At 44.2% G+C, this 144179-nt stretch overlaps 5 protein-coding genes across 6 annotated transcripts; 3 read left to right on the top strand and 2 right to left on the bottom strand.

The window, feature by feature from the left end:
• Nucleotides 1-41655: 41655 nt before the first annotated feature.
• Nucleotides 41656-56816, bottom strand: LOC135244954 (inositol polyphosphate multikinase-like). Its single transcript, XM_064317653.1, has 6 exons — nucleotides 56296-56816; nucleotides 53810-53895; nucleotides 51663-51759; nucleotides 49327-49499; nucleotides 44062-44143; nucleotides 41656-43207 (listed from the first exon to the last, which is right to left on the bottom strand). The coding sequence occupies exons 1-6, from the start codon at nucleotides 56492-56494 to the stop codon at nucleotides 42684-42686; spliced, it is 1161 nt and encodes a 386-aa protein (XP_064173723.1). The 5' UTR covers nucleotides 56495-56816; the 3' UTR covers nucleotides 41656-42683.
• A 1631-nt stretch (nucleotides 56817-58447) lies between these two features.
• On the bottom strand, nucleotides 58448-60934 carry LOC135244898 (CDGSH iron-sulfur domain-containing protein 1-like). Its single transcript, XM_064317562.1, has 3 exons — nucleotides 60745-60934; nucleotides 59413-59618; nucleotides 58448-59022 (listed from the first exon to the last, which is right to left on the bottom strand). Exons 1-3 carry the CDS (start codon nucleotides 60767-60769, stop codon nucleotides 58933-58935), a joined length of 321 nt encoding a protein of 106 aa, XP_064173632.1. The 5' UTR covers nucleotides 60770-60934; the 3' UTR covers nucleotides 58448-58932.
• A 1168-nt stretch (nucleotides 60935-62102) lies between these two features.
• Nucleotides 62103-67501, top strand: LOC135244648 (ubiquitin-conjugating enzyme E2 D4-like). Its single transcript, XM_064317111.1, has 7 exons — nucleotides 62103-62274; nucleotides 64083-64146; nucleotides 64248-64279; nucleotides 65499-65576; nucleotides 65671-65776; nucleotides 66327-66420; nucleotides 67041-67501. The coding sequence occupies exons 1-7, from the start codon at nucleotides 62251-62253 to the stop codon at nucleotides 67084-67086; spliced, it is 444 nt and encodes a 147-aa protein (XP_064173181.1). The 5' UTR covers nucleotides 62103-62250; the 3' UTR covers nucleotides 67087-67501.
• A 1683-nt stretch (nucleotides 67502-69184) lies between these two features.
• On the top strand, nucleotides 69185-73701 carry LOC135244647 (transcription factor A, mitochondrial-like). The gene is made up of 7 exons (XM_064317110.1): nucleotides 69185-69338; nucleotides 70685-70824; nucleotides 71174-71244; nucleotides 71738-71887; nucleotides 72072-72167; nucleotides 72263-72319; nucleotides 72816-73701. Exons 1-7 carry the CDS (start codon nucleotides 69262-69264, stop codon nucleotides 73050-73052), a joined length of 828 nt encoding a protein of 275 aa, XP_064173180.1. The 5' UTR covers nucleotides 69185-69261; the 3' UTR covers nucleotides 73053-73701.
• Nucleotides 73702-77673: 3972 nt separating this feature from the next.
• Nucleotides 77674-142044, top strand: LOC135244784 (protein bicaudal C homolog 1-like). 2 transcript variants are annotated; one of them, XM_064317345.1, is made up of 21 exons: nucleotides 77674-78179; nucleotides 93534-93580; nucleotides 106390-106459; nucleotides 115270-115349; nucleotides 116685-116843; nucleotides 117749-117802; nucleotides 121147-121329; nucleotides 122636-122887; nucleotides 123684-123815; nucleotides 125973-126150; nucleotides 129211-129384; nucleotides 129762-129949; nucleotides 130442-130583; nucleotides 131679-131832; nucleotides 133143-133299; nucleotides 133645-133684; nucleotides 134078-134232; nucleotides 135321-135477; nucleotides 136418-136578; nucleotides 136979-137078; nucleotides 138657-142044. In XM_064317345.1, exons 1-21 carry the CDS (start codon nucleotides 77987-77989, stop codon nucleotides 138785-138787), a joined length of 2907 nt encoding a protein of 968 aa, XP_064173415.1. In that variant the 5' UTR covers nucleotides 77674-77986; the 3' UTR covers nucleotides 138788-142044. The 2 variants fall into 2 exon arrangements, with proteins under 2 accessions (XP_064173415.1, XP_064173417.1); XM_064317347.1 differs by lacking the exons at nucleotides 77674-78179; nucleotides 93534-93580 and adding an exon at nucleotides 104860-105231.
• The last annotated feature ends 2135 nt before the right edge of the window (nucleotides 142045-144179 follow it).

The following is a 144179-nucleotide window of genomic DNA, read 5'->3' as shown; positions in this document are numbered from 1 at the left end:
AATGTTGGCACAGTGCTGCTTGCCGTCGGCTCTCAGCACTGATCTGATCTCAGAAGCTGATTGAGATGCAGTTTCAGTGTAGCGTTCAGTCTCAAAATAAGCATTCTGAGTGGGGGGAGAACTACATCTCAAGGGTCTCCTGGGTTCATGGTTGGTTCATGCCCAGGACCTTCCTCTGGGTGTGCCCCCAGGCTCTGTATTTGGTCCCATTCTCCCGTCCCCTTCATATGTAATCCCTGGTGCATAGGTGTCTAATCTCATCCACAAAAAAAGGGTGTTAGTGTGGGTGCAGGATTTTGTATTAGCCCAGCACTTATCAAGGCTTTGATTTAAGACCATAATTAGTTAATTAGCTGATTGAGATGTCATAGGGCTGGGCCATAAAACAACCTAACATTTCTATCCCGATGATACTGAGATTTTCAATCCTTTACCTCTAACTCGTTTTCCCATGCAATCTATCCAAGTGTGCTCATGTCACACACACACGTCCTCGTGCCTCATCACTGGCTGCCTGGTACAGCTCACGTCAGCTTTGAAACACTGGTGCTGGCCTACAGTGCAGTTAGTGAACGGAAGAGCTCCACGACACCTCCGATCAATCTTAAAACCCTACATCCCAGCCCAATCTCTCTCTCTGTTCCACAACCTCATGGTGACTGGCTACCCACACCCCCCCCCTTCCCCTCCCTGTATGGCTGTTTCCCCCAGGCACAAAGCTTGTCTGTACTGGCCCTATAGTGCACTTCCCAAAGTGGTTGGAACAGTGGAATCAATGGCTGTCTTCTGACACAGACCGATGACCCATCCCTTCCGACTGCATATTAGTTCACCTCCCGTCCACATTACATAGCACTTCCTCCTTTTGTGTATATTTAGGATGTGGAATTTTTATAGTTCAGGGTTATATTTTAAGCTTTCATGTTTCTCTTCTCAGGTCTTGTTATGAATTTCAACTGTACGTACTGAGAATCTGTAGTTTGGCTAATTAATTACTTCATTAGCCCTGGCATTCACACCATTTCAGCTGCATTTCTTGACAAGCGCATGAATGACAGCCGAAGACTGTTTGTGTCCCTACATGAAGTCTTTCACAGCGATGTAATCTACAAGGGAACCAGTTTTGGTGTATGCAGCCAATTAGGTCATTTAGCTCGGGTAATTGGAGGAAACAATAGCCTGCACACACACTGGCTCTCCAGGACCGGAATTGGCCACCCCTGTACTAAATGGATGTAATGCTATGTCACAAGAGGGAACCTGCTTGACCAGCATTTACATGCATGTGGAGAATGGCCTGTATGAATCAGCTTTGCTTGCAATGAATGGTGCACACAATTGAAAAGGAATTGTAATTTTAAAAACTACCATTCAATGCACTACGGTAATGGTGGGCAAGAAGGGCTATTTCTGTTTCTGGGTCCTTGCCAACTTCTGCTCTTGATTATTTAATGAATCCAGTCGTTTACGTGAACAGATATTTTGGTGGCTACAGTACTTTAATAAGAGCTGACTAGAGAAGGGCTAAGGCAAGAATACGAGCCAATCAATCAATCACATTTTATTTATAGAGCACATTTCATACAAGTGATGCAGCTCATTGTGCTGTACATAAAAATAAGAATGAAGTAATTAAAAAGTGTTAAAGTGGAGAAAATAGAAAACAGTACAAATAGAGATACCAAAAACATTATACTGAGAGAGCTAAATAAAACAAAATAAAAGAAATTAAATTAAATTTAAAAAATTTAAATCGCATGGAAGTCGAATGGAACGAGTCAGTGGTCAAACACGAGACCTAATCAACGAACAAAGCAGAGGCTAGACGAGAAGCGGAATCGAACGAAATAAGGTCAAGCGAAGAAATCACTACCCACAAAACACCAAGCACGGGTTTGAAGAGCTAGAGTCCAGTCTAAGATAGTCTGAGTGGCAAACGGCAGCTTTTTCAAACCGAGTGATCGGAGACGAAAGCAGCCAATCGGATTGATGAACCAAAAAATCATCAGAGAATGCACCGTCACAAAAGAATGCTAAATTTGTTTCTATTCAAGCACGTTTCCCTGAGTCCGTCATATATACTGCCAGATGTGTTGCTGCATTGCATTGCTTCAGTCAAGATGTTAATTTTCCATCCACTGACAAAAGCTGTGCCGTAGAGTCTGAGGGTCTGCAGCAGGCTCAGGGCTCACTTTTCATTGGTTAAACCAGAGTGCCGTTCACCATGAGGTCGTCACGCCAACCCAACAACAAAAACAAACGCAATGCATCTGACAGGATTAGATTCAGGAACTGGGCAACCATGGCAACGCAAGACTCTTCGCTTGGATTCCAGCGTGGGGGAAAAAGGGTGCTTGACGTGATTTAGTCAACATCTAGGCCTCAATTCCATTTGCCAGGTGGAATTACAATTCTTAAAATAAACCGAACAGCGGAACAGACTTTAGCACCATTAAGGATCTTTCGGAGTTTCAGTTTCTCATTTCCACGAGGAGGCCAGAGCTGGGCATGGCTTAGGTTCTTGCATGTGATTCTCCTGCAAAACATTGCATCTTTAACGGCATTTCAAAGCAACAACAAGAAACTGCCTTTTTTTGTGCAAGCAACAGTTTTCGAACCCTGTTGATTACTATATTGAATCAGTGACAGATTACCCCAAACTGTAGGAGAGAACTCCTATATTGCATTACTGCAAGGCATAAATATATTGCTTCCCCACCTTTAATTAGAAGCTGAGGACCTTTTTTGTACATTCCAGTTAATCAATGAAGAATCCTGGAGGAATCTCGTGGGCTGAGTTAATCTCCGAGAAACAAACTTTCATTAACTTTTCCAGACTTTTAAACCATGGGGCAACGTAACTTTGCAGACTCCCACGTTAAAATTTAGCTTCTCACACAAACAAACCCAGCATTTATCGAATGTATCACAGTCATGTAATATCACACCCCTTTATAACACTGACAGATCTACCTGGATCCTGAGCACAAGTCTAGATCAGCAATATATTTTGGATATATTAAAAGCATGTTTTGACCTCAAATGTACCTACACTTCTAGTTTAGATGGAAGCCAACATAGATGAGATCTTCACTTCTAGCCTATGAATTATCTTTGTCCAAAAATTGCAACTAACAGTACCGGTAAGTGCTTTCAATCAATATAATACTACAGCAGACCAGGCCAGCACTTTTCTTTCCTTTTTCCCCCTAGGAACTCATTCCCTAATGATTCAGGTACACAGACAAGCCAAAAGTCATTTCCATCTTAATTTTCTTTGGCCATGCGCTCAGTCTCCACAGATGTCACTTCTCCCATCTGACAGAACGCCCGATGGGTTTTATCCACTAGGAGAACTTCCTGCCTAATGAACAGGATGTTCGCTCTGAATGGATTGCCATGTTCCGCAGCGCCCCTGAGAAATGGGCGTGTCGCAGGAGTGAGAACATCGGCACCGCTGGGATGGCGGGTGAGTAATGTATACTGTGGCGAGTTAAAGAACAGAGTTGGCCACAATATAAAGGGCATCTTTCTGCAACTTTCCAGACTTTTTCGGTTCAGGCGTGTTTTCCATTTAAACTGTTCCCGTTTGCATAAGATTCTGGGTGATTAAGTCATGAGAGCTGCCGTTATTTATTTTCTTCTTAAGATCAACAGCCATTTTAGATCTTAAGATCAACAACCATTTTAGACCTTAAGATCAACAGCCATTTTAGATCTTAAGATCAACAGCCATTTTAGATCTTAAGATCAACAGCCATTTTAGATCTTAAGATCAACAACCATTTTAGACCTTAAGATCAGCAACCATATTAGACACAAGAAACTAGGTGATGTGGCCAAACTTTGTTCACTCATGCTTAGTTTTTATCTCCTCTTCCAGAACTTTCTATAGACAAGCAGTTTACAGCATTGACATTCAGCCACTGCCTTGACAAATCTTCTCAACTGAGGTCCGCTCACGAATGATTTCCATTGGCAGTCCTTATCATACAGAGATTGAGCTGGACAAGGACAGAGAAGCGATGACTTTTTCCCGGCAGTTTCCAGATGACCGGTATCGATCAGGAGGTTTATTGTCTTCTGTTAAAATTTTACATTTGAAATTTGGAGCCCAGTTGAAACACTAATGAACAAAGTAGAGTTTGGCAGATGCTGTTGAAAATAACTCCAAAATGAGTTTGGCATGTTGTCTAGGAAAACACTTTTCTAAAATATTTTTTTGAAAAATCTAATATTTATAGCAGCAGTACCAAATGGCAAATAGTTTTTTCAGAAATACATGCCTTTTGAATTTAAGATACACTTTTCTGATTGCTCAGTATACGGTGGATTTTCTTAGGCCTATATTTTCATTTTTCTGGCTTTAATGATATTTCTCATTTTTATTTATTTATTTATTTATTTGTCTCTGTCTTGTTTTAATTTCCTCTTTTTACTACTGTAATCTTGTATCCTGTTTGTTAGTTTTATTTTGCTTTTATTCTTGTCCTCAAAGATGAAGCACCATGTGTTGCATTTTATATATGAAACAAATGAACTAATAAAGTTTATTATATTTTTAGCATTACCAACAGCACATAAAATGTGCAGGTGTGAGAAAGTGAAGCCCAGTATAGTGTGTGTATCATTGTTAGGGCTGGTGATTTGCTCCAATTGGCAATGCACGCTCCTATTAATTGCTGCATGTAAATAATTCCCTCACGACTTGGTTGTGCTCATAAAGATAATCGTCCGAGTAAAGGATCTTGTTAATCTCCAAAAATACATTCCCTCCTGAATGCTGTTCTTACAACGATGGCTGGTTTGTCAACAGGAACCTCTTACAAAAGGTGCATTCATTTCTGCTGTTCTGTGCGCGCGTGCGTGTGTGTGTGTGTGTGTGCGTGTGTGTATGTGTGATTTCACAGTGTACCTCATAGGCTACATCCATGTTATCTGACTAATTTGCTTAAACCTGCAGTTTTGCAAGTTTGGGCTTAAGACTCTGTTGCCCTGGTAACATTTCTGGATAAATTATGAACTTTCTTTGTGAAACCTGAGTTTATCCCAAATTTCAACAAACTAATGGGGTAAACTGAGTCAGCCACACTGAAACAGGGCCCTACCCTTTGGCAAATGTTTGCTGACGACTGTAAATGTCAGAACAATTTGACATCAACGAAATGACAAGAATAAAACGCACGTGCCTGTTTTACGGTACACACAGTGTGCAGGTTCAGCTTGGCGGTATTGCTATTTAGTGCCTGAACACAGGAGTGAGATCTGCTCATCTGCCAGTGTAATCATTTCTGACAGCAGCTAACAGCCCAGAGATTAAACTGATGGCCGCTCGGTTTCAGGCCAACCCTGCCGTGACAGCCGGCCTGCCTTTTTATTCGCTCTGGTTAATCACTCAGCCCGAAAACAGGTCGAAGAGGTCCGAAGAGATGAGGAGGAGTCCCATACCGCTGCAAATCTTCTAGAATTACTTTTCTGAAGCTGTGACCTCCCGTGGCTCCACGGAGTTTGGCGCTGTCTCTGATCCCTCTTAAGCACCCTGGCCTTTTCGTCCAACACCGCGGCTGTTCGATTTCCGTTTCCCAGCGGCCAATAAACAATGTCCAGGCCTAAAAAGGTGAAAAGCGCGAATCAGCAATCGAGAAGCTCCTCGGAGTGACGACCAAAAAAGTTTATCTTAAAAACGTGTTTCCTGTTTGCTTCTCCCGCGCAGCGCAGCGTCAGTCGCGTTGTGGAGATCAGATCTGAGATGTTCTCTCTGCTCTCCCTTCCCTTCAGGATTCTATAAACTGGAGCCCATTACCCAAAATGTAAAATCAATGACGCGACGCAGACGTGCGAAGCGTTCACGCTAACCAAGCTGAGACACTTCAGAGCTCTAAATTCTCTTAATTGCAACTGATATCAATATTGATTTTAAATATATATATATATATATATATATATATATATATATATGTTAATAGAGTTAAATGCAGCATACAGAATGGTTCATTTTTTATCCAGATGGAACAGAAGATGTTCACAGTGTCCAGGGTCTAATCGCCATAAATATAACTCCCACAAAAGAATGCATGCCTTTGTCAAAACACCAAATCCAGTAGCATCATTCATACGGCTGATATTAATGAGGCATATTTTGAAGAATATTGAAGCCTGCATTCACTTTGGGAAATTACCGAGCCAAAAAAAAATAAAAATGTGGGTTTTTTTATGTCAATCATTTTTGAATTGAGCGATAAAGTCATTGAACATAAATTTCTCACGGCTCAGCACAAAATAGAACCAATCACTGCAAAGGGGCAATAATTCTCCTGCGATTCGTGCGGTTCGTTTGCCTTCACATTGGTCCTCATGAGGCTGTCTTGCTTGTTAAACTGTTTTATTCTCTTTTTTTGTGACACTCTGCCATGATTTGGCTATTTCCCTTGCAAGGTCTCCTGTTGTGTTTGTTTACTAAAACAGGAGTTTCACCAAAGTGTGCGAACCTTCAGTGAGTGGCTTATGACCACATTTACTTCGTGTTTTGCATGGCGCAACTGTACATTATTACATGTATGTTAAATATTTTATATTTCCAGGGCCTGGAACTTCTCTAAGCTTAAAAATAACTGTGAGTCAATAGGCATTTTTTAAAACAGATTTCTTTTAAATTCTGCATGATGAAATGGTGAATGTTGAATCTGCACCCACCATCTTGATTTAACCGTGGAAAGATTAAAGGACGCACATTAGAAATATAAGCTTGTTGGGAAGAGGGAGTCACAAGGTGCCCCTGAAACATTAAAAAGGTGCTCATGCAGCCAACATAAATATTAAAAGAGCAAAACTTGACATCTTGGTCAGGTACCTTCATGGCAATTACATAATTAAAAAAAAAAAGATTTTGATCTATGGAACGACCGGAGTTGGATTTTTTTAAAAGGTTGTGACTATTACTTTTATTGTGTGTTTCTAACACATTCTACTGATGGGTGAAGATGTGAACAGAATAGCAATATTTAAGACGGGAAATAAGTTTTTAATGCTTTTAATTTGAATTACTTTGCCCCACAGACTCCATTTCTGGATGTTCCATTTCCTCTCTGGCACTCTGGAACTTTGGTGCTGTCCCACCTTCTACAACACCCCGAAAAAACAAGAAAGTATTTGTCTGATTGGCTTGGAGACAGAGGTTGCAGCAAACAAAAGGACTTGTTCAATGCTATGAGTAGTGCAAGAAGAAGCACCAGAGCCGTATATGATTTGAACCAATCATTGTATTTTGTTGTGGAGAGCAAAATTGTGTGATTGGTTCAAAGAAATCAATGACTGAGAGCTGATTTTTCTCTCTCTCTTTCTACCCATCGTGGGATTCCTGAAAACTCCCTTCTCCCTTCTTTTGAAGTCAGATAAAGCCGTTTTCCCTCCCCAGTGTAAAATAAAGCCTTTGCCCTCGACTGCACTGCACCAGTTATGTCCGGGGTTCAAAAGGCTCAGGACATTGAAGAAAAACTGACTTTATTCACTGGAAGGCCTAAGTTTTTCTTCCTCGGAAGGTTTTTTCCCCTAAAGTTTTCCACATCTTTGGATTTCAAAATGATCCTGCCGACCTGCAGTTTACTTGATCGACTTTATTGTATACTATGCATGTTCTGTGTATGTAAGCAACCTTGTTGGTTACGTACAACCAGTGCCACTTGGAATGATTTGTAATTTGAATATTCGGCATGATGAAATGGTGAATGTATATGTGAGAGTGCTGTAAAATTGGGTGATACAGATGAGATTTGATTACAATGTAAGATCTATCTAAGTCTTAATGTTATATAGCTAACAGCTAACTAGCCAACAACACTGTCATGACTCATGAGTGTTCCAATCATGAATTCAAAACTGAAAGAATTTTATAATAATTAAAATCTTAACATGTAAGGAAATGCTCTCAGAACTGGTACGAATCAGTTTTGACTAAAGAACCAAATGTGAACAAAACGAACACATTGACTATATCTAACGAGCACATTGTCTGCCTCTCAAAGAAAGTTCAAAGGGAATACTTAACTGCCCAGCCAGAGGTACAAAAAGACTTAATGGCATATCTTGGTCCCCCAGAGCAGGAGTTGTTTGGTTCCCTTAAAGGTAGTCAGTATTAAAGAGAACAGCGGTTTCACTTGACATTGTAAAATACCCATCTTTGATAATATTAAACACATGTACTGGAGGTGATTTCCTTGATGCAATAAATGGTCAAAGCTTGCCTCTTGACACACTAGCACAAATCTCCAACCTTGGCTGTCTGCATTGGCACCTCAACAGCAACGGTTTCAAAAATGGTCAGCATTTTGAAGTTTAGAAGCCAGTTTGAAAACATTTCATTGTGTGTTTGCAGAGGTAATCACACGGGAGGTTGCACTGTTGAAGAAGATAACTCACCTTTTCCGCGGTGTGCCTGCCCTGCAGTCACAAATGGAACAGAATTGTATAAAATGTGAAAAGGGATCTGAATAAAACCTCACAGATCCATCACGCTTTACAGTAGTTGGGTCTCTCAGAGGACAAATACGAGTACCCCAGTGGGACCTTATAAAATGTGAACTAAATACGGTCTATGTGCATTTGATTTATTTTTTTAAATTGATGAGCCAACCCACCCAATTTGCTAAATTGGGGGAATGGATTTGCATTATATTCCCAAATATGGAGGCCAGGTTCTTGGGCTACAGACACACAGATCACCCAGATGTATGATTGGATCGGGATCATGAGTGGCAATTTGGTGTGCACGTTTTTTCAAAAAGCCCTCGACTGGAGTTCCATCATGAGGTAATCATAAATAACACTGCACTCAAGCACACTCAGGTCTTAAAACCTGGCTTCTTTCTCAAAACAATTTTCAGCCTCGAAAATGAACAGCGTGTTTTTCAGCAAGATTGTACCCGACTCCAGTTTTGAAGAAAAGAAAAATCAGGGCACAGGCTTCCATGCATTGACAACTCTGTGATAGCTGTTGAATGAGGTGTTCTTTGTTGGAGTTATAGTGAAAGCACATAGGATGGTAGATCTCCAGGAACAGGGTTGGGAAGCACAGCTTCTGTTGGTAGGTCATATCCCTGTCCTTGCCTTCTCTGTCTGTTCAGAGCCAACAGCCCTGCTGACCACAAGCAGGAACCATCCCATCTTGTTGGTACAGAAATGATACTGCAATCAGATCTGATTTTAAAGTGTGTTTACATCACATAGGATATAATATTTTAAAGCTACATGTTCAGAACTGGAAACCTTCCATCAGTCAAATCAATCGTTTGTTGGATCAATCCCAATGCACAAAAACATATTGCTTCTAATGGCCTACAGTTGGAGGCCTAGTGAAAAAGATTTGTGAGTATGAAACAAAACTGACAAACACACCACCATGAAAACCATTTTCTATAAAACATAAAGTATGCCAGGGTAAAAATTTGAATGAAGAACCACACTCTCGTCAAGTTTTAAAAAGTTACCTATACTTTTCCTAAAGAAACCTTTTTGCTGCTAAAATATTTTACCTGCTAAAATTCTCATTGGAATGCTGTTTAAATGAGAAAGTAAAATGCAATTTTCTTTCTCATCATCTGTAGTGTACCATGCTTTAAAAAGATTCTATTTTAAACATAATTTAGCATTGATGCTAAACAATGACCAGAAAATACTTTTTCCTTTAGTTGTTTTTTCTCCCTGCATACCTGATTTATGGCACAAATGACTAATCTTTCTCCAGAGAACTGACATGCTACCAAGGGCAAGTCTTACTGCGGTAGGAATGTGTGGCACTGTGCATGGGGGCGGGGAAGGAGCAGACTGGGTCGCCCATTCATTGCTCAGTGTTAGCGTCCTGCTGGCACTCAAATCCTCAGGGGCCTGCAGGACCATGGACAGCACTCAAATCCACAAGGGCCTTCAGGACCATGGACAGCACTCAAATCTTCAGAGGACTTTGGGACCATCGACAACAGCAGTCTTACCAACAGGCAAGCATAGCTGAGAGTGTTGCCTGTTTCCTTCATAAAGAGAGTTATAAAATCACAATCTGCAGGGGATCAGAAGGGTGACAGAATGTGGACAGAACTACACTATTAAGGAGAGAAGTGCCCTGCTGGGGTCTCTTAATGACTGGTTTCTTTTTTCTTAGCCTTTGGGGCCGTTTGTATATTGGTAGAGTTGATTTGTCACTTGGCACCTCCAAAATGAGGTAACTGAAAGGGTTATTGTGAATTTCAAAGTCTTCATGGGCCACAGTGAGAGTCCCTGAACATGTTTGATTATTTTGCAGGACTGCATGATGGTAAGTCTGTGATAAATCCAGAATCACAGTGTGAAGATGCTGAAGTGATAATTCAGAAATGCCCATGGGATTTGCATGGTAAATGCCTATAGCATATCCAAGCTATGCGCATAAACTGCAGAATATTTATTTTAAGAGAACCCCAGTTTTCAGCCAAAACAGCCTGCCAAGATTTCTGTCACTTCCAATCTGATTGCTAATCCGTTGCACACTCCTGTCATTCCAATGTTTTTTTTTTTTCCCCCCATGAATACTGTCAGACATTTTCTTTTAAGAATTGCTGCCTCTGGGCTAACCTGACAAAAACTAAACAAAAATAAACCAACAAACACAAAGTAACTTCAACAAGTAAATGTGCAGCTCACAGCGTTGTCCTTCCAAAACGGTGCGTTGTTTCACAAAGCTCCATGGAAAAGGTGCACTAAAGAGATGTTTAAAGTCATCCTCCATTTCTACTAATTTTTAATTATTGCCTAATTCCCTGATCTGCAAAAAAAAAGTTATTGTTAAGCCAGGCTCGCTGTTGTAACTTCCGGAAACTGGAGAAAGAGCGGACAGGTGTGAGCACTCCTCTGAACACTCAATGTCATTTGTCCTTTTGGAGGTGGACCCCCCCCCCATGTGCAGCTCGTACCTGGCAGGCGGGGGGCGCCAGACTGACCGGACGAAGTCGAGTGCTGTTCTGCTGATTGACTGCTTCCCTGCTGATGTTCCGGCCAGTTCTGTGGTGCCTGTAGTGGAGCCCCCAGCCTCAGTCAGCACAGTCAAAGTCCGGAGGAATAGATGACAGCAGAGACACTTTTCTGTCTGTGTGAACAGTAACACGCAGAGGATGACGTATTTTGATTTGAATGGGAATAAAGGGATTTTCTTTGAACACTCTCACAAAGAAAGTTATTTTACTCTAAAAACTAAAACTCAATTTTAGACTTTTTTTTATAAGTAATTCTTCGTAATGTATGGGCAATCGTGAAAATATTCCCATGAAAATGGAAATGTGCATTAATTGTGCGAAAAATAATTTGTTCAACAAGTTATCTTGCGATGAGATTAACTTAATAAATTTAATGTTGACATATTCTCTTACATGATAAATAAACAGACTCAGTGGCTAGCTAGAAGTTACTAAACTGAATTTGATTTCAAGATAGCTCCCAAGGTCATCTCCATTAACTTTCCTTTAATTTCCTTGGTGTATTAAAATCGGACTCCAACTTGCAGACATCGTTCTTCTTTGCGTCTCCATTATCATGTGCACATCTTGTTTGTTTCCTCCACCACCTTTGATCAATTATAGTACAGTGGTTTTTTAATCTTGTCCTAAGGCAACAGTCTTGTCGTTTAAAGCAACAGTCTTGATCATATTTAAGTTCTTACAGGTTTTGCTTTCTTTTATTCCAACACGATGCGGGTTTCACCTACTTGCTCTGTCCTCGAAAACAGCTTTGATTTCATCTGTCAGTCTATAATTGAAGTACATAACTGTCTGTTCAAAATGTAAACCCTCTCTGAATTAATCGTTTACCACATAACACACTACAGAAGGTTAAAGCATGAGGAGATCTGAGATCCTCAGGGAATACACAGCTATTTCTGACATAATGTTGACCGTTGTGTATTTCATCATTCGGTGCACAAGTGTCTTAGTAAGTGTCTTAAGAACAGCTTGGTACAGTTAAGAGGTTGCAATTATGGTGGGAATGAAAGCCAGCATACAATTTGGGTCCCCAGCATCAAGTTCGAAAACCCCCTGATCTAGTACTAGTCTATATACAGATTTACCTGTGGAGGACTGTTTGTGTGCTTTATAGTCTTACAACTATGATGACTTGTGAATGTAGGGGGGGGGAAATGCTATGTCTTTCATGAATGAAGATGTATAAATCAAAGTGAGGTTCAGAATTGGGGAAAAAAAAAAAAACAGAAGAGAGCTTATACTTCCATACTACCCATTTGAGAGTTAACATGAGAAAAAAAAAAAACATTTTGCCTACGGATGGCTGAAGAATATCTTCCAGGTCAAAGGTCTATACGCCAGCCTGTGGCGTATTCAGCAAGCATCTCTCTCTGCTGGAATGTGTAGGCTCCCCATAGAAACACCTGAGATTGCTGTTTGCTCGAATGAAAAGATCTCTCTTTATTGATCTTTCCCGTGCTTATGACAACCCTACAGTACTCATCACCTGACACGTGGAATCACATCAAAAGCATCACACAGTCATGCAGACCTTCAAAACACCCTATTGTACACATGAATTGATGAATTTGGCCAGCATTGGCCAAGGTATTTCTATTTGAAGAGAACTTACATTTCTTATACCTGGAATTTTGATTATATAATACTTCATTTAATTATATAATACAATAGTTTATTTTATTTTTTTAACCAATATTCTTGAATGATTTGTGTACACATCTGCCAAATCTCAGTTCTGCTGTCTGTAGGTGTTGTGTTGTGTTGTTTTGTTTTATTCTTATTTCTGGGTTATTGTATCTTGATAAGATCCAACATTAGTTTTACCTACCCATAAATCTGACCTGATGTTCTCATGGTTATTATTCCAGATTGTATACATACAAAAAGGTAGGGGTGTACAGTTTCAGGTCATTTAATTTTGTCCAGACACATTGTGAATTCATGGTGGTGTTGGAGTAGGGTAAAGTGACATAGGGTTAAATAGAACTTTAAAAAGCAGAGTCGTCATTCGGTATAAATGTACATTTGTATTTTTCTGGTGCAAGCCAATGCCTCATATATTTTCTGTTCTCCTAGTGATGATCTCCTGAATCCTATATTCTTGAAATGGTCTAACAGAGAAAGGTGTCCTATTGAAGCAGCAAGGACTTGCAAGTCCACGCGCGGAAGTGACTTCACCTTTTGTGGCGGTTTGCGATTCTAAACCAGCCGTGAATGGTCTTTACGGAAGGCAGCGGGCCGCGGAAAATCACTGACGACGACGTGACCTCGGAATGATGAACGAGCATACAGCGCGCGAGGAGGAACGCGCCTCTCGCAACTTTTTTTGTGCTGAATTGTAAAACGCAATATTAACGATTCGACGGGGGAAAAAAGAACAGAAAAAAATCTGGAGAACGCCGCCGTCAAAAAGCATCGCACTCGAGGGATTCCTATTAATCCTTCCCCTCTGACAGGCGGTGGGATTGTTCCTGGCTTACAGCCGCCGCGCGCGACGGACCGTGCCGTACTGTCCTGCAGGTAGCGCGGGTCGAATTTCTTCAGTGCTGCCTCTGTGACAGCGAAGGTGCTGATACCGCGGTACTTTTCCTCTCTTACCCAATCGAGTCGCGAGCCACGAAGTGGCTACACAGCTCGAGGTCACAAAGGTTTTTTTTTCTTTTTTTCTTTCAACAGTATTAAACTTGCTTTAAATAATGTGAACCGCCATTCGGTCTGAAATTGGAAGCCGTTGATGACTCAGATATTGGAGCAAAGGTCAAAATAGTAATCATAGCCCATGCTGGAAATATTTATTGAACAAGTTGCCTCTCGGAATTCAGGTTGTGTCCTCAGAGCTTATTCTAATCAGTTGCATTAGTCATTCCTGCAAATTACATTTGTCACTCTGTTTAATAACCTCTTTAATCACCTAGCAAGTGGACACTGGTTACTTATGAGTTGCACAAATTTGAAGACCAATCTAAATGAAGTTCATTTTGATGACAAATGCTTAGTGCTTCTTAAAAAAAAAAAAAAAACAGAATTCATCTGAAACAAATATGTTGCATATTACAGTAGCTTCTTAACATGACATCTTGGCTTTGATCTGACTTGCACTGTGGCATTTTAAGGCTTAGGGGCACATGTGAGTGGCCTAAAAGTTTACACAGGTTGAACAGTAAAAGTTTTAGTTCAACTCAGAACCGTCTTAAAAGATTTGCTTTAAAAATGGATGACTGAGTTACTAAAAATGGATGACTGAGATGTTTTGTTTTTTGTAAATAAAACAAGCCAGTAAAAAAAAAACATGCTGCAAAATAAAAGTTCTGAGGCATGTACTGGGTCATCGGTGCTCTGAATCTCTTAATTTTCATATTTCTCTCATATTTCTGAGGGTTGTCCAATGTGAATGCAGTGCAGTCTACTGTTAGTCTACTGTTAAGACTGTATCATGCCCATAGCTGTGCAATGCATGTTTTATCTGTCCATGGTACACATAGTAAATGGGGGTGAAACTGTCTGCTCTGACAAGATGAAATTTGTTGTCAGCTTATAAGATTTATTCAGTCTTTTGTTAATTTGTTTGTTTGTTTGTTTGTGTTCCCCTACCATCTCAAATGAATTCACAGATGACATGATTCTGAGCGTGCGCTTCAACCCTCTGTTGCCTTCTGCTGATGTCTGTCCGAATGAGTTCCAAGCTGACCTCATCTTTTTTTTCTGTTGCTCGTGAAACGTCAGCAAGTAAGGGCTGTCCTGAAGATCCTGCCAAGCACTGCCCAACAATGACCCTTCTTTCAAATTCATCGTTCTTCTCCTGAAACCACGCTAAGCAGGCCTGCTCAGCATTTTTATACGTAGCCCTTTGCATGCTGGGACACTACTTGCATAATCACCTGTGTGGTAGTTTTTGATTTGCATACTTAAAACTGAGAATCGAGTGATGAGCGATTATTTCTGGATTATTTCATTTTATTTTGGGGGGAAAGGAATTTCTTAGCAACTTGTATACAATCGTATAAAGAAAGTGATCAATCTGCTACTGGTGGAAACTGACATAATTAATAAATATTGTCTCCAAATGTAATACAAAACATTAATGTTTTTCATTCTAAAGTGAATTGAACTTATTTTGTCAAAAGGTGACCTGTCTTATGAACTCTCATATTTCTAGTTAAAAATAAATTCAGAAGACAATACCCCTGGTTCATTCAACCATAGTCTGGACTCCTCAGCCATACTGTCTTCAGATGACACCGAGGGAAGAAGAAGCTAAATTAAATTTCAAATATTTATGAATGGTAATACATTTTAACTCTGTGCCCAAGAGTGACATGTAGCATCTCAGACGATGAGACATTAATTTTTGTCCCAAAATTTAAATTTAAAGAATGGCTTCGCTTTCTCTATGCATGTTAACATGAATTAGAAGATAGAAACTTTCATTTCACTCTGGTCTCTATTCAGCATTAAGAATACATTCAATTTCATAATTGGCTTAAACGGAGAGTATGATTTACAAAGTCATTTTGTTTAGTCAGGCCAGCTAAAATGGTCTCTTTGCTGCATGGGATATTGATTTGACTTGTCCTGTCAATCACATTTGATCAAGATATGCATTCTGAAGACGTCGCATCGTAACACAATTTAGATAAAGTCAGCTGGTCCTTTATGGCTCATGCAGCTACTGCAGAACTGCGCAGTGCATTGATGTGTCCTATGGCCTATGTGCTGAATCCAGGCCATGCCTGTGCGAGGTCTGGCTGAGAGCCAACCTGTGCGCGGCATTAGCAACTAATGCATTAGTATTTCTGCCCTGAGCAGAGCTAATATTTATACATAGCCAATTATACAGCGTACTTCTGTATGTACTGCACTGCCCGTGCATACAGCTGGATATTTACTGAAGCCGTTCTGGTGAAGGACGTTCATCAAGGGCACAACGACAGTTTCCCACCTGGGAACTGAACTTCAGCGATTTCTGACTGTCATTTTTCATTTTTTATTTTATTTTACTTGATATCCAGGGTCATGCAAACTGCAGTTGGGAATGTGTTTGCTCAAAGAATGTATTAATGTATTAATGGACACAAAATTCATCTCATGCTCTTGCTTAACTGAAGAAACGGTGTTTTGGTACGCCTTATTCAACACATGATTTGGACGTTTTAGCCGTTTTATGCGTTCAGTTTGGGTACGGCTTTTATCTGAATCCGAACTGAACGCTGAATTACAGTGGAGATGCCAATGTGCACAGTACAAAAGAGCTTGACAGGTGGGGCTCACAGAAAAATAACATGATTGACAACTGAGTTTTTGCGAAAGTACAAAGGAAATCTGGAGCACGCACACACACACACACACACACACACACACACACAGGGATGAGCAGGCAGTTGTAACTCACCGAGGAAGCGGTCCTGCGAGACCACTGCGAAACATCACAGTCCTGATTTTGGTACTTCAAAAGGCTCAGGGATTGATTGGCAGCACCGAGGTAATGAAGCAACATTAGAGTGCAGTGAGCCTGCCCCAGCTCCAGGGGGAGGGCTATCCCTGCAACGAGGCGCTCATTCAGTCTCTTTCATCTATTTCAGGCAGGCCGCGTTTGGCTTTTACCACAATGTAATACAATATTAATAACACCAGCTACGCACAGACCAGTGTCAACATGGATGAATTTCAAATTTTTTTTTTTTTTTTTTTTTCTTTTCTTCCCCCCCTGTTGATCTTGGATGGATTCCACAGGTAATGGCCGATAGAGTGGAAACACCTGCATGCACGAGGCACGCTAACCAAACGCAGGTGCCAAAAGCAGGTGCTTCCTCTGATGGAACAGTCACTGCTGTGTGTGTGAAAATGCTGGGGTGGGCTCAGCTGGCCGCTATTTGGGCCACCTGACAGAGAGGAAGTGACCTCACGGACCGGAAAGAGAGGTGATTGGTGGGCAATGCCCGGCAGAAGCTTCAGTGATGAAGACTGCTGAACTCGTTGTGCGATTTCCGATTCCAGCAGTTTTAACAGCTAACATCCTTGTTTTAAAGGGTTAATGTCCGGCACTCTGAATACAGAACACAAGTGCAAGAACAGTTACAACTCCTCACTTATCCAAAATGAGAGAGAGAGAGAGAGAGTTGGTCATAAGATATTATACTGTCTCTGGCTCAAAACTAGATAATTGTCAACATCATCAACTACGCACAGCTGTGCTCCAAAGTGCTGACGCCACAACCATGCTTCAGTTCACGGTGCAAGGAGAAAGCAGAGAAATGCAGTTAGTCGACTACAGGTATCAATGGCCATCAAGGACTTATCAGAGAGGGATACGACGATTCGTTTTTATTTAATTTTGGCAGTTACCCCTAATTGGCCTTATTGTGCTATTCAAAGTTTACGGTTTATCAGTCAGTTCACAATAGCTCCTCCTAATACATCATTTGTGCAAAAATGTGGTAATTAATCATGCTATATGTGCCTGTGGCCTGTTAGAAAAAAGGATACAAATTGGACAAAGGGAAATATATTCTAAACAGAAGAACGTACTAGACAGCTGTGGAAGATTCATTAAAGAGACAAAAGGAGTTTTGTGCAATGTTAGAATAATGGTATGGAGTGATTAGGCAGAGGAAAAATGGAGGTTGTCAAGGAGTAATGGTGGACTCAGATAAATGAGTCATAAGGACCGTGTGCAACTTCTAATAAAAAAGCTAGAAATGGAAGAACACTTCCAGCACTGCACAGATATTGGTGGCAAAGATGGCAATTACTTTTTTCTTCTTTTTTTTAGAGAGAGAGACAGAGTAGAATATAGGTCAAGGACTCTAATATAACAAAGGTAGATTAGTGGAAACAAAGTCTGCTGAATGCTGTGTATACTGTGTGACATTCTTCTGGGAAGATTTCTTTTTTTTTCCTGTTGGTAATTATGTTGATAATAATTCAGCTTTAGAAGCGGTGTACACAAATTTGCCCCAGTAATGATGTCTGTATTGGGTCACAAAACATAAATATGTGTAATATCCTGAGCGGGCAACCAAAAGGGAAAAGGAAACATAGCGTTCACAAGCAATGACTTTGTGGGGTTTTTTTATTATTATTATTTATTATTATCTCAAACCTCTCCTTTCTTTTCATAATGCTGGTGAAGATGGGAAAGTGATTGCTTGTATTGTTTGGTTTGAACACCTGTGGAAAAACTAGCAAGCAAACCATGGTGCAGAAACCACTCATTAAAATTCTACTGGACATGGATTCAGGCTTCATCTTCATTGAAGTAGATTTTAAATACACATATTCTGACCTGAGATAAGCATCGGTATCTCTTGTATAAAACACTTTCCTATTAGGAATTCCTCTCAAAATGTTTTAGAAGAAACTTAATACTGCTTTAAGGAACTGCTTTGTGTGTGCATGGGTGTGTGCGTGCGGGCATACATGCATTAGTACACGCAAAGGTCTGAACCTTGTCAGCAGTTTTTCTGTCCAAATCAGTCCTGAAACCACAACCTAAAGGGAGGGCAATGTATAAGTATGATGTTTCCATCACATTTATTTTTCATCAACACTAGCCTAACTGTCCAACATGGTTCCCCTCGTCACCTGCACACGTTCCCACTGCGTAACCACAACAGGCGCTCGACCGTGGCGGGTTCCGATCCCGAACACAAGCTGAGGTTTCCTTACGTACTTACAGCAGCGTTGCCATGGTTATCGGCAGCCAATCCTGACAGGCCTGATGAGTGACTCCCGCTTATGAGCGTACGGTGTGTGCTCAGCGATGCTGAGAGCTGGGAGAGGCCCCGTGATGAGAGTGTTTAGGTTCATCACAAAAGGGAGCCGTGGGCGACACTGAGAGATAATTGGCGTTGGTGCTGTGCACTGCATCCACGGGACCTCCAGTGATTTATTCTGCGCAATTTCCTTATCTCCCCAGCGAAGAAACTCCAGCCAGGCAGCGGCCAATCAATCTCCGCCTGGCCAATGAGAAATAACTTTTTTAAACGCGCACAATAACACACTATCTGTGACCCACTAGGAGAATCGATACTGGCGTGTTGCAGTAGCGAGTTTATTTAGGCAGGCAGACATCTCTCTGAGCATTCCATGCTTTGATTGTTTTTGTTTTTTTTGGGGGGGTGGGGGGGTGGGGGGGTGGGGGGGTGTTATTTCTGCAAGTCAGCTACTTGACCCTTTCTACACTGCGGTTCGTGCAGTTCATTCCCCAGAAGCGGATGGCGGTGACTTGACCGAAATATCAATAACTGGAAGAAGAAAGATCACATTTCACTTGGAGTGGCTTGCACTTGCACAAACTAAATGATGCGAAACTTGTTTGGCCAGACCTGTGCAAAGACTGGCCCCATATCTTACTGCCATGCATTTTGCTAGATTACATTTTCACAATATATGGTTCAAAATAATTATCATTGCATGAAATATACTGTGAAAAAAAAAGAAAGAAAAAAAAATATGCCAAGAAGGAGGGGGCATTTAATTAAATTTAAATTTTATTTAATTACATACTGATACTGTATCATACAATATACCCATTGCTTTTGTTTTTCCTCAGTGGTTTCCTTATATATTTACACTGCAGCAAATTCTGTGATTCAGATTTACTCGGCAAATTAACACGTTCTATTGTGCTTTTGAATTTGAGATGGCAAGAGCTGCAGGGAGCTTCATTCAGGGAAAGAGGGGACATTGGGTTGCCATAACTATGATGAATTATACATGCCTGGATAAGAACAGGTCCCTGTGAGCTTCTGCACAAAATAAATGCACTGAAAATGCACAGAGTGTAAGGTGTCCATATGATAAACTCAAGCCCATCCTGAACCTTGTGGAATAGCACTGAAGACAATGGTGTGATAAGAATGTTAAATGAAGCAACAACTAATAGAAAGTCTGTTTTCCTGCTGCATCAAATACTGAGGCTGTGTTTGTGTGACATAAAGCAGAAGGAGCAACAGCATGGTATGGTTTTATTAAATTAGAGAGAAGCGTGTAAGTTTGGCCTCATCCTTACTGATGCACAGTTTAAATTTGGGTGGCCCTATGTGATCCAACAAAAACATGCAGGAGTCTGAAAATGAACTTGAGCTTGTGAAGCCATCTGAAGCAGGAATCTCAAACCCCGGAGAGCCGCTGTCTCTGCTGGTTTTTCTGCTGTGTTCCAGCACTTAAGGGCTTGATTTAAGTCATCGATTGGCTAAAGAGTCCGCACATCTTGTTTCCCAAATTGTCGGATGATTGAAAAGAGAAACTTGGCGGACACCACAGCCCTGTAGGACCTGCCGTTTGAGACACCCGATCGAAAGGGTTGCTTTTACTTTACTCTCCAGGAAACGGGGTTGGAGTTCGGGGTTGTGGGGGGCTGCTGTCGTGGGGCTCTTGGTGAAAATTAACGGAGGTCCACCATCTTTAAGAACATTCCAACCCCGTTAAATGCTCCTTGAAGGGGTTAGGAGGGAGAAGCTTGGGGACCCCTGAAGGGTGACTGAGCAAGGAAACACGAGTGCATACTTTGCGGAAGTATTTTTTTCTCGAAAGCATGACACACAAATGATCGACGTCTGGATCCACCGATCTGCCACGTCTGTAACTGAAGTGGTGTCAAACTGACGCTTGACTGAACGAGGACTTTCCATCTGCCTAACACGCGTTTCCTTGATTCCTCTGTCCTCGTGTCCCTAAGAGCAAACGTGTTCTTACAACAAACCTTTAACAGCAGCTCCAGCACGATCTGGATTTCCATCATTATTTGCTAAAGACTTTTATTTAAATGCTTGTGTGTGCGTGTGTGTGTCTGTCTGTCTGTCTGTCTTTGTGTGTGTGTGTGTGTGTTTGTCTGTGTGTGTGTGTGTGTTTTGCCTGGTAGTTTTCCACTCAGCATCTTTGCTTTCAATAAATGTCAGCGGTCAACAGGGGCTCAGTTCCACATAAAAAAAAGACTAAACATTTTTTTCAGAAAATCATGTTTACCTGGGGCTAAGATTATATTTATGAGAAATAATCTACATTCAGGCTTTCCTGCTTTGGAAAAAAAAAACCTTCCTAAAGGATGTTTATGCGTCTAATTCCTGAGCTCCTCCACAGCCCCCATCTTTATATTGTAGGCCCTGAAAATAAGATTTTGTCTTTGGGAACCGTGACAACAAGGATCTCATCAGTGCTCCACTTAGAATGTGTGACCACCTCCATTTGTTGAGGGCCCAGGAAAGTGCAGGTAAATGAAGTGATTGATCCTTTTCATGTGTTATACTCGGGCCAGTTAGACTTACCATTCCGTTGACAGCAGGTGTTTTCTGCTGGGGGGGGGGGGGGGGGGAGGAAATGATGCAATATAGTACATCAAGGCCTTGTCTGTTGAACTTGTTGAAAGGATTGTGGAGAGGTCATAAAAGGGATCGGATACCCGTGCATGTTTCACAGGAGTGAAGGGTACCAAGTCATGTTATCGTATCCTAAAACAACGTGTTTTTGTTGTTGTTGTTGTTGTTGTTGTTGTGTTTTTCACATCTCCATACCCAAGTCTCCTGGCCGCAGGGAGATTCTGCAACGTTTTTACGGAGGACTGGCAGGAGATAAATCAGCAGACCCGTGTTTCCGTTTTCTCTCGAGAAGGACATCGGATGCAGTGAAGTCTCTGTGTTCTGGGCTGTCACGGTTAACACAATAATTCAACAGAGTTTGAACTTCAGCGTCCCTCTGAAGAAACAACCGTGTGATTCAAGACTACGGCGACCGCGCGTCTGTACATATTTCACCCGTCCGAGCTTTATACCGCAAGGATAAATGAAGACACACCAGGGCCCGTGGTAACTGAGAGCCGTGAGCATAATGGTCTGTGATTTATTGAGAGACTCTGTTCGAAGTGGAGTAGCTCTCAGTCAGTTAATGGCTGAGAAAAAAACGGATCAAATCAGGTGCTTGCCTTTATTTCTTTAAGAGACGTGCGGTTGGTGTCATCACATTTTTTAATCGTTAAACCGAATCCCATAAACCCGAATCATTAACATCTCGTTTTTGGCATGTCTATCCTTCTCAGGTCAGCGTTTTTACCAAAACATAGCGAAATTTAGCTGTTGGTGATCTGGAAGATCATTCATTTTGGCCAACCTTTACAAAGTGTACACTTTACATCATGATCAGTACGGGGACTATTCAAACTTGAGATTACATTCGTCAAAAGACATTTTATATTTGTATGACAAAACACTCAAATTTTCCTAGCAGGACTCTCCTGCGATCTACACAGCCTCTGTACAGCTTTGCTCAAGAGTTTGCGGAGTAAAAATTATACATGATCAAAAAATTATATTAAAACTAAATAAGACTGCGATTAGTCTGCTTTTTGGAGCATGACATTTTCACTTCATTTCCAGATTCGGCTGTTTCATAAAACACATCTCCTCTCTGGCACATGTGTGTTGCATCATCATATTGGCTGTGAGCATGGCATCGGGCTGATGGATTCACTTTATCTGTGTCTTCAGCCGTCCCTGATGGTTCTGCGCACACCTGTCCAACGTAATAAGAGAGCATTAAATACACACACATAATGTGCCGTTGTGACTATCCTGAACAACAGGAACGAAGATCTCCTCTCAGCGGCACAGACAGTGCAGGCTGCGGCCAGACAGTGGCGAGGGCGGCATGTCTGTAGCCGGCTGGACTGTGATGCCCGTCTCCGGGGTGACCTTGCGTAAGCCTAACGACAGGCTGGCCTCGTCCACAGAATTTAAAAAATAATAATAATAAACCTCAGCTGAGCTGCCCGACTTCCAGTCATCGTAACGCACACGGCTGCACAGGCTGTCTGCAAACCCATTCACCGCCGCGCTGCTATTTATCTTTCAATAAATCATCCGGCGTTAATGTTACTGGGTTTTTACCTCATTAGTTCTGGCTCGTTACGGCCTGGAGAGGGCGAGCCGCCTGCTTTAATGCATACGTTAAATACGCTCCTCCTAATTAAAAGCCTCTGCGTTTGGCTCGCGGATAAAATGGCTTCCCTCTTCGCTCTTCGCCAAAGGGCTGGAGCGAAAATAAACATGGGGGGGGGGGGGGGGAACGGTAATGGGAGATGTGAGCGAGAGAGAGAGAGAGAGAGAGAGAAAAGAAAGAGGAGTGCTGTTTTGTCAGCACTGTTTGTGGCTGTGTCAGCTTGTTATTTCTTACACTGCTTTTCAGTCAACATCTGTCCTTAACTTTCACTAAAGTAATTAAAAGCAAAAAAATAAACAAAAAAAACCTTTATCTTCTGAAATGCTGCATGGCGAGTTTTGAAATCAAGGTGTTGTGAAGAAAAATTCTTTCATTTGCTTGTGAGTCATGTTTATCGAATACAGGTCTTAGTTATAGCTGGTTTACAGTTGCTAAATCTCTGTGTCCTTTTGCAAACAGAAATACTTGTTATTATGCTGCTTTATTTTCATTCTCTTCCCTTTGGACAGGTGTGTTACCTGCCCTGTGTGTGGAAGCATTGCTAAAAGTACTGCTTTTGTTTTGCTAGCATTACCCCAGATCCCCCTCACCCAACTCACACACGTGCACATACGCACATACAAAAACACAGACGCACACAAGCACACACTCACTCACACATACACACACACACACAGACACACACACGCACACACGTACACACACACACACACACACACACACACCCACACACTGACTCACACATACACACATACACACACACACACACACACACACTGACTCACACATACACACACACACACACACACACACACACTGCGCGGTCTGTGAAGTTCAGTCACTCAGAAGCTGAGAATCCCATCAGGGAGCCCCTGTGCTTAGTCACTGCCTCCCTCGGGGGTCTGTGTCCCAGACTTTGATCGCAAGACTCCAGGCAACCGAGGAAATATCTCAGTCCAAAATAATCCATACTCCGCTCTGAGCTCTCTCCGCAAATAAATAAATAAATACATACATAGACCAGGGAGGACTGGGGCAGAAATGTGAAACCTTGGAGCCGTCTTTAAATAACTCTCAGGAAAACTTTAAATGAGCGACGACCCACCGGGGCGCAGGCGAGGGTTTGGGGGTGGCGGCCGGTCCGCTCCGATTGGCGGCGAGGCCCAAGCCTGGTCAGCTGTGCTTTGGGTAAGAGGCGCAGGGGCAGGGAGTAAGGGCTGCTCGCTCAGGAGGGCTTAGCAGGCGAGGCGAGGCCATACCGTAGGCTCTCTCTTTATTCCACCCGAGTGAGTCTCTCCCGCTCTGCGTGTGCGTGTGTGTGTGTGTGTGCGTGTGCGTGTGTGCGTGTGTGTGTGTGCGTGCACGTGTGTGTGTGTGTGTGTGTGTGCGTGTGTGCACGTGTGTGTGCGTGTGTGTGCGTGTGCGTGCATGCAAGTCTGTGTGTGACTGTGCATGTGCACATGTGAGTGCGTGTGTGTGTGTGTGTGTGTGAGCTTGTGTGCATGAGTGTGTGTGTGACTGTGCATGTGCACGTGTGAGTGCATGTGTATGCATGTGTGTGTGTGTGCATGTGTGTGCATGGGAGTGTGTGTGTGTGTGTGAGTATGCATGTGCATATGTGTGTGTGCGTGTGTGTGTGTGTGTGTGAGTATGCATGTGCATGTGTGTGTGTGCGTGTGTGTGTGTGTGTGTGTGTGTGAGTATGCATGTGCATGTGTGTGTGTGCGTGTGTGTGTGTGTGTGTGAGTATGCATGTGCATGTGTGTGTATGAGTGTGCATGTGTGTGTGTGTGTGTATGCATGTGCATGATTTTTATTTTTAAGCTCCAAGGCCAGGGTCTCCAATCATATGGTTTTTGTTTCAGCCCAGCACTACGACACCTGATACCAACTAATTAGCTGATCATCGTCTTCAATCAAGACCTTAAGTAGAATCAGGTGTGGTAGTGCTGGGGTAAAACAAAAGCCTGCACCCACACCGGCCCTTTTCAGATAAGACTGCAGATCCCAGCTCTAAGGCACTGCTACCTGTTGCTTGAAACACAACAGAATGTCAGAGCTGATCACAGGGTCACTAACCTTCCACCCACCCTTGAAATGTGCTTATAAGTTTTCAGAGAACAAATTAAGATTGAATAATTACTCTAAGTAATCAGCTATCTTGTTATTGCTTTACGTTTATTCTGTTATTCCTTAAATCATCCGCCTGATGGTTTTATTTCCCAATTTATTTGACTCTATAAAACTGCATGAAGGGAGAAGGGGGAGAAAAATCTCCCCTTGTCAGCTCGTGAAATGTTTTCCTGTCACTCTATAAATGGTTAGGGAACCTATGGTCATTTCTCTACTTAACATTATGTAGGGCATCTGTTCTAATGGCTCTTTGAAGCCGTTTGGTCGTTTTATCATGGCCTGCGCGTGGAAGCTTTGTGGGGCAGCATGCTCGGCTGGTCACCGTCGGAGAGACCGTTAAATTTGTTTCGCCCCCGAAAATAAACGCACCGGCGCCGCTCTCTCCGGATCAGACGGCTAATTAGAGCGATGCGACCGCAGCCCTCTTTTTGAATCTCCAGCTGATTGCCCACAGGCGCGCAGATGCGACGTTGGCTAGAAGGTGCTTTCGCAACAAACAATTTGTCTCCGGAACAGATGCGCGCGAGGCAGTCCGTTTTTTTTTTTTTTTTTTTGCGGGGAAACCTTTTTGAAAGCTTTCAGTAAAGCGCAGCCGACAGCTTGTTCCAACATAAAGGTCTCCGCGCATCGATCACCGCGTAGGTACCCCCAGATGGCAGGAGCCCGGAACTCTCTCACCTTACACAGGAACCGCTGCAGTCAATTCAAGTCATTTCAAATGACAAACAGATGGCTGCACCTTTTGGAAGCCATCAGTGTTTCCAGGATTGGATTACATTTCAGATTTTTTTTTTCTGGTCCATTGTCTTACGACTTCTCAAAGGCTAAGGTCCTGAATCTTGTTTCATTCGCTCACGGGATGCGTGGCAAAGTGAGGAGCAGCCAGCATCGCCGTGGATACGAATGGTTTATCGATTTTAGATTCACGCTGCGCTGCCATTCTGCGCTAAAAACGCCCGGAAAATTCCAGCGCCTGCTAGTTTTGAAATGTCATGCTCATAAATTTCTCCCAATGGAATAAAATATCATGTCAATATAAACAAAGGGGAAATGCCTGACAGCCCAAAGAAAATGTGTTGACCTATTGCAAGTTACATGGCAGTGTTTTTTTTTTTTTTTTTTTTTTTTTACCTGATGGCCAGGATCAGTTCTTTTCTTACATGATATTGAATGCTAGCCACATACTGTCCAGGCCTCTAATCCTTCCTCATACTGGTATAAAATAATGCAAATAATTACATTGCATGACATTTATGTGGCAGACACTTTTATCCAAAGTGACGTACAATAAGTGCATACCGAAGGTCATTGGAACAACTACAAAACTCAGGTCCAATAAGGTACAATACGCATTATGTAACAGTTATTCATAGCCATGAACACATTAAGACCAGTTCCCACAGTAAGCATAGGCTAGGTCAGATAGTAATGTTAAGTCAAAGTAGGAGGCATAACAACAAGCTACAACATCAAGATAACTATACATGTGCACCACGACCCTTACCAGGTAATATAACAGAGCACACACATATTTACAAACACACATGCACATACCACCACAACCAGCACCCTCTCTTGAAATTTCTAATCAGAAACATGCACTCCCGTGGGCAACAACTTGCCAAGAAAAAAAATAAATATTCCCTGAAACACAATGGGGACAGGGAAGCCAGCCCAGACGGTCATTTGTTTCTGTCTTTGAGCAGACACCGCGGAAACGCGTCCAAACCTCACCGCCCGTTCCTTATGACTGATCACCTCTCCAGCGCCGACAGTCCCAGGGCCCAGGTGGTCACATTTCAGGAGGTCTCAAGCCTGGCTATCAGAGAACAGCGCGTACCGTTACAGCAAAGGACACGCTGCGGATTAGACATTAGACACAGGTTTGCTAAGACCTTTAGCAGGCGCAAAAACCTTTTAGCTCGGGCGAAACCAATGACATGAGCAATGATTGGTGCAAAACAAAACCACGACCAATCGTAAGTCTCGTTATTAGTTTTGCAAATGCTATTCGGTTATAGTGAATCAGGCCCCTTTGTCTGATTCTCAGAGGACGGTTTACAGAAGTCTGAAAGCCCTGAAACTTTAGCGTATGGAAAGTTTGGCCGTCGAGTTTCAGAGCAAGAAATTGATGGTGTACCATCCCTCCCTCTTTTGACTCCTACTCTCTCCCCCCTCCATAAAGTGTTCCACCTCCCTCTGGGCTAGACCTCCGCTCCTCCGCACCCCACTAAGTGCTTTACTGTGGGAGCACTCTAAGCTAAACCAGGAGAGCTTAGATTGTAAACCAGATGAATGAGTCAGCAGTAGCAAAAAATAAAAAAATCTAATAAATCTAATGATATATGAGCCTCTCATACCAACACTGTAAAAAATCACGGTGCAAGCACTGAAATGCAATGCTACATTACACAATAATAAAAAAAGACAGGTTACACTGTACATTTTCTAAAGTGCACAGTAAGGTCAACCTGGTCTATTAGGAGCCTGTTTTTCTTTAGGACAGATGGTCAACATAGCAAGCGATGTACTCAACCACTGAAATGCAGTGCTGTCAATCAAAGGGAAAGGGCAGTTGAAAGCAGAACGATAAACCACAGGGGGTCTTGTGAAGATGTGTCGGTATTTTCTAGAAATTCCTGAAGCATTTTTTCCCCGTGCTGAATCGTGGTTTAGTAAGTATCGGGGAGCTCCACTGCTAGGACAAGGTGGAACACCATTACAGCCACAGCTGGAGGAAGGCCTGAAGTGGTGATGTTACTGAGAGACAGGATGACTGCGGGGACCGCAATGACACTGCTGTGGTCCAAGTTACGATTGAAGCTCAAAGTCAAAGCTCAGTTTCTGTGCAGTATTTCAAGGGGACAACTTGGACAAGACAGAAACAAACACGTAACCGTCCAGACCAACGGCGCAACTCACTTCCGCAGACACATTTTAGCTGGCACCACCTGCGCATGCGTCCCGCAAAACATCCCTCAAAGGTTGTCCGTGAGTGAGTGAGTGAGTGACCATAATTTGCCATGCATAGCCCACAGCGGCAGTTCCTGCGTGTCATGGGAAAAAGACAACATTGGTGTGAATGTTGGGGTGTGTGTGTGTGTGTGGGTGTGGGTGTGGGTGTGGGGTGGGGAGGTTGGGGGAGTATATTTAATATACTGCACCATGTTGCAAATAAATTGACATAGAATGAAATGATACATGCTTTACAACAATGAAATATATACACATTATTGCAGTTTTCAGATATTGCAATATGCAATATTCACCTATGGATTGTGAAGTGTTGCAATATGTTTTCTGATCTTGATAATTCATTTCATGTGAATGTATTGCATTATATTCCATTTGCGTATGACTGGCTTCAGGAGAGCTGGAAAAAGGGGAAACAAGTATTAGGAGCTGAAAAGTACTGTTTTCAATCAGCTAAATATAATTTTCAATTAATATTAGTCAGTTAGTTGATTGAATAATTAAGAGGGCAATTACTTTTTCACATGGGTGATATGGGTGTATGATAACCTTTTTCATTAAATAAATAAAATAATATTTTTAAAAATGTGTTTTGTGTTTTGTGTCTAAATGATGAAACAATTCCGTGTGACAGATATTCTATAACAGAGGAAATCAGGAAGGGGGTGAATACTTTTTCACAGCACTGCAAATACACACACTCCTGAAGAACCATCTGGAGAGATGGACTGTGTGGAACATATCCACAAGAAATATAGGTTTCCCGGTTGTGAGGATCTATATTTGCCGGTTAGTCAGGTGGTAGTTTTACACTAAATACATTATAAACGTGTCTCATCATGGGCAAGCGAATTATACCTTGCCCAAACAATCATAAGTGGGTGTAAACTGGTGTAAGTGCTGACAGTTAACTTCTGAATATCTGTAATGAATCCCCTGTATTATTAATATTAAGGGAATGAAGCCAACAGGGAATTGAAGCCAATTACATTCCAGCGTCAGTTACTCAGAAAATTAACTGAGATCCTGCTGAAAAATCTACGACGATCATTATGGGCATTCTTCACGTGATCCGAATTTGAATTCGTTCAGGCTGATGTGAAAAGGAACTGATCCTAACCGGGGTATCCTACGTACAGCACCCCAGAAATGTGTCATTTATAATAGAACTAAATAATTTGTGAATTAAAATTCAATTAAATCTGCAAACATACTGATAAAATAAATAGCTTTGCTGAACATCACATAATTAGACTAATTTGGAAGCCTATCTGTATAATATTAATATTCATAAACCTGAATGCCTCTAAAATGCATTTTCCACTGGCATGTCCTCTAAAAGGATCACGGTTTTGTCTGTCATTCCGAGGCATGTTCTTTTTCGTAAGTTGGATGTTCAGTTTGACCGCTGCGGCGTGTGAGGCGTGATATTTCAGTCATAACGGGAGAGCTTTCAGCGCCGGAGAGCTCATTCGGTCCCGAGTCCTCCAGCCTTTCGAGTGGCTGAGCCCATTTCCCAAAAGCCACTGCTGCCTCTCTCCCGGGAATTTACCGTTACGTGAGCGCAGGTTGTTATCGCTTCCTCTCCAGTGCTTTTCTCCGCGTTCTTCGGGGTGCTTGGAGGTCCCCTCTAGTTGTTAAAACTCTGTGTCTTTTTTTTTCCTCTCATGGTCATGAAGACACAAAGAGCTTTTTTTCTTTTTGTTCCGGAGGCATGCCGTACGCTCTGGCGGCCCTCTGTCGAGTTCCAGCCGCCGCGGCGAGTCTTCATTAATGCAGGGCCGGCCTTCTGAAAGCGGGCTATTTGTGTGATCTCTCTCTCTCCCTCCGCAAAAGGGGGGTGGGGGGGGGGGGGGGAGGACGTTCCCGCCAGTTCACATCTCTTCCCCATCTACACCTGCGCCGATTCCTTTTTCGGTTTGACACCTTCGCCCACCCGCACCCTTGCGCACCCCCGCGCACCCCTAAGGCCAATCCTCACGCTTTCATTTCTGAAGATGAGAGAAGAACGGGGGTCCTGGGCTGCCCTCACCACATCAGAGGACACGAGCCCGTCCTTCTGAGGCCCAGCGGCTGTGATCTCGCTCGAGCGTAACAGCGCTTCCCCGCAGCCTGCGCAGACGTGACCTCGTCACTGGAAGAACAGAACAGAACAGAGTCCCTTAGTTATAATGAAATTTAAAAAAGCAATGCAAATATTGTGTTTTCAGAACATTTGTGATATTTGGATTGTGCCTGGTGTCAAGGGAGAAGCCAGTTCTCTTTGATGTTTTTTCTTGTGGTTTTTTTTTTGTCCTCCTTTGTAGCGTTGTGCATTTAGACGATTGGAATCCCCAGCCTCTTCCAGCATTTTGGGAATCGCTCACACACTCGATTAAAAAAAAATAGTTTCTTCAGCTGATGATCCATTTTTCATGAGGCGGATGTGGAAGTGGGTGGGCAGCGGGGGCCACAGACGGACTGGGGGTGCTCTGAATGTCCAGCTCAGCGAGCGGGTCGGGGGGGCCACAGACGGACTGGGGGGGTTCTGAATGTCCAGCTCAGCGAGCATGGTCGGGGGCCACAGACGGACTGGGGGTTCTGAAGTCCAGCTCAGCGAGCGGGTCGGGGGGGCTAAAACGCGCGTCTCGGAGCGTCTGTGTCTGGAATGAGCTCTGAATGAGCTCACACTGGGAACGTCGCCGAGCGGAACGTCGCCGAGCGGAATGCCGCGTGGTTTATAAATAGTTCACCTCCAAAATTCACAATGCATTCCCTTCAAAGAGATCTTTCTTTAATTATACCGTGTCTGATTTTTACTGATCTCCGATGGTCTGCCTTCAACACCTCCCAGGAAGTTCTGTTTGTAAGGCCGGAAAAATACCCTACGTATGTATGAGAACACAGATGCTTCCAGCTACACAAAGTCGGTTTCACACATGCGGTATAACATGTGTCACCTGAAATTCTTGACGCAACGTAGCGCAAGCACAAGCAGCAGTTTGAAGCGTCAACAGAGAGTGAAAATGTCCAGCTTCTTTTCACATGTGAAAATGTTAAACTCACTTGTGATTTTTTTCATGAAGGTTCATGTGCGCGCAGCTCCTAAATACAATATCTCCGACAGCACATAATGGCACCATAACTTACCGACAAAATGGAGACAATTCTGCAGCCCAGAAGCAGCTCAAATCGGCTTCCCTTTCCCCAGTAACCGGTCCCCCTTAAATCGGCAGTCCAAGCCGTTTGTAAAAGTGAAAGGAGACAAACGGTTTGTGCTACTGCCATTTAAGGTGGACCGCCAACCTTGAATTGGGTGCTGCGAATAGTGAGCCAACTTCAGCCGCACGCGGACGGGCCTTTCCGAGCCCGGCACAATCTCCACACGGGGTCCTTATCGCTCCCCAACACCGCAGATCATCCCTGACCGCTTCTGTGAGAGCCCAGTAATTACCTTCCCTCACACACAAACAACGCACCAAGATAATGGTAAATGGGTATTTCTTCCACAATTGTTTCCTTGCAATGTGCCAATCTCTTTGGCTGGATGTGGGGTGGGGTGGGGGTGGGGTGGGGGTGGGGGGGTGGGGGGTTGTGGGAGGGGTAGTTGGGAGGAAAAATTTGATGTTTGGCTAAATAAATGATTATGTCACGCTCGTCAGATAAGGCGCAGTTTTTAATGGAAAAAGTCTGTTCTGGGCGTAATTAAAGCCGCTGCTTTCTGCGCAGTGCCCAGATGGATTATGGGCCGAGTCGACGACAGACCCGCGCCATCCCAGCGATGAGAGGCTGCGTGGAAAAAGGCAGGCCTCGGCTCTCGAGCCAGAGTGAACGGTAATGGAGGACGGGTGGACATTACTCCCCAGCCGAAATACTCTGAATCTCAAGAGCGTTCTGTGCAAGAGCGTTCGCTAATGCACGAGCACCCAAAACTCTCTCTGACCCACTTACAGGGAAAAAACGAGCAAAAGGTTTTTTTGATATTTTTATTATGTTATAAAAAGTCATTTGATACATGCGCATTGTAACAAGTACATACTGTCTGCATTGGCTGGCTGTATAACCCAGAATATATACGTATTGAGTTGTCTTTGAACACAGCATACGTGTATAACACTACTCTCTCAGAAGAAGGGGTTCCAAAAAGGCTCTTTTTTGGCTCCAGAGAGGAACCCTATCTAGTGCAAGGGTTCTTCGTTGGGGGAAAAAAGGTTTCAAACTGGGAGCTTGCAAACTTTTCCCACCTACCACAGAGGGTATCATTAAGAGCTAAAATGGGTTCCCCTACAAAGAGGGGCCAAAGAGCTCTGTTTTTTTCTGAGAGTGCACAGCACCTCCACTGCGTGGGCTGGTCTCTTTTGCAGGTTCGGTCTGGACGAGGCCTCGATGGACGGGAGACGGCCGCTCCATTTGCTGGCCAGCGCTCAGCGCTATTTCAGACGCACCGGAGGGATATTAATGTGTGAACCGCCACGAGGTCCCTCCTGACACCCATCTGTCAGGTTATGATGGCCGGGTGAAAAAGGATGACTTTTTGTATGCGGCTTCAGCTCTGTGCTGGGCTATTTGTGTTATATAAGGGGGAACCTGGGAGCCCCCAGCCCCCCCACCTCCCTCCCTGCACCTGCAAGAATTTCTGTATCTTTTGCCTTCCTCATCCATACGACACATACAACCTGAAATTGGTCAAATATGTTCATAATGAATGTAAAACACAAGAACAAAAATAATAGTAACTGTCAGGGCGGCATCTTGCCCTGTGTCGGCCTGCTATGATTAACAGTGGGGTAGAAAGAGGAAGAGAGGGATGGAGAGAGGGAGACAAAGTATACAATAAAGAGGGAGAGATGGAGAGAGAGAACACTAACCCTAACCTGCCCTGCCATCTTACATCCTGAAGCATGCAGGCATGTTATCCTCTCCTGTCCTCTCATTTTAATGTATACATTTTTACCTGACGAAGATCTACACATGTTTTGAAACGCTGCTGAATAAAGGTGCATATTGAGTTTCAGTGTACGGGCTTTACTGAACATGTTCCTCGCCCCGCCCAGCCCAGCGCCTCGTTTAATGTGTGTATGTACATCATCATTACCTCGGTACTGTTTTCTCATCAACACCGCCGTTGCTAAGCGATGTTGTCAAAGCGAGCAACTCGAGTCAAACCGCGAGGACGTGACGTCGGCCCCGGGCCGCCTATTATCCCCCGTGAGCCCGAGCACAAAGCCCCGGCGGGCTGCCGTCCATTGTGCCGTCGGGCGAAAGCCTCGGACCGTTTGTTCGCGTTCTCTCCCCGTCGTTAAGTGCGTCGCGGGAAGCGGCGCGTTCGAGCGCTGCGCCGAGCGCTGGAGGGCCGCGGGCTCGCGCGAGGCTGCGTTCTGAGTGGTCCTCGCTACGCCAGTGTGCATGACTCAGAGTGGTCCTCGCTACGCCAGTGTGCATGACTCTGAGTGGTCCTCGCTACGCCAGTGTGCATGACTCTGAGTGGTCCTCACTAAGCCAGTGTGCATGACTCAGAGTGGTCCTCACTACGCCAGTGTGCATGACTCAGAGTGGTCCTCGCTACGCCAGTGTGCATGACTCAGAGTGGTCCTCACTAAGCCAGTGTGCATGACTCTGAGTGGTCCTCACTAAGCCAGTGTGCATGACTCTGAGTGGTCCTCACTAAGCCAGTGTGCATGACTCTGAGTGGTCCTCGCTACACCAGTGTGCATGACTCTGATTGGTCCTCGCTACGCCAGTGTGCATGACTCTGAGTGGTCCTCGCTACGCCAGTGTGCATGACTCAGAGTGGTCCTCGCTACGCCAGTGTGCATGACTCAGAGTGGTCCTCGCTACGCCAGTGTGCATGACTCAGAGTGGTCCTCACTAAGCCAGTGTGCATGACTCAGAGTGGTCCTCGCTACGCCAGTGTGCATGACTCAGAGTGGTCCTCGCTACGCCAGTGTGCATGACTCTGAGTGGTCCTCGCTACGCCAGTGTGCATGACTCTGAGTGGTCCTCGCTACGCCAGTGTGCATGACTCTCAGTGGTCCAGGCTACGCCAGTGTGCATGACTCTGAGTGGTCCTCGCTAAGCCAGTGTGCATGACTCTGAGTGGTCCTCACTAAGCCAGTGTGCATGACTCTGAGTGGTCCTCGCTAAGCCAGTGTGCATGACTCTGAGTGGTCCTCACTAAGCCAGTGTGCATGACTCTGAGTGGTCCTCGCTAAGCCAGTGTGCATGACTCTAAGTGGATAAGGAGTGCACTTTTGGTGCCTGCTCTCTAATTTCTCCACTCACCTCTCCTCTCCTCTCCTCTCGGGCACAAAAATCTTCACAAGTACCGGTGTGGCTTAAGCCTCGATCTTTCATTAGCGGTAAATAAATCAGAGTTCAGTGCTGCTTTCCAAGCAGTCACCGTCTTCGCAGTGGAGGGGGGGGGGGGAGGAGAGGGGGAGGTGAGGGGGAAACCCGTGGCAGCCTTAGCACAGGCAAGCGCAAGGATTTATTCACCTCATCAGTGTTCCCGAAATTGTAGTGTGTCACAGAAAAATCACACGTCAATACCTGGCCTCAGACAGGGAACTTCTAGTTTCTTTTCCGTTCTGTTATTTTCCAAGAGTGTCTATTGAAATTTATTTATCTAGTTTTTTTTCTTCTCCAATTGGCTCAGGGCTTTCTGGCTTTTATGATTCCCTCTGGAAACCAGCAACCTGCACGCTGTGACATTGCATTCATTTTTTTTTAAAAGACACCATAAGAAACTCATTTTGGTTAATGAATCACGGATAGGAATAAGACCTCTGACCTCTGATATCATACTAGATGGTGCTGAAAATTTCTGTCCACCTGATATATGAGGACAGCATGGTTTTCCATTGCTGTTCAATACTGACAAAAAGAACTGGACATATTTGTGGATTGCGCTGGTCTTTTCATGCTCTACTGTGGCATGCAAGGGGTTTCACTACTCTACTTTCAGACTAACAAAGCAGAGCACTACAGAGTGACAAGCCCGCCCACTTTTCAGGATATGACCAATCATATTAGCTCAGTGAAGATGGTTTGAAGACAGGAATGGACAATTCCAGACCTCAAGTTCTCTGCTCAAGTTTTTCTTTAACTCAAGTTCTCTGCTCAAGTTTTTCTTTAACTCAAGTTCTCTGCTCAAGTTCTGCTCTAACTCAAGTTCTCAGCCTCGCCCCACAACGCCCAATCAATGGACCAATGGGCCATTGCAGGATTAGCGTGTGCTCTGATTCCACCATTGAGGAAGGAGCAGGAATAAAGGCCCTGCTTGTCCAGGGGTAACTTTCTCCCAGCATGCATCTGAAGCAACAGGAGGTCCTGCAGATCAGTCCGCTCCGGGCAGCTCTCCCGCTGCGCACCCGAGCAGGAGAGCGGGAGGCTTAAGTGGCTGACACAGCTCCAACGCTCACCCCGCAGCTTCAAACCAGCGGGCTCGGCTGTCTAATAAACACCCCCCACCCCCCCGGGGTTCCTCCCCCGGGGCACAGTCGATCTGTCATCACAGTGGTGACGATGACGGAGTTCTCCTAATGAATCAGGAAGCGCTGGGCCCCGCACCGTCCCATCCTGTCCCAGCCCGTCCTGTCCCAGCCCGTCCCGTCCCAGCCTAAGCCGCACGGTTCTGTGATCTTCGGGGCCGCTGGCTGTTTCGGGTCGTCCCGCTGGCCACAAGCTGTCGTCAGATTGTAGTTTGTCTGGAAACGTGCCCAAAAGCCAGCTAGCTAGCTGACTAACCAGATAAGCAAATTTAACATTTACAATTATAAAACACTTCGGCTGAAGTGTAATTCAGCCTCCAAATATACCATTTATGCAAGTGTGCAAGCAAAAAAGAAGAAGAAGAAGAAAAAAAATGAAACACATATATGGGTAGACATTGAGTCTGTCAGTCCAGGAGATTGTAGACCATTTTAACATGTACGTTAAAAATCTTAGCAGCAAATGATAATCACAAAAAACTGCATCGCACACTTCCTAAAACTGATCAGACTTCTTATTCTTGAAGATTAAATAGTTGTTTTTCTATGTGTGCACCTAAGGTTGAGGTTTGTGGCACGAATCAAATGGGTTTGTTTGTTCTGGGAGATTCGCGGGGGGTTCGACAGAAACACGGTACGCATATTTTACCCATTCACGTGCCTTTATCCGCGTGCAATAGTTTTTTGAATGGCTGGGCACGAAATTGAAATTAATTGTTCCCCGTTCAACATTCCCCTTGAGAAATATGTTAAAAGGTACGCAGAAGACAACCTCCATAATTCTGACATTTGGAATTCAATCAAGGAGAGGCTCTCGTGTGACGCAGCCAGATGAATTCAGGACGCATTAGTGTGATTTCATTCTTCTTATTCAGAGGGGGAGACGCGAGATAAATTATAAACCTCAATTATTACGAGCAGTGCTAAGAAATTCTCCTCCGGGATTCTCTCCGGATCAGATTTATTGTTCATTTACCACTACGAGTTGCTGGAGAATACCCCTTCGCTATTCTGAAAATATAGTCCGCATTTATGCACCAAGATAAATCACGATCTTAACATAATGACACGTGACATATGCACGGAATTTGTGACAAACATTTGCGTATAATCCATCTGCATTTAGAGACTATATCTGATGTATTAATGTGTTCCACCGGCATTGAGCACTGTATAATTCAACTTCCTCCGTCTTACCAAGGCCCATTTTATTTTGTGATGTTTACTGATGCGGGCACTCTCAACAGTGGCATGAGATGTTTTGTCGCCATCAAGAGGACGTACCACGTACTGCAGAGAAGCTGCCACAGTAGATGCCGACGACTGAATGTACATTCATTTAATTCATATGAAAGCGCCTTCCAGTGCAGTTTAAAAAATATGCAGTCGCATAATGCAAGGTTTCTTCGGGTCGCATTTCGGAATCAAGGGTTTCCTCTGAAATAGCAAGCTGAAACGCTATATATCAAGATATATGTCAAATTTTGTTTGATGTAGAGAGTGGCGCAGATATTGCCATAGAGCGATTCAAAGAAAATTGATAATGAATAGTAGATGGAATAGAATTATATATAAACGTCACCCAATGCCCATGGGGAAATTAGTTTGTCAGCAGTTACACAGATAGGGCTATAACAAGACACCATTAAAGCAGTAGCATAAAACACATTATACTGCAGAATAAAAATGTTCCACGTGAATGGTATATTGCGTACATTTTAGTTTATCTTGTTTATGTTCCGAATACAGTTACGGGCAAAAGTATTGGGACAGCGACACAATTATTGTTGTTTTGGCTTCTGTGCTGCAGCTCATTTGATTTGAACTAAAACAATTCAGAAATATGAGGTTATCTGGGCTGTGATTTCTACACAGAGATGGATGTAAATACTTTCAGATTAAAGCTGACAGTCTGCACTTTATTTCGATTTATTTCAGTACACATTTATTTCGGTTTTATTTCAAATCCGATGTGCTGGAGGACAGAGCCAAAACAACATAAACTTTCACTGGCTCAATATTTTTGCATTTAACTGTATAGATTTGACATCAAATTATACTACGTTTATGCATGAAATCTGAAATTCCAATTTACAGCCATAGAACGATCTAAAGATACTATGGCCCTGGTGTAAAACTATGCCAAAGTTAAAAAAGGGAGGGGGGGGGGGAACATAACCACTATGATAAAACAGTGGAAGTGCTATGCAGCACACATAAGCTAGCACATTGGCAACAAAACGGAGCAAATGGATGTTTTGCGGTAAACTAAACGGCGCGATGTCCTTGCACAAGGGCATTAACCGATCTGTCAGCCTCCGTCAGTCAGTCAGTCAGTCCCTGGCCCTGCTCCTTCCCTTCTGTGTTCTCGCTCTCCCTCTCATAACGAAGGCTCGCTGTGTTCTCCCGGGCCCTCTTGCATTTAAATGAAACCGCAATATCATAAAATATTCAGCTGCTTTTTCACATCCTCAGAAATCCATAAACCGTTCGCCGTCAGACTCGCGCCCAGACGCAGCGCAGCGTCAACATCCACCCGTCTCGCGGGCGTCTTTCGGTCCCGGCTGACAGACAAATGCCGAAGCATCCCCCGCACTGTTCTGACGCACCGAAGCACAATGAGCGTATTAAGAACTGTTGTATGTTTAATTCTGTGTGAATTCCTCCAAGACAACCAGACGAACCTCAGACGCATCTGGCACAATGCGCGGTTGGATGCGTTTTTCCCCCACTCTTATTATATTGCAACTGGACTATTACAGTACAGTTTTGCCCAAGGTGTGACGGAAGGGGAGAGGAGGTGTGGGAGTTGGGGGGGGTTAAATGGACTGTCACAACAACCATTTATCATTGTTTCATGTTCTATTTAATGTCTCCGAATAACCTCCGACGTAAAATCATTGATAGCCTACCAATGGACAGTTTAGGACAGATCTTTTTTTGAGGGGGTGGGGCGGGGGGATGGGGCTGACAAACCTAAGCACGCAGTTTTTTTTTCCGTTTCTTGCTCTGTGGTCTCGCGCATTAGTATTCTGCTGTTGGGTCTGGCTGGCTACGGGGATGGAAGGCAGAGTGCAATACTGGCTGAGCTCCAGCGCGAGACCATCGTGGAGACATGCCAGATAGGCGGGTCAGTGCCCATCGAGAGCAAAACACTGCTGCGTCCTTACAAGCAGCGCCCCAAACACTACCTGTTTCCACCTGCTCCCCCACACCCACCCCCACCCCCCCCAAGGACATGGGCAAGATTGGATCGGGGCGCGACTCCTTCCTAGTAAATCCAGACAAGAGGGAGGTCACCTAGAACCTTCCTACCACACAAAACTCAGTGTCAAACAGTCACTTAGCTCTGGGACACAATATATGAATTTATTTACACATGCTTCACTTTGAATAAACAAACAAGCCAGACAAGGCATTTCATTATCGGTAGGTATTTATCAGTAACCAAAATCACCTATATACATAGCAAATATGTGAATGTTTTATGTAAATATTGAACAATTTATTCTATATACAAAAGTAGGCAATTATATCCTTTAAACAGGATTACAGTTGAGAAATAAAAATAATATAGAATACTACACTCAAGAGTTCCCAAACTGTCATAAAACCCACAATGTAGCTGGTTATCTTCCAATCACAATTACCTCTGAATTTAAATAAGTTGTTAATTTTTCTCAATTAGACTTAATGTCCAATGAGGGATGACTTACCCTCTCAAGGCCAAATTATGTCAGAAATAGGTATGTATGACATGAATCATACTTCTGCAATATTCACCTCCCTGGAATTCTAACAAGACTGAGCAACTAATGTTTTCATTGTCTGTAACGTGCAATATAGCAAATAATTCCTGTATGAAGATGGTGGATTTATGATTCAATTGAAGACTGGCAGGTAAAATCAGGGGGGTCCTAACTCTTGAAAATGTGAAAATATTTTTTTCCAGCAACAACAAAAAAACAACATTTTGTCAAACATGCATTGTGTTGAAAATAAGTTTTATGGAACAAAATGAACGGTAGCATTTAAACGCGCATTGTCAACAGCATCGATTGATCAAAGGCTGTAACAAGAAAAGGGGGTACACAGAGGGTCCCCCACCGTGGAGAGAGCAGGAGGAGAGAGCAGGAGGAGACAGCAGGAGGAGAGAGCAGGAGGAGAGAGCAGGAGGAGAGAGCAGGAGGAGAGAGCAGGAGGAGACAGCAGGAGGAGAGAGCAGGAGGAGAGAGCAGGAGGAGACAGCAGGAGGAGAGAGCAGGAGGAGAGAGCAGGAGGAGACAGCAGGAGGAGAGAGCAGGAGGAGACAGCAGGAGGAGAGAGCAGGAGGAGAGAGCAGGAGGAGAGAGCAGGAGGAGAGCAGGAGGAGAGAGCAGGAGGAGAGAGCAGGAGGAGAGAACCACGGAAAGCAGTCCGACACCATTAGCGCATCGCCGCGTATTCCGGGGCCTGCCAGGGGAACATTCCGGAGCTTTCTGCTATAGCACTGAACTCGGGGCACAATAAACACCTCTGGTATGAGATGGCATTAGCACGTATTAAGATTTCTCTCTCAGTACTGTAAATTTCATCAAACGTGACAGTGGTAATGAGCTGCATAATCTTTAAGATATTCCTATCTATATATATATATATATATATATATATATATATATATATATATATATATATATATATAGGAATATATATACATTGAGCAGATCTGGATCACCTGAAGCATCTGTAGCATAATGAGGAAATTAAAATGTGTCCCTGATGCTCTGGGGTCTTTGGATGGAATCCAGTCTGATGCTCTGGGGTCTTTGGATGGAATCCAGTCTAATTCTCTGGGGTCTTTGGATGGAATCCAGTCTGATTCTCTGGGGTCTTTGGATGGAATCCAGTCTGATTCTCTGGGGTCTTTGGATGGAATCCAGTCTGATTCTCTGGGGTCTTTGGATGGAATCCAGTCTGGTCCCACATCGCTTAAGAGCTTCTGAGAGGAATGTCCGTAGCACGGGTAAAATTTCAGAAAGATACTGCTTTTTAAAAAACAAAATTCTTCTTGTTTTACTTTTGTATAAAGAGCATTGATATTTTGCCCTGTACAAGCTCTCATCAAGACTCCTGAAACTGGGTCAGTGTAGCAAATTGGATTTTATTTGTAGACTCTCATCCAAAGTAGGCACTGTGTGGCAACTGCCTACAAGGAGATTATTCCATTTTAAAAAGGCTCTTCAGTTTTGTCTGCTTCTAAAAATAGTATTTCAAAAAGCTCTGATTCTGTGCCACAGTAAAATGGCTTCCTCAGTCCCCTTAAAACACAGATGTCAAACTCCAGTCCTGGAGGGCTGATTTTTGGGGCGCTCTCAGCACAAAGTGTTTCATTTAAGTCATTGATTGGCTAAGGAATCCACACATGCCTGGTTCTCAAAGCCTTAATTGGCAGCTGATCGAAAGTAAACCACAAAAACCTGAAGACCCTGTGCCCCCCTTGGGATTCAGTTGGACACACAGTGTCTTAAAACAAAAAGGACTTTAAAAGCTGAATTTTCCCAACCCCCTTTATTTCTCACCACCAATCTGAAATAACCTGAGTAACAAACATCAGTTCCACCAGCACACCATCTCGACTGCAATGACTGCCACAGAGACTTTCAACGCAGACGGCACTACATGAGTACTACAGGTGATCAGATTCGGCATGACAGATTAAACAATGATTAAAGATAACAGAGGACTGATAGCTTATGCTAACTTTCGCACACCAAAATACAACATGATCACTATTGGTGTAACAATACCAGACTCATTGGTCATGTGCAGGCAGTTATGTTAAAGGTCGTAGTAAATCAGGCCAAGAATGCGTAAATACCTAACTGAACAAGATACTGCTACCAGTGCCTTTGATAGGAGCGTAGATTCTCCAGACCAACTAGATATTCAGCCCTGTATTTTAAAGTTTTCTCAACATGACAAAAATTCATTTGCACTCTGAAATTCAGCAAAATTCTGAAATAACTATTTAACCTGGAAGAAGTTATCCTTCCAGTAATTAAATTACCAATGCATCTAGTTTATTAGTGTGCCTCACTAACTTTATTTATTAAGATGTACATCAAAAAATTTGACAAAATTTTACATTACAAAAAACACCCCTGGACATATGGAGTAAAACATATTTATTGTTTTTCTAGTCAGGTGTTATAGCAAAGGCTACATTTTAGAGTTACAGTTGCAGGAACATCCTGATTCCGAAATTCCTGTTTACCTATTGGTTAGGGTCAGTGAGTATAATCATATGAACCTCAGCCAATAACCAGAAAGCAGGCTTTCTCAGGCTTCACTTTGGACCAATCAGAACACCCAAGAATGCTGAGGCATCCAATGACATTCAAACTCACAGCCACAGAAAAAGAGCAAAATTGTTTAGGACAGACTGAGTATCTCATGTCCTAGATCATCAGGATTTAAAAAGCTCCTTTGGGAAGCATTCATTTAGCAATTTTCTCCAAAATGAATTGGGTGAAAACAATGTCTTTTGTCTGTATTTCATTATAATTACAATACTTACTAATGCAAAGCTATATTAATAAATAGATGTAAATAATGAAAAAACATCTAAATCCAATTTTAAATATACATATTCGCAACCTTTAAATATACACAGAAATATTTTGGTAGTAAATAATTAAAATAGATTTTTTCCAAAAATATTTACCCTACCCATTTGTAATTAAATATCTCCACTAAGATTTATTATATTAAAAAAAGATCAGTAGTTTTTCATTTTTGGGATTACTTCCGAACTGGACAGTGCACAATGGCGGTATGTACCACAGAGCTCGGTACCTCTCCAGTCGGGTGAACCACAAAGTCTTTTGACACAAAATAAGTGTCGACTAAATTTTCTATAAAACACTTCCAGACATACTTGCTTTTGCAAAAAACAAGATTAGAATATAAAACAATTTACACCTGAGTAAATATGGTTAGCAGCTCTAAAATGAGAAAATAAGCACATCATATACATACATAATGTGATACAACAAAGTTATCACATTACAAAAAGGTCACTGATAAGAGGTTACACTGTATGGTGGTTGCTACTTCTCCATTTCCATGTCATATTTGGCCCCGATCAACAATAAGTGTGTTAAAAACGGAAACGGTGACAAAGGGAGGCCCTGTGAGTTCATTTATCCAGGATCTGCTGCAGCTGCGAAAGTAAATTCTTCAGCCCGTAGATGTAGCTGTCGTCCCGGGTTTCGCTTTGGAAAACGTGGGCGAAGTCGATCATCCTGACCTCCGCCTGACCTTGGCCTGCAGGCGGGCCGTGCCCTTTGGGGCCCCCCCCCTCCAGGGCGACCCGGGGACCCTGATGCTGCACGGCAACGTCCTCCCTGCCGCTGGGGTTGCCGTGGGAGACCACGGGCCCGCAGCCCCCGCCGCAGTCCCTCGCGGCGGGCGCCCGCGTACCGGAGAGCGCGCGGACGTGGCTGTCGCTCGCCGACGCTCCTCCGCGCCCTCCTCCAGCTCCGGGAGCGTCCCGTGTCCTTCCCGCCACGTCCCCCTCGTACACGAACAGCAGGGAACTGGCGTAGAAATGGAAGCGTCTCTGGCCTTCGAACCAGCGAAGGACGTCCCGCACTTTCCCGACGCTGGCGGCCACGGCGTCCTTCCTCAGCCCCTCCCCGTTGTGAAAGAATCTGGCCAAACCTTCAAAGGCCGAGGGAGCATCATTAAGACTCCACCAACTGTGTAGCGAATCTTCTGGCACAAAATGGCCGCCATTCATTACCCAGGCAATGTGCAGCACATTCGGGGTGGGGGGGGTTGGGGGGTGGTTGCGTTCAGCTGTATTGCGCTTTGAGATAATACAAATGAAATCTGTATTATCTCAAAGTGATCGCTCTCTCGTTTAAGAAGTGAAAACATCACTATTCCAGATAAATGTTTTATGTAGTTCTTTCACTCTTCACTATGGAACTTTCTCGACAAAAACTCATTCTTATCTGTTATGAGTCAACACAACCACAAGGTAATAAAACATGAAGCTTCCCCAGTCAAAGTACAGCTATATAAAATATAGCTTTCAAAAACAGCAAGATTCCCTTTGATTTTTAACGAGCCTGCCAGCCAACCATTTTTAGTTTAATAAGGTAGCAAGAGCAGGCCAGTCAATGCAAGACCGTGAAGTCTACGCTGAAGTCATGCTTCTTTCTGTAATTCCTCAAATGTTTCTGAGCAATTTATTATGCAGCAAATGCTACTCAGAATAAATCAAAAAAAAATTCCGTGGCTTATCTTCAAATGCGCAAAAGCTGAATTTTGCACAGCTCTTTAATTTGTTGGTAAAGACCATTCCATTTAATAATGAATGACAAGCCAGCACTACAGCTTTTCAGAGAAACAGAAAACAAAGCTAAACAAGATTCATTTCAGAAATGTTTTTTGTTCAGTATCGACCCTACTTGTGACAGCCAACTCATCAGTAATTTTGGTAGTCATTTTCTCTGAAATTGATACGTACAGGGGATCATTCTGTTTGTAGTCCATTAGAAGTAACTTACCGTCTGTAAGTGACTCTTTCACAAGGCTTCTTCCATAATGTTGATCGTAGGTTTCATATGTATCTGAGCTCGTTTGGTAGACCTGGATTATGGAAATCAAGAGAGGGACGGAAAGGGGATGATGGGTATTTGAGTTTGTTTTTTTGAAGCTGAAAAAAAAAAGTCTGCTGCCCTCCTAAATGTCACCACAGACTCCCTGGTTGACTGGGGAAGCTTGCCTGTGAGATTTGTTGGCTTGCTGTTGGACTATGAGAACTTGTGAGATTTCTTGGCCAGCACAGAATAAAGGACATCTGTTCAACGTCACCGTGCACAACCAATCATCGGCCAGTTACCGAAGCCCACGGGAATGGTCAAGGCCCCTGAATATTGTCACACGTCTCAGCAGCACAGCCGTTTACCGTTATCCATGAGAAAACACAAACAGTACCGTCCAGAGTACTCCGCGGGAGAAAACGGTCATTCAGTCGGGAATTACCAGCAACTAATTTATGAAAAAACCTGCTGGCTTATAGAATACATTTTAGCATCAAAATAACATTGATTCATACGATTTTTACACGTGACATGTGCCGTCAATATGATTCTAAATAATAAAGAAAAACACAAAGGAGTTCAGCAATCTCGGAAAAAGAGAAAAGAAAGTCTCTCTGAAATACGCCTGTTTTCTTTTTGACCCAGGAGGACAGCAACTTTCGAGCCAGAAACCGGCGGGTAGCAGGCTCCCCCTAGTGGACAAATGAATAAAGTCGCAAGTAAACGCCACAGGCCAAGCTGATTACAACTGCGACAACAAAAGGCATGGGAGCACGGCGCGACAATCGCGGCCATCAAATCAGCCAAGGACAAACTCCGCAAATCTGCAGAAAAAGATAAGCACTCCCTCGCCCTGACAGATAACACAATGCGTACTTCAACCAAGACACTGGGGACCCACAGTCTAGGCTCCCCACCAATTCCAAAAGCCTGCCTCCATCAAACAGGAAAATACATTTCCTCCGATACCAAATTTGGCCTCATATTAATATCTCTTTGAACAGTTAACAGTTTTATCTGAGGACGTGAATCCTTGTGCATTAAATATCAATGTCACAGCCAAGCAAAAATCTCACCCACGTAGCAGGAACACCACCAATATCTGTGTTATCCAAGCAGAGTTGATGAATAAGCTTCACGTCAACGCTGGGTAACACACAAAAACAGGCCTTGAGTTTAAAGTGGAAAGCTTGTGCAAGAATAAGTTCATTTAAACTGCCTTTATTCAATATATCTGCCTTTGTCTTTATTCTAATTACATATCGTTTTCTACGGTTTATATTAATTATATGGAGAATGTGTGTGTGAGTGTGTTTGCGAGAGAGAGAGAGAGAGAGAGAGAGAGAGAGGGGAGGGAGTGTGTGTGTGTATGAGTGTGTATGTGTGTGTGTGTGTGTGTATGTGTATGTGTGTGTGTGTGTGTGTGTGTGACTGTGTTTGTGTGTGTGTTCCAGTACCATCACCCATTCCTGTCTCCCTTCAGGCTCACAAAAGATTGAAAAGCCCAGAACCCAGACATACAGCATTCACCGATACCTTTAACCGCGCAACAATAGCAGCCCGGGCCTTTCTGACGTTTGAAAGGCCTCTCTCCTTATGCATGAAAATGTGCACAATGCCAACCATTGCAAACGTCTCTCTCAGTGAGAAAGTTATTGTAGGCAGTATGTTTCTGTGCATCTCCTCAATGGCACCGAGATAAGGGCACCGTTGTATTATACCGATAACTGGTGTCCTCACAAAGCCAGAGAAACCAGGCAGCCGAAGTCCGGCAACGAGGATCAGCAAGACAAACAACCCGGCACAGAGAATATCAATAACCCAGTCACCAGAGAGGAGGCCAGCCACTCAGCTGAGGGTTTTACCCCAAAGTACCGAGCCCTTTACCCCAAAGTACCGAGCGTTTTACCCCAAAGCACCGAGCCCTTTACCCCAAAGTACCGAGCCCTTTACCCCAAAGTACCGAGCCCTTTACCCCCAAAGTACTGAGCACTTTACCCCAAAGTACCGAGCGCTTTACCCCAAAGTACCGAGCCCTTTACCCCAAAGTACCGAGCCCTTTGCCCCAAAGTACCGAGCCCTTTACCCCAAAGTACCGAGCCCTTTACCCCAAAGTACCGAGCCCTTTACCCCAAAGTACCGAGCGCTTTACCCCAAAGTACCGAGCCCTTTACCCCAAAGTACCGAGCCCTTTACCCCAAAGCACCGAGCCCTTTACCCCAAAGTACCGAGCCCTTTACCCCAAAGTACCGAGCGCTTTACCCCAAAGTACCGAGCGCATTCGAATCCGAGGTGCGGCAGACAGGACCGTATCTGGCACGTGCGCACACGGAAGGATCGCATTTCTGACGCCTCAGCACTTTGCTTTCTCCACCTCTGTGGAACGTTCGGAATTGTTGGGGGGGGGGGGGGGTTTTGGAAGAAAAGAAAAATGGCTGAATTGGCAGCTGTTTCTCAGTGGGAGAACGGAGCTGCTCTTTGCGATTTTTCTCTCACGTCTTGATTGATCACCTTCCCGCCAGAACAGCGTTGTTGTAAACGTGGCGCGGGCGATAACTCAGAACGAGGCTCAGGGGGCGATAACTCAAAAAGGAGGGTCAGGGGGGCCCACGCCTCGTTTCCCCGTGTCTGACGGGGAGTCCTGGGATCGAGCTCCGCCTGCATGTTCATCAGCATTCAGAGCAGAGGCTCTCCTGAGGATGCTCTCATTAGCACAGGCTAAGCTAGCCCTCAGTCCGCATGGCACAAACCATCACAAGCCATCTTCTGCAAGAGACCAAAGATCCACCTTTTCAAGCAATATTTATACGTTTTTTCTTTTTTTTTTTAAACCTTTTCTCTAGCTCTAGTGGTTTTCTAGCCACATCAAATGTACTTACTGTCAGTTGCTTTGGTTTAAAGGTGTCTGCTAAATATCTACACTGTAGATTGTAAGCTGCCAAAAAATGATGAGTGTATGAGGTAAGGTGGGTACTGCGGAGAAGATGCCTGCAGTTCGTCATGAATGCAGGGAACTAGCGTCAGGCTGTCGAGAGCTTCTCCAACCAGGCTAAAGGGGCTTGGTGTTAATAAACCCAATAAACTGGATGCAAACAATCCTTCGGTGGCTGAGCCTCGTCTCTCTGACCCTTGATACCCAGTGATTTAAAAATCGAACGTGTTCTTCCAGTGCAAGCACTTTGGGTAACTTTGCAATCACATCAAGAATAATCAATAGATAATGAATACAGAAGAATTCGGTCAACAAACTCCATCATCGGTGTTATCCTTGTTGGCCCTAAACTGGGATGAGGTTAACTGAACAATGAAATTAGACCCCCGATAAGACCACCTCGCAATTAAGTGGAAAATACTTGTGATGATAAACAGACTCATCTACACTTCCCACATTCTCATCCAACTCCTTTGCAACATGCCGTTCTATCTCCAATGATTTCGAGCAGAATGCTGAATAATATGATCTGAATATGGCGGCATATGGTTATTCCATATACAGAGCCGGCCCTGGGGTTCTCGTGGCCCAAAACAAGAACGTTGTTGTGGCCCCCCAAAAAAAAACCTGGACTTGTGTGGCCCAGGGACGGTTGTGGCCCCTTGACGGCTGCACGGCGTGTTTACGCCAGCAGTGGTGAGCGGCCGCCGCTCGACACACGGGGAAACTGCTCTCGCAGCTCTCACCAAACACCAAGTTTCATGTTAGACAGATAGTTAGTCTGGAACCTGGCCTCTCTCCCACAAACTGCAGCTCATTCACTGAAACGCAAGCACTGTAGACCTTTGAAAACAGGTTTCAAGAACCCAGAGGGTCTGTGACACCCCCTCTATATCTAGAGATGATCTATGTCAGGGCTGCCCAACCCTCTTCCTGGAGATCTACCGTCCTGTAGGCGAGAGAAATGCTGCTAATTAGTAGAATCAGGTGTGCCAAATTAGCATTGAAATGAAAACCTACAGGACGGTAGGAACAGGTTTGAGAAGCCCTGCTGCAGCTGTTGAATGAGGTGTGGCTTTGTTAGGGTTGGAGTGAAAACCTAAAGGATAGTAGATCTCCAGGAGAAGGTTTGGGCAGCCCTGCTCTCGCTGTTGAATGAGGTGTGGCTTTGTTATGTTTGAAGTGAACACCAACAGGATGGTAGCTCTCCGAGCTCTGACAGGACGTTCTTTATTTTGCTCATAGGGTGGTAGTTCAATTTTAACCTGGGATGTTTGTTTTTATTGTTTGTTTTTGATTTACCCCTCTTTTCTTATTTAGTCTTTTTTCAAATAATTAAAAACCCAATTAGTTATGTCCATGCTCATTGCTGCAGCCTCCCGTCAGTTTTGGAGGGAAGAAACACTCACAAAGTTTCTTCCAGAGTGAAGCAGAGGCCAAAATCATGTGTTTTGCAGTCCACTGTTTCCAAAACCTTTTTTTTTTTTTTTTTTTAAAGTTCCTGTGAACCATATGCACGCAGCCTGTGGGCGACCGATCGACCAGAGTGCCACTGGTGAGAGAGACGACCGTCCTGAAGACTGAAATCTCTCCCCTGCAGCCAAGAACGTTTGGCTTCAAGTCAAAAAGTTTGGTTCTTGAGAAGAGCTAAGGCGACAGCTCAAATTTGAGCACATCATGTTTTGGCTGGAAACGCATGAGCATGCAAGAACATAAGCAGGATACAAATGAGGACTGGAGGAGGCCATTCAGCCTAACAAGGCTCATCATTCTACAGACGTCTAGTGCAAGAGACAGAAGTTGCCAGAAGAAGGTTAGAAGAAACAAAAAATAAGTATTTCCTTCTGTAACGCCCTTCTCATTGCTGGGTAGGTAAGTTTGGACAGTTTGTACAAATTCATACCAGTTAAACACACACCCAGGAGTCATACCCACCCTCATGCCCAGGAGTCATACCCACCCTCATGCCCAGGAGTCATACCCACCCTCATGCCCAGGAGTCATACCCAGGAGTCATACCCACCCTCATGCCCAGGAGTCATACCCACCCTCATGCCCAGGAGTCGTACCCACCCTCATGCCCAGGAGTCATACCCACCCTCATGCCCAGGAGTCATACCCACCCTCATGCCCAGGAGTCATACCCACCTCATGCCCAGGAGTCATACCCACCCTCATGCCCAGGAGTCATACCCACCCTCATGCCCAGGAGTCATACCCACCCTCATGCCCAGGAGTCATACCCACCCTCATGCCCAGGAGTCATACCCACCCTCATGCCCAGGAGTCGTACCCACCCTCATGCCCAGGACCAGGAAGCCGATTTCCTCCATCAGGGGGTACTTGTTAATCTGCTGCGCACGCTTCTCCGGGGAGGCGAGGGGGTCGTAGCTCCGCTGGCCGATCTTCACGTCCATGATGCAGGGCCTGCAGAACCGGCGAGTCACGTCCTCCAGCTTCAGGTACAGGTCTGAGGTCACAGGAGGGGGGGGAGGGGGGGGGGAGGGAGGAGGGGGAGGGGGGGAGGGGGAGGGGGAGAGAGAGACAGAAGAGAGATGGGGAGACAGACAGATAGAGAGAAGGAGAGGGAACAAAAGAGGGAGAGGGAGTGGGAGAGAGAGGGAGAGAGGGAGTGGGAGAGGGAGAGAGAGAGGGAGTGGGAGAGGGAGAGAGAAGGACAGAGAGGGAAGAAGAGACAGAAAGACATCAGTGTTGGATGGACGGAAAATTGAAAACACTCCTGCAGATCATTCAGAATTTTCAAGAAACAAGTTGCTTGTCAAAAATATTCCGTCCTATGAAAGAAAGAAGACTTTGGTTGGGAGTAGTGGTGAAAACAGGGGACTGCAGCCACTGCTGTGTGAAATGAAGAAGTTGCAGCACTTGAGGGGAAAGCAAAGGCTTAGTGCTCCAGCGCACCACGGTGCTTCAGTCGAACCCAGCTGCATCATGATACGCAAAACACTTATGAGCTATTACTGCACCAGTCAGGGCCGCAGGAACGGGGGGGGGGGGAAATGGGAAACTTTGTCCTGGGCCCAAGGGGGGCCCAGGATATGGGGCGTAACTATTTTTATTTTATTACTAAATATATTAAGGGGGGGGGGGGCGGCTGGCCCAATATAATTCTTCCCAGCCCCGAGACGTTATAGCTGCAGCACTCATAATAGTTATTACACTATTTCTTAGACCTCAGGCAGGACAAAGGGCAACATGCCATGTTCTCTCAGTATATTCCTGAAAAGTGCTCAGTGTTCTCTCAGTATATTCCTGAAAAGTGCTCAGTGTTCTCTCAGTATATTCCTGAAAAGTGCTGTGTTCTCTCAGTATATTCCTGAAAAGTGCTCAGTGTTCTCTCAGTATATTCCTGAAAAGTGCTCAGTGTTCTCTCAGTATATTCCTGAAAAGTGCTCAGTGTTCTCTCAGTATATTCCTGAAAAGTGCTCAGTGTTCTCTCAGTATATTCCTGAAAAGTGCTCAGTGTTTTTGCAGTATATTCCTGAAAAGTGCTCAGTAATGAATTCTGGGAATTATTACATGAATTACTTAGGTGGAGGCCATAGGTGGAGCATAGTCCCTGTGATTATTCGTTTTTATAACAGTTACTGATTAGGCATTTAATTCTCCTTCCAAATAAGATAATATCAAAATGAATGTTAAACAGAAGATATATTCTTGAATTTTTTTGGCTGTCTGGAAAATCTAAAATTACTATAAATATTTCCTGAAACATCAAGGACATATGTTAATATTTAATCTTCGCGCTGCAACCTGACAAACTCAAACAGTACAGACATTGTCTGTATGACTCATTATTTCACAGATGCACTTCAAACAAAAGGCTTTTTGTGGAGCAGATGAGACCAAAGGTAGGCCTGGTCCAACATTAGCAACAGCTGGAGTTTGCGCAATTCACAGCTCTTTGCTTAGGGTGATTCACTCAGTTATTCTTTAACAGACGGAGCAAAAGAACCGAGTTCACTCCGGCACTTGAGAAGACCAAAGACGTAAAGATAGACACCATGAAAGCTCGGCCCTGAGGGCACACAGGATGATAAGGGGAGAAAATGAAAAGACACACGGTGCTAAAGTCTAGCGAGACAACGCACACGTCAAATACCCTTGTCAGACAGCGGAGCGGAGAGGACGGAGGAGCACAGCAATGGTACAAATGTGAAACATTTGCAAGTCTTCAAAAACGGATTGCGCAAGACCGTAAAATGTATTTTGCAGCGTGTTCACACTATAGCACATCATAGCCAGCATTTTAATAGGCTTCCGTAGAGCAGGGTTTGACACACGGAGGGATGCGCTGCTAACCAAATGTTTTTTTTGTTTTTTTTTAAGCACGGTGGCCTTGCTCAGCAGTGCTCTCCTGCGACTCGCTCCTAATGATTTTTTTAAGCTCCACTGGTTCGGCGATAGCAGCATCGCACCAGGGATTCCCGGAATGTCACTGTCCTCGCGCGATCCGGAAAGTTCCGCGTCTGAACCGACAGCGAATGTTAATTCCACAAGAAAATAACTTGCGTTGTGACACAAGCTGGGTTCAGAGCGCCTCGTCAAACGGACCGTGAAGCGTGACCGCGCTCGATTACGTCCACGAAAGCAGCTGGGGGGCACGGGTTTATACCGTTGGGTCTGTCGGGGGGCCGCCAGGTGCCGTAGTACGTGGGCAGGTATCGTTTCAGCTCCTGAAGGCAGCGCTCCGTGGACTGCTCGCCGTACACCTGGGGAAGACAGAGAGCCGCACTGAGTGCACTGTTTTCTGTACCAATAAACTCTGGCCACCAAGAATGGACAACAATGCCAGAGGCAAGAACCGTGTCGCTGTGCATTTCTACTTTGCAAAAAAAAAAAAAATACTACAAATAAAACAGCTGTCCAACCTCCAGCCTTCTGAGGCTATTTTTCCCCGAATTAAGCACCCCAGCTCTAAAAATGTAGAGAATACCCTGAGATGTTATGATAAACCACATCTCAGGTACACATATATACTCTGGAGAAGACTGCTGCCATTGGCCAATTTGCAGTGCTCGCTGATATGTCAAATGCCTAAAAGGTAGAAGCCTAACTGCATTGTATGACTAATCAAGCCGCTGCAGTCCTTGATCATATTAATCACTCATAATGACTGCACCTCTAATTAAATCTAACTAAACTGCATATGGTGTTACAAAATGGTGCTCACTCAAAGCTATTGACAAATGTTACTCACTGTTTGTACTTAATTAATCACAGACAATTACCTTGATATGTGGTTTGCTAGAGTGACAATAGAGATTATATAGAGGTATCAACTGAAGCATATAGGAACAAACTCAGTCATAAAAACACAGAGCACTCCACAGTATTTATGCATTTAAAAAATTTGCTTTTAATTCCTGCCCCTGTTATATTTAACTGTGTCCTCACCAGTTTGCTAGGGGTTTCAGGGGTAAAATGTTGACAAAAAGCCAGCAGGTACTGCCATGGGCCATGGTGTTACCGGTCCTCCAATGAATTTTCTGGCTCTATGCCAAAGAAACGGTTTCATACTCAAAATATTTTCTGTGCCGACGCGTTCATTAGCTATTCAGAATTTGTCAGTTGTCTTTATTGACGTATCCATCAAGCACCAAACACAGGAGTGCGAAGAAACAAATAAGACAGCACCAAGGAGAAGAGATCGCGACTGGCTTCTCTCACACGAGCGCTAAAATCCCATTTAAAACATTTCAATTCCTTTTCCTCTCCCGGCAGATAGACGGTCAGGCCGCAGGACCCATGGCCATAGCAGATCCAGCGATAAGCACTACGCTGAGACACCATATTCATCACACGGGCTAGCAGCGTGAGTGCTGCTACCGATGAACTTCTGCAGTCTCCCGGGATTCAGGATTCAAACCCCACACCGCATCTGCAGTCTCTTAAAGCCTCACCCAGAGCCCACACTGCTGCTTCCTTTCAGGACCAAGACCACCAAGCACAGCGGATAAATCCCAACAGGCACTATCTCCTCAGCTGGTAATGGCCGGCCTCCGGTCGGGGTTATGATACTCTCTGTCAAGCTGTCTACCAAGCTGCCGATGGCACTTTTTTTTTTGTTTCATTTTTTTCTTTTTGCTTATCAAGGGTCCGAGCCAGACACGCATGAGACACTCGTTGACGTCAGTCAGAGACCCCCTTCCCATAAAACCCGTGCTAGCGCTCCTGTAGTACCGCATGGCCTATATGTTACAGTCAATACACGTAAAATAGCGCCCGGTTCGCAACAGCGCATTGCCTTGGAGCTCTGTTCTGCACTTCACTACAAGTGTGGGTCCGTAGGCAGTCTTACCGCTCATAACTCCACAAAAGTAACGTTACCACTGATTTTCAGGGTTCTAATTAGTGCGGTGAGTTTGTACGTACGAGCAGCCAGGTCTTGTCTTTAATTGTTCAAGAAAACTGGCACTCACTCTGTTCATTAAATTAATTCATCCAGTGTTGTGTTTTAGGCCACATTTCTGTTCAGTGTTCTGAGGCCACGCCCAGTCAAGTGCAGAGCTTTCATGAGACTCACATCGCTTTCTCCTCGAACTCTAGAATTTAGCTGTGGACATCCGCATAAACGCTGTTTCTAAACGGCAATGGTACATTTTGCTGGAATCGGTTTGAGCCTGCGTCACGTGGCTACTCAGTAAAGCATCTTTGGGACAGTTCTCCGTAAAAAAACGCTATACAAAGAAAATTGAAGTATCTGAACTGTAAAGAGATGCTTGTGAAGCTGGAGAGCAGGGCCCTCACTGTGTACAGTACCTTACTGTAAAACTGCATTTCCCTACAGCCTCGAGGGGGAGGCTGGAGCTGTTTCAGGACAGTTCCATCTGGATGCTGCAGAATACCTGTTGAAGGCAAACAGAACACAAATGCACCGTATTCATCAGATTTTAGGAATAATTTAGAGCCCTCTTACTCAGGTAGCACCTTTGGATGGTTTAAGGGACCAAGTTCCTTGATTAAGAAACCAAACACACATCCAGGGTGTCAGTTCTAATGTCGACATGCAAATAATTTAGTTTGAATTGCATTAGTAGTGGTGTGCTTACACATATGGCATACAGTTGACAAACTGTATCACACTCAGCATAGGCACAGTTTGATGTTTAAGCATGGGGGGGTTGTAGACTGCTGTCACAAACCAGGGGAGGGGGAGGGGTGGGAGGATTTCAGATCCAAAACTGGGCGGGGAAGGGGGGGGGGGGTTAAATCACAGGCTGGGTGTAGGTACCATGGACACCCCCCCCCCCCCCCCAATCTCCACCCATGATACTGAGGTCCTGTTTCCCCAGGTTTTTGCATTCAGTGTTCCACCTGACCTGACAATCAGGTTGCAACTGGCATGTCTCACAGCTACCAGGCGTTTATTATGGGATGTCGATTGCCAGAAGAATGCTGGTGCCAGGAGTAGACTCATCTCATGTTGGAGCATTTACTACATTCAGATCCAATACTACCTAAACTCAACCCAGACTTCCTCCATATGCAATTTAAATCATATTTGGACAAATCAGATCCGTATCCTGTTTACTGAGTCTAGACTACAAGAATGAAATTTGAAACATATCAGATTTGACAAGTAAGCAGACATATGTATATATATGGGACCTAACTATCTATGCAGTAGAACTGGATGAAATGGTAGACATACAAATCAGGGGTGAGGAGCACTATGCACAACTTAGAACACCTATAAGCCAACCGAAAAGTTTTTATAAAAGAGAAACTGTGTTAAGAAAAAGGATAAAACACCCAAAAGCTCCCTTCGCTACTCCTGCAGATAACAAAATGAAGTGGATCAGTGCTGCTCAGTGGATTTCGGCTCAAAGCTGACTCCATAAGCCCACATCCAACTTAGAAGGCCTTCGGAGACCCGAGAAGAGGGAAAAAAAAACCATTCACAAATGCTACTCCCTCCCCAGCCCTGGGTGGGAAAAAAAACCTGACTTACTCATCCACACAAACCTGTTTGGGAGGCCTTTCCGCATTCAAACGCTTTCCTGTGACAGAAAGGGCATTCATCTCTCCACGAGGAGCAGTGGTTATGCTCGTAAGAATCCTAAAATTCCAACCGTTTTACCTTCACACTAAATGAATGAACTGTTTTTTTTTTTTTGGGGTTCTTTTTTTTTTTTGACAGCTTTGCCCCAGCTCACATTAGGCATTTGATATGTTCCCACTGACCCACAAACACCACAGTTAGATTATTCATGCAATGCTCTTTACCTGTAAGAATGAATTTGAGAACAGTAACTGCTTGCTCAAGATATACCAAAACTGAACATGTGTTGAATCTGCCACAACATGTTTACCTTAGGAAAGCACAGCATTTGTATAGCATTCCAACAAGGGTTATAAATAAACTGAAAATTATGTATTTGGTGCACATGAGTACACATGATCTTTAGTTGAAAAATAACACATTCAGCAGCAGAATGTATTAAGCTTTAAACACTTAACATACGAGACAAGTGTGGCTGTGCGTCTGCATGGCCTTTGAAGTCACACTTATGTTTTGGTCTACAATAAGCACATCTGTAGGCCAGCTGAAAACTTCAGCCATGGAGACGTTTACCAGCAACATTACTGGTGGAGTGCCTAGTAAAAGAGGCGCCTGTGTTTTTTTTTTTTGTTTGTTTTGTTTTTTTTTTACCGGTAGCCTATGTTTCAAAACCTGAACACTGGACACTGGACCTGTTGTTGAACGTCTACATTAAACTTTTAATAACGGACACTGGGTGCGCTAAGTTTCCTTAAGTTATTGTGTTACTCGGAGAAAAGCAGCTTAAGAGTCGTTTAAATTCATTACAAATGGCCAGGTTATCTTGCAACCCCGGACTTTGACCTAACAATAAATTCCAAGTCAGCAGCCAGCAACGGGACCAGGAACAGGGTGGTACAGAAGCCAAGATCAATGAAAAGCTTGAGAAATTACCGGGTGAGGCTACAACTCAAAACCAAGCAGTCCAAAGAAGTAGTACGCGCTTTCCTCGAAGAAAATAAAACTTACGTGATTATCCTTCTGCACAAGAACACTCAAACTTGGACTCTGAATCGATGAATTGTGGAAATTATTTTAGTTTCCTTAATATTTTATTCTTCGTGTAGCCTACACAATGTCCTTTTCACAAGACCAGTTCTAGTAGGCTACGATCTTACGGTAAAATGCGTTTGGTGAGATACAATGAAATTAAATCTCGCATTAGCAATTTCGAATACTAATGTTTATTCTGACTGATACTGACCTACTTTACCAACTCCGCATTTGTGTCCAGCTACTTGATGCGGGAGCGGTAAGCATCCATTCAAACGAGATTGGGGTTCATCCTGGACGTTCTTCTCATTTACATCGCTGTAGTCGCTGTCCGATCTTAGTACTGGACTTTTAATATCCAGTCTTCCCAATGCAAGAGATGAGTCCATGATCTGGTGTCCAGTCGACATTTTACAGTTTGGCAGTTTGTATGTCTAGCTAATATACTACATGTAGCCAATGTTTAAAAGATTGAACCGCGCAATATCGCGCATATAAACGTACTATTCGATTTTAATTGGAGGAAGACCAAACGGCTCTCCATTTAATCTAAATCAAAGGTTAGCTAACGGTAGCTAGCTTGTTAACAATCATGCCACGATCAGTCATCACTGGATACAAATCTAGCGGAGTTTAGAGGTGCATTGTAGCTAGTTATCACGAGTTACAGAAACACGCAAACCAAGACAGCACTTTGAACGTCCTCGCCGCTACTGACTGAATTTGCACATCACAAACAGCAGCACAACATCAGCTCGTGGCCACATCCCACTTCCTCGCGGGGAGAGCCGGCGCTCCTCCCCAGATGTCCCGGCTCTAATTGGGTTTGTCATTCTGGATGAGTGGAAGTCAGAAAATGCACCGGTCGAACCGCTGGTGGCGAAACCATCACCAAGCAGACGCCACTTTACTTGCCGTCTTACGCAACTATTCATATCTATCTCATGACGCATGAGAAATGACAACTTGTGAATATCAGAATGGCATTAAAGACATCACCGAATAGTGCAATGTACACGTGCTTTTTAAATGACTTGGATAAAGAATGAAAGCTGTTTCCAGTACTGCCACGGCGTGTCCACTATTTACAATCTGTTAATCTGTTTTAATTTCGGATTAGTTTAGCTACTCGGTAGCCTACATCTTTGTAACCGAACTTTATGAGTACAGATTGGCAAAAAAAGAATAGATGTTATCTCATACTTGGAGTTCTATATTCCCGTGCCAATTACTCTAATTATAGATGTTCATGTATACATCCTTTTCAAAAAGCCTTAATTATGCTGTTTATATATCAGTTTTGCTCAAATAAAGGAAACTCATGCCGTTATTTGAAAATAACCACGAAAGAACTTGAGAGTAAATACAGTATATTAAATACTTAGACGTGTCCAATTATCAAGTAAAAATAGTTACAATACTATTCTGCTACAGCCTCTATTGCTTTCCATGGTAATATTCACAATACACGATACCAAATTGCTACCGCAGGCTAAAGAACTAGATATGCAAAGTGATCCCTGGCATCCCCCCAAACTGTGCTTCTTGGTGACATCACCCTGCTGACATGTTTGAATGCTACACTGCCTTCCCCGTGCATTGCTAGCTTATGTGACACATTACACTGGCATTTAGGCCAAGACTGCCCAACCCTGTTCATGGAGATCTATCATCCTGTAGGTTTCCACACCCGATTTTACCAATTAGCAGCTCTAAAAAATATCTAGCTGTTGAATTAGGTGCACTTTGTTAGGATTGGAGAGAAAACCTACAGGGCAGTAGATCTCCAAGAAAAGGGTTGGGAAGAATGTTTTTTGCAGCGATCAATTTATCACTCTTATTCACACCACTGTAGTCTATTGGTGAATGAGTCTTTTTTTTCTTTCATTGACATACAGTTCCTATACAAATTCTCAGCATGTTCAATCTCTTTGGCAGTGGAGGTTGAGGAAACTTTCCATAAAAGTATGAATCCAATGCATTTATTCAGAAGCATTCTATTATAAAAGGTGATTCAAACTGTATAGAACCACTGTTTTCAGTCAACCGGTCTCTAGTCTAAACACACCAAGTTTTACTATCACACTTTTCTCAAGAGGTGCTCCATGTCAAAATACCAAATTTCATCGTCTTAGAAAAGGCCTGAAGATCACTCAGTCTCAATCCCTGATTTTAGGATTATCTCTGACCACACACACTGTACTATACACAAACAGCACTGTTATTTGAACTATTTTCTGTAGCAAAAACAAAACAAATATACATATATATATATATATATATAGTTGACAGGAAATAAATACAATTTAAATACCCAAATAAATATGGTGAAATTACATAGCAATTACATTCCGTAAACTGTATTGTGAAAATTCAAAACACCAATATATAACCACTTTATTTTCCATACACAATGTAACAGCAGTCACAGAAAACAAAACACAGACAGGAATATGATTTAGTTCAGCTTGCTTTCTATCGGTATAACATCTGTATTTAACAAAGGGAAACAATGACCAAAATCTGCAACAAAAATTTTTTGTGCCCAAAATATTTTGTAATTATACAAAATGAAACCTCTGCCTATGAGCATTAGACACACTGATACAACACCGCTGGCAAAGCAGTCCATTCCCTGACCTAACAAGTAATAATCCGATGACACACTATAAAACACAGTGTGCAGTCCTGATATTAACGTAGCATAGCCATAGCCTACACCAATCATTGTGCGTAAAAACACTGTTAATAGATCATTGGCATGACATTTTAATAAAATAAATACTTCTATGAAAAAAAAAGAAATAGTGCGTGTAAAGCAGCATTTTGGGGAACAGCAGAGACGGCTTCAAGCTTCCTTCCTCTTTATAATGAGGGGGCCGACGTTATCGCCCGTCTCCTGATTGTGCTTCGTGTGGGCACCGTCACACAGAGGAAACTTGGGAGGGAAGAGAAAATACAGAAGAAAAAAAACCACATTGAAAAAGTTACCAGGGCCACAATGCAAACGAATCATTCTCCCAAACAGATTAAATGGCTGACAAGCATATTAACAAATTCTGCATGATAATGCATGGCATTACATATGACGAGTAAGCACAGTGTGAACTACAAGCACATAATATCTGTAAATGCAAAGGCCAAGTAATCTGGAGATGCTTCCATCAATCTTAAAATGGAAGCCAAGCACAATAAAGCTGCAGAACTGATGTTAATATTTTATTGTTAAATAAATTCATGACCCAACTGAAAATTGATCCACATACTGGACACAAATAGTGTAATGTAGTGCCTACGATAACCGGATGTTTTATTATTTATTATTTACCTTCTTGGACCGCCAGCATCTGCAGTACACTGCTTTGTCTCCCAGGTCCTCGATGTCAAAAGCGTGCACCACTTTTGGGTTGTCTTTCTGCAGGTCCAAGTTTACCCAGGACTTACAGTTCTTGTCTTTAGAAAAAAACGTTTTATAGACTAGTGCACCCACGGCTGCAGTCCCCACAGCCAAAGAGATGGCTGCTATCAATTCAGCTTTGAACAAAGACAAAAAAAATACAATCAATTAAAGGACTCGAGTAATACCTATTATTTTATCCTCTGAGCGCAATTATTATTCAGAATAACGCAAACAAATATACAAACACAGCACTGTGCAAAATTGAGACTAGTCGTAAACTTTCACTCTGACGCATGTGCAGTGGCGTCGCATGGTGAGACCCCTGTGCATGCATGACTAAATCATAGGTTAGTTGTGTAATGTAAAAACTTCATGAATTTGAGCATAAATTAAATGAATGCACAAACACCCCTCATTGCGAGCATCCTTTGTCCCTTCCAACACTGGGATATTCTCCCATAAACATGACAAACTCTTGTGGGAAGATGGTCCACGCTTTCTCCTCCCAGAACTTTCCAGAGATCGTATAAATTGCAGTACTAAATAAGTTACTTTTGTACTATAATTATTTGCGTCAGATTTTCCCTGATCCAAAAAGGGATGGCTTCAACGACGAACAGTTGACGTTTCATGCAAAACCTGTTTTGCATTTATTCCGGCCTTCGTTAAACTTTTAAAATAATGTAAACCCATAATGCGTGACCGGCGATTTAACCATGTTTATAAGTTCCCTGCTACATTCAGATACTCTAGCTATATATGTATAGCGACGGGACTGCTCTAGAATTGTCGTCATCAAATTACTGTACCGCATATTAGATATAAAATATGTCCTAGACACTATGCATTTTATCATGGCCTTCTAGAACGATCTGAGCTACAAATGATATATGAGAGTCGGTTCTTAGCAGGCGCTGTGCGGATCAACTTTTTTCCCCCACACCATCTGGCACCTCTGATAGGTATGCCTGTAAACATAAACGTACGGTATGGCTGACTGGTCACAAGTTAGCTTGTAACGATAAGGCTATTAACTAGTCATATTTAGCCAAGTGGCTCTGAGACCAAAAACAGCGAAACCTAGCTACCTACCACATTCAAGAGCCAGAAAAATTTCGCAATGTTTGACTGCTAGCTTGCTACTGCCAACAAGAAGCGCCGAGAAGTATTATTCTTCTATTAATATCATAAACTCTCCCTTAGCTCGCCATGTAATTAGTTAGCCAGCCGGGTAAATCAAGTAATCGCGAGAGTTTATACCTTTAGATACAGTATTTGAGCTCATGACTTCAAATTTCACCAACTCGGTTGACTTCAGCTTTAAATATATGTTTGGGCTTCCTCCTCTTCTTTGATCTGGCTCGTGATTAAATGACAACCGAGGTTTTGTGAGGTGTGTTGGCTAAAATCAGTTAGCTTTATTAGGCTTCTGCGCAGACCTGCCGAAACCGGAAGAATCCTGCTCCCAGTGGCTGGACCTAGTATGACTTCTACGCATCGCTCCCCAATTTGATTACATTTTTTTAATGGCTAAAATAAATATAAATAAATAAAAATAAAACGTTCCTAAACCACTCTCTGGTGACCTTACGTCATCTCACAGCATCATGGTTCCCCTCCACAGAACTGTATTGGGATGGCAGCCATGCCATCCCGCCAAGTTATGGCTTGGTGGGGTGGCATGCCACATACCTATATAGCACCAAGAGTTTTCCTACTTTTCAGGATTTCCTACAGACATAACCACAATGACCTCAGACTCTCAGCCCTTAAGATCATTAACTTTTGTACCTTCTGACCTCATGTAAACAGATAAGAACAGTTCCGTGCCAGGCGGTACTGACTGGTGTTTGTTGAATGCACAAGGAAGTCTCAGAATGTGAGAGGCAGTGTTGATAAACAAAATACCTGTGTCAGTAAACACTATGTGTGGCCTATGGATATATAAGTGTTACATCATGCAAACCATTCAAGCAAGGCATGCATACTCATCATTCATTATCACATTTTTAAAAGTAACTAATTAGACAGGTTTATTCTGTTGCATACACAGTATTGATGTTATGAGTAATATTACAGAATGTATCTATCTATATATCTGGTACACTGAGGCCATGAGGACTCCACGTAGCCACAAAATGTACTAATATGAGTAAAACAGATGCCTGACTTGCTACTATGACTTGCAGCAGATTTGTATGCCATGATTGCAATAGTCAAACGAAACCTGTCAAAATAGGTGAATTTTAATTTCAGCAGATCTTGCCTGCCCAAAACCAGAGTAATGACATTGTTACAGGTCGTCTTAACCTAAAATCTAGTTAGGCTACTTGTGCTCAGCCATTGGTCAATAAATGCTTATTGACTAACTTAAAAAGTTGTTTGTTTTTTATTTTTATTATTTTTATTTTATTCATTTATTTGTTTCTGTTAAACATTCACCTCATACTGTTAAACATGGCATTTTTTCAGGCCTGTACGTTGCCTATCCTGATCTAATTTCGTTAGAAGATGAACGTGTACATATCTTGTTCCTGCTAAAGCTGTCGCTTTAAGAGGAGGGGCTAACGGGAAAACTCGGTATCCCAGAATGCAATTGTTCTAACTTTCCTGAACAAAAGGCGGAAACAAAAGAAATCGCAAAAATCCTAAAACACACCCTTGTGAGCAGTTCGGGGAAATAGACATAAATAGGTTGTTTTGACGAGAAGAGTACAGGAGTGACAAAAGGTAGCGGCAGTTGTGAACGGCAGGGATTTGGTCGTCATGGCTTTGAAAAGAATACAGAAGGTGAGTCGAAATATGTATTGGCTATCTTAGCTACTATTCATAAACAATACTCCCCTCATAAAAAACAAGCTAGCGCTAGCTGGTTGTCTATTTAGGTATCGATAGCTTTACATATGTTACAGCAACATTCCAACAACGACGCAGTCGATCACGGAAACGGCTAGACCTTAAAGCTTTTTACTTTAACAAGCCAACGTTCATAGCTATCTAAATGAACGTTGTGTACATTGGAATAACTAACCTAGCTATCGTTAGCTTACTAACTTTGTATCATAAGCACCGTTCAGTGCACTGCCTGCTAGCGTTTGCTGGAGTGTTAGATGGCCAGCTACTAGCTAAATGAGCTGCCCACAAAGCTGACTTTGGTCGCTTTTACATTTTCGTAACTTAAAGTTGTAAGCAAATGTTAGCTGGGTTGATATAGTTAGCTGGCCAGATACTAGCTACCGCAACTCTTTACAACAATTCATGATAAATTAGATAAGAACGTTACATTTGGAAATGACAGATATTTCTATCTAGACTATGGCATTACTTGTCTAAGTTAGCGTATAGTCTAATGTTTATGTTTGTTTGCTGACGTAACTGATCCGTATTAAGAAACCTGGTCAATACGCGTTTCACTAGAAACAATAGCTAGCTAACGTAATCGTAGCTAGTCAGCTAACGTTTAAGCTAGACCTGTCTTTTTTGAGCTCGCTAATGTCGCATTTCCTCAGTTGTGTGAATGTTTTTGGTCGTGGTTATTTAACACTGGTAACGGAGTTAGATGATTATTGTTTTATTTATTTATTTTGCATTCGTAATTGTATCGTGACTGCTATTTTCTTGCTGTAACGTTAGCTAGGTTGGCTTGGTGTGGCACCTGCTGTTTCAGAACGGCCGCGTCTAGTTCGAAAACTAACGTAATGAAACTCGTTATCGGGTTGCCATCTGTCTGGTTTGCTAGATGAGTTGACTGAGGTTAATTCCATATCCAAACGCTGGATATTTGACGTTGGCCAATATAGCTGACTTGCTAGCCGTCTGTCATTTGAGGCCTGACATTTGGCTCAGCTAGGCCCCAAAAGCCTACAGGAGCTACCCCAAAAGTCCATATGTGTAACAAAACTGAACGATTTCTTCATGATTGCTGTACAAACTGTTGTGTATAGGGATCATGCTATTAAATTTTGTATAGCTTGCTAGGTGGGGTAATGTTATTTATTGGTGTCTTCAGAAACGCCGAGCGAAGTTGGATAATCAGCCTCTGATGTAACCCGTTGCTTGCTAGCTAGCTCGTTAGCGAGCAAACAAAGTGTTGAAAATACCCCCAACGTTGCAGTAGGTGTTATGCAACTAAATTTGTGACTTGAACAGCTGGTTAACCAGTTAGTTCAGGTGGTGTCACTGTATCCATTGAGTAAGAAACACTTGTGTTAACACTTCTGGGAAGTGAGAGTTGCATTGCGTTTTTAAAGTTTGTGTTTTTATTTAGATTTTCATACCATACCATCCCAGGACAACTGCTTCAAAGATAAAAGCCAGTTAGGGCTTAAGTCCAGGCTACAACCTATTGTATTAAGTTGGTGTACTTTTTTGTTACACTGAGACTTGTTTGTTAGGGTAGTGCGTACTGAGTCTGAAGTGAAACAAACCTAAATTAATGTGTGGAAGAATGTGCGTGTGTGTGTCCACATCCTGATTCATACTTTGGCCTGCCAGTCAGGCACTCCCCAAACGTGTTCTACTGTAATAAGTTGCGGTTCTGGGTAGACAGAATTGCTTGCATGTAAGGCACAGTATACTTAATTGTGTTCATTTTTCAGGAGCTACATGATCTCCAACGGGACCCTCCAGCACAGTGCTCAGCTGGACCAGTGGGGGAAGACTGTAAGCGCATCTAGCACCTCTTGCACTTCTTGCCATTTCATAACTGCCTGTTTCGTGGTTGAGGTTGTGATGGTTCAGCACCTCTGTTTCTTTCTTTTCAGTGTTCCACTGGCAAGCAACAATAATGGGACCTGTAAGTTATGTCAGACTTCTTTCCATTTATCTGTCTCTGACCTGATGCTCAAAATGGAAGAATTTCCCCCAGAGTTTCCATTAGGAATAGTTTGTAGACTAATGTTGCATAAACCCTTGAGGTGCTTCCAGTCCAGGCTTCAGTCTGTGCTGGATACTCTGTTATTGTAGGCCAGGGTCCACCCTGCTGGAGATCCAGGTTTGCTGTTGCTGACTTACCAGAGATTCCTCTCACTGATGTTGCCAGTCTAATTCAGTGCCCGATTAGAAGGGAATGACTGGAAGCACAAAACCCAGCACCAGAGCCTTCATTTGGGCCTCATTTAAATAGCCTTGCTCTTGGTATGTGACAAGCCTGGGTAGGCTAAATGGCCCTGTCTTATCATGTTTTTATGGCTGTTATAATCATTAGGCCCATTTAGCTAGTGCTCTCCAAGGAGCCTTACAAAGCAGAATTGCATTGTTTCTTTGCATTTATTTGGCAGGCAGACAGTCCGTAATATGACGAGTAGTGCAGGGCTTATATGGCATTGTATTATCATTTATTGTATTATAAAAGAACAGCGGTGAGTTTCGAACAGCAGTAAGTACAGTGAATGGGCACCAAGCAGAAAAAACGGTGCTACAGTAAAAACAGTGCAGTAAAACCACAGTTCTGGATCATAATGGGCGTCTGGAGATGCATGTAATATCATAAAAATACATTTTAAATAAGTAGGGCACGGTGGCTATTTCGGTAAGCAGTACAGTAGCTAAACGGAAGAGGCTAAGCAACTTCAGGATAAATCCACATATGACACTGTTTGCTAGTCTGATCAGTGATCAACACATTATGCCTGGGAGTCTGCAGTGTAGGAAGTCAGTTACTAGTTACATGTGAGGCACCTACCACTTATCATCAGTCATCAGTGAGAGGTGCAAGCAGTTGGTGCCTGCTCTACGTGTGGCTTGTTGAGTAAAATGCTCACTGGCTTGTGTGCGTGAATATCAGAGGAGTCTACATGCGTCAGCTGAAGCCCTTTGTGGGGCACAGGTGTTATAGCAGCAGTGCAAGAGCAAAGCTCCGTTTGGGAGATTCCAGAATGAGGCGGCAAGGATGACTGTGGCTGCTGGTATGCGACACAGTCCTGAGCAGAACTAGTTTTTTTTTTTTTTTGTTGCATAGTGTGGTGCTGCGGTGTGTAATGTCTGTTCTGTGGTCTTGTGCTCCCCTCTTCCAGAGCGACAGTCCGTACCAAGGAGGAGTGTTCTTTCTCACAATCCACTTCCCCACAGACTATCCCTTCAAGCCTCCAAAGGTTGGAAATCTCATATATTTTTTGTATTATAACTGACATTAACGTGGCGCATGTGTTGGGTGTTGAAATCTGATGTGTATACGTTGTCTCATAGGTAGCATTCACAACAAAAATATATCACCCAAACATAAACAGCAACGGCAGCATTTGCCTGGACATCCTGCGATCACAGTGGTCCCCGGCACTCACAGTATCTAAAGGTGAGTGTCTTTCATGGGTTTCTGTCAGTCACCTTTCATGCAGGTGTTTATGGTGTTTATGCAAATGAGCTCAGTGCTATTGAACGTGATTCCATTAGCATTGTGTCACCCAGCCGTATGACACGGGTCATGAATTGTGACTCTGTAGACTTCATTTCCTTGAACCTTGAACTATCCCCCACTTCTGTCCTGCAACATTTGGGGAGTCGACTTTTCTTATGGCTTCAATTAAAGAAGCTCACAATGAAGCTGAGGAGAGAATCTTAATGACGTGTGACCTTTAGTGTTACCTTTTATGGGTTTGTGCACACGAGAAGGTGAGGTGGCAGTTTCAAACCTGGTGCATGTGTCTGGATTAGAATACAAATGCAAGAAAACATCCTTTCAATTCAATTTTATTTGTATAGTGTTTTTTAGACTAGCACTGTCACAAAGATGCTTTACAATTATTGTAACAAGTGTGCAGATACAATAGTTGTTGTCAGTCACTATAGCCGATTGGCACCTTGCCAGGAAAGCCGTCTGACTGCGCTTCAAACTTGTTTTCCAGTTCTCTTGTCCATATGTTCATTGCTTTGCGACCCAAATCCAGACGACCCTTTAGTTCCAGACATAGCACACATCTACAAGTCAGACAAAGAAAAGTGAGTATTGTTTTATGTTATTCAATTGCGGGCCAATCGGTTTGGAATTTGAATCCTTAATTGTGTCACACAAATATTTTGCCTTGTTTCTTTCAGTCATGATTCCTATGCCCAGCGTGTACAATCTTATCCAAAAATGGCCGGTGTGGGTCCAGGTTTTTGTTTTAGCCCAGTGCCAAGACACCTGATTCTACTTATTTAAGGTCTTGATTGAAGACCATAAGTTGAATCCGCTGTCTTAGTGCTGGGCTAAATCAAAAACGTGCACCGGCGCAGGTTGTCTTTGGATAAGATTGGGCACCCCTGCTTTAGCAAAATAACCTCTTTGACTTAGCATGAGTATCTGTAGATCCAACATATTTAATCGGATAAATTCAGGTAATGCTTATTTCATGACAGGATCAAGGACATTTATTCAGTGTTTTATGTTAGTCACTCTTTAAATCTGGACATGTTGGATGATTAAAATGAGATATTATAAATCTGACTGGACACTGGGACAAAAAATGCATTCAGTACATTTCATATGGTGTGCCACATGGACAAATAAATACTTGTATATGAGTACTTGGTGTGAACCATGTCGAATATTATTGTTTTTCTTGCTTTCCGTTTTCCAGGTACAACAGACTAGCAAGAGACTGGACCCAAAAGTATGCGATGTGAAGTGCTGTACATTATAGAGAATTTTAAAAAGTAACTTAGGTAATATTATTAAACATAACATACTGTTAACATTTATCATCAAATCGGTCACCATTAATGAATGAACTTAGTATTTTATAGGAAAATATTCCTCAGTCCAACATTACACGAAAAGGCTTAACATTTTGCATTGCAGTTTTATTTTCTGTTTTTTTTGTTACTGGGCACTTTTTTGTTAAATAAATTTCCATTTGATAAATTATTATACAGTTGCATTGCTCTGGTCACCCAAAGTCAAGAAGACCAACTATACACCCCACACCCGCCCTGTCCTTTAGGTACTTTTTTTTTCCTATTAGAGATTTTTATTGTATAGTAAAAGCTATACTGGATCTATTTTTATTATTTTGCATTAAAATATAAAAAAGTCCTGCAACATTGTGTGTTTTGTTTTACTTTCAGTGCAGTAATCACTGACTATATTCATAAAAAGGTATTGGAGATATAAAGAATGTGCTGATATGTTTTGTACTAGAATGTGTGTGTTCTATTGGAACTCCAGGCACACTCACTGTTTAAAACCATTTAAAATGGTACATTTACGCATGCAGATCTTTGCACACATTAGTTGCACCAAAAACATGAACACACTCCATGAATCCAGTTGTTACTCCCATAGCTTACTAAATTAGTGTCTTGAAGTTAGCAAGGCTGCTACTGCTGTGTTGTGATGTGAATTGCAGTGAATCCTTCAAAAAGGAAAATTTTCCTTGACCTTGGGAAGTTGTGGAGGGAAGTCGTGGTGCTCGGCAGTTCAAGTGAGTACAGCCAGAAGACAATATTCTCGTACACGACAATATCATCTGAATGAACACGTAATATGGAATACCGAAGAAGTGGTATGGTCACCAATTTTGGGCAATCGAGTGCTGCCTTCTAACTGAGCATTTATATATTCAGTTTTTAAAAAAATACAAGTTTGCAGAAGGATATTCTTTTCAGGGTCTGTGTAATCCACACAGTTCCTTCCTACCTATATTGGTCCACAATAAGACATTTTCACCCAGGATACATGTTAAGTCTACAGCTGTTGAAATTGTCATCCTTAACTGAGGGCAAGGTTAAAGAAGTGAGCTCTAATTTCTTTTCTGGGATATGTTGCATTTGCAACATGATAGGGGATTGGTTGTGTTTGACAGCTTTGGGATGGGTTATCAGACCATGTATGTTGCTCATATATTTGTCCACAAATGCATACATCAGCGGAGATATTACCAATATTCATTATATACATCAAATATGGCATCAATGCACTGATGTTTTAAAGAATTAGTCATTGTTTAATATTCTGTTGATGATTCTGTTTATACGGCCATATAACTGAAGCCATATGTATTTGGGCAATGTTCAAAATTAGTTATGAACTTTCAGTGGGCTTGTTTTTTTCTTTTCCAGCCATTGAAGTCAATGTTCACATAAACGCATTATTGGAAAAGGGAAGTTGTGAGGGAGCCGGCAAAGCTGCGGTTGAAGTCATGTTCAGCTTTGAGTTGAGATCACGCGGCTGTTAAGGACAACGCATGTAGAGCACGCAGTGTCCCTGAATGGGAGATAGGAGAACAGGCAGTGTACCAGGGAAGAGGAAAGCACAAGGCACTTAGGTGAGATTGCCCAAGTGACCATGGGAGGAGGGGGGCCGGACATGGGATCGCGAGTGAGATGGACCTCTGGGACAACAGACCAGCTCGGGATCATGTGTCACGGAGAACTGACAACCCATGCAAGAGAGCAGGAACGTTCGTTTTACTGTGACTGTAAGGCACCAAATATGTCAGATAACGTGGCTATTTTTACAGAACTCGCATTTTAATAGGCAACGGCGTCCAGTCCCCTCGAATAAATATGAAATAAATACGTTAGCGTTTCAGGTGGTCGATACACGTCCCCTCCTCGGGTGCTCAATAATAGGTGCTCTCACCACATACTTTCTTTTTTTTACTGGGTAAGGTAAATGTATTTATTTATTTATGTTGCATATTTTTGTTCGTGATTTCGCGGTATGGAATGTACTGTTGCAAATTGCTAGATACAGTAGCCTTAGGGGCGGGGACTTAAATGAGCACGTTTTCAGCGGGAGGCGGTCGTTACATTCACACGAGCGCGCTAAACTAGCTGCAGTTGACTGATGAACTCAAAATGATATCCTTGATTTCTACTGGAGGCAACTTGTTATGTCGATTGTTGGGGCCTTCCACAAATACTCTGTTTGTGCGGTAAGAACAATATATTTTTCTCTGCAAACGCCGTAAGCCCCAGAGAGCTTGCATCCTATAATTTTCAGTAGCATAGGTGACTGGGTATGATTTTGGTAGAATCAAGTGAACAAGCTAGCACTTTCTGTTCACTTTAACCACTTTTGTCGATTAGCAAATAAGCGATCAAACTATTTATCTAGCTACGCATCTCAGTGAATCGTGATTATTTTAACTGTTAGCTAGTGAGCTAGCAACCTCAGTCGTATATTTTTTGAAAATACACGTTCTTTTTGCTACGGCAGCACGACAGTGTGGATGCTATCATAGCTACTTAGCTAGTATATTCGTAGTTACTGCTACATGGGTAACTTTAAGTCGTGTCTGTTGGAAGGAGAGCAGGGGCTGGTGCAGCCCTACCCAGGTCGTTTTTGCGGTCACCAAGAATCGAAAACGGTACGGAAGTATGGTGTTTACCAGAACTCTGGTCGTTGCTAGCTACACGGCTTCTGCAGAGCAGTAACGTCGCACCGCCTGTGACGAATAGTTTGACAGTTATTATTAGGCGACATTTTTGGTGAGCGTTAGCTTTATGGCTGGGGTTATCGGGGGCATGATCTGTGCCCTCTTAATGCATCTCTGTACCCATAACTATGTCAATAGTTTGTGCCCAATAGGAAAATTTGTCATTTTTTCAGGACTTCTCTCCTGGCCTCATCACGCAGTCCTTGTCCCCCTAATAATTATTTACAAAATTATGGTAGTAATAATTAGGCCTGTTTAGTTTGAATTTGTATTGTATGACGACTAGCTACTGCCATGGATCTCAAAGCACTCTACAGTGAAAGGGAATGGGGAAGGGGGTACTCACCTCAACTGCCACCAGTGTGTAACCTATGCATTGGCAGGCCAGCACACAGTGTGTACGCAGTGTGTAAACACTGTAACTCAGGAAACACAGGCTGAAAGTTTGACAGTCTGGTTTCTGTCTTGAATGTATTGCTTGCAGTGAATGCTTGCAGTCAAAACCCTTCAGCTCTTAGCTTTAAATCCCTTAACTTACCATTGACTTGTGGCTAGAACAAATGATTTTCTGTCCACAGTAATTTAGCTGCTGTGTTTAGGCTAGTCCTTTATTCTTTCTGCAAATGATTGTGGAAAGAGTGGAGCTGTACTGTGATGCTGGTTCGAAGAACCCAACAGATTCCCATTTTGAATGTCATCAATTTGGGTTGTTCCCTATTGTAAATGAACACTTTATTAATTCTGCTGGTCAAGCATGTTAAGAAGCTTGCGACATTGTGCGTCTGGCTAGCTATCTGCTCGGGAGTAGTGACTTATTAGCTGTGTTTTATGTCTGGGTACAGGAGTTCCTGTGTTCGCGCGTGTTTGGTTCACGCGGCTAAGAACTTCAGCTCCGGCTCTGACGGTCCACCGAAGGTTCCGGCGACTGGATACATACGATTTGTAAAGCAGCAACAAACGGTGGTTGCCAAGCAGTATCCAGGTAAACTGTTACGTGACTGTTGCATTGCAATATTACAAAGGTTAAAGACCACCTTAGTCAGTGTGAGTGGAGGCAGCTCTATTTATTTCAAAACAGGTATTTAACTCTAAAGTTCTCATTCTTCAGAACTGGTTTATTTATTCTTTTTTTTGGGGGAGGGGAGGTGATAATACATTTGAATTGTGTTTAATTTAATAGTCTTCTCCATAAAGGGAGCAAGTTTTAGATGTGTGACGTGATGGTTTTTGAGTTCTGCTCTATGTGATCCCGAAGGAGGCGTTTTCTCTCCGTATCTACCTGGTGAATGATGTCAGCAGTCTGGGTACTGAATCTGAACACTCTTTTTTAGATGTTAAGTATGTGGAAATTACCAAAAAAATCGCACAGCAGTGGCATGCCTTGACACCTGAACAGAAACTGGTAAGGGTGTATATTTCCTTTACATTCATTTGGCATTCATTTGACTGATGGGAAATGATGGGATTTATTTAAATATTGACCATTTGGCTTTTATAGAACAAACAGCAGGCTTGGCTCTGTGGCAGAATCTAACCATCCAAACGTTAGAAAACTCTTATATAATACAGCTTTCAACATGGTTCACAGTTGCTGGAGTAAATCAAAGCTTTCATCAGCCTGCTGGTGCTATTTGTTAAAATATTATAGCATTAGGATGTTGTTGTTGTTGTTTTTGTTTTGTTTTTAAAGAATCAAAACGAAAAAGTTGTGTTTGTGTGTAGTTTTGTCCAAATCCCCCTTAGTCTCTTTTTGCTGAGCCTGAGTTGATTGTCTTTTCTCTCAACTATTACATTTCATGCCTTCCTTTTCTGGGAACCAATTTAGTTGCCCTTCTGTGTGCTTTTTTTGAGAGCTGCCTTATCTATGTCACACATGTGTTCTGCTCTGTCTGAAGCCCTTCGAGCAGGCAGCACAGGCCGCCCGGGAGCAGTACAAGGAGGAGCTGAAACAGTTCCACGCCCGCCTCACTCCAGAACAATCCAAAGCGCTGCTGGAGATGAAGCGGCAGAAGAGGGTGAGGAGGAAAGCCATCAGGATGAAGAGGGTGAGAAAAAAAAACATTATTTTCACCAAGTAAAAGAATATTCCTCTCTGATACTGTGTTCCTTTCAGCCCTGCTGTTGTGCTGCGGTCAGAGCAGGATACGAAAGCCCTTCTGCCGAACACTGCTGTCCGCACATTCATTTTGTGTTTTTAAAATTTGTATTTTTTGTGTGTGCCGTACTCAGGAGCTGACGATGCTAGGAAAACCCAAAAGGCCCAGGACTGCCTTTAATATCTTCATGTCGGAACACTTTGTGGAGGCCAAAGGGGTAACCATGCAGGTATGACAGTCTGGGTGTAAAAGATTAGATTTTGCTCTCTGAAGTCTACTGGTGCCTGTAACCATGGAGGTGACTGTGTGAAACTCTCTCATTAGGGAAAGATGAAATCACTAGTCGACGACTGGGCTATACTGGACGTCTCGCTGAAGAAGGTGAGTTTTAACATCAGACACGGGGTACTGAGCCCAGAAGCCGAAGTGCAGATCTTAAGGCCGGAAACATACCCGAATAAGTACGCGATGCACTGCAGACGCATGTCCCGGTTGTACCTCCACAGTCCTCAAGGGGGCGATCCAGGACACTTGCAAAAGACTGAGCAGAAGAAGGCACAAATGGAAGAAGACTGCTTCATCCTGTTGTTGCCTGATTATAGCGCCCCCTCGCTGCGACGCTTTCAACTGCAGCTCGCACTTACGTTGCGTTGAGAATTTCACGTGACACACTTTAGAAAACGCAACGTGTGAAATCGGCTTTGCGTAGCTCGAAGCGTCTGCGTTCGCGTACTTTCGTATTGTATGTTTTCGGCCTAAGTCCTTCCCAAGATTAATCTTCATTGCACAGATGTGATTGGTTGAGGTGGGAGCAGTTAGTCCATGCTGTTATTTGTTTTTTGTTAGTTTTTTTTTTTGTTTTTGTTTTTTGTTAAAGACCTACAAGCAGCTTGCAGAGGATGATCGAGTTCGCTACGCACACGAGATGGAATCGTGGGAGAAGTACATGGCACAGATTGGGAGGGAGGATCTCGTTCGAAGGAAAGGCACGCTCAGAAAGGCCGTTGGCGCAAAAGGAGCCACTCGTGAGACCAAAGATAAGGCCGTTCAGACTGACGCGACCAGCCAAAACGTTACAAAGTCAACAGCCAGACTGAAAAAGCCAGAAGAGTGATGATACCGGACGTAAGTTGCCGCTGACTGGTGTTTCTGTGGTGCAGGAAACACTTCGGAGTCTAGACTAGTGTCTCGTGGTGCTACACCACAATTTGGCTAAATTAGCCGTGAAAGAAAGCCTGGCAGCAATTTCAGTTGAGGAATCCAGTCTCCCAACACTGTACAGTTGGGATTGTGTGTTTTTTTTTTAAACACGAGTGTAAAGGTTTGCTAAAGACTTCCTCCTTCATTTCAGTAAAAGCAAAATAAAAAATACTACCCAAAGAATATCTGAACACAGAAAAACGTTTTGTTTCATAAGCTACAGAGTGCATATGGTTCCTTTTGGACTCAAATGTAGTCTTTTAGTTAGATAAACATTGGCTATTTTGGATATTTGCATTTATTGCTTGCTAATATTGGCAGCTAGTCCCCAGTCATCATACCACTGTTATGATTTGTAAATGTGAAGAACCCTGTGTTAGATGTTGTGTTAAATAACCGATGATACGTTACTCAGAGTGTGAGTGAGAGCGTGGCGGTCATTTGGTGTGACTACGTACTACGATGTGCACAGTCCCATACAGGAGCTTCATTTTGCTGCATCATGCAAGTGTTTTGTATCTTTAATTACTAAATAAATGTTCCAAGTGATATATTTTTAAGTATTTGAATATTGTTGAATATTCATTTAAATGTTGTTGCACTCACTGAATCGACAGATGGAAGAACTTCATGACTGAACTTCAGGGGGTGGAGGGGGGGCGTATTGGAAATTTCCAGGGAAACCATAACATCTGGTTTTTTTATTAAAATTTTTCAGTTTTGACCAGATCTGTGCTTAAAATTAGAAGTGTGATCCTTAATCCTGAAACCATTTCCTAGTCGCCTTATCTTTATATCTTAATGCTTTCCTCAAATTTACTTCCAAAGTTTTATGCACAAACATGTCCTGAATCCTGGCCAGCGATCGTGTGCCTGTAACTGCGATGCAGGCGCATGTACGTACAGATCGCCAGGAAGATGAGGACCACCTACATGCTGCAATCACACACACACACACACACACGAGTGTGCTCATCCACCTACATGCTGCAATCGCTTTGTTCCCTACACACACACACACGCACACACAGGAGTGCTCATCCACCTACATGCTGTAGTCACAATGTTCCACACACACACGTGTGCTCTTGGATGAGATAAATGGTTGGTGATGTACGCCCAGTAGAGATATTTGTCTAGTGATCCTGTCCAATAATCCTGCCCACTTTTTTTATTTTTGTCGTTTTTCAGGTACATGCAAGTTCAGTGTACTGGGTTGATAGCCAATGGCAGTTGGCTTGGTAACATGCAAGAATTTTATTGTAGTTAAACTTGATTCATTGTTTCTAAGACTACAAACATAACTATTTCATCAAATGCTGAAGACATTCTGAGGAGTTTTTTCTTATAGGAATAATGCTGTTTGTTCAGAGGGGTTACTTAATTTAAAGTACTTTATAGTATCTAAACCTAAAATCTAAACAAAGTTTAAAATCCTGTTTTATTTTTATAGCAAAGTAGGTTCCGTCTTAAATGATGACAAAGAAGAGTCATCGAGAGGGGGAGGGAAACAGGATGTCAAAAAAAAGATATATTTTCCTGTTTTGAGTGCTCCCAGAATTTTGGAACTTCAGAGGAAATGCACACAGCACTTCCAATTAAACACTGAGGTCTCTGGACAAACAAATAACCAGGACACAAACCTGCAGTTATAACACAGGTTTTACATCAACAAGAAGGGAACGAGAGCAACTATAGCTTCTAAACTCCCCCCTGTCTTCAGAGTAATGTCATTTGTGAGTCTTCAATCAGTAAGTATTGGATATGTACTGTATTAATATTAGTGATCCTCAAATGGCATTCAGGTTGAATCGTTTATTTTATCTGAATAGCTGGAAAGGACTCCATCATGCCTTTTTGGCTGTATGGACTGTGGCTTTGGACACAGGGGTCTGTATCATGAAGCAGGATTCCTGAGTTAGCTGGATAACTGCACTGAGTAAAACCCAGAACCCTCCCAAATCTGGAACATGGACTGAAGTAAAAAGAGCTGATCTGGGTTTTACTTGGTGCAGTTATCCAGGTAACTCCGTAATCCTGCTTCCTTATGCAGGCTCCTAGTAACTGTTACATACTTACCATTGACATTAATTCTTTTAATTGTCACCACAAGGGGGCAGTACTTATTCAGTTCACAGGGAATGGGAAAACGAAGTTTTTTAACTAATGGGAATGACTAAATTTGCATTAAAAATTACAGATTAATTTGATTATAATTTACTGCACAGCTGCACAGAGTTTTGGTCTATTATTAAGGCTGTAACTTCCACTGACTAATATTTATTTTGTAATACTGTTAGAATTTGATGGTTAATCAGTTGTGTACCGCATATCAGAATAAAAGGAGTACAAAAAGTAAAATGTGTGTACAATGGATTTGCCATTCGTTGTGGGATAACTACCTTGCCATGACAGTTAACAAAAAGGAATTATGTGTGGCAAAATATGTGGCAAATAGAACATACAGATATGTTTATTTTTTGGGGGGAGGTATATTCCAAATCATTGTTTACAAGGTCCAGTGTGTTTAAAACATGAAGGTCCAACATGTCTTATTCTGGTTATGCATAACTGGGATACTATTTACATCCCAGTTATATTATAGTTGGAATACTGGAATATTTGTGTTAAAATCATAATATTAGTATGCATGTGAATGTAGGGTTTGTAAGCACATGCCCTTACTTATAGCAATTTGTGTCAGATGCCTTCCTTATGGCTACAATAGTAGTGTTCCATCTGGGAATCGGAGTAAGTTTGTCACAAACAAATACCATTAACCAAAAACACTATTGTATGCTGAAGCTGTAGGGTGAGGAGGGGAGCAGTTCAGTGCAGTGTTTTGGCAGTTGGAGTAACTCTGGTTGAGGATTTGATTCTCATGTAGAGCAGTGCCATTAGATCTTTTATGAAGGCGCTTAACCTGAAATGCTTCAGTAATATATCCAGCTTGATAAATGGATAGTGTGTGTAAAAAATGCAACCGATGTAAGTCACTCTGGATAAGCATGGTGAAAGTGGAGCTTCTGTAGCACCATGGACAGCATCCTTTTCACCTGGGCTGCAGTACCATAGAGACCCAGAGCTCCACTCACCTGGGCTGCAGTACAGACCCAGAGCCCCACTCACCTGGGCTGCAGTACAGACCCAGAGCTCCACTCACCTGGGCTGCAGTACAGACCCAGAGCTCCACTCACCTGGGCTGCAGTACAGACCCAGAGCTCCACTCACCTGGGCTGCAGTACAGACCCAGAGCTCCACTCACCTGCGCTGCAGTACAGACCCAGAGCTCCACTCACCTGCGCTGCGTACAGACCCAAGCTCCACTCACCTGGGCTGCAGTACAGACCCAGAGCTCCACTCACCTGGGCTGCAGTACAGACCAGACTCCACTCAACTGGGCTGCAGTACAGATCAGAGCTCCACTCCACTCGTGCAGTACAGACCAGAGCTCCACTCACCTGCGCTGCAGTACAGACCCAGAGCTCCATTCACCTGCGCTGCAGTACAGACCCAGAGCCCCATTCACCTGGGCTGCAGTACAGACCCAGAGCTCCACTCACCTGGGCTGCAGTACAGACCCAGAGCTCCACTCACCTGGGCTGCAGTACAGACCCAGAGCTCCACTCACCTGGGCTGTGGTGGGGATCCAGCGTTCACCTGGGCTCGAAGAAACTTCAAGCTGTGCATCGGAGGCTGTTCTAACAAATCTCCCAACTTCACCAAGAATCAGCAGGTAGGCGTTGCATGAATCCTAACTGTTCAATTCTTACCGAAAGTTTTATAGAAAGTGCAGTGTGTACGTTTTCTGCTTAAAAAAAGACTTTCAGAAAACATACTACGTACCATAATTCACTTTAAGAATAAAACGGTCTCAGATTGAACTGGGCATTGTTCAAGACGAGTGGAATACACTAGTCTGTCAATAGGTGGAATTTGGTACATATCAACAGAACGTAGGCCTACACAATATTCCATAAACATTCTTGTTTTGCGCAGTCATTTCTTTTGAGACGAATGGGCTGGATAATGTATACTGTCCTGTGTTGTGTGTTGCCTTGAATAGACTTTTGCCGAGCACACAAGGCTATTTCTCACTTGGTCGAGTTTATTGGGTTCCTAATTGCGCGTATGGGAAACTTACATTCCAGTAGGATGAATGCATATACAGCTGACGCCCTGTTCCGTTATTTTAATCGTTTTCTTCTGCTTCCCTAAATTTATGCATTCGGCCTTTTCTTAGTACTCTACATATCTATGGTTAATTCCCAAACGGGCTATATATAGCCCGTGTTTTAAATATTGTGGTATTATATTGCGCCTAACATTCTTTTGCGGCCCAGTTAATTATTTTAGACATTCCCAGTGCATAGGCATCATATCCCTCTGCAAACGAGTCATAAAACTTTTTTTTTAACGTAGCCTGTTGCTGAGAGGTCTGCAGACTTGATATGTTTTTGGTTTATAGAAGTTAAGCTCAGCATTTTGAGAGCACAACGTCAATGTTCTCTTGAGGGGAGGAGGGGGAGAAAGCGTAGTTTGGGAGGGGTGGGGGTTATAATGTGTTTGACACGTGAAGTTTCAGCGAAGGCTTCCGAATGTGTTCGAACTTATATATTTTCATGTTTTATTCACTTCGTATGGTGTGGATTGGTTTAAGGGCGACTCTGGATTAAGAAACGTACACCCTGGTATTCGATGAAACCGCGCACTGAAGTTCCAACTGGAAAGCTATCGGGTCTTGCGGATTTCTGGTTAAAGAAGCGAGGAATGAGGGTGAATATTTTTAAGTGCATAGGCTATCTTTAATTCTACGCGAGACTGTGGACGTGGAGTACTGCAGACACCATGGCGGCCCAGGGCGACTCTTTGAGCGGCTACATGCAACAGTCGGACCCGGGCTCAAATAGCGAATGCAGCGCAGACTCTCCGGTCCCGGGCGGCGAGGATGACTGCAGCGGACCGCCGGCTCCTCCAGACCCGGAGTGGACTGAAGAGCGATTTCGCGTGGATCGTAAGAAACTGGAAGTCATGTTATTAGGTAGGTAAATGTTTGCAAATACCGTTAAATGTTCATATGTTGTAGTCTTCTGTGGGAAATACATACATTGGCAGACATTGAGAGATTTTACATTAAGTTTCGGCCACTTAAAAAGTATAGCATCGCAGTTCATTTTAAAACAAACTTTTGAACCTGTTTAAAGGGGTTTTACCATTTTGTGGAATAACAAAATCCAGTATTCTTGCATTTATTGGTATATTATCAGTTTTATCAAATAGTGAAAGTCTTCCAGAAACTTTTGGCTCAGGAATGCGCCGTTGAGTACTTAAGTCTATGCTTGAAAATTAACGAAATTCACGGGTAGCCTGTAGTGTGGCCTTCATTCGACAACGTGCTGAATTTTAAGCACGAAAGTTTTGTTGCTGTAGTCTTATTCCTGTGAATATGTTGAAATGTATGACTCGTATAAATAACCAAATTGGACTGTAATGTTATGACGTGGGAATAATTAACCACATTGGCGTGGCTGTATATTAAATGCTTTTTGTTTTTGGGAAATATTAATTATGCTGCTTTTTAGGGGAAAGTCGCTAAATAATTAGGCGTACGTTAGCGAGAAAACTGCTAGACTTAAGAGCGCTCAAAACACTAAAAAGTCCGCATCCAAAATATGCGATATGCTAGGCTAATTTGCGTGTGCCTATAGGTTCTCTGGGTAGATGGGCATTGATGGGAACATTAGTCAGTAGATAATGAGGCACGAGTCACGATTAATAATCAGTATCACGCAAACCAAAACGCAAAACCATGACACGAGTGAAGGTTCGGGACAATCTGCTTTCATAGAAGAAGTAAACTCAAGTTCATCGCATGATGTAACAGCTACGATTCCATGCGATATCTTTTACGGAAATGTAGGCTATAATTCACGTACGTTACGTCTGTGAAGTGGTCCGCCTTCTGTCTTGTTTCTAAGTTAAGTGCTATAATATGGACGTAGGTAGATTTGGGAGTTGTTTTGAAGCTTATAGACTTAAAATTAAGGCCAGAAAATACTGTGTACAGTATTTAAGATGACTGATGACTGAGTACAACAACACTGTCCTCTGCTTTACTTTAAGCGTATCGCCAGTTTACTCAAGGTAATGCCTCTGACGGGAATCGGAGCGCACACACCAGTGATGCCACGTTTGTTTGCAAACATTTCCTGCCTGAAGGATACGTGCAGTAGAATGATAAGTGTCACAGGGATTCCCCCAATTTAGAAGTCCGCACGTTTCTGAATACCTGAAATGTTTATGCATAAATTAGGCAGGCGTGGCTATGCATTTTTTTTTTTGTATACTGATCTCTGTGGCTATTCTTCGTGCGGCACATATTATCCATTACATTATCCGTGGAAAATGCAATCCCGTCCTTCAGTTTTCATTCAACTTTCTGACTCATTACAGCCTTGACCAGAAGGTGTCACTCTTCAGTTTACTGAGCGACATCTCTGTTGTGTTGTTGGTGTAAAATAAACATTTATATATTGCTTTCCAGCTCTGATTCTCTAAGGAGGTTCAATCAAGCTGTCAAGCGAACATCAAATTTCATAATGTCCTTTGAAAAAAGGCTTCTGCCCAGTTTCTAGCAAATTGCTGACAATAAAGTGAGATGTATAATCAGTCATGTTTACAAGATAGACAAAGTACTACTTGTCTGCTGATGATGTGCTTTTGCTATCAGCTTGACGCTAATGCGTGTATTTGATGCTGTGCCTGTTGTGGGCTCAGATAAGCACATTAAGGAGAAGGACTTTTACTACAGCGATACGATTTTTACAATGATGTAGACGGTGCTTTCTATTTTTCTCAGTATGAAGGCTCACATAAGATATTTTTATGTTACCAATCTGAATCTGAGGACCTCTTGGGTGTCAGGCAGCGATTCCTGGAGGCAACCAGGAATTTTTCATGAAAGTAGGAAGTTATTCATATCCTGTGTTTGTATGAATGCCATCATTTCCTGCGCAAAGCGTAAGTGCGTTTTTGCGCGAGTTGCCATGTCGTTCCTGACTCACCGCAGTCCAGCGGTGCGGAGTTCGCTCGAAGCGGGCTTTTCACTGCGGGGGGGCCGCTTAATTAGCAACCGCTCCGTTATCCCGTCCCCTGCCTTTTACTACTGAGCGAGGAAGAGGAAGACCGTGGCCTGGAATCGCCCTTCATTTAGAAGCCGAATATCAGTTTGCGGTCTTCTCCTCACAGAGCCTTACAGAAGTGTCTGATTCCCGAGGGGTGAATGGGTTTACTCTATACAGATGTCTAAGAAAAATATACTTACAGCAAGATTGTGTATATATATATTGCAGGAATAGGAGTGCGATTCGTAGGTCACGTTATAAACATTTTTCTGAATAGAGTACGTGATGTGTATGAAGATAGTTTTGTAGCCCTATTTAAAGACTGATTTATGATCTAAACATTTCAATTTGGTCAGATACCTGTACGTGTCGGTTAATCCTTCTTACTGCATACTAACAGTATTGCAGTATAGAGTTCACTTTATTTATTTAGGGCTGACGTACTGAAAAAGTTCTGTGTTTAATATCAAGCCTTTGGCCAGGGTGAGTAATAATAGGAATTGATTACATTTGAATAGCACTTTTCTTGATTTTGAAGCACTTTATAGTGGGCGGGGGGGGGGGGGGCTCAACTCGACCAGAACCAATGTGTGGCACCCTCCTGGATGAAGAAAAGCATTAGACAGTGTGTGGGTTGACAAGTAGACTTCATTACAGATGCCTAGTTAATTTAGGCTAGCTAATTGCAGATGCAGTCTTATTTTAAAAGTGTCTTATTTCTTGATTGGGTCTTTGTTCTTGTTGAAAATACAGGTTTAGTTTACATGATGCAGTGGAGTCAGTACAATGCCTTCACAGTAATGCTTTTTATATTCCAGTTTTCTCTGTTGTCTCTCTGTAAGTTTCTCAGAATGAAAAGGAAAAACAAAAAGAAAAAGTGTGTTAAATGAACATCAGAAGGAAATCAGGGATAGCTGTTGTTCACTTATAGGAGGAGCCAGTTCAGTCTAGTGCAGGGGTGTCAAACTCCTGTCCTGGAGGGCCGCATTGTCTGTGCATTTAACTCCAGTCCTGGAGGACCACAGCGTCTGCTGGTTTAGCTCCAGTCCTGGAGGACCACAGCGTCTGCTGGTTTAACTCTAGTCCTGGAGGACCACAGCGTCTGCTGGTTTAACTCCAGTCCTGGAGGGACACAGTGTCTGCTGGTTTAACTCCATTCCTGGAGGGGGTGCTGCGTCTGCTGGTTTAACTCCAGTCCTGGAGGGGGCGCTGTGTCTGCAGGGTTAACTCCAGTCCTGGAGGGGGCGCTGTGTCTGCTGGTTTAACTCTAGGAGGACCACAGTGTCTGCTGGTTTAACTCCAGTCCTGGAGTGGGCGCTGTGTCTGCAGGTTTAACTCCAGTCCTGGAGGGGCCGCTGTGTCTGCAGGTATTTGTGGTTTCCTTTGAGTTAGCAGCCAGCGAAGGCCTGGAGAACAAGATGTGTAGACACTTTATTCAATAAATGACTTAAATTAGTCACTTGTGCTGATAAGCAGTGAAGACCAGCAGACACTGCGGCCCTCCAGGACTGGAGTTTGACACTACTTGTCCATGGTGTGACTGAATGAGCCTTTTTCTGAACAGTCCTCTCTGGGACAGAGGGAGTAACCGGCAGAGGATGACTGACAGGGGGATGTGCAGGGGGGGGTGGGGCAAAATGAGTTTCCTAGGTGCACAGCGGGGTGGAGTTTCCACAGGCCTTTACAGCTAAAAGTGCTGTAGAGTGTATCACACATTTTGGGGCGGAATACTTTGCTAATTTGCAGATTAGTCAGTGTATCATTAGCCTGATTTCGAAACATTAGCTGCACTGATGGCACAATCACTGCATCGATTAGAACGATAGATAAGAACGATAAGAACATGAAACTGACGAAATTACAGGCTCTGCTTTAAAAGAAAACAGAAAGTGTGCAGTGTTTTGCGAGAGTGAGGCAATTCAAAGCATGTGTGTTTTTCATTTCCTTTTAATTTTCAGTGCAATGGTTTTTAAAAAAGCGAGGTCAGGGTTTCATAGATTTGATCTGTATTTTTTTAGTTCTCTGTAGCTATGGACAGACAGTAAGTACACACACACACGCAAGCACACTCCCCACACACCACACTAATGCACACACACACACCAAAGAAAGACACATACACACACACCACACTCATACACACCATAGACACACACACACACACACACATACACACACTTGTGGGTTTTTGTGCGTTCGCTGTCCACAGTGGCGACTCTCGTGGTGGCGCTCGTGGCAGCTTTACATCCCGCTCCTCAGAGGCCTGGTGAACATCCCGCTCCTCCCAGGCCTGGTGAACATCCCGCTCCTCCCAGGCCTGGTGAACATCCCGCTCCTCCCAGGCCTGGGGAACATCCCGCTCCTCCCAGGCCTGGTGAACATCCCGCTCCTCCCAGGCCTGGTGAACATCCCGCTCCTCACAGGCCTGGTGAACATCCCGCTCCTCAGAGGCCTGGGGAACATCCCGCTCAGAGCGTGGGGAACATCCCGCTCCTCCCAGGCCTGGTGAACATCCCGCTCCTCCCAGGCCTGGTGAACATCCCGCTCAGAGCGTGGGGAACATCCCGCTCCTCCCAGGCTTGGGGAACATCCCGCTCCTCCCAGGCCTGGGGAACATCCCGCTCAGAGCGTGGGGAACATCCCGCTCCTCACAGACCTGGTGAACATCCCGCTCCTCCCAGACCTGGTGAACATCCCACTCCTCAGAGGCCTGGGGAACATCCCGCTCCTCCCAGGCTTGGGGAACATCCCGCTCCTCAGAGGCCTGGGGAACATCCCGCTCAGAGCAGAGCGCGGTGACTCATCCTGGCTCTGGCCGCGGCTCTGCCACTCCGCGCGCACATTCCTCAGCGCTGCATGTAATCCCGCCGTTTCCCGGAAAGGGGCTGGAGCGGGAATCGCGATCCCTGCCACGTCTCTCTGCCCAGACGCACGTCTCTTATGATCAGCGAGTCCCCGGGTAACGGCTACGGCACAGCGTGACAGTATCTGTGTTTACAACCCAGCGCGGCTCTGGGGTGGTTTCTAGATCATTCCGTTGTTTATGACACCGCCGCTTGTTTTATCTTTGAGAGCACAGCACTCCTCTTTTATTTATCCCATTCAGTTCCCATCAAAACTGTGTCAGTTCACCTTGATTTGTTCTGCAGTGCAGTCTGTGAAATGTTCCGGACTACTTCTGTCGTAGTGAACGCTATGAGGCTTTCTGAAACTTCTGAAGCTTGTTCTCACTGATTTGCTATTCCGGTCCAAAGATGCAGCCGATGTTTGCTGGAACAGCAAAAGGAATCGATTGGTTGAGAAAGTTCCCGGTTATAGTATTGCTGTTCTTTTCTGAATTGCTGAGAACCTTCATATTTTTCCATTCCTGTATCAGAGCCTACTTGATGGCTTAGCTGTGGTTTAAGATCTTAGCCCTTGACAGCTCTGGGTTTGAAGGATTAGTGATGGATAAATAATGTGTGTAAGGTACAGGCACTCCTGGTGTTTTTATAGGTACTAGCCTTTGGGTTGTGAGTTGTGTAGGAACTGCAAAACTTGGTTTTTTATATACATGGTGAAATAATTTATTATTATTATTATTATTATTATTCTTATTATTATTGTTGTTGTTGTTGTTGTTGTTATCTGTAATTACCCCCTGAAATGGCATACGTTTCAGTGTAACATAAGTGAGTTTGCTCTGCAGATTTTCAAGTAGTTATTTGAAGGGACCTAGTTTTAAATTGTTAGCCATAAACATATGAATTTTGAGTGACTGTGTGTCTGCATCACTGTGGCCAGACAACATGAGCTGGAATGTATCTAATGTATATATTCATTTCCTCCTCACTCTGGGGAAAAAGCATTCGAGCTGAAGCCATAGGTATTTTGAGTAGAAACAGGCAGAAAACTACACCGCAACTTTAGTGAATTTAAATGTGACTATTAATGCATCATGCAGTGAACAGCCCACACCCATATCTTTGCTTTGTATAGAATAGGTTTCTTGTTTTTGTTTGGCTCTGCGTAATTGTGTCATCAACATGTCTTGCTTAGTCTCAGAGTCATTTGGCCTGTGGAGGGGCTTCACATTTCTATGTAAAATCCTTGAATCTGCATCTGGGAAGCCAGAGAATTGGTCGTACATTTACATGTAGGTTATGTTGTTATATCTAAAGCGATAAAAAAGTATATTAAAATGTACACAAATATGATGTATTATTACCATTTATAATTTTCTGTGAATGTTTCTTTATAGCAACCATGGTAGCGGGACTGCTTGAACTTTGACCCCGGAGAGTAAGCTAAAGCCCCTGTCACCACCGCTGGCACACCCTGTCCACAAGTGCCTTCTGTGACGAGCGTCCAGACAGGAAGTGTGTCATAATTTGGTCAGGACGGGTCATTTTCCCTCTTAGTTTCAGAATTTCTGACAGACGAGAAAGGATTTGGGATAAATCTCAGTTTTAATAAGTAAAAGTTCTGTTTCCGCAAAGAGTTGTAGTGCTCCAAATATGCCTATATGATATGCAGCTGAGCTACATCTTACAGTGTGTTTACTGAAGGATTTATGGAAAATACGTCCCCAACCCGAAAGGTGTGGAAATGTACTGTATAGTTTCCATAGCAGCTGGGCTGTAGCATGGAGAATTAATATTTTATTACAGGACAAGTTTGTGGACCAGGACTTTTTACTTTTTAAAAAAAATTTATGTTATTTCTGGACTTCTAAACTATTCACTTTTTTGTATAGTTTATGTGAATTATGTTTGCCCTCAAATTGTTCTAGGTATTGTCGTTTTGGATACAAATAGCTGTAGAGACTCAAGAAATATTTATCAGACAGAGTATATATGAAGTTACTCTGTAAAGTTGAACTTTGTGTTGTGAATTTGCAATCTGTGACACAATCTAGACTCAAATCATGTAGCCAGGTAAAAAAGTAAAAAATAAAGAGAACTTCTGTGACTATATTGAATACAAGAGACAAACAAAACTAATATAAGCAGATCTAAAAATGACACCTGCCTTTACCTATACTATCCATGTGCATCACAGTGTATAAATGGCTTCAATATTTTGATGTACATCAATGTTATTTTACATCTTTAGGAGTAATAATTACTGTTTCCAAGCCCACCATGGAAGATTGTAATGACATTGATAACTCGTGTTGAAGATGCACAAATGTGAAGTGAATTCACAATGATCTCCTCTCTGTGCCTTGTGATCATGTGAAATGAGGTTATAGTGTTTAGTGGATCACTATATATGTGGCAACATATATGCAAATTGCCTTTAATGTTATAACTTGAATGTAAATGCCATATGATCACGCGCCAACATCCCTTAATTGAAAACTGCCCATGCATGCAAAATCAATGCAAAGTCATTCATGTGAAGTGAAAATCAAACATTTCCAACTGCTGTTTGCCCCCCTACGGCGAACGCAATGATGTGTGCTGCGTGAGCATCACTTAATGCAGACACACGCTCAGCCATCTCCCACAAGTTTCAGATTCATCCTTCAGGGCAGAAAAAATAATAATAATTTGGATTCAACAAAGTGGGTAAATAAAAAAATGAGCACGAAGGAATACTTTATATAACTGGGAGGAATGGTCAGGACATGCTCAAGTTTGACTTGACTGGACAATGTTTTCCTGTTATTTGTGTGGAGCAGGGAATTCACAGAATATATTATTCCGGTCCTGCAGATGGTTTGAAGCCGGGTCTGTAGAGGTGGGAAGTGGAGGTGTAGAGGTGTACAGTTGGAGTTCCAGGCGGCGCAGCATTTGCTGTTCACTTCACGCAGGAGCAGATACGGTTAGCCTGCTGAGGGGGAGGGCTGCTGGTTGGCTGGTCTCCTCACGCAGGAGCAGATACGGTTGGCCTGCTGAGGGGGAGGGCTGCTGGTTGGCTGGTCTCCTCACGCAGGAGCAGATACGGTTGGCCTGCTGAGGGGGAGGGCTGCTGGTTGGCTGGTCTCCTCACGCAGGAGCAGATACGGTTGGCCTGCTGAGGAAGAGGGCTGCTGGTTGGCTGGTCTCTTCATGCAGGAGCAGATACGGTTGGCCTGCTGAGGGGAGGGCTGCTGGTTGGCTGGTCTCTTCACGCAGGAGCAGATACGGTTGGCCTGCTGAGGAAGAGGGCTGCTGGTTGGCTGGTCTCCTCACGTAGGAGCAGATACGGTTGGCCTGCTGAGGGGAGGGCTGCTGGTTGGCTGGTCTCCTCACGTAGGAGCAGATACGGTTGGCCTGCTGAGGGGAGGGCTGCTGGTTGGCTGGCCTCTTCACGCAGGAGCAGATACGGTTGGCCTGCTGAGGCGGAGGGCTGCTGTGATTGGCTCATCCTCTCAGGGCACTGTTCTGGCGTATGGACGGGCTCCACGGTCTGGTATCCAGCTCTGACTGTGATGCCAGCAGACTGTAGTCAGCAGCCCCACACGGTGAGGCACAGTCGCCTCTTGCGTCGGCCCGTTGAGAGCGGAGCAACAGCTTGATCAGGCAGCCAATCAGCTGATACAGGGGTCATGACCCCTGACAAGCGATTGCAACCAGGAGTTCACTCATTGGATAAAGATTAGATTAGAGTTTATGGAGACTGCCGCTGTACAAACAGTAAAGAAAGGCTCTGTATTTGGTTTTTGCCATACCCAAACAATTATAAACTTAAAAAAAAAAATATTATTTAATATGTTTTCATGGAAAGTGAGCAATCCTTGTTGTGGTTGTCATGGAGTTAGGACAGCTGTTGATCGGCCTTGTAGTCATGACTTTCCGAAATGCCCAAAGAGGGACAGGGCAGGACAGGAAGTCTAGTCCTTTGTGTTTGATTTGTGTGAGGATGATGGGTAATTACTGGAAAGCTCTGTTTTCCTTTTGTGCGTGTGCAGAAGTGCACAGTGGGTAGATGTGAAGGCCTCCCGCACATGAATCCTGTCGGGCCAGTCTCAGGAGGATCTTTCTGGAAGGCCTCCAGTGCTTAATCCTCACCAGCTGTTCGAGCGATTCTGTGCAAAAAACAAAAAAACAAAACTGGCTCACAATGGTGACAGAGGAGAAAACAGACCATTAGAGGAACAGCAGCTCTGGTCCTGTGACCTGGTCGTATCCCCCATTTTGAAGGCAGAAAGTCCAAGCAGGACATCTTTTTGGTGCTATACTGTACTGTACTATGGCAACAGTGGTACTATACCTTTCTGTCACCACGTTCATAGAAATGCGTATTTGTATTGATATTGGCTGTCGTAAGGACATGCTAATTAGCCTTATATGATGGCAGGTGGTTTTCTGGCGTTAAATGGGTTTTTAATTATCAAGTATTCATTTTGCAAATTGCATTAGCACCAGTGAATTAGAAACATATGTGGCTAAATGTAGCAGGTTGCACTTCTTGTTAATTGGCTTGGCTCTTTCCTTCACCCTACAGATGTGTGTTTGAATTAAATAAACTGACCAAACCAATGGCAGGTCTGTATCGATGTTGCTCTGTCTTCCAGGCAATTTTTTGAGTCTTTATCAAAGTCAGAACCTCCAAGCTGAAAATCTGTGTGTTGAAAAGTAAAAGTGACTTGTTCACACAAATTGAAAATGGCTTTCCCAAGTAAGTCAGTGTGTTACTGCTACCCCCATGATAGGACAATTGCAAAACTACGCCAAACAAAAAAACCAACCAATCACACCGGGCTTTGCGGGTCGTTGAGTTGACGGTTCTCAGGTGTAGCTTTTAACCGGGAACTTAAGATGGCAACTGTCGCCTGGCTCCTTTTAACAACATGGGAAGTTGTTCAACATAGAAATAATTAACATTATTCTGTAAATTACATTACAGGTGAATATGTTAATATGAGTAGAAGTATTTATCAAACTTTATCTGGTGGACTGTAAGTCATCTAGATATGATAAGAATGCTAAATATATAACTTTGTTTGACCGTTCACTTTGAGCAGAGCGAGGGTTGCGGAAATCTTGTATAATCTTACGACAGAGGTCTGGAGAGAAGCCTGTGTTTCATTTCTAAAGAAAACAGAACTTGAAATCGGAATCCGCAAGTCCACTTAGCTAAAGTTTTTTTTTTTTTTTTTTTGGACCCGTTTCCCTACTGTAAATGTAGGAAAATGTAAACCAGTTATTTATTTCTTCTCCCTTTCAGTCTCTCTGAGGTCAGATTAATGATTTGTCGGGTGTATATTCACTGTTTGTTGCTCCTGTGAGCCGGTCCATTTGTCTGACGGGGGCACTGGTGTTTTTTCGGGGGAGCTCAGCGCTGAAAATGAATACGTCTTCGACTTGCTCTGCCTTTGAGGCCTAGGCCAGATTTGTACCTCTGCTCCCTGCTTTTAGCAAGGCCGTCTATCATTTAAAGGAAGTAAGCTCTGTTTCGTGTTTGGCCGAGGCTGGCTATGGTACAGAGGTGTCGTATGTAAAATGATACTTTGTCGTGACTATTCCTGTCTTTTGGAAAGGGAGGCTTGTAATTTGAAAAATACCGTGCAATCCAAAATAATAATTTAATATTTTACATAAAGAACAAATAAGAGGGTCTGGATGGGGATAAAGTTGAAGGGGCCAGGGTAGAGAGTTCGGTTTCTTTCTGTTTGAAAGTGCTTTCTGTGCTCTGTAGATAATTTTGTCAGGCACCTGATTTTTGTACCTAACCCCGGTGTTTAAGTTGGACCATTAGCCTGACTCCAGGCCACAGAACACTGTCCTTTCCCATGGAATGGGCAGCTGTGAGGTTCTGATTCTCATGGTTCCTGGGAAACGGAGTATCCCAGCAAGGTACTTTAGTTCCTGTGAGCCAGGCAGGGGATAGAGGCCCAGCAATAGGCTCCGGCACACACACACATTTCAGAGTCCAGTGTTCGGTCAAATCCACACCTTTTTTTAATAATTAGCACCTTTCGTACAGGTAAATGTAGATCAAAGAGCTTTTCACACAAATGCAAATGTGATTGACAGAGAAGCAACATACAAGGAAGAATTTTAAAAAGTAAAATAAACTATGGAGAGTCGTGCGCACCAAATTTTAAGATAAAATTAAAGATAAAAATGTTAAATGGTGCAGACCCATCAGTGCAGACCTAAGGCACTGGCTGGCAGGCAGATTGGATTGGCAGCACTGGCCTTAATGCAGTGGCAACTGGAACACAGAAATTCTGGAATACCAGATTGCCCTGAAGGAAGCTCTGTCTTTATTCAAGTATATTTATATTTTTTTAGTATTGCTTTCAGATGGTTTTGCAAACTGCCATGTTTAAGGACATAACTAAGACATTTAAATCCTCTGAATATTGCTGTTTAACATAAATGTGCAAAACATTTAAAAATGCATTAGGCTTTTCTTTGTTCAGGGTCTTTTTTGTTCTGCATCATTTGAAATCGTTCAGTGCGGTTGTGATTTTCTCGGATGATAGGAAACCTGGAACATCGAGATGCAACCAAATCAGTCTGTTCCCCATTACTACTTATAAAGGGACATTAGGTTCTTTGTGTAATGAAAATTGTTAATTTGGGCATTCCTTACTTTATTGGATGAGAGAGAAAGGAGAAGAAGAACAGAGATTGGAGATATGTTTAGCATGCAACACTAAATCTTTTTTCCGAAATATATTTTTGCAATTTATTTGTAATTCTTGTGCCAGTTCTTGTTCACAAGTCTGAATTATTGTGCCAGACATCTCTTGCTCTCTTTCCCCCTCTCTCTCTCTGTCTCTCACATACACACACACACTTTCCTTGTGTGTGTGCATCATGCATGTGTTTGTTTCAAGCTAGAAATATACCAAGCTGCATTTAATTTTATTAGCTTGCTGTTGCAACGCTCAACACTTGTAAATGATCATAATTGGTGATAAGTGACTCATGTTGTCCTGACTTCATGGTACAGACGTGTTTTTTCCTTTCGTGCAATGGATGAGGCGAAACCAGCCTGACTTCTTTAGTTTCACTAGATTGGTAAATGGTACTGATGGAACCTTGTGGCGTTCCTGTTAGCAGTAGTTTCAGAGACCCTGTGAAGTTTAGCAGGCTGCAGTCTGCCTGGGATTCCCCCGTATACTCCTGAGAATGCCAGGCACTGCCCATGATCACCTCTCTGCAAATGGCCGACTCCACATCTCAAGCACCGTTTGAATGTTCTCCCCATGTCCGTGTGGGGTTCCTCTGGTTTCCTCCCACAGTCCAAACCCATAGACCTTCAGGTCAGGGTCATTTGGGGGTGTTAACAGGGCATTGCTGTAAAAGAGCATGCCTGCTCAGTCGACCTACCCTGCATAAATACAGGTTAATAATCATAATTTAAAAAAATACTGATGATAAAAACCTGTATCCGTGGGGTCAAGGGTCACGCGGTGTCGGGAAGACGACCCCGTTCATCCCTCCTATGGCGTACCACTCCTCTGTTGCTCTACAAGGCCCACTGCGCTATTTCCCAAACACGCGGTTCCTCACGGTCATTCAGTTCCAGGCTGACCACAAAGCGAGTTCACTCTGGCCCCAGGTGTCTGTCAGGATGCCTCTGTTCCCTCGTTTTACTTGTACTGATTTCAGAGCTGCGTAATGTACAGACTTCTCTGTGTTTGAGAAAATGTGTTTTTCTCGAAGCGGCTCACGGATAAACTCTCATTAGCATCGCAGACAGCCGATGAGTGAGTGAATCGATGACTCGTCCGCAACGGAAGGTTCCCGTGGTGTAAGCTTTTGCTGCCATGGCAACATTAAGCAGACTTTGGAAAACAGTTGTGGGAAAGTTCAGAGACTGTAAGTGCAAGAGCTCTCCACATGCAGTATAACGTTTCAGCGGTTGAATTCCTGTCTCCAGTTTTTGATCTCGGTGTGCCGGTGAGTGTGGCACTCCTGAATGAAGCACCTCATAAATTCAATAGCGTGACTCAGTACTCGGAGTAAACAGAGAGCTTTTACCATCTGTTTATTCATCTGTAATTAATTAGATTAATCACTGGATTGTACATTTTCCATATTTTTATAAACTGTGTTAAAAGGTGTATACTTAATTTCTGGTACTTATTATTTTGCGTTTGTACTTGTGAATTCAGCAGATGATCTTATGCAGCGTGACTTACACTGTTACTCTGAATTTATTTCTGTAGAAAGTGTTCAGCGCTAATATTTCGGTGACTGATTTGCCTCCCCAAGCCAACTTTACGGAGTCCACATTCAGCATCTGACTGTTTGCAGGATGCCTTTCCTAATTTTCCAAAGCGTGAAGGTACCTGGGGGGGGTTCCATCATGGCTGATGTGATAGTGTTGTTGTGCAGACAGCTGTTTTCAGCGCATTGGGATTGGATCGTGAGCTAACAGGAAGTACGGTATAAAAATTCACTGAAGCTCTGCCACGGCCAAAAGCACTCGTACAAAGATTGTAAAATGTTCAATTTGTTATGTTTCTTGTTTTGCACTCCAAAAAAGCTCATTTTTAACAGCTTAAAACAATAAAATATTTTCTACTTGAGAGAGATAGAGATAAAATTTTTTGGGGCCTGTTTCACAGGCACAGATTAAGCTTAGTCCTGGACCAAACAGAGTTTTGTTTGGAGAATCGCCATTCATAATTGAATTTAGTTTAGTATTTTCGAGATTCTTATTTTTTGGCGTTTGCAGTGTGTTTTTAAAGATGTATCAAACTTCCCTGCAGTCATGCAGACTATGCGCGTTTTGTCTGAAAGTCATCATCACCATAAAGACATAAGCCCCTAAATCACCTGATTATTCAGCCAGGTGATTGGACAGTGTTTCTGAAGTGATTTAAGCTGCTGAATGTAGATCATCGCAGTCTGAAAGAACAGACACAGACAGGAAGCAGTGCAATGCCTTATGAGACGTTATATGCGGGTTGGATTCAGTACAGGAATCCACTTTGTTTGGAACTGTGATATCTACAGGTAATCCTGTTGTTTTTAATGAAAGCTGACTGAATTCTAATAGTGCTAATGCCACGGAACACCATAACCATATCGTGCTACGCTTTGTCCTGGGTTGTTTATGGATAAGTGAAAATTACAAGTCTCATTCATTTTTTTAACCAGCATCTTTATAAAATGCGGGTTTATTTTTCCATTTCCATAAAATAAAACTATACGGGAATACATCATATTTCAATTAAAATTGATGAACTTAAGCCTTGTTGCTATTTGGCTGAAACAGACTTTCCTGTGAGCCAGCTGCAGACGTTTTGCGAGGGGGGGGCTGGGGGGCTGGGGGGGTGGGGGTGGTGTAATTACAAGCGTATGTTTTCAGCACAGTCACTGCTGCAGAGGCATTCGCCTGGACGCACAGATGTGCTTATGTGGGCTCCCGCATAGGGCTGTAAAGAGCTCGAGTCTCTGAGTCACGCAGCGAATGTTTGATCGTTCCTTTGTACACACGATAAACGGCACACATTTTGGTATAGAAAAATAATAATCATACAAAATGCTCGCTGTGAAGTATGCAGTGTTTATTGACGTTCAAAGTGACCTTTCTGTGTATCAGATGTAAATTTCAGAGTTCTTTCATAATTGGGCAGATGACTGATAAGCAAACTGAAGTTGCCAAAATGATTCATACAGCACAGTGCTGATAGACACAGCACAGCCACATACAGTACTGGTGGTGCTGTTACAGTGCCTAGTTAGGTAGTTATATTGGCATTATAAAACAATTTGTTGTTTCTCTATTTATTTACCATTTTGTTAAGTCATGAACCGTTTACTGAAACGTTGTCTTGGAGAAACAAGATTATTCTATGAAGTTGACAAAATACAGTGCTGTTAGAGAGCACAGCCACACACAAGTACTGTACCGTTACAGAGCACAGTTATATACAAGAGTGTTCTAATTAGCCATCTTTATAGCACAGCACTGTTACAGAGCACAGTAATATACAACATGCTGTATTGTTACAGACTATAGTCATATAATTGTACAGTAGTTAGAGCATACAGTAATAAAAATTAAAATGCATTATTGTAAGAGAGCCCAGTCATATGGGTGCAGTAATATTATAGATATAGAATAAGATGCTACCGTAGGAGATGGGGAGAAGACAGTGACAGGCGGTTTTATTTCAGAATTATTATTAACACGCCAATTTCTGCCTTTAAGCTCAGGAAAAATGACACGCCAAGAACAATTTGTAAATTGCATGTCCACAGATTGCTGGGTAATCTGAAGGCCCTATTATGTTCACATCCAGGGTAAGACGGCACAGGAAAGGGTTTTCCATAAAATGTGTGATGTCTGTTTCCGGCACGTTGGGTTTACTGAGCGGTTCTCTTTCTCCACAGCTGGCACGGAGGGGCAGATCAACGGAGGAGAAGATTTCTTTCAGAAGGTAAGCGCCTCACGTTCTCCCCTACGGGACAGTCCAGCATCCCCATCGCAAAAAAAAAAATTAAAAATTAAATTAAAAAACTACCTTCATGGAAGTTTTTTTTTTTTCTGCATGTAAGTGAACATACGGAAGCTGTGAGAACATCGGCTGTTAAATTCATCCCCGCTCCACCTGCCAGAGTTTGATGGGAAACAGAGGTTTGGAGAAGCTTTGCGAAAATACGCTTCAAAACTGTCAGGGGTGTATTTATATAGGGCTGTACAAATGATCGGTGTGGAATCGGTAAGAGATGCAACAGTGAAACGGAAAGAATAATGACCTGCTTATACTGCTGAAGCTACCCTAGCTGGGCGTCATTTTCTCTTTTCCTGGTCTGGGCCAGTGAACTCCGTGCATGGGCCCGACTGGCTCAGTTTGGGTTTGTAATGGGTGAGGAACTGGGCTTGTAACCTCAAGTTCACAGGTTCCATTCCCGAGTAGGACACTGCTGTTGTACCCTTGAGCGAAGATACTTAACCTGCATTGCTTCAGTAGTGTATCTGGCTGTATGAATGGATACTGTTTAAAACATGCTCTGGATGAGAGTGTCTGCTAAATGCCTGTAATGTAATGCAGTTTGGTGTTGTCCCAGTGCAGTGATTGAAGCCCTGGAAGGCTTTGCTTCCTGGAGTAAGCCTTGGAAATCAAACCTCACCCTGTTTCCTTCACTATCCCAGGCTTTGAAATGGTGAAATGGGACTTTCTGGCTGAGAAATATTAACCTTTCAAAGTGTAGATTTTTTTTTTCCCCCCAAAATTTGAAGTCAGTGTTCCAGAACTCCATTGCTTTCAGGGGGATGGGGGGATATCTAAAGTGACAGACAGGTCACCAGTTGTGTTGTGGTGTGGGGTGGGGGGAGGGGGTATGGGGGGGGGGGGCGGGGGGGTTGTATCTAAAGTGACAGACAGGTCACCAGTAGTGTGGGGGTGCGACTGGCTGTCTGTGCCTTGTCCTCACATAACCCAGCCTTCAAAGGACAGCCAGAGAAGCACTTTGAAAGGAAAACACAGACAGGGTTGACTTCTCCTCAGAAGCTGATCCCGAGGGTCTCGATGGAACACGGTTGTGTAAAATCAGTTTGGTGATCTCGTTTCATTGATATGTTAGTGTTAGAGAGGTTGGAGATTAGGTCACATGGTGCTCTTCATCGTCATTCTTTTTCACAACAAGGTGATGATGATGGCAGCTGTGTAGTCCTTATTTTAGAGTACAGACCCCTCTTATAACTTACACTTTTACTGTTACTGCTACTGTTTATTCTTACTTTGAATAAGTGGCTTTTTTTAAGCACATCTTCCACTTCACTACAACTCACCTTTTCAGTTATTTTCTGTTGTAAATGTTCTGTAAATCATTTTAAAAAATCTAAAATGTTTAATAAAAAGAAAATGCAGAATGCCAGTTCTACAAGCTAAGGGCGAAATCCGGAAGCCACTTATTGGGCGATCAGTACAGAGACCGGTCCTGAATCTTGCCAATGCAGTCTGGCCGTCGTCAGGGCAGGAAAACGATGTTTGTGAGTGTCACGTATATACACAGGAAAAAGTTTTGACGAGTGTTGAAACCATGAAATCAGTGGTAGGTTATTATGCTTCAAAGAGATTATTTCACAAATGTTGAATGATCATTTAGACAAGCTGGGAGAATCACTGGCAGCTATTAGGCGTGAGACGCCCCAAACTCGTTTTTACTGCAACTTTTATCAAGGTTGATGAAAGCTGTTTTGCGCTGTTTATTCTCTTTTCTGTTCTTCTGTTGTTTTTAAGCGTAATGTTTGTATGCCAAAGAGGAATGCAGCAACTGGTTATACAGCTGGGTTCCTCCCTGTGGCTTTGAACGTCCACTTGTGTGACACTAGGCAGTTACATGTACTCAGAAAATACGTTTTGCATTAGGGATCATAATGAAAATGGTGGGAAAGCCGCAAGCAGAGAAACCTTTTTGCATTTACAGCATGTGACAGAGTATAGGAGCTGACTCACTGGGTAGTGGTAGCTCAGGAAAGTGGGTCGGGAACCGCACTTGTGACTGCTGTAAGGGCTTGCGGGTTTGATTCCCAGGTGGGGCAGTGCAGTTGTACGCTTGAGCAAAGTACTTAACCCTTTAAGATGTAACACATCACAAATGTGTGATTAGAATATTCTTAACTGAACATTCGAATGATGATGTAACTATGGATACTATTGATTAAATGCAATGGAGTTCTAGAACACTGACTTTTGAAAAGATTTATTTTTTTAAACTACTAAGTGGGGTAGTAGCAACAGTGAATATCCAGCTCTGTAAAGGATTATACACTAAATGCAGATCTGACTGGGTATGTGCTAAATGCTGAAATGTAATATAATGACTGTGTGGTCAACACACAAGGTCCCTGCAGGACCACAAAATGCCTGACCACCCCCCCTCCCCCAAACACAGGCAGATGAAACACATTATACACGCTCTTTTGAAAGTAATGACAGCTTGGAAAGTTGTTCCAGTTAGGAAAACTTGCAATATGTGGAATCATGGATTGCAATAGAACTATTCAAGATTATATAGTCTGTTACTTGTTAGCAAATAATCCAATCACATTTTAATCAAAAAAACATTGATATGTGATATTTTATTTTATTTTTTTAAGTGGTCATGAAAACTATTTTGTCTTGGATTGGTTGAAAAGTAGGCCATTATTAATGTCATTATGGGTAAAAGCTCAAAGGTAATTGGCTCCTGTGGACACGTTTTCTCATAGCAAACAATTATGATTGGTTAAATCCAGAGAGTTTATTTTTGTCATCATTATAATAACAGGTCTGTACCAGTGATCTCAGTACCCACCCTCACACCGTTACTCGGAAAGCCAGAACTTTCTCTGCCTGCAGACTGCCGCTCGTCTACTTAAATGGCTGCTGTGGACTCGCTGTGCTGTGAACCCATGGCCCTTCCATTACTCACGGGACTGTCAGACACACAGACGGATATTCCCTGGACTGCCTCCCCCCCCCACAGACACACCCACCAGCTCCATACCACCACACACAGGCTGAGCCATTCCAGCACAAGATAACCACTGCATCGTCTCTGAATCTACGCGTTGTATGGCTGTATTCGACAGCGACATAGCTCAGGAGGTAAGACCGATTGTCTGGCAGTCAGAGGGTTGCCGGTTCAAACCCCGCCCTGGGAGTGTCGAAGTGTCCTTGAGCAAGACACCTAACCCTATGCTCTGCGATGAGAGGCATCAATTGTAAAGCGCTTTGGATAAAAGCGCTGTATAAATGCAGTCCATTTACCATATTCAGTTTACCTATCAGTGGTTTTACTGCACTGAAATGGCCTCGGTCCCGCTAACAGCATTAGCGCAGCCTTTGGGACACTCGAAGAGAAGGTGAGATCCACAGCCCGCAATGAGCCTTCATAACAGACTCTTCTGCCTCACCAGATAGTGAGGGCTGACTGCATTTTCTGAAGCTGAATCAGATGCTTTATCTTCAATGGTAGGGAGACTGGGTGGGTGAAGTTTCAGCGTTTAAGAATACAGAGCTGGGTATTAGCAGTGCGAAGCAGCCACAGGAAACTCCTGCGATTATGGGAAACTATGATGATATACCTACAGTTTAATGGTGATTTATATACAGCTCCAGGATGATATACATCTCAGTGATCCTGATGGTGCTCATATTGTAAAAGTCCTTGTGCATTCGCAGCAGGGATGGTCATTGCCAAACACTGCATGGCACCCCAGGCCCACGCTCTTTCTGTGTCCCCCTGTCTTCCCATGCCCTCCTGTAAGGTCGCCGAGCTTAATGGTTCCCCCCCCTCCCCCTTTATGGCCGAGCTCTATGATTTACACCCCAAACCCCAAACCCCTCCCCCGTTCACCTTTCCTGCCCGGTTCTAGCTGTTAATGCGCTGCGGTCTGCTGAAGAATGTCGTGGTCCTCCCTTCCCAGAGGTCTTTCAGTCGCCTCCTGGTCTCCTCCTCCTCCTCCTCCTCCGTGGCTGCAGAGCGTTTCTCTGGGAAAAAGAAGCAGGAGGCCGGTAATCCAGACCAGGCGTGGTGTAGTAGCAGCGTCCGGCCACACCGCCCAGCGCTTCGGCCTTGTCCAGAACAAAGATCGGTCCCCGAGCACGTCTGTTAAAAATCTCCCCGGCAGAAATCTCCATTTGCTCTCCTTTGGGTTAATCGCTGATGACGCGAGCGCTACGGCGCACACACCGGCTCGCGCTCAGGGATTTATGAAATCTCCGCGGAAACGGCGAGGTCTACGGTTACAGGCCAGGCCTGGTCCGAGGACTGGATTTCAGCTGGGTCTTATTTTCACATCCAGAGGCTGACAGCAGTCAGTAGCACCTCACTGCTTTCCTCCCAGGTTTGATGCTGAGACACTAACGGCTCTAATCTCTATCGAATTTCTCTGTGTTTTTGACTCCAGGAAACTGAAACTAGGTCAAACATAAAATTACAGTATAAGATGGCACACTTGCAGTGCACGCATTTGTCCCAGTTGTGTGCGGTTAGCATGTTGTGTGGTCCGTAGCCCAGCTGTGGTGGTGTTATGGGTTTCATTACTTTCCCAGAAGTGATTCTGGGCCTGGAGAGAGCAGAGCTAAGCCAAGGCTTCGGCTTAAAAATGTGATTTATACTGGGTCAGCCATGAGGCTCTGAGGTCAGGCAGACAAAGTAACTCAAATATACACACATACACACACATACACACTCTCACACACACGCACACATACACACACACACACACTCTCACACATACATACACACACATACACACTCACACACACTCTCACACACACACACGCACACACACACTCTCACACACACAGGCACACACACACTCACACATACACACTCTCACACACACACACACAAACACACACTCACACACACGCACACACACTCACACACGCACACACACATACACGCACACACACACACTCTCACATACACACACACACACACCACCTACACATACAACACACACAACACTCTACACACACACGCACACACACACTCTCACACAACACACACACACGCACACACACACTCTCACACACACGCACACACACACTCTCACACACACGCACACACACTCACACACACTCTCACACATACATACACACACATACACACTCACGCACACACAAACACACACTCTCACACACACACACACACATACACGCACACACACACACACATACACACACACATACACACACACACGCACTCTCACACACACATACACACACATACACACACATACACACTCACACACACATACACACACATATACACACACACACACACACGCACACACACATACACGCACACACACACTCTCACATACACACACACACACACACTCTCACATACACACACACACACACTCTCACACACACATGCACAAACACAAGCGTGCACACACACACACGTGTACAAACACGAGCGTGCGCACACACACATGCATCTGCACTCACAGGCACACACATACACTTGCGCGCACACATACACATGCACAAACCGAGCGTGCACACACACACACACACACTCAAACACACACATGCATCTACACTCACAGGCACACACATACACGCACACACACACATGCGCACACACACACACGCACGCACACACACACACACACACACACTCACACTGCAGGACTGATTGTCTGCCTGCTCTAGCCTTGCGGCTAATTGGCGTGTGTTGTGTGTTCAGAGAGAGGTTGAGTAATCCGCTTCATCCCGCGAGGGCCGCGTGGAAACGCACTCCTGTTCCGCCGTGTCCCTCCCTTGCTCACCGTCTGAGCGACTTCCTGTCCGCGCCGTGATGAAGCGTTCTGTGTCTCGGGGTTATTATTTTATGCTCTGCGGATTCACCCGTCACAATCCTGGGGTTTTCCGCTGCTGTCGAATCGGGCTGTGTGACGCTGGCGTTATTTTACTCCAACTCCAACCTTGTTTTAAACGTTCGCTTACGGTTTCTGTGCATCTTTGACCGTGCGCTGTTCTCCAGTGTTCTTGCTCCCCCAGATTTGAACAGAATCGTTTTCAGAATGTTTCACTGGTTCCCCACTGTCTCCCCGTTGGATTGTTTAATAAACAGACTCAAAGTGAATTATGACTATGACGACTGATGTCATCTGAGGTGAAGCCACAAAACTCTGCTTCATTTTGAAGCATGATTCCACCTTTCTGTGTAACACTGAAGATTTCATTTCGAAACGTAAACAGTGTTGAGTAATGGCTGCACAATACTTATGGGTGGTTTTATTTCTGCTGTAGCTACAAGCTAGCTACGAGAGCTTCTGGTAATATTGCTAGTCTGTTGCCTTAACTATGAGAAGAGGCATTTTAATCGGGTTTCCTGGGTTCATTGATAAGTTATTTATTTGACGTTCTTTGGTGAAGGGATTACAGCAGAGCTGTCGATCTCAGACAGTAGGGTTATTATTGTAAATAAGACCAGGCATTTAGGACATTGATGACCATGGAGGTAATGGGCCATATTCAATCAAAATGTGTCCTAATCTTTGACTCATATACTCATGCAAGCGTTACTTTCTCTGTAGAAACAGTTTGGCAGGGTCATTTCGATGATTTCTGAACTTGCCAAATTTTGTTTACAAAAAAAGTGTAAACATCTGCATTTGAATGTGAATCAAAGGACAAATCTCACTGATTTAATCTGGGACAATGTCAAGGCTCCTATTCCTGTTCCAGCAGAGCTCTTATTCCTGTTCCAGCAGGGCTCTTATTCCTGTTCCAGTAGGGCTCTTACTCCTGTTCCAGCAGAGCTCTTATTCCTGTTCCAGCAGAGCTATTATTCCTGTTCCAGCAGACTACTGGCATTCAGTGGTCTGTTGGTTTCTTGACCAAGGGACCCAGCAAAGCTCCGAACTTTAACTTCGTAAAGACCTGTCCCCTTGAGTAGGGCAGACAACAGGCTGTCACCATACCTTTGTATTCGTGTTAATTTCTCAAGTATTTAATTTCAAGTATGATATTCTTGAAGGTTTCCAAAGAGAAACTGTGGTAAGATGTGAGTAACAAGTTTAGTGTGTTTGACAATCTAATCATTAAGTGAAAAATGGACGTACATTAAATTCACGGGTCAACTCATTTTGGGTAAGTGCTGCACCCATTTGAAAAGCATTTGCAGATTTACCGTAAAATAAACTGATATCCCTCTAGAGGTGTGTGGTCTGTCTTTTAGAAGCCATTCACATGGTCAAGCTTGCCAAAAATAGCAGCAACTTTAGAATAGCACCAAGTTTGTGTAGCTGGACCTGGGAAAAATGGGCAGCGAGCCAAAATGGAGTAATTCAGTCCAGTTATTTCACATGTCCAGTTTGGCAACAGGAAAGCTTTTCAAAGTTTAGGTGCTGAAATCTGAGGCAAACGTAATAAAAATATTTTTTAATATTGGCACATGTCTTGATATTTATTTTTTATTTTGTGTTACGCAGAGGTCAGTAATGTCTTCCTTGTGTGCTATTGTTAAGTAAGCCGTAAAGCTAAAAGTCGGAATGTGTGCATGTGGTATCTAACTGATTGTGTTGAGCCATAGAAACGGAATGAACATTTATATAGGGCAGTCAAGGGATCAGCCCCAGCATACCTCCACAAGATATTGAAACCCTACATGCCAGCCAGATCCCTCCGTTCTGCTACCTCAGGACGCCTAGCACCTCCCCCTCTTCGCACCTGCACTTCCAGAACACGTCTCCTGTCTGCTCTGGCCCCACGATGGTGGAATGACCTCCCTGTGGAGGTCAGAACAGCTGAGACTGTGACCCATTTCAAACGACGACTGAAGACCCACCTCTTCAGGCTGCACCTCTCCCCATCCCTCCCTTCCCCCCTGTAAATGACTAAACTTAGGGTTGTAACTAGGCAGCTGTTTCATAGGTGACTTAGGCGCATCAACTGTCTTAACGACTACTTGTATTTTTATTTTTCCATAGATTGCGTTGTTGCCGTTCTCGTTGTTAGTGTTAATCAGTTTAACCATCAGGGTCCAAGTTGAACTATGCGGTTGTTCCCTGTACTTGGACCGGTACTTCTCTCTAGGGGTTTCGTCATACTTGTTCCTGGTTATGGTTATACACTTTGTTGTACGTCGCTCTGGATAAGAGCGTCTGCCAAATGCCTGTAATGTAATGTAATAATGTAATATATATTGCATCTGAACAGTGTGTGATGAAGGAAGTGGAATCCACCGAGGACAAGCTAGAAACAGAGCACAGATCAAAGGAAGTTGTACTACATTTACACTTTGACTTGAAGCATATTTAGAAAGCTTAGTTCAGAGTTGCTCTCTACAGTATAACGTGGACATAGAAGCTCAAGGAAAAGTAAAGAGAAGGCCAATCAGTCCAAGACTTGGCTGAGATATAAATTATTTATTCTCTTTCTAATCTCAAAGTAATATTCGCAGGTAATTCTGGTTCTGGAATCATTTTAACAGCTTCAGCCAGCTGCCCGTCACCATGGTCCTACGTACTCTGTGATTGCTGGAGCTCAACTCTGTCATTCTGTTTTCTACCAAAAATATAAATGCAGTCCATTTAGGTGACATCACATTTGTCTTATTCCTATTTTATTATCATTGTCTCTGTTGGGTATGTAGATACCCACGGGATTAAAAATCATGTACATAAATTTACTGACTCGGTTGATATAGATAATGATACCACTTCAGATGTATTTTATGTTTTGGCTGGTCTTACAGAGTGCAGTGGGATTTGAGAGCTCGGTGTTGTCTTAATAAGGCCATGCCTCTAACTCTTCTTCTTCTTCTGTAGTCAGTCGAGATAGAAGCACCCAAGCACATCTCCTCTGGAGGTGACAACATGTTCTGGTCAAAGGAGGACACTTGTGAAAATAAGCAGGACATGGGCCTGATAAACCGGGTTATATCAGGGCCTAATAAGCCTGGTTATAACGTTTATTATGAAATACCATCATTAATGCATTCCCATACATGTTTTCAACATTTGGTTTTTGGCACACTGGGACTGTATGTGAACATAAGTGCAGATATATAATATGCCATATATATATAATGTCACGGTTTTGGCGTGAACTTGAATGTTGATGTACACAATCATGTGGACAATATTGCCGTTGCCAGCTGAAGGTTATGTAAAGTGGGTTGAAGAGAAAACTGGTGAAAGGTATGATTAGGTTTCTAACAGAAAACATGTCCTTTTTTGGGTTACTACTTTTTTGGGAAGTATAAACTTCAGGTTCACCTCCAGATTTATGAACAATTGTTGTTGGCAGAGTCTGTTCTGGCCATTACCGAAAGGTAATATCCCACACTAGGAACCACAGACAGAACCTTTATCAAAAGAAGAAAATGTAATTCAGCGTATTTTAACTGTTGTCAACAGAGAATTTTGCTTCCAGCCCTGTGCTTTTTAAAAAAAATTATTTTAGTTTACCCTTAGAAGCTGCCAGCAAAATTCAACCCAAAATGACTTCACTCAAAAAAAAGAAAAATTAACCTTATTATAAAAATCTTTATGTTTTGGAAGGAAAAATAATTGAGTTATAAGTTGAAGGTTATGGAGTGTTTGTGTGGGCGGTGCATACATAGTGTGTGGTTAACAAAGGAAAATAAGCCTTTCTGCAAAATATTTTTTCTGCATTAAGCATGTATGATTGAGACACTCTGTTGGGTTATACATAGAATATGACATGGCTGCTTATCTTCATGAAACTGTTGCTCTTAATTAACTGAAATTACCTGTGAACTTTACTATGCTAACGTTTTTTGTATGGGCTCAGTCAAATGGTTTTCATAATCCTAAAAGCATATTAACGATTTTCAAATGTACACATTAGTTTTTTTTTTGTTTGTTTGTTTTTATCACTAGTGCACTTCATATGGACATCCCTCCTTGCATTAGTAATGTAATGTAAGACTACATTTGTTCAACGACTGACCATCCCCATTTTTTCCCAAATATATAACGCCCATTGCATAAAGTGTAATGTAACTCCCGTTGTGTAACGTGTACTGTTCCTAACTGGGGAACTGTCCGTCACTGTGTCCCATAAGGTCAGGAGGGCAAGTTCCAAACGTGCACCAAACTGCCCCTTATTGTCCTGCTACCGCTGAGCTGTGGCCATGCGCGTGGATTCCGGCCATCTTGTGTAGCTGGTGCAGGCAGACCGCAAGCACCTGATTGGCCAGGCGGTGTCACTGTTGTGCTGTGAATCAGAAAAATGGCCTGCTGGCTCAATCATGCTTTTTGGCTGGACCGCTACAGCGGGGCCAGCCCTACAAACGCGAATGTCTGTGACTGACTGAGTTAGTGACTGAGTGATGAAGTCACACCATTGGTCGGCCGGATGACATGTGTTAGGTCCAGCCATATACTAGGTTTTGACCTGGTCTTGTTCTAGGTGATTTTATGCATAGCCAAATAGCATTATACATAGCAAAACAGTACTCCCGGTGTCAGTTTACACTGGATCAAAATAAATATTCAAATCCAGACTGTGACGTGTGCTCTACTAGACCAAAAAAATTCTGCTTTCCCTGACGCTTTGTCCAACAGCACATGTGTCATAGTTTTTTTAGCATATGTTTCTTATTGGCGAACTGACACCCACAATTCATCCATGCAATGCATTTTTTTGTGAATAGCAGTTCAAAGGAGGACACCATTCTTGGAGTTTTACAGGGTAATGTTCAGCATAAATTTCTGTGGGAAAGTTGTCTTTTGCTGTTGTGTTAACCTGTAGTCACACCTGTGTGTCTAACCAGGATTTTATAGGCACACACTGTACTTTTACTGCTAACTCCTGCTAGAGGATATTATTAGGATACTGAAAAATTATTTTCAGATAAACTTGAAATAAAAATGTCTACTTTCACCATGTCTGCGTGGATATAATTTTATTACTGAAAATATTCCATTTACACTCTTCTAGGCACAACATAAGTCGCCTGACCCCCCTTAAGAAAATACTGGAACACAGACGCATAGCTAAAAGCTAGGCCTGACGGATATTTTAGTGTTCAAGGACATTTCAAGCACTGCCATTTCACCAGTCAGCCTCTAAAGCAAACCAGATGTTTCATGTTTGATTCTCTGGGCTGAAGTATTTGATTCCCCTGTTGTTGTACAGGAAGTAGCCTAAGGTGAGGCGGCTCCACGAGCTTGTGGAAAATACTTGGTATTACAGCGGACAACGGCATCGCGCTTTTTCAGCTGCGCGCACCCATATGCTCCTCGTTACCGTTTGTTTTGCTTGTTGATTCATCTGGCTTTTGGCGAAGCTCGTTCCAGTTAACGGCTTCTCCGTGTGCTATGGGGCCAACCACGTGTCCTTCGAGAACGTGAGATTTTTGCTTGCGGATGTTTGCCAATCTGACCGAAACTGTTAGGCACCAGTTTTAAACCTTGAACTCGGAATACTCGGCGTATTTTAGCCAGCCGGTGGCGATTTAGGAGAGAGACAGCCAGGACTTGAAACAGGTCACGCAGCAAGCTCTTCCGAGAGCAAGCCGTTTTAGAGCGTTTTTCCGAAAGAAACCTCTTAGTGTACCGATCATAACATCCAAAGTCAACAAGCAGCAAGGATATCATGTCTTGAAGGTGAATTATGTTTGAAGTAAAAGAACACTGTCTAAGGCTTAAAGAGCTTTGAACTTCACCGAGCCCAATGTAAACAGTCTACACCTTTTTCTGGCTCGACGACATCTATTATTCATGTGACCAGTTCATTCCGTCCATCCTGTCTTAGTGTTTCATGTCTGAATTTTAAACTAAAATCATTTCATTTTGACGGTATAATATTTCAGCCCTTTTTCTTTAACTGATTGTAAATGTGGGAGTATTTGTTTTTTCACAGTTACTGTTACAATAACAGTACTGCCAGACTATATGTCTTGATTTTTAAATTATTAAAGAAAATATGGTTTGTTAATATACCTTCTTATTGGTATTTTCTGATAAAATCTGAAAACAAACGGTGATATCCACATCTGACATCACACTTTATCAGGGTGTTGTTATTATTCTAATGAGTCATCTCTGATCCTGAATATTTTTGGCTTCTTTCTTGATCTTTCACATTTTTTATTCTGAAGATTCATAACATGATATAAAATCCAACATTTTTATTTTTCGTGGTTTTGACGCAATAATCATTGATATGTTGTTATTAAACTGAAGTCCCTTGTACCAGTATAAAACTATATAGTAAAAATTAATACATAATAGTTAAAAAAAATTTTTTTTTTCTGAAACTCTGTATTTTCTTGTGTCTGTATTGCAATGGATTACTCCTGTCAGTCAGGTCCTTTCCAAAATCGCTATGCCCTTAACCAAGATTTTGGATATTGTAATATCCTTTGAACATTTATTGTGGTAAATTAGATATTGTTGGGCGGCATGGTGGTGCAGTGGGTAGCACTGTTACCTCACAGCAAGAAAGTCCTGGTTTCCTCTGGGTGCTCTGGCATCCTCCCACAGTCCAAAGACATTTAGGTAGGTTAATTGGAGACTCTAAATTGGCCATAGGTATGTGTGTGTGAGTGAATGGTAAGTGAATGGTGTGTGTGCCCTGCGATAGATTGGCGGCCTGTCCAGGGTGTATTCCTGCCTCTTGCCCAATGCACACTGGGATAGGCTCCAGTACCCCCCATGACCCTGCCCAGGATAAGCAGGTATAGATAATGGATGGATGGATTGATATTGTTTAATTAAAATGTAAGTTTTTCTTTCTTTATTGAAAAATGAAATCTCTTACAGGTTATGGAGGAAACAAAGACCCAGATTGCCTGGCCTTCGAAATTGAAGATTGGTGCCAAGTCTAAAAAAGGTAAATGTTGGTTTCCCTCTTTCAAGTAAAAAATTGTTGTGCACATGTATATATGTGTGTGCATGTGTGTGTGTCTCTGTGCGTGCGTACATGCATGTGTGTGTGTGTGTGTGAGCGCGCGTGTATGTGCATGTCTGCATGTGTGTGTGTGTGTGTGTGTGAGGGCATGTATATGCATGTCTGCATGTGTGTGTGTGTGTGTGTGTGTGGGTGCACATGCATATTTTTGTGTTTAGTATTTTGTTCTGGAGATTAGCATCGGACACAGTAGTTATACTCTGTCTGTGATACTGACACCAGTAGCGTGGGATGTAATTCATTAAGCTAAAGTTTACGAAAAAGTAAAACTCACTCCGAACATGCATTTCCGATTCATTAATTTCAATAAAAGAATATATAGCACTTTTGCGAGCTGTGCTTAAAGTAATTAGTTTGGCATCAGTCGTGAGGAAGGCTGTGCGCTGGATCTAATTTCCTCTCTTCAGCGCATCACGTGCTGAGCCTGCAGAGCTTTCTTCTGAATTGTTATTAGATAATGAGACGTCGTAGCAAACTTCCTCTTGGGCCTAGCGTCATGTTGCTCCTCTCACTCTACTTGTCCCGAAGCGTTAGCTTTGGTGTGCTGCTACATTAGCCCTCCAGTGTAAGCATGCTAAGTGTTAGCTTTGGTGTGCCGCTACGGTAGCCCTACAGTGTACGCATGCTAAGCATTAGCTTTGGTGTGCTGCTACGGTAGCCCTATTGTGTAAGCATGCGTAGCGTTAGCTTTGGTGTGCCGCTACGGTAGCCCTACAGTGTGAGCATGTTAAGCATTAGCTTTGGTGTGCTGCTACATTAGCCCTCCAGTGTAAGCGTGCTAAGTGTTAGCTTTGCTGTGCTGCTATGTTTGCCCTCCAGTGTGAGCATGTTAAGAGTTAGCTTTGGTGTGCTGCTACGTTAGCCCACCAGTGTAAGCATGCTATGTGTTAGTTTTGCTGTGCTGCTAAGTTAGCCCTCCTGTGCTAGCATTTAAATTAGACACGAAAAGCGGTGACTTCCCTGCGTCACTGCTTTGTACCCTTCCCATCTAAACACTGACATGGCTACTGCAGATTCATAATTAATTTTTCTGGGCTGTTGCAGTCCTGGGAGATATGAATGAAAATTTCCCATCTGAGGACACTAAGCAGTGTCTTATCTGTAGACCGGTCTTATCTCAGTCTGAAGCAATGTTTGGAGTCTTGCATTTATTGTGCATTTCTCAAATGGGTCATTAGAGGGCGCTAACATACCTCGTCGGCTCAGAAATGACAGCCTGGACTTTTCAGTTGATGTTTCCTGACAGAACTGGTGTTCCAATCTGTAAAAAAAAATAAAAATAAAAAAAGCAAACAAGAGGAGGTCAGGAGTTTACATAAAATTGTGCAGATCCATTTCAAAATCCAGTCTGACCTTAGTGCCCAAGTTCATTTGCAATGCTGTTTGCAATCATTTGTCTTGAGGTTAAAGGTTAGCTGAATTCTGGCGCGAACGTTGTGTCTGTTGGCAAGCAGCTCTAAGGCTTGCTTAACTTAAAAAAAATCCCCCAGTGGAATAATGTTAAGCAATCCTGTGATGTTGTGTTATGACTGCATACACAAATTATTCCTGATTTTTACAGAAAGGAAACACATGCATGTCTGTGGTATACAGCCGCCAGCACACACAGACGTGCACAGCTGTTCTGGTTCAGGGGAGTGGCCGTTAACTGGCTGTCTGTCTGTCTGTCTGTAGTCTACTGTTGATGCCCATATTGGAGCTTTCTCAGGGTTATTCTGAGGTCAGTTGTAAGTGTAACCAAAGCTTATTGACTGAAGATTCAGCTTCCAGGTTGAAATTAAGACTATGCTTCCTTGGAATAATTCCTAATAAATTGACCATCTTGATAACCATTTTTTTTAGTGTCTTTTAGAATTACAAAATCCTTACGTTCTAGACCATAAATCCTGTGCTTCGTAGGATGATGATACTGTGAGAGCTAATATGAGCAATGTGTGTGGCATTAGTTATGCTTGTCAACTAGATTATCAACGTTTGCCATGTGAAAAAGCACTTTGCTAGCTGGCACGTTTCCATGCTTTTGTCAGTCCTTAGGCTACTGTAGTCGGTGCCATACTACAGATCTGTACTTTGAAAGGAGTAGAAGTAGACTGGAGCACTGGCTGGGCAATGAAGTCTTTATTCTTGCTGAGAGAGAGGGAGAGAGAGAGAGAGAGAGAGAAACAGGACTGAGAAAGGGAGTGAGTGAGTGAGTGAGAGAAATAAAGAAAGAGGGAGAGGGAGAGAGTGAGTGAGATACATAGAGAGAAGGAGAGAGAAAGAGAATGAGTGAGATAGAGAGAGAGAAGGAGAGGGAGGAAGAGGGAAAGAGAGTGAGAGATAGAGAGAGAGAAGGAGAGGGAGGAAGAGGGAGAGAGAGTGAGAGATAGAGAGAGGGAGGAAGAGGGAAAGAGAGTGAGAGATAGAGAGAGAGAAGGAGAGGGAAAAACAGCATCCAGCTGTTCCGCTGTTACAGTCTAATCTCACACAGCCTCTGGGCTGCCGTGTGCTGCCGTTGCCATGGAAACTAAACACAGAGCGAGGCAGGTGTGTGTGGAGTGTGTGGGGGAGTGGTGTGGAGTGTGTGTGGGAGAGCGTAGTGGGTGTGTGTGGGGTGTGTGGGGGAGTGGGGCGCGTGTGTGTGGGAGAGTGAGGCGTGTGTGTGCAGAGTACGTGTGTGGGAGCATAGCCGGTGTGTGGTGGAGTGGGGCGCGTGTGTGTGGAGTGTGTGTGGGAGAGCATAGTGGGTGTGTGTGGGGTGTGAGAGTGAGGGTGAGTGTGTGAGGTGTGTGGGGAGAAGCGGTGTGGAGAAGAGTGGGGAGTGGGAGGTGGGGGGGAGTGGGAGTGCGGTGGGGGAGCATAGCGGTTTGGTGGGAGCAGGGTTATTTGGAGTGTGGGGAGAGGATGGGTGTATTTGAGTGTGTGGAGAGGATGGGGTGTTTGGAGGTGTGTGGGGGAGCATAGGGGTGTGTGTGGAGTGTGTGGGGAGATGGGCGCGTGTGTGTCGGAGTGTGTGGGGAGCATAGCGGGTTGTGTGGAGTGTGGGAGGGTGGGGGTGTTGTGCGGAGTGTGGAGGGGAGCATGCGGGTGTGTTGGAGTGCGTGGGAGAGGATGGGGTGTATTTGGAGTGTGTGGAGTGTGTTGGGGGAGCATAGCGGGTGTGTGTGGAGTGTGTGTGGGAGAGTGGGGCGTGTGTGTGCGGAGTGTGTGTGGGGGAGCATAGCGGGTGTGTGTGGAGAGCGTAGCGGGTGGTGTGGGGGGCGTAGCGGGTGTGTGTGGGGGAGCATAGCGGGTGTGTGTGGGAAAGCTTGGCGCGTGTGTCTGAGTGCGTGGGAGAGGAGGGGGGCGGGACCCCGGAGTTCGCATTGGGGCCCATGACTTCCTGCCTGCTGACTCCCGGAGGACTCCAGCGGCCTGGCTGTGTTACCGCGGCCTCTGGTCCTTAACGAGGAGCCGCTCATTAACACCAGACCTGTGAGAACAGTCACCAGCCTGGAAATGGCCTCAGTTCCTCAGGGACACCCTGCTTCCTTATGAAGCCACAGGGAAAGATCACAGTCTGTGCATCACACAGCTGTAGAGGAGGCTTGTCTGTAAGTGTTGAATAGAATTGGGCTCTACAGGAGTGCACATGTAGAATGTCACCTGGCTCTTTGAGCTTCGCAGAGCCAACATGGCGTCATAGTAGAGGGTCTGGTTAACTCTTGTTAACTCAGTTAATCGGATAATTTATCCTTGTAAACAGGAATTATAGTTTCAGATCAGAACAGGATGAAAGAATCCTGTTCCTTGTATGAACTAGGTAAGTTATTATTCTTTTTCTAATACACACACACACACACACATATATAGCCTATATAATGTTGGTAGAAAGGATGCTTCATTATATGATTTTACATGTACAATATTTGTTCTTTGAGGGGATAAAATAAGAAAAATATTAATGTAAGACATCATGCCTCCCTGCTCTTTAGACTGTGTCCAATTGTTATTCATTTTATTCACAGATAACATTTAAATAAAAGCAGAAACATTCATTTAGCTGTTAGCTAGAATTAGCTATTAATGATTATAGCATTGTTAATGGCTGTTTGCTCGCATTGCTGAAAATGCCCTTTGTATCTCAATGCCCTGGTTTCCCCTTTGGAATTACACGTGGAACTGTATCAAATTCATAAGCCTACATAAACGTACTCTTATTTCACATCAAACTGGCACTTTATTTCAATAGCGCTGCTAGCATTGCATTTATATCGCTGCTAGGATTCCATTTATATTGCTGCTGGCATTGCATTTAAATTGCAATATCAGCTACACTGTTGTCCAGTTTTGTATAGATTTTGCTCATTGCATTATAGCAAGCCAGACACCGTGGATATATCATGGAGTCTCTCTATTCACATATTTCACTGAATCCAGTAACCTGCTAATTTCCAAGGGATTCACTGTCTGCCAAGCTTCAGCATTTTGCCAGCAGTCCACAGAACGTCCATCGCTGGAGTTCAGCACCCCAAAGGCCACCCCAGGGATGATTTGATTGATCTGATTTAAATTCATAAAGGGGATCAACAACGTGAACCACAAGAGATTCTTCAGGTTGAGTTCTGTTAGTAGGGCAGGTATCGGAGTCCAGTCCTGGAGAGCTGCAATGTCTGCAGGTTTTCAGCGTGTTTCAGTACTAGTGATAACTTTAAGTCATTGATTGGCTCTAGAAACCACACACCTTGTTCTCAAGGTCTTAATTGGCTGCTGATTGAAAGGAAATCACAAATACCTGCTGACACAGCGCCCCCTCCAGGACTGGACTGTGACATTCCTGATTTAGGCCATGCTTCTGACTCCAGCGCCTCGCTTTTAGTTGTTCCCGGGGGCATCCCTGTCAGGGTGATACCCCCATTGTGGGTTGGCATAGGAGTATCTCTGGTTATTTTCCAATTTGATACTGTAGATCAGTGTGCTAGCTGGAGCAGAAGCCTTGCTTCAGAATAAACACATTTAAACATTGCATTGCACGTTAATTTGTGTTGGTTTTTTCAATTGATTTTTGTTGTTGTTTTTTTTTTTTGTTTACCTTCACTATTTTAATCATTTGTATCACTTGAATTTTGAATTTGAATCTTTGAGTTTGACTTTTGATTTGTATCATCTGTATTTGAATTTGACTTTTGATTAGGAAGTATTTGAATCAGTTCTGGGCCTGAATACGGAAGAATGGGACCGTATTGTTGCTTACCAAACAAGCACTGGATTGTGTTTCAGTTCGACTTAGCCCATGTAGAACAGTGAGTCTTATCCAGACGGGAAACCAATTAAATGAAGAGTTTACATTAGTTTGGTGAACGCCAGTGCACGTATACTTTTACCAGACAAGCTGTGGCCACAGGGAGGAATCTGACCTCAGGAAGTACCCAGCTATTCTCCTCTAACACACAAGTCCTTAAGTTCTCCTGCAGCATATGAGTCACAGCGGTCTTAATGGTGTCCCCTATAAAATAAAACCCTGTCTCTAATTTATATGGGTTCTGTGTGTTTCCCAAAGAGTCGCGTGTGTACCCCTACCCCTCTGACGTACCCCAGCCGAGCGTGACCACACGTGGCTCCCAAAAATGCGAAGCATGCGGTGGAAAAACAGCGGTTTCCTGCCTTGCGCAGAGTGTGGCCAGTGTATGACACACAACTGGATTAGTTCGGGCTACAATGAATATTTTTGTCCTCATAATGATGAAGGTTCTTCTGATTGGCTCGCTGCGCTCTGAAGCTGTGTCAGGAGCACAGTAAATCCTCTCTCTGTGCTCGTGTGAGACGCCTCAGAGCTTTTCCCAAAGTCATTACGGGACCGTAAACAGTAAACAGTTCTGGTTATTGCTTTGTAGTTCTGGTCCCGGATACGTCTTAGAAACGGACGATTTTTGCTCCACAAAATCATTCAACTGTGAAAGCTATTAATCATCAGAGTGAATGGCACAAAATGTTTTAAAAAATCAGTGCTGTGCCAATGGTTCTGCCAAGTGTAATTAGAAACGGATTTTTATTTGCATATCATGCAGGACTCTTAACTGCTTTGGTACAATGGTGCCATCAACACTAAATTATGCTCTTTTTAACAAATACTTTTTTCCTTTCTTCAGAACTGCTTATACTTGAGGCTTATGCTAAATTATAAAAGTTTTTTAATGATGCGACCAACATGACGACTAACTAGTGAGTTAGTCAGACAGCTTGCTTGCCTGCTATTGAGTATGTATACAACTAGTATGCAGCTTATATTCTCAGTAGTAAGCAAGTAAACCGTTTCAGACGTGGCCTGGGTCAAGAAGTGATAGTGAGGGCCCTCTACTGGTAGCCTACCGCCATCAGGACACAGGCCCCTCAACAGCCCGGTTTGGAAGGTTTCCAGACACACAACTGGGGTCTCCAGACACCTCTACTTTCCTGTTTCCATCGGAGGCCTCTTGTTTTAGTGCAGTTTCGGCGTGTTTGGACTTCCAGGCCTTCGCCACGCTCGCCGATGTGACCGCGTAGTCCCTCACCACCACACGACCGCAGCATCAGAGCAGGCATGTCACTGCTTCTTAATCCGAAAAGTTCATTTTCGCTTTTTATTTACCGTCGGAATTATTTTACCCTAGCCTCAAGAGTAAAAGAATACTAATATTTTTCATAACCCGAAGTCGTCTTTGACTCGATTAGCAGTCTGAGCGTGGGCGTTTGTAATGTTTTATTAAAGGAGGCCAGCGGCAGTTTGTTTTTTCTGAAGCGGAGCACGAGGTGAATACCTGAGTCACCCCGTAATCCCAGACGCGTGAAAACGGTCCTGATCAGCTCCACGAGCGGGGGGACGTGCCCCTCCGTCCCCGAGCTGTTCTTTATGGAGCTGTTTTCAGTCGGACCGTTCGCCACGTGAAACGCACCTTCCGTTCACTACTGAGTCTGTTCACCGTGCGAAACGCGCCTTCCGTTCACTACTGAGTCCGCTCACCGTACGGAACGCACCTTCCGTTCACTACTGAGTCCGTTCACCGTACGAAACGCACCTTCCGTTCACTACTGAGTCCGTTCACCGTGCGAAACGCACCTTCCGTTCACTACTGAGTCCGTTCACCGTGCGAAACGCACCTTTCATTCACTGTTGTGTCCGTTCACCGTGTGAAACGCACCTTCCGTTCACTACTGAGTCCGTTCACCGTGCGAAACGCGCCTTCTGTTCACTGTTGAGTTTCATGTCCACTACGGGGCACAACTGTAGAGGACATCAACCTTCAAAGAAGCAAAGCGCTGAATAGTTATTGCGGATAATTCTAGTTCTGAAGCTTCTCTAGTCTTTAGTTAATATTTCCCTCAATTGCTTTGCAAGGCCTGCTTGCTTATACCATTCCTGTCCAAAACTATTGTTTTGCTGTTTTTAAATAAACATCTGCAATAATGTATAGAGTATTGATGTGGTGGAGGAAGTATGATTATGTACTGTAGCTATGAATTACTGGAATTTAAGAATTTATTTAAAATAAAGATTTCACTTTTTCCACTATTTCTTCCCAGTTTGTCTTTTCAGGTTCCGTAGAGCCATCAAGACATTTTAAAACTCTTTCTTTTCACCCGCGAGATCAGTATGTTGAAATTTATTTTAGAACTTCCGAAATTCTAAAAAGTTTGTTTTGGACTTTTGTCCTAACCAGCTCTTTAAAGAGTCAGCGAATAATCGTGAATAAGCCGTTGTTAAATTTCACAGGAACAGAGATATTTTTAAAGCTTGCAGCCGATTAATTTGAAAGTGAGCTCCTGGCTGTCTGGAACTCTTAGGGGTGTGTCTTTATTGTTGCTAGGTCTGTATAAACAGGTGCTCTGTTCCGACAGCCGAAGGTGTTGCCTCTGCAGCGCATTAATAAAGTCTGGCAAGTCTGTCAAGTACCAGATGAAATAACAGGAAACTGGAGGCTATTAAAAGCAGCGTGTAACTCCAGGCTCAACATTACGTAATCCTTCACAGGGAAGGATGAGTCTGCTTTGATTATCTTGAGATTTGCTGCGACGGAGTGCACGGCAAGTTCAGTTTTGTTTTTGACGTGGACGCGCCGTAGACACACTCACAGAAGACACATGCTTTTCGCTGACTCATTTTAGTCTGACATCATGGGAAAGATCACGATGTTTGGAAAGCAAGATTTACTCAGGAAGTGTGCTGTAGTTTTATATGAATGATAACTACTTTTGATGCTTTCCACCTATTTGCAATATGCTGCAGTGTATTTCCTTTTCTGGTATCCTGTTAACAGAGGGGTTAGCTATTGTGAAGTGCTGGATGCCCGTTTGTAAATGGTGTAGGCCAAAATTAATATTTATTGGATTGATTGATTAATGTCTGGATTGATTTATTTATTGATGAATGTACTGATTCATTGATTGTTTAATTTACTGATTGGTTTATTGGTTAATGTACTGATTTATTGATTGTTTAATACACTGATTGATTAATTGGTTAATGTACTTATTGATTGATTGATTGATTGATTGGTTAATGTATGGGTTGATTGATCGATCAGTTGATTGATTGGTTAATGTACTAATCGATTGATTGATTGATTGAGTGATTGATTGATAGAGAATAGCTGAAAAATCACAGGCAGCGTCACTCACTAGTTGCCGGCTCCTGTCTGAATGGTGAGCTGTAATCCTGGGAATGGAGAATGGCCCTGATGGTGAGATGTAATCCTGGGAATGGAGAATGGCCCTGATGGTGATGCTCTCTCTTTCAGATCCACACATCAAAGTCTGCGGAAAGAAGGAGAGAGTGAAGGAGGCCAAAGAGAAGATCATGTCTGTCCTCGATGCAAAAGTGAGTGAAAGATCTGCCTGCCTGTGTGTGTGTGTGTGTGTGTGTGTGTGTGTGTCCCCGTGTGTCTTTGTGTGGGTGTGTCTGTGTGCCTGTGTGTCTGTCTGTGTGTGCGTGTGTGTGTGTGTGGGTGTGTGTTTGTGTGTATGTGTGTGTGTCCGTGTGTCTGTGTGGGTGTCTGTCTGTCTGTCTGTGTGTGTGTGCGTGAGTGTGTGTTTGTGTGTGTGTCCGTGTGTCTGTGTGTGTGTCTGTCTGTCTGTCTGTGTGTGTGGGCGTGAGTGTGTGTTTGGCATACACAACAGTAACTGATATTTCTCAGTTGGTTCCAGCTCATTTAGGGCTTAATGGGGATATGATGGCAGAAAGCAGTAGGATTTCTGTCTCTCAGAAGTGAGGGTGAAGAGTGAGGTCTCACAGCCACTGATCCTCCAGATGGAAGTCCATAGACAAGGGGTCTGCTGGCTTGGATCCTGAGGCCCAAATGGTTCCAGGTTTTTTTCCATCTTAAAATCGACAACCAATGAGTAACCAACTACTTTAATCGGTAAATTAAGTCATGAGTAACAGCGACAGCCAGCAGATATTGCGGCTCTCTGGGATCAGGGCTGCAGACCCTGCAGTGTGTGAAATGAGCCTGTGGTACCTGGAAGGTCCTGTTCCAGGTGCACGGTCCTCCTGTGAGAGGTCCTATTCCAGGTACAGGGTCCTCCTGAGAGAGGTCCTGTTCCAGGTACATGATCCTCCTGAGCTCTTCCCCATCCACTTCCTTAGCTACACTGCACTCACATGCGCCCCTTGTGGTGCTTTTGCCCATTCTCCCTGGGGCTCAAAGATAAATTTTTTTGATCTGATTGGATGTCTCCTACACAGTGATCTTTTTAAGTCCTCTAGCCTGTGCAGTTTTTCCTTATCATTTCTTGGGTGTTTTATGAGTATTACTTTTGAATCTCAGCCCGGAGTTATGACCGGCTGGAATTGTGAAATGATTACTGTTGTTGAGGTTCCAGAGAGAAAATCCCTGAAAAAATACCATTGTTGGCAGTCAGTGGTATGGGACACATACCTTAAAGTACTACATATATAAGGGCATCGGTCTCTCTTCACAAGGTGATGCTCATGTCAGCATCACTTTTTTGTGTGGAGAAAGGCTGAAAAGGTTTCAAGGTTCAAATTTTCTGCATTGTTTCTTTCTTTCTTTTTCTGCACTGTATGATTCATTGTATGTATGTATGTATGTATCATGTATTGTAAAGCTTCTTTGAGACCATGAAAAGCGCTATATAAAATAAATGTATTATTATTATTATTATGACCGAGCAACTGCTGTCTCCCCCACAGGGCAGCCGCGTCACGCTGAAGATGGACGTGTCCCACACAGAGCACTCCCACGTCATCGGGAAAGGAGGCAACAACATCAAGAGGGTGATGGAAGAAACAGGCTGCCACATCCACTTCCCCGACTCCAACCGCAACAACCAGGCGGAGAAGAGCAACCAGGCATGTCCGCGTCTGTCGCCGCCCATCACCGTCCCTCACTGCCCTTCACCCCCCCTCACTGCCCCTCACCGCCCCCTCACCGCCCCTCACTGCCCCCATGACGATCTAGCTTTGGGGTAAATCAAGGAAAACGAAGACCAATGAAGAGGCTGTGATCTAATGCCATGATAGTCAACATGTCGATTTATTAGACCTTCATTTGACATTTGTGCACTTAGGATTGAAGATGGTATTCAGGCAAAAAAAAAAAAATGTTCAACATAGAAAAGATGTGGAAATTGATTCACTCAAAATTGGTTAATTTTGTTCAATGACATTGAAGAGCTTTGTTGTAACTGAGTAGAACTTGATTTTGATTTTTTTTTTCTTACTTGGTTTCAATTTATTAATTCAGTCATTAAATAGGATTGTGAGACCAGTAGTTAAAACCATATTTTACAGACAGACAGACAGACAGACAGACAGACAGACAGACAGACAGACAGACAGACAGACAGACAGACAGACAGACAGACAGACAGACAGACAGACAGACAGACAGACAGACCGACCGACCGACCGACCGACCGACCGACAGACAGATAGATAGATGCAATGGCAACCAACAAGTGTCAGCAGCAGCAGCAGCAGCAGCAGTTGTGACACATCAGTGGGTGAGGAGTGTCATCACTGTGGCCGAATTCAGTCAATATTCGTCTTTAACTTTGACTGGTAATTAAATTGAAGTGCTTGTTATTTTCCCACAAGCTGTCTGGGGAGTTCAGGGCTCACCAGAAGACCTGGGTAAACTGTGTTTGTGCAAAAGAAAAGCTGCCAGTGTCTTAATGGGTGATGGTAATGAGTATTGCTGATTAAATCTGGCCTGTGGTGCTTCCTGTAGGTGTTGACTGATGTGTTTCTCCCAGGTGTCCATCGCAGGCCAACCAGCTGGGGTGGAGACAGCCAGAGTTAAAATCAGGGTAATAAACCTATTTTACGCACCTCCGTCTTTTATGCTATTCCTGAATGAAAAACACCTGTTCACCTGTACTTACAGAACTGGAACACAGCTGTCCTAATACTACAACTATACTAAAACTCACCTGTACTAAAACTACAACTATACTAAAACTCACCTGTACTAAAACTACAACTATACTAAACACACCTGTACTAATACTCTACTGAAGAATTTTATTTCACACCAAACACCTACACTACAAACTGACCCTGACGAGGAACACACCTGCTTGCATCACAAACACCTGACCCGAACTTTGCATACTTGTGCACATACATGCCGAGGTCCATCTTGGAAATGACAAGTTTAAAACCAGTGAGGATGCACAGCTTGTATGTTGTGACGGCGGGTGTGTTTGTTTATTTTATCAGCACGCCCTGTGCAGCGCGTGCTTACGTGAGCGCCTCGGTAATCCCGCGCCTCTGTTTCCATGGCAACGCGCTGAGTGTTCGCGGAAGAGCGTGCCCCCGCGCGCTCGGTGTTTAGTCTGCCGCGGCTGGCGGCTAATGGCGGCCTTTGATGTTCGCGGCAGTTTTTGTGGAGGAGGTGTGATGTGGGATCTGGAGTCCGCTGTTCGTTGCGGCTTGATGTGGAACACGTGTTGGCGATCAGAGAGACCAATTTCAGCTACGCGAGTTCGGCGGTCCCTGTTTTCCTGTTTTTTTTCGACGGGCGCGTCCGTTCCAGTCCCGCCTGTCAGTCCCTTCCAGACGGCCCTCTTTGCATCTCACGGGAACGGTGACACCTGGCTCTCTCTCTCTCTCTCTCTCTCGGGACTGTGGAAAACTTTCTGATTCTCACCATCCAGGCACGTAACAGAGCTAATATGTGCGCTGGCTTTTCAGCAACAAAAAAATAAATGAACGCGAAACAGACGTGGTTTTTGGCTCTGTTTTTCCTAAATAGACTCTGACAGCCGTATTGGCAGCCTGGCGTTCCTGAGCACAGAAGTATGGCACGGACCAGAGGGCTTCTCTTGACTTATGGCCTGCCTCAGTCATGCCTCAGTAGGATCTGTACCTGACCACTCAGTCCAACCCCCATCAACAGGATACCTCAAACAACAGGTCCAGCGCTCAGTCCAACAGCCAGACCTTCACTCCACCAGACTAGCGTCCAACACAAGCAGAAGCCTCACGCCAGACTAGCTCCAACCCAACAAAAGCCACCGCCCACCAGATCCAGGCTCGCTAGACCCAACAGAGCCAGCACCAGACTAGCTCCAACCCAACAGGGCCTACACCAGACCAGCCAACAGAGCCTACACTAGACCAGTTCCAACCCAGCAGAGCCTGCATCAGACTGGTTCCAACCCAACAGAGCCTACACTACACCAGACCATGTGTAATATTTTTGAAAAGTTCTTTTCAACTCTGGCAGGAAGATCTGTTTTGAATGGATGGGGCAAGTGAATGTATCCATTGAATACTGATAGAGTAGATCATGTAGCTGGGTAGCATGAAATGGAGTTCAGAGAGAGCACTTGTGCATGAGCTGATAGCTTCTGTAACAGCATGGATGCAGATTGCCCCTGTAGGGGCTGATGAAGATGAAAATTGAGATGAACATGGAAGTTCCGCGTTGCTCGCGGCAACGTTCAGGCTGTTAGCAGCACTTAGCATGTCTCCCAAGTGGGCCCCCGCCCAGTCAAACGGCCAACGGCACTGAGTCGCTCAGAATATTTTCCTTTTTCCAGTAAGATAAAATGCGTGTGCTTTCTCTGGTGAACTCTGTACTGACTATTACTGGACATCAGTGCTGTTTTTCACCCTCAGCTCAGGTTAGGTGTACTTTTAATTAATTAGGTCTGCCTTCTAATTGGAGAAGATCCCATTCCTGGGAATAGAAGACGTTGTGATGTAGGACGGGCCTTGCTCATGGTTCTCTTACTTGGAGTAAATAAGAAAACATTTCTCTTCTCAATGTCTCTGAATTGAGCTGAAGCTGATGTGTTGGTCTGATGCTGAAGGGGTATTAAGTTAGGCGAACACACAGGATATGTAGATAGCAGAACTGATAGCTGCTTGTGCGTTGGACCTACGCTCTCTATTTTTAGCCCAATCTTCCTGCCTTAGACCAGGTTTCCTGGACTCAGTTCAGTTAAGCGTGAGAGAAACTGCTTTTCTGGTTTTCATCTGGAAAAGTATTCCATTGTGATATTTCTACAGGAGAATATAATGCCATTTTTCCTCTTTTTTCCTCCACGCACAAAAGTAATGCTTGGAGACATAATCTTAATGCAGTTTCGTTGAACATATGCTAGTGATCATGGCTGCATTTTTTCGGTCGCTGTAATTTATACAGTTTACCGTTCTCTGGCGGCCGGTGAGGCTAGGCCGCGGTGCCAGGAGGCCGGGGCCCAGGGTCTGCGTGCGTGCTTCTGCAGAGAAAGAGAGCGTGTTCTCCGCGCGCTTTCATTTCCTCACCTCCACAGAGGGCGTTTATCTGACCGCGTTTGTGTCCATCAGTGCCGTTTCGGTCTCGATCAGCCCTGTTTGAGTCACTTCGAAGGGTTTGTCTCAGTGCTCTTCTCTCGGCTGCGATGGCTCTCCAGGCCTCGTATTCACGAAGGTCTCTGATCTGGGGTGGGTTCAGCCTGTTAGCTCATAATGGATTAAGTTAGAAAATGAACTGGGGAGAACTGACCCTAGGTTAGCACTTCTTACGCTGAGACACATGATGAATATGTGCTTGGGTCTCTAATGTTTCCCCCCCACCCCACCCTGGCTGATATTCTCTTTTCTGTAGACCAGGTTTAAGTACGTGGTGTTCCAGGGGGTGTGTGTGTAGTGTTTAAATTAATATTAAATGAGTCTCTATGGGTTAGAATAGTACAGTGTGGATGCAGTAGATGGGTCTAAAGCTCATGTGTATTTTAACTGCATTAGACATTTAGTCTTTAGAAGTCTAGACGCTGGTCGCTGGTCATATTTGAAAGCATTTCTGCTGTCAACAGGAAGAAAACATTTCAAATAGTTATTTAACCACGGTCTGCTCTTTTTCCTGAGCACAACTGCTATTAATTCGTATGCTTATTTATTTATTTATTTATTCAAAAGAAACGCCCCATTGACACTGATATCTCTGCTTTAAGAAGGACATGGCAAGTGATTTTTGCCCCCCTTTTGTGGTTGACTTGGAACACAATTCAAAATACTTTCCAAATAAATACAGTAAAGGCCAAAAATATTTTTAAAAGGTAGAAAAGAACATGTGCAATACGCTCATACAAACACGCAATTTAAATACACGCATTTGAGATGCTGCCCCCCTCTGATGCGGACCCTTTCCCCCCCCCCGCAGGAGCTCCTCCCCCTGGTGCTGACGTTCGAGCTCCCGCCGATGGTCCAGCCGGACCCGGGCTCCCCCGCGGTGCAGCACATCTCCCAGACCTACGGCATCTCCGTGTCCTTCAAGCTGCGGTCCCGCCTGTACCGCACCACAGTTACGGTCAGGGGCTCGCAGGACAACGCCGCCGCGGTCAAGGTACCCCCAACCCCACCATCTCCCCAACCCACCCACCCCCCGCTGCGTTAGCATCTAAACTGTCCTAACCCTAACCCCCCCAACCCCCAACCCACCCACCCCCCGCGGTAGCATCTAAAACCGTCTACACCCTCAACCCCCCCACCCCCACCACCCCAACCCCATAACCACTGCGTTTACGCTTTAAACTGCAGTCCTAACCCTAACCCCCAACCCCACCACCCCCTGCTGCGTTAGCATCTAAACCGCGGTCCTGACCCTAACCCTGTGACTGTAGCGGCGTTCTGGCTAAAACTTTCAGCCCATCTGGCGCAATGTGACCGCTTGATGTTTCCCCATTTTAATTGGCTCAGTAATTCCCCCCCCCCCCCGTCTCTCCACCCCATTAGATAAAATGGCTGCCGTTCATCACCCAGGTACATTGGTGGCAGTTGAGGACAGCTTCCCCCTCCTTTGACTTTTAAAGTGCTTTGAAATTGCTGTGTAAATGTAGTCCCTTGTTATTATTATTTTTCTTTTTATTATTATGATTATTATTGTTATTATAGAGCACTCTGTCCATGTGGACGAGTCCTTATCTGGCCTCTGCTGTGGTTGAGGATTTGGCCTGTGGATTATTTTGGAACAGCAGTCCTAACTGCTGTTGACAGAGAGGGGGGCGGGGGTTGGAAGGAGTGGGCCAGTGGTTTTGGAGAGCGTGTGTGCCTGCATTTCTGTGGTGTTCGGTTTTTTATTAATAATGCGGTCGCTATAGGACAAAGGGAGGAATCCTACTCTGAAAATGTTGGAAATAACAGAAAGACAGAACAGAAAAAGATGTGTGTGCTCATGGGCTGTGTATGTGTGTGTGTGTGTGTGTGTTTCAGGGCTTTTTATGGTGGCAAACCATGTACAGGACCAATTGGTCGAATTTTTAGGCCGTAGATCTGACCAGAAGCTATAATTTATCCAGAAGAAATCGTTACTGAAGTACAGTTGATCAAAAGTACTTTGGAAATTTTACTAATAAAAGACCTCACCTTGCTGAATCCAGTCAAGGATACTCCCCACTCTCGATCCAACGTTGGCTGCTGCCGCCTGTGTTTTGGTTGTGAGAAAACATTTCCGTTGTTGTTTTCTTATGAAATGCAGCATGTTTCTGGTATTGTCGTTGTGTTTTCGATTTTTCAGTTGCTTCGCAATTTTGCAGTTGCAGTTGAAATGGGTGAATTCAGGATTGGCTTTCATTATCTATGTTATTCTTCCTGCAGATGAATAGAATTTAACTTTTTTTGGGCCGTTTGTGTGCTCCCCGTCCCGTTTGCAGACGGGGACCGCGCTGCTGCTGGAGCACCTGACGGGGGGCCTGGGCGGGGCTGTTTCGGTGAGCACCCACCTGGACATCGCGCCCCAGCACCACCTCTTCCTGATGGGCCGCAACGGCGGCAACGTGCGGCACGTCACCCAGAGCACCGGCGCCCAGCTGCACTTCCCCGACCCCAGCAGCCCGCACAAGAAGTCCGCCGTCTACCTCCAGGGCTCGGTGGAGTCCGTCTGCCTGGCACGCCAGCATCTCATGGTGAGGATCTCTCGTTCAGCACGTCTACTGGAAAATCAGGAAAGTCAGGAAAGTTGTTGCTTTTTTTTGACAGTTGTCTAAATTTTGTATGACTTGAAAAATCTAAATTAGGTCCAGCTTTCTGAGTTATAAAGCCCTTTATTTAAACCCTTTTGAGGAGCAGGTTTTTTTGGAATGTTTTTCTTTTTTTCTAAGCTGGTGTTCTAGAACTCCACTGCGTTCAGTTGCCAGCAGTGACTGTGACATCAGCATGAGAATGTTCAGTTAAGAACATTCTAAACACATGTTTGTGATCTCACACTCCTCCTAACCCAGGTAGCAAAAATTATTAAAAAAATATTTTTATATGAATTATTCCTTTAATTTTCCTCCCTCCATCCTCACTTAAGCTTTCATAGACCCGCAGGCCAGAGGGCCCTGTCTGCTTTGCCTTGCTCTGAGTCTTTTTGCCTTGCTCTGAGTCTTTTAGCCTTGCTCTGAGTCTTTTTGCCTCAGCTGAAGGTTCCCCCAGAGGGGCACTCTCCAAAGGAGGGTTGCATCAGCCTGCAGTGCAAATAGAGCTGAAACAGGGATCATTATGGTGCAGCAGTGCTGGGTATGCACAGCAGCCTGCTGGCGTTGAGCGCGCTGTACATGCTTAAGCTGTATTGGCACTGTTCTATTTTTAACAGCCGTCCAAAATAAAGAGTTAAAAATTTAAAAGTGTGTGTGTGTGTGCGCGTGTATGTGTGTGTGTGCTGTGTGTGTGTGTGTGTGTGTTTGTGTGTGTGTGTGCCCGTGCTTGTTTGTTTGTCAGGGCTTTCTTCCCCTGGTCCTGATGTTTGACATTAAGGAGGACATGGAGGTGGAGCCGCAGTGCCTGACTGGTCTGATGGAGCGGCTGGACGTCTTCGTCAGCATCAAGGCCAAGGTCAAACAGCCCAGCAAGGTACAGGCCCCGCCCAACAACATCCATACCCAACCGAACCCGAGCCGTCAGTCATCCCTCAACCAATCACAGCTTACTGTGTGAGCACCAGGCCCCACCCACCAACATCAATGCCCAACCCGAGCCGTCAGTCATCCCCCAGCCAATCACAGCTTACTGTGTGAGCAGCAGTCTCCGCCCACCAACATCCATCCCCAACCCGAGCCATCAGTCATCCCCCAGCCAATCACAGCTTCCTGTGTGAGCACCAGGCCCAGTCCCCCAGCCCTCTCCCTCCCTGCACCTGGCCCAATCACAGACACAGGCCACTATGAGTGGCTTCCCTCTCCCCCTATCTGAGGTACCTGAGGGCATGAGGTACGCCGGGTCCATTTCCCTGCTGTCTGTCTGTTCGCTGCTCTTTCTTCCTGATCTATAACATCAGACCAGATAAAGATTTTCGTCCCTGGTGGGTTGTGAGTTGTTTGAGTCAGTGATGTTCTGGCTAGCTTAGCCGGGTGCTTAAGTACCTCCTAATGAGCTGTGTTGTGGATGAGGTGCTAATTAGCGTTAGCGCTCTGGGGATTGGTGCTTTCTATGCAGGGAGCTGTTAGATTATGTCCTCTCTCTCTCTCTCTCTCTCTCTCTCTCTCTCTCTCTCTCTCTCTCTCTCTCTCTCTCTCTCTCCACTTGCCTCAGAGGATGGCATTTCAACTGTAGCCTCCTCTCTGTTCTCAGAAACAGAGAGCAATGGCTAATGCTCTAGGGCCCTGTTCCTCAACTCACGGCCCTCGAGGTCCAAGAACTGCTGGTTTTCCACCCTCCCTTTACCTGGGAGTCAGGTGTGAATAGAGTCTGGCCAATCAGTAGCACTGATTGCTTCGTTAATTACCAAGGAGGAAACAAATCTGGGGCTGGATTTGGATTTGAGGTCCAGATTTGAGTGTCCATGCTCTGGAGAGAGCATGTGCAGTACACATAATAACTGTACAAGGCTGGGATTCAGTCTACATTTGTTCTTAACTTTGACTAAGGATTGAAGCCATAGAATTTTTATTTTATTTGACCACAGACACAGATTGATGATTTTGGGCATTCACTAAAATTAGCTTGCCAAACTGAGTTTGTGAAGGAAATTTGTAATGCTTGCGTTTACTTTGAAGTCAAGTTAAGGACTAAGGCTGATTGAATTCAGGCAAAGGCCCAGGATGAGGAATTCCTCCATGTGTGCTTTTCACAGACATACACAAATGCTCAGTTATCATTTTTCTGTATTTAACAGCACATACATTTTCCAGTACTAGCCTTCAAAAAAATTTTTTTACCAAATTTCAAAGCATAGTATTTACATTCCGCATATATACAGCTGAACGAGACACAGCGGTGAAGAACAGGCCAAGAAATGGTTCTTCGCCGCAAATAAATGCTTTTATGATTTACTTTGCTGTAAATATGTATTCCTTTTACAGCGATTTTCATTCTCCGGTGATAATATATTGTTTGTGACACCCAGTCGCTATGGATTTACTGTTCCCACAACCCAGACGGTCGGGAGAGATCTCCAACTGGCCCGGCTGTCTGGGAACAGCACTTACTGTAGCAGCAATGGGCGCCCTGTCTTAGCTTATGTTTCAAAGCCAGTTTGAAACACTTTCTTCTTTGAGTTGATGTGATTGACTTGGTTTTTTCAATGGTGCTTTGTACAGGAAGTTGTTTTGGGGAAAAGCATTGTGTCAAAGAAATAAGTAGCCGTGTAAATGTGTGTGAGTGGGTTAGCAAGAGCCCGCTGTCTGTTCCCCGTTCACTTCCTGTGGGTCAGCAAGAGCCCACTGTCTGTTCCCCGCTCACTTCCTGTGGGTCAGCAAGAGCCCGCTGTCTGTTCTGCGCTGACTTCCTGTGGGTTAGCGGGATCCTGCTGTCTGTTCCCCACTCACTTCCTGTGGGTCAGCAAGAGCCCGCTGTCTGTTCCCCGTTCACTTCCTGTGGGTCAGCAAGAGCCCGCTGTCTGTTCCCCGCTCACTTCCTGTGAGTCAGCAAAAGCCCGCTGTCTGTTCCGCGCTGACTTCCTGTGGGTCAGCAAGAGCCCGCTGTCTGTTCTGCGCTGACTTCCTGTGGGTTAGCGGGATCCTGCTGTCTGTTCCGCGCTGACTTCCTGTCCCGTTCTCCTCGGTGAGCCAGACGGTGATCGTGAAGAGCGTGGAGAGGAACGCCATGAACATGTACGAAGCCCGGAAGGTTCTGCTGGGCCTGGAGCACAGCGGGGTGCCCGTACCCCAAAACAGCAGCCCGCCCCCCCTGGCCTGCACTGCGGGACTGGACATCCTGGCCTCAGCCGGTCTGGGGCTCACCAGCCTGGGTAAGGGGGTACAGCAAGGGGGTGCCAGTCTGGGCAAGGGGGTACAGCTGGGACTAGTCTGGGTAGGGACAACTGTGCCGTCTGGTAGGGTACAGCATGCCAGTCTGGGTAAGGGGTACAGCTGGTGCCAGTCTGGATAAGGGGTAAGCGAGTGCAGTCGGGTAAGGGGGTACAGCTGGTGCCAGTCTGGGTAAGGGGGTACAGTGAGTGCCAGTCTGGGTAAGGGGGTACAGCGAGGGGGTGCCAGTCTGGGTAAGGGGGTACAGCAAGGGGGTGCCAGTCTGGATAAGGGGGTACAGTGTCAGCTGGTAAGGGGTACAGCGGTGCCAGTCTGGTAAGGGTACAGCGAGTGCAGTCGGGAAGGGTACGAAGGTGCCAGTCTGGATAAGGGTACCGTGGTGCAGTCTGGTCAGGTACAGCTGGACAAGTTGGTAGTACAGTGATCATTCTTGCATTCAATGCCTTTCTGACACACCACACTAACCATATTTATGAACAGAAAAGACAACTGTTGATTGAATCCAGGCATCGATTGTTTTCTGCATGTTAAAAACATGTGTTTTAGAAACTACTTGATAGATACACTCCTTCTTGTATTCCTAAAGAACATTTGTCATTTCCAGATCCAGGACATTGAAAAAACATAAAACAGACGCTGGAAAAATGTAGACTAATGTATGGCATAATTTACATGCCTCTTGTCCCACAGTACTTGGCAAGTGTACTGTTTTAATATTTATATTACAAAATTATGCCTGAAACCTCTAAATGTGCAGTTCATTCGTTTTTTACGTTGTTTTGACAGGGCAGCTGCATAACAAGACGATTATCATCCTTTCCATTTAATCACAATATATTTGATCTGATTGGTGCAGCAAGAATTTAATATGCATGGGCCTGCCAATCCGCTGTCCTGTAGACAAAATTAATTTCACAGCACTCAACTCCGGGGTCAGATAATTACACAAACCTTTAGACAACAATGAAATTCCTGCAGATTACCGACCATTTTAAAATATTCAAAACAAAATTAATCTTTCATATCATCATACGTTTTGGTTGAGTAACGTGTTGTGTTACAAATTCTCTGGGATCTGCATACGTGTTTTTAAATTTCACCAGTTTCTAGTTTCTCAAACTGATATTTCATCCAAGTCTTCTCTACCCTTGCAGCATCAAGAATGTCCTTTGACATAGTACGCCATTGTGAAGTGGCCTGGCCTTCATTTTTATAGTGGTTTAGAACTGGATAAACTGCATTGCTCATTTAGCATTGAACCTTGAGTATCCTGTGATTTTTCCAGTTAAAAGCTTTTTCCCCAAAATATGACATTCACAAGGGTTATGTCTTTCATCAGCCATTGGCTGTGTTACAAATGTTTTGAGCATCAAACATGCCCTCGTCAGCAGTGGCCCAGCCTGTATGTATTTGGATAAGCTTTGGCATTAAAATGCCATCCAACATAAAATATGCCCCCATAAAGCTAAACTATCACGGTCTGCCATCTGTGATGCTAAGCCGTGTAAAACCTGAAAATCTTGTGAAATTTAGACAGCAGCAAATATTTGAAGTTTTGAAAGCATCACTCCGTTTGCACATTCACTGAGAGGATTCATCAACAATGCGGCAGACCAGAATTCAATCAACATCCTCTTTAGAAATTTGACTTGCAAATAAATGCAAATTATTATTTTTGCTCCTTTACAGAACAAGTTAATTTTTGTGATCGCATTTATGAACACATTTTTTTTTAAAACACCAGATGTTGGCTGAATCCAGACGGAAAATAAAAATATCAGTTCCAAGTGTAAAAATTGTGGTAAAAGACATCTGTTGGTGTCACTAATTGGATATTTGAACACCATCTCAATGTAACAACCAATTAGCTCTTCGCAGGAAAAACTTGCATCGCAACACTGTGTGTGCTTTGTGTTGCTGGAGCTTCTCTAGTACAGAGCCTGTGCCATTGCTGCCTCTGTGTGTGAAAGTACTACAGTGTAAAAGGTGGCAGTAATGTGTTGCTGTAGTGTCGTTTTAATGAGAAACTGAAGGGCACAGTTTCATACAGTAGTCCAGTGGTTCTCGACCCTGGTCCTGCAGCAACGCCATGTGTGTTGGTTTTTATTCCAACCTGTTTCTTGTCTAATTAAGGCTGCTGAAAGAAGATTTTAACACAAGGCTGCATTTGGCTCATTTCCAACTCTTCATTTTCCGCAAATGATTTAATTTCAAAGACCAGGTGTCCACACTTTCAGATCTAAGGACTTTACCGCTTTACTAAATTAATCAATTAAAGAAGAAACGTCTTCCAAGGTATAATTTGCCAAGGCACATTACAAAAACTGAAAGCGTTATCTCTCTGAGAACTGATTGGACTGCTTAAACCTCCTTTGTCACATGAATATCTGTTTCTGACAAGATACGGTATTAATAGAAAAAATCATTCCTCATTAGGCATTCAGTGTGTCTAATTGAACAATTTATCAACTGAAAAAATGGACTGTTTTTTATGCTTCAGAAATTGCCCTACGCAAGAATTCCGTAAGACCAGGGTTGAGAAGCAGTGGGCTTAGTCTATAGTCTTAGTCTTAGGCTCGAGTCTACATCGTTACTCAAAAGGCAAATGTACTTCTCTAATATATAATTCAGAAAAATGTGGGTGGCTCAGTTTAATTCACTTTTAAAGTTAGCATTAGAGAGGTCTGTAGCAGGTTTATTTTAAATTACAGGATGAACATACTAATAAGATAAAGTTTCGCCCTCACCATGGCAGAGTGCCTGAGAGAGAGAGAGTGCTGTGTGTTCTGTTCAGACAATGCCTGTGGGGCTTGTATTACCTTGAAAAATGATGATGAATTAATGATGAAAATGATTTGTTTAAAAAAAAAACCGTCACGCATATTTGTCAGGTTTAAGATGATTGGTTGAAAGATGAGTTTTTATCAGCCGAGCTGTCGCGCTGCGTAGCGGTGTGTGTGTGATTAATAGATGCTTTATCTCATAAAGGCTGCAGACTGATGGATGTCTGGGTGTGTGAGACGTGTCGGTGATGTTTTCAGGCCTCGGTGCTCCCAGTGGGGGGGGCTCCTCTACCCCCAGCCTCCTCCTCACCCCCCTCAGAAGCTCAGCGAGCCCCCTGCAGCCCCCTGCGCCCAGCCCCGCCCCCCAACGCCACGCCCCGTCCAGCCCCGCCCTGTGGGCCGGCCCCCTCAGCACCCCGCCCAGCACTGCAGGTGAGAGGTGCACACACACGTATGCTCACACACACATACACACACACACTGATGTATGGATATACACACATACACGCACACACACACACACACACACACACATGCACACATACACTTCCACACACACACACACACACACACACACACACACTGATGTATGCACATACACACATACACGCACACACACACACACACACACATGCACACATACACTTCCACACACACACACACACACATGCGCACGCGCACACACACACACACACCCACACACACACACACACACATGCGCACGCGCACATACACACACACACACACCCACACACACACAGATAAAGAATGAGGTTCATATCTCTCTCTCTGCGGCTCCTCTCTCTCAGGCTTGTCATCCCAGCTGATGATGCACCCGGCCGCCCAGGCCACTCTGAGGACCCTCCTCCTGACGGGGGCCCAGGGCTACGCCCGCAGCGCCCCCTCCCCTCCCCCCGGCCTGGCCCCCATCGACACGCAGGCCAGCAGCCTGCCGGACTGCGGGAAAACAGCCCGCTCTCTCAACGGCCACATCAAAGTACGCAAGCCCTCCGTTTCACCTGCACACCCTGATCTGCTGCACCGCACGGGGCTCAGAGATGTGTGTGAGCATGCTAACCTCACACAGCACCTCTGCTGCACCTCACTGCGCTCAGAGATGCGTGTGAGCATGCTAACCTCACACAGCACCTCTGCTGCACCTCACTACGCTCAGAGGTGTGTGTGAGCATGCTAACCTCACACAGCACCTCTGCTGCACCGCACAGGGCTCAGAGATGTGTGTGAGCACGCTAACCTCACACAGCACTCATACTTATAGGCTGTTTAGCACTTATGTTAGCATTGGGTTTTTGTGTAGTGTTACTTGGTTAGTCTGTGGAATATAGGGGTGGTTTTATGTGGAATATAGGAGTGGCACCTGGCATGGCCAATCACATTTCAGAGCTGGGCAGTGCCCCCCCGGCCGCCCCGTTGGACAGGCCCCCTGTGCGCTGCAGCCCTGACGGTGTTTAACGCTGTCATTTTGCAGCACCCCTGCTCGGTTTACGGCAGAATGTCTTCGACGTCGCTGGCGGACCAGGTCCTAAGCCCCTCCCACAGCGACCCGGCGCAGGACGCCGGCGGTCACTGTCCCGCCGAGCCGCGGTCCGGCAAGTCCGGATCCGACCAAGGTACCGCCGCCTCTCACCGCGCGGGCAAACCAGGGGGAAAACCAGGGGGAAAACCAGCGGGAAAACCAGCGGGAAAACCAGCAGCCAGGCAGCGCTCAGAACGCTCAGACCGCTCAGACGCAGCCGGAATGTTTACAGAAAACAGCCTCTCAGTTGATTTCACAGCTTTGCCTCTCTCTGTGTGAGCTGATGATTGGCCTCTCCTGGCTCGGTTTCCTTTGGGTCCACACACCTGAATCATGTGCAGTCTGTTCCACTTCAACTGGCTCTGCTAGCGCTGAAACTGTTGCGTGAGCAGTTTGGAGAAAAATGTCTATGAGACCGAACATTTCTTTTTTTTTCATATGCACCATCATAGATTGAGCCCCTGTTAGGTGACCTCACTATGCCAAATTTTAAGTAGCTTTTTAACTGAAGACCCAGTTTGCATTTGCACTGGCCTGGGGAATGAAAACGGACTGGTAATGCAAGGGGTTGTACAGTTAAGTGATGGGGGAATCATGAGGTGGCCTGATATTGAGACACCCTAATCTTTTTCTTAAGTGCCGTGGGATCTTTATTGACCAGTGTGAGTCAGGAAATCAGTTTATCATCTCGGATACCTTTTATAGCACAGTGTCCCCATCTCTGTGCTGGGGCAATGCATTCTTATCTGATCCAGAGGAAAGACTGCCCTCTGGTGGACACCCCAACATCTCTACCAATAGCAACTTAGTTTTCCCAAGAGGTCTCCTAACTAAGTACTAACCAAGTCCAACCCTGCTTAGCTTCAGCAGTTAGCCATGAGAAGGGTACAGGGCTGCTTAGCTTCAGCAGTTAGCCGTGAGAAGGGTACAGGGTGGTGTAGCTGCTTAGCTTCAGCAGTTAGCCATGAGATTGGTACAGGGTGGTATGGCTGCTTAGCTTCAGCAGTTAGCCATGAGATGGGTACAGGGTGGTATGGCTGCTTAGCTTCAGCAGTTAGCCATGAGAAGGGTACAGGGCTGCTTAGCTTCAGCAGTTAGCCATGAGAAGGGTACAGGGTGGTATCGCTGCTTAGCTTCAGCAGCTGAAGCTGATGAGGTTGTTGGCTGTTTGTGGCCCGTTGTGTTTCAGGCTCAGACACGTTCGTGGAGGTGGGGATGCCCAGGAGCCCGTCACACTCGGCCAGCAGCGGCGAGCTGAAGAAGATGCTGCCTTCCTGTCAGACCACCGGCGGGAGCCGCCATTCCGTGGAGCTCCGACAGGGACCCCACAACCCCCACCTGCAGTACGTACACACACCCTACTGCACCTAAACCCACACCTGCAGTACGTACACACACCCTACTGCACCTAAACCCCCACCTGCAGTACGTACACACACCCTACTGCACCTAAACCCCCACCTGCAGTACGTACACACACCCTACTGCACCTAAACCCCCACCTGCAGTACTAACACACCCTACTGCACCTAAACCCCCACCTGCAGTACATACACACCCCTACTGCACCTAAACCCCCACCTGCAGTACATACACACGCCCTACTGCACCTAAACCCCCACTGCAGTACATACACACCCCTACTGCACCTAAACCCCCACCTGCAGTACATACACACCCTACTGCACCTAAACCCCCACCTGCAGTACATACACACCCCTACTGCACCTAAACCCCCATCTGCAGTACATACACACCCTACTGCACCTAAACCCCCATCTGCAGTACATACACACCCTACTGCACCTAAACCCCCATCTGCAGTACATACACACGCCCTACTGTACCTAAACCCCCACCTGCAGTACATACACACACCTACTGCACCTAAACCCCCATCTGCAGTACATACACACCCTACTGCACCTAAACCCCCACCTGCAGTACATACACACCCTACTGCACCTAAACCCCCATCTGCAGTACATACACACCCTACTGCACCTAAACCCCCATCTGCAGTACTACACACCTACTGCACTAAACCCCCATGCAGTACATACACACCCCTACTGCACCTAAACCCCCATCTGCAGTAATCACACCCTACTGCACCTAAACCCCCATCTGCAGTACATACACACGCCCTACTGTACCTAAACCCCCACCTGCAGTACATACACACGCCCTACTGTACCTAAACCCCCATCTGCAGTACATACACACCCTACTGCACCTAAACCCCCATCTGCAGTACATACACATGCCCTACTGCACCTAAACCCCCATCTGCAGTACATACACACCCTACTGCACCTAAACCCCCATCTGCAGTACATACACACCCTACTGCACCTTATCCCCCACCTGCAGTACGTACACACACCCTACTGCACCTAAACCCCCACCTGCAGTACGTACACACCCTACTGCACCTAAACCCCCACCTGCAGTACTTAGACATGCCCTACATTTTTATTTTTTATACAGTCCACTTATGCAGCTGGATATTGGGTTAGGTGAAAGCACTTTGCTCAAGTGTGCAGCCGCTGTGCCCCACCTGGGGCTTGAACCTGCAACCTCTGAGCCAGGTTCCCTGACTGTTGCGCCTGCCTGGCAGTCGTCACGGTAACGGCGCGGTCTCCTCCCACAGCTCCGACCGGCTGCTCTCAGACGCGGAGGCGAGCCGCGCGGAGAGCCCGATGGCGGATAAGCGGGCGCCAGGCAGCGAGAGGGCGGCGGAGAGAGCGGCGCAGCAGAGCTCAGACAGACTCCGCCTCGCACCACAGGCCTCCTTCATCAGCATGGAGGTCTGGGGCTATTATTATTACTGTTATTACTATTATTATTATTATTATTATTATTATTATTATTATTATTATTACTAGTACTATTATGATTATTACTAGTACTACTACTACTGTTACTATTATTATTACTATTATTATTTTTAATCTTGTTATTATCATTATTGATATTACTATTATTATTATCATCATGATTATAATAATTATTATCACTATTATTATTAGTTGTAGTATCAGTTATTATCATTACATTATTAGTGGTGGTAGTAGTAGTAGTAATAATAGTAGTCTGGTATAGTCTTGCTGTGATGTTTGAATAATAACCTCTCTTTGTTGTTCTGTTTTCAGGCGTTCGATTATGAACACAAAAAGCTATTAGCAACCAAAGGTGAGTGGTTGTGGCTGAGATTTTACTGTCCTTTTAGAGTGTAGTTTTAGTTTGGTGTCCCTGTGCTTCTGTATCAGATCTGAAGTTGCAAAAGGCAACTTTTAGTTGATGTGTTGCAGATGCTGGAGAGTTAAAGATGATTGATTGGCTGTTCTGTATGAATGACCTCATTTCAAAAGGAAAATGATTGGCTGCGCCATGTGAATGAGCTCATTTATGGAAGACTCAGTTGATTGGTTGTCCTGTGTGGATAATGCTATTCACCGAAGACTCAGTTCATTGGCTGTCCTGAGTGAATAATGTTATTCACAGAAGACTCAATTGATTGGTTGTTCTGTGTGAATAACATCTCGTGGAAAGGCAGGTGATTGGTCAGTTGTGTTTGTCCTGTAGCCATGCTGAAGAAGCCCGTGGTGACGGAGGTGCGGACCCCCACCAACACCTGGAGCGGCCTGGGCTTCTCCAAGTCCATGCCTGCGGAGGCCATCAAGGAGCTGCGCCGAGCCAATCACGTGCCCTACAAGCCGACCATGAGCACCACCTACGAGGTACACACCCGCTAACCATGAGCACACCCGCTAACCATGAGCACCCGCCAACCATGACCACCACGTACTACACACCCGCCGACCATGAGCACCACCTACGAGGTACACACCTGCTAACCATGACCACACCCGCTAACCATGAGCACCACGTACGAGGTACACACCGGCCAACCATGAGCACACCCGCTAACCATGAGCACCCGCCAACCATGAGCACCACGTACAAGGTACACACCGGCCAACCATGAGCACCACATACGAGGTACACACCCACCAACCATGACCACACCCGCTAACCATGAGCACCACGTACTACACACCCACCAACCATGAGCACCACGTACTACACACCCGCTAACCATGAGCACCCGCCAACCATGAGCACCACGTACTACACACCCGCTAACCATGAGCACCACCTACGAGGTACAGACACACCCACCACTATGAGCACCACGTACTACACACCCACCAACCATGACCACACTCTCTAACCATGAGCACCACGTACGAGGTACAGACACACCCACCAACCATGACCACACCCACCAACCATGAGCACCACGTACTACACACCCGCCAACCATGAGCACCACGTACTACACACCCGCCAACCATGAGCACCCGCCAACCATGAGCACCACGTACAAGGTACACACCCGCCACAAGATGAAAGCAACACGCCTCACATCAGTGTCATCCATATTAAAGGCTACGCTATACACCTGTATATTATGGGATGCTAGCTGAGCCACCATAGCTAACACCTCACTTTTCCCTCTCTCTTTGAGTTTCTTCTTGCCTGTTTTGTGGGTACTGGGTATATGCAGTTTGAATCGATATTTTTATCCACTTACCAACAAAGTGTTAAAGTTTTGTTATGTGTTTTTCGGCCCAACTTTATGAGTTATTTCCTGCTGTCACCTGCGGGGTGTGGGGAGGGAGAAGCTGCAGTTTGTGAAGTCAGTTTAGCACTGTCACATTCTTCCGTGCCTTGAAGGGGCTTGTGGGTAGTTTTAATCATCTCTGTCCACCTTCCTTCCTGATTTTATTTTATGAGTGGTTTTTCTCGTCCCGCCCGCTCCCAGGACTCCCCCCTGCCCCTGTCAAACACCCTCGAGGGCGTGGCGGGGGCGGCGGGCAGCGACTCAGACAACTGGAGGGACAGGAATGGCGGGGACCTCAGGGGCCACTCCGAATTTGCGGCATCCGTCGGCAGCCCCAAGAGGAAGCAGACCAAATCAGGTGCGCGGGGCGGCCTGTCGCGCTTCTTCCCCCCTCAGGAGAGAGCCATAAAGATACTTTTTTTGTTTCTTTTTTTTTTTTTTTTGAAACAGAGCTCAGGAAAAGTTTCCTTAACCCTTTGGAAAGTTTTTTTTTTTTTTTTTAAGTTCTAAGTCAGTGTTCTAGAACTCCACTGCTTTTAGTCACCAGTAGTGATTGTTACATCAGCATTAGAATGTTCAGCTAAGAACATTCTAATCACATTTTTCTGATCTCACACCTTAAAGAGTAACTGCACTCACTGTTTCAGTTTGGCTCCGCCTGCTTCACAATTCTGAAAATCCATCCTGGGGTGGGTGGAGTAGATGTGTCCATCTTAATTTGCATAAAGTATTCTATATGCAAATAAATTTGTACAGCGTAGCTGTGTCTGGCTTATAAAATGGACCTGGATCAAACTGTCAAACTAGGCGTTGCAGATCAAATATAAATCAAGAGGCCTTCTTCTCACCTGAAATGTTTTCAGAATATTTTAGTGGGCAGTGTAGGTGGAGAAAGTTAATGAACAGGCCACCATGTTTCTTCGGTTTGAAAAATGTTGGGTCGAAACCAGTCCTGCCAATCAGGTGGCGGCAGTATTTTGTCGTACTAAAAATGATACGGACGAGTTTGTGGGCGGAAACTATTTTCTGACTGGATATCTTGATCGACATCTAGATGACGTAGTTGTACCGATGATACTTACCCTTTAGGGTAGTACCGCCAAAGAGGTATCACAAGGTTTCACTCTGAAATCACGATTGGGGCGGGGCCAGAGTGGAATGCATTTATGCCAAATGATATCATTTCAGAAATGTTGAAATAACGGCACAGATTAAAATGTTTAATTGTAAAGCAGGCACAGAAGTGCGTCCCAGCCGTTAGCACTCTCTGCTTGCTCATTGGTTCTCTCCCCCTGCAGTGGAGCTCTACCTGAGCAGCAGTAACTACATGGACTGCGTCTCCTCAGCCATGGGCTCCAACGGCTGCAGCCTGAGCTCCTCGGCCAAGGGTTCGGACCTGCCCGAGCTGTTCAGCAAACTGGGCCTGGGGAAGTACACCGACGTCTTCCAGCAGCAGGAGGTCTGGAGTCACCGCCGCCTTAACACCGCCTTATCACTGCCTGAGCACTCCACACACACTGCAAATCATTATTAGTCAGTGGTGAAATTCCTGCAGATTACTGAGCATTAAAAAAGTAACACCATTTTCACCAGTATTCAGGACAAAATCAATCCTCTATGATTGTGACGTTGTGGTTTGCTAAAATGCTTCATTGAAAATTTTCGCGGATGTGTGTGAACAGTGTTAAACTCTTCAGGCTTAATGTGTATTTGACTCGTATTTGGGCTTGGGTTATACAGCCCGGCGATGGATTGGCGATCAGTCCAGGATGTATTCTTGCCTCTCGCCCACTGCATGCTGTGATGGGCTCGGGTTTTTACTGAAGGCGTTAAACCTGGGGACGTCTTGTGTCCTTCAGATCGACCTGCAGACGTTCCTGACGCTGACGGACCCAGATCTGAAGGAGCTTGGCATCACCACGTTCGGTGCTCGGAGGAAGATGCTGCTGGCTATTTCAGGTGTGCACTGGAGAAACGCTGAATTTAGCCTTTTATCAGATGTGACATCCAGAGCAACTTTGCACAGCATACATATCTGTTAAAATGTTGTTTGTTTTTTCCACACCATCCCACATGAACACAAGTAATTCACACTCGAGGTTACAGCAACAGTACTCCACCGGGGAAATGACCTCTGCGGTCTCTCAGTTACAAGTCCAGTTTATTTGTCATATTTTCTAATATCTCACAGTCCGCACCGATCCAACCGCCGTTTCCTTAGCCAAAATGGTGGCCAGGCTCAGTATTTGTGACAAGCAATTACAGCTTCATGTTTGCACGGCTCGGTTCGACACAAACTTTCAACCAAAGTCCCCCGGCGAGAAGTTCCTCTTACTGTGCTTTTGCCATAACAGCGTAAAAATGAAAAGTAAAATTGCTGCAGTCATTAAGGATGTGGGATAATGCCTGAGGAAATGGCCTGCAGATACACTGTGTGGAGCTGAAGGCCAAGCTGAACTGAAGACGTCAGCGTACCGCAAGAATATGTAAACCCAAAACCAAAAGTGTTTTTCCAAAAAAGTTTCAGAATTCTTTATTCAACAGCTTGCATTATCATATAAATTGCAGTGTGTGGTCACCTTGCATTATCATATAAGGTGCAGTGTGTGCTAAGCTTACATTTTCATGTCAAATTTGTGTGCTGAAAAGTGACCATGCCCTCTTAGAGGTGCCAGGATATTTTATTTTCAAATTTCGGCGTCTCTTGCTTGAACGCAGTTCCAAATGATATCATTCTGCACCGAGGGACATATTTATATTTTGTACGTTTGTGGAGTAAACCCAAAACGGGGGAGGTGTGGGCTGCTCGACAGAGGACAGATAAGCCACGGCGTGTAGAGGAATGAGGCTAGCAGGCCTGTATCTGCTGAAACGGGGAAACTGTCCGTTTATTGTAATGCAGTGTTTGGCCTGACAGAGAATGTGTGAATCACGCGCCAGACAGACGGACAACAAATAAGCATCTAATGGAAAATCCAGAGCCTCTGAATCTGTTCATTGTCCAGCTGTTTGTGACACCACTCTGTCATTCAGTGTCATGGCTGGTGCAATAAATGGACTTTATTGTCGTTCCACAAAATACAGCACGCAGCATGTTTATGTATTGGAATATAATATGATTGCAAATGGGTTTTACATTGTGTAGCACATTTCAATGGCAGCTTTTGTGTGAATTACACATAGCGGAAGTGTTTGTGTGGGAGGGGGGCAGTTGTGGTGGGGGGGTCTGTGAGGTTGAAAGTGCGTGTTTCATTAGCAGTGCTCGTAAACCAAGTTAAAAAATCTCCTTTGTTCTCCATGGATACGCTGCCATTTCAGGAAAACGTTTGTAATGTTGTCACAGAACGGTCATAGGACAACTATTCAGAAAGTCTGAAGGGGTCATATTGCCCTTCACGAGTAGCACAGAACGCATGTAGTCCATTTCAAATGTTTTGGTCAGTGAAATCCCCCTGTAGTCTCTGTTTGCTGCGTGCGTTGCGTATCTTAAGTTAGACTCTGTTGATAATCGTTTCTTTCTGCTTTTTTTCCCCCCAGAATTAAATAAGAACCGGAGGAAACTCTTTGAGGCTCCGAACATCCGCTCCTCCTTCCTGGAGGGAGGGGCTAGCGGACGGCTGTCCCGCCAGTTCCACTCCGACATGGCCAGCGTCAGCGGCCGCTGGTAGGCCTCTTGGACCCCCCCCCACCACCCACCCACCCCCCCCACCTCCAGCTGTGACGGTCTGAGTCACGAGCGCCATGGTAACCCTGCTTGACACTCTTGAGTCCCATTCCTGGCCAACTAACCAAAGGTGACCAAAGGAATAAAGAAGCCAAATAGACGAGGAGGAAGACGAGGGCTCGCTGGCCTGTGGTGGATCGGAGAGGCACCTGCAGGACGAGGGAATCCCAGGAGGGAACAGTCGCTGCTACTCCTGTAAAGCCATGCACCGAGCAGCCAGCGGGACTCTGCTGAAGCCATGTGCAGTCTTAGCTGTTTATATTAGGCCTGTGCACTTTAGGAACACTTGATTCCTTGCCCCTTGGAAGGGTTTTTTTTTTGGGGGGTGGGGGTGGATCTGCTGACCAATAGAGCTTGGATACCAAGTCAAATACAAGCACTGCGTGGTGTGTGTGTGTGTGTGTGTGGAGCAGCAGGTGCTGAACATCATTTGAAATCCCAGCGTTATCAGGAGTGGACAGACGTGGGGTAGAGATCTGACTCTCAGCAGGTATTGGTCTGTGTTGCCGTGCTGCAGAACAACCTGTTGCCTGTCTGACACGCATCTCTTTGGTTTGTGTCTGAATTTTCTGTGCTAACATCAATTTGAATGTCACTTTTTGTTTAAAACATTTAAAATTTTTATTTTACCTTTTTTTTATGAGAGGCTAGGTTGTGTTGGGCCCAGAATCAGTTCAACTGCATTGCACCTAAAATTGTATTTAAAATTTTTTTCCCCATTTTTTATCAAATTATTTTTTTATTTCATTACAAGTGATCACTGATTGTGATGGTGTGAGGAGCAAAAAAAAACTGTTACAATGTATAACATAAAGTTGAAAACACAAGGTGCTGCAGTTATAATTATTTTAGGGCCTTGGTGTTGTCAGTTTTTTTTTTTTCCTTCTGACGATGACGTATTGAGAATTAGAAACGGAACGAGGTGCGTCAGTGGGGGGCTTGTTGGGGGACTGATTGTCTGTGGGACCCTCACTGCCGTCCATAAGGCCCCTACGCCGTGTTATCCTTACCGCCTAGTCTCCAGGCAACCAGCCGCTGTGGCCGGAGTGTTGCTGCGAAACCCGCTAGCGCTGCGGGGCAGGCTGCGGCGGTGTTCTCTTCGGTAGTCACTGAGACAGGCTCAGCCGCTCCCGTGGCTATCCATCTGCTGCTCTCCTGTTTTCTGAAAACAGCCAGTCTGCGGAGCGCGTAGCTAAACCTGCCTTCTGTGTTAATGTGTGAAGTATGCCTTCCGCGTTAACACGGAGGAGATAAAGCCCTTCACATTGTTAGACTTGGTGGGCAGCCGCACACAGACATGGATGAAATGCGCTGAAACCACGCACGCATTCCTCATACTCCATTTTGTGTGTGTCTGGAATGCTAGTTTAAGTGCCTGTTATGCTTACGTGATCATTGGAGACTCCGGCTGAAGGGTAAACTATCAGGACCCAGGGTAAGCAGTGTTTATAAGACGGATGTGCCGGCCTATATCGCCATAGAAACATTTACAGGGACTTCTGTGACTCATCACTGAGTTCCTTGCATGTGCAGTGCGTATATCAGGTCATTTCCTGTCTTGTCTTCTAAAAGACAGGAAGTGGCGGCTGGCACAGCTCAAGCTCACAAGGAATGCAGACAAAGTCTGCAACATGTGCACACTAACAGAAACAAAAACCAGGTTTGTGTGTTAAGATACAGGTAAATAGTTTTTATTGTATTTATCGTTTATGTTATTCAATAGCTGGACTGGACAGTTCTGTCTACAATCTGAAAAACCGCAGAATTCCTGTTCGGTTTCATCTGTGATCGTCTGAATAGGGCCATTCCTGTCCAGAATCTGTGTTTCTTTCATGGCCCAAGGTTTCTGCTAATCTTTTGCCGAAATTCTGCAATCCACTGGGGATGGAATGACTATGGTGAGAGAACCAGGTATAATGGTGTACAGAAAGCATTATTCTTGTGTTTTTTTTTTAAATATATAAAATGTGCCTTTGCCAAAATAGTCTTCTAATCCATCAGTTGACAGTTTTATATTCTGAATGATCTTACAGGTTTCCCTGATTAGCTTTACGTTTTACCATTATTTTTTTCCAAAGATAATCAACTGTACAATGTTTTATAGGGATACAAAGGGAGACGTGAAGACTGTGCACTGCGTTCAGATGGCAGGATGTTTAAAATTCAGCCGACACCGAAGTATTGTTACTTTAACTATCGTTTGTAATGTGTGTAAACCTGTGTGGTGTAATCATCTCCACAAATACGAATGTTAAGTATTGTTTCTAGTGAGAGAAAATAGATACAGTTTTAATAGAACTGCACAAAAGAGTGACCTTAATCTGGTCCGTTTTGCTGTGGCTGTTGAGCTGAAGAGCACATTAATTGTTGGCCTCTTGCAGCCCAATTGTTCAAATGTACGTGTTGTGTTTCATTTCTGTTAGTGAAATAAATCTCCCTACTGTATAGGGACCAAATAATGGTAGGCCACTTTATCTAAAGTGACTTTATTGGGATGTGTTCCAGCTGTGATTCTGTTGTAGAATTCATTATGACCGACCCCTCCCCCCCCCCAAAGAGGAGGATTCTGGGAAAGGTTCATGTTTGTGTTTAGTTTTTTTTTCCGGACCTTGCCACAGTTAAGCAGCACTGAATGGCATTAGGAATGCCTCGTTTAGTGAAGGACCACTTTTTTTTTTTTTTTTGAGAAGGACACGGGGCACATATGGGGGACCCCCGGAAAGGTGGGCTTGTGGCTGTGGCAGGGGTGCTTCTGAAAGCAGATCTGCGCACAAGACGCCTGGGTCAGCCGCCCAAGCCTCACTTAGCCCAGGGGACTGCGGTCCTGCTCCTGGAGAGCCACAGGCTCCGCTGGCTTTTGTTGTTACCCTACACTTAATTAACCAATCAGAGCAGCCGATTACACAGTTACCTCACTTCACCGGGTTACATGGGTCTGAATCCGATGCTGATTTTAGGGTGAAAACAGAAAGCCAGTGGAGCATGCGGCTGCCCTGGACCAGGGTTATTGACCCCAAATCAGTCAGTGACCAATGAGGGCAGACTGCCTGAGGATGACACTCGGATGAAGCCGTATTCTGTGGTGTCTGTGCGCTCTAAAACGATGAGCTTTTTTTGTGTTAACGAAAGTTTGTAAACTCATTGAATATTTAGCTCCAGGTTTGGTGCCTTATTATAAAATAATAAACCAGTAGGAAGTTCTCTCTCTCTGTCTGTTTTTTAGGTGTTCTTATAGCCAGAGCAACTTACAGAACCCACACATCTTCACAACATATGTTTTAGCCCAGGGTTTCTTTTTCAATTAAATGTAGTTTTTTGTAAAGTCGTCTCTGTGTACATGTTCTCACGTGGCCAGGTCTAGAAACCACAGTGAGAGGGCTGCTTATTGAGGGATGTCACGTTGGAATACCAAAAATGAACTACATATCCCATGCCAAATGGAGGTCGTGTTCCTTCTCCAGGTGGGTCTGCTTTCTGACCACAATTTTCCATTAAAAGATGGCCTGTAACCGTAAATTTATAATATATACATTCTGTACTCTAGAGCACCTGTTTGTTGCAACACCGCATATACCCCCATCCATACACACATAAAACGTGTTCACTTCTGTGTAACCTGCAGCACATGCAACCACAAATAACTTATTTCACCACTGATCCCCTCTGACTAATAAAACGTCAATGTTAATAATCTCTCTGTTTTAGGACCTGTGTACAGTAGCTCGATGACAGACACAATAGCCTGGTTACCGTAGACAGATGAGGGCTACAAAGCTTTAATGATGCTTTAGTGTGACTTAGATACAGGGTTGTGTTTTTTTTTACTAATTCATTAGCTCAGTGATTGGCATATGACCTACAGCAGCATGACACCGATACATCAGTGACCTGAGAATTTGCAATGAAAGCATCACATTAGAGACCGACATGCAGGTTTCCACAGTTCTGCACTGATGATATTCTGGGGAAACAAATTAGTGCTGAAATGAAGGAGCTTCAGAACATTTATGTAATTTGATTTAACTAAAATAAAATGGTGTGATATCCCTTCAGACCGTGTATATCACAGCAGACTTGAGAGGGAAAGGCTTCAGGGACGATAACAGCTGAACAAAATCAGCAAATAAATTGACATGGAAACCAATTTGAGATGAGCTTTTCATTTTTCAGTTTCTATAGAAACATTTCATTACATATCTTGTAATTATAGCACTTTCTGATTAGACTGGCAAATCTTTCATCGTTTATTTTTTAAATTAATCTAATGACTTGCTAAAATATTTAGTTTTGCTTGTATTGACAACTCTTTAACCTATGTTAATGTAGATGGCCTTGGTTGGCCCCGGGAAAAAAAATTCACATTACTGTGAATACTAGAGCCTCACTTGACCTGTGTAATATTGGTGCCAACATCCACATATCCACTAATCTGGGGCTGCCAAATCTCTCTAATCTCTGCAGCAATGCATTAGGATATAAAGTAATTACAGAAGAATGAAGAGCCTTGTTGCCATGCAGTATTTCATAGGTACTGACAGTGAGTACAGCATTCGTTGCCAAAGTGTGAATGGTGTTCTTTGGATGCAGTAGTGGGTAGTTTACATGGAAAGAGATTTTGTTCAAAGATATTTGAGGTGTTTAAGGGTCTCTGAAATGCTCCTAGAAGATGCAAGATATCTTATCCTCGGTTTGGTTTCGGTTGTGCCGACTTCTGCTGTTAAATTATCTAATTAACTCAATCACGACTTGATCTGAGATTTGTATAAGCACCAGCCACAGCTGCAGACTGCAAATGTATCCTAAAGATTTTTCTGTGCTCAAGTACAGGAGTGAAACAAGATAGTATTCTCACTCCAACCCTAACAAAGCACACCACATTCAACAGCTAGACATCTTGTTCAGCTGCTGATTAGTAGAGTCAGGTGTGCCAAATTAGGGTTGAAGTGAAAACCTGCAGGATGGTAGATCTCCAGGAACAGGGTTAGTTACCACTACTTTATCACTGGGGTGTCCAATCTTTGGCCGGAGTGGGTGCAGGTTTTCTGTTATAGCCCAGCACTGCGGCTCTTGATTCAAATAATTAACTAATCATAGTCTTCAAGCAAAGATGCTGATAAGTAGAAACAGGTGCCTTGGTGCTGGGCTGAAACAAAAACCCGCACCCACGCCGGCTCTTATTGGATAAGACTGGATGGACAGCCCTGCTCTATTGGCTGCTGCCATATATCCCCAAAACCTGGGAGGCCTCCAAGGACAGCAACAGCCAATCAATAAGTGCAAACAGCTGAGGGTGATTGGCAATTAGCCCAGCTGTTGCTCGTGGCCTTGTCAGGCCA

The sequence above is a fragment of the Anguilla rostrata genome, chromosome 18 (assembly GCF_018555375.3).
Source record: "Anguilla rostrata isolate EN2019 chromosome 18, ASM1855537v3, whole genome shotgun sequence".
In the NCBI taxonomy this organism is placed as follows: Eukaryota; Metazoa; Chordata; class Actinopteri; order Anguilliformes; family Anguillidae; genus Anguilla; species Anguilla rostrata.
This window is presented reverse-complemented; position numbering and strand designations above follow the sequence as displayed.

Bases quoted from the DNA above. Each gene is read 5' to 3' on its own strand.
- LOC135244954 (XM_064317653.1), bottom strand. From the start codon at position 56,494: ATGTCGACTGGACACCAGATCATGGACTCATCTCTTGCATTGGGAAGA. The intron at 53,896-56,295 runs GTCAGTATCAGT...TGCCTTCAACAG, and splicing joins ATGCGGAGTTGGTAAAGTAG to GTATTCTGCAGCATCCAGAT. The intron at 44,144-49,326 runs GTGGGTACGACT...TCCATAATCCAG, and splicing joins TCCTGGTCCTGGGCATGAGG to GTCTACCAAACGAGCTCAGA.
- LOC135244898 (XM_064317562.1), bottom strand. From the start codon at position 60,769: ATGAGCTCAAATACTGTATCTAAAG. The intron at 59,619-60,744 runs GTATAAACTCTC...CTTTGTTCAAAG, and splicing joins CTCAAATACTGTATCTAAAG to CTGAATTGATAGCAGCCATC. The intron at 59,023-59,412 runs GTAAATAATAAA...TTCCCTCCCAAG, and splicing joins GATGCTGGCGGTCCAAGAAG to TTTCCTCTGTGTGACGGTGC.
- LOC135244648 (XM_064317111.1), top strand. From the start codon at position 62,251: ATGGCTTTGAAAAGAATACAGAAG. The intron at 65,577-65,670 runs GTTGGAAATCTC...GTTGTCTCATAG, and splicing joins ATCCCTTCAAGCCTCCAAAG to GTAGCATTCACAACAAAAAT. The intron at 66,421-67,040 runs GTGAGTATTGTT...TCCGTTTTCCAG, and splicing joins TACAAGTCAGACAAAGAAAA to GTACAACAGACTAGCAAGAG.
- LOC135244647 (XM_064317110.1), top strand. From the start codon at position 69,262: ATGATATCCTTGATTTCTACTGGAGGCAACTTGTTATGTCGATTGTTG. The intron at 71,888-72,071 runs GTGAGAAAAAAA...TGCCGTACTCAG, and splicing joins AAGCCATCAGGATGAAGAGG to GAGCTGACGATGCTAGGAAA. The intron at 72,168-72,262 runs GTATGACAGTCT...CTCTCTCATTAG, and splicing joins CCAAAGGGGTAACCATGCAG to GGAAAGATGAAATCACTAGT.
- LOC135244784 (XM_064317345.1), top strand. From the start codon at position 77,987: ATGGCGGCCCAGGGCGACTCTTTGAGCGGCTACATGCAACAGTCGGAC. The intron at 123,816-125,972 runs GTACAGGCCCCG...TCGGTGAGCCAG, and splicing joins AGGTCAAACAGCCCAGCAAG to ACGGTGATCGTGAAGAGCGT. The intron at 129,385-129,761 runs GTGAGAGGTGCA...CCTCTCTCTCAG, and splicing joins CACCCCGCCCAGCACTGCAG to GCTTGTCATCCCAGCTGATG.